At 44.4% G+C, this 105,706-nt stretch overlaps 17 protein-coding genes across 25 annotated transcripts; 11 read left to right on the plus strand and 6 right to left on the minus strand.

The window, feature by feature from the left end:
- The first annotated feature begins 10,034 nt into the window (after positions 1–10,034).
- On the plus strand, positions 10,035–10,986 carry LOC127760118 (RING-H2 finger protein ATL72-like). The gene has a single exon (XM_052284329.1). The coding sequence runs from the start codon at positions 10,118–10,120 to the stop codon at positions 10,700–10,702; it is 585 nt and encodes a 194-aa protein (XP_052140289.1). The 5' UTR covers positions 10,035–10,117; the 3' UTR covers positions 10,703–10,986.
- Positions 10,987–14,696: 3,710 nt separating this feature from the next.
- Positions 14,697–18,074, plus strand: LOC127765549 (actin-7). Its single transcript, XM_052290468.1, has 5 exons — positions 14,697–14,845; positions 15,730–15,799; positions 15,925–16,318; positions 16,433–17,046; positions 17,591–18,074. The coding sequence occupies exons 2-5, from the start codon at positions 15,743–15,745 to the stop codon at positions 17,654–17,656; spliced, it is 1,131 nt and encodes a 376-aa protein (XP_052146428.1). The 5' UTR covers positions 14,697–14,845; positions 15,730–15,742; the 3' UTR covers positions 17,657–18,074.
- A 557-nt stretch (positions 18,075–18,631) lies between these two features.
- On the plus strand, positions 18,632–19,351 carry LOC127774675 (histone H3.2). Its single transcript, XM_052300960.1, has one exon. The coding sequence runs from the start codon at positions 18,726–18,728 to the stop codon at positions 19,134–19,136; it is 411 nt and encodes a 136-aa protein (XP_052156920.1). The 5' UTR covers positions 18,632–18,725; the 3' UTR covers positions 19,137–19,351.
- Positions 19,352–19,601: 250 nt separating this feature from the next.
- On the plus strand, positions 19,602–23,368 carry LOC127774634 (VAMP-like protein YKT61). The gene is made up of 7 exons (XM_052300918.1): positions 19,602–19,991; positions 20,587–20,684; positions 21,362–21,475; positions 21,932–21,997; positions 22,230–22,316; positions 22,796–22,883; positions 23,012–23,368. The coding sequence occupies exons 1-6, from the start codon at positions 19,757–19,759 to the stop codon at positions 22,844–22,846; spliced, it is 651 nt and encodes a 216-aa protein (XP_052156878.1). The 5' UTR covers positions 19,602–19,756; the 3' UTR covers positions 22,847–22,883; positions 23,012–23,368.
- A 975-nt stretch (positions 23,369–24,343) lies between these two features.
- On the plus strand, positions 24,344–27,189 carry LOC127774625 (fructose-1,6-bisphosphatase, cytosolic). Its single transcript, XM_052300907.1, has 12 exons — positions 24,344–24,680; positions 24,785–24,836; positions 24,929–24,999; positions 25,088–25,149; positions 25,258–25,324; positions 25,729–25,842; positions 25,925–26,011; positions 26,140–26,210; positions 26,288–26,353; positions 26,511–26,597; positions 26,697–26,772; positions 26,891–27,189. The coding sequence occupies exons 1-12, from the start codon at positions 24,522–24,524 to the stop codon at positions 26,996–26,998; spliced, it is 1,020 nt and encodes a 339-aa protein (XP_052156867.1). The 5' UTR covers positions 24,344–24,521; the 3' UTR covers positions 26,999–27,189.
- Positions 27,173–30,633, minus strand: LOC127774645 (soluble inorganic pyrophosphatase-like). The gene is made up of 8 exons (XM_052300926.1): positions 28,657–30,633; positions 28,490–28,518; positions 28,325–28,390; positions 28,128–28,235; positions 27,977–28,042; positions 27,764–27,884; positions 27,596–27,677; positions 27,173–27,493 (listed from the first exon to the last, which is right to left on the minus strand). The coding sequence occupies exons 1-8, from the start codon at positions 28,781–28,783 to the stop codon at positions 27,454–27,456; spliced, it is 639 nt and encodes a 212-aa protein (XP_052156886.1). The 5' UTR covers positions 28,784–30,633; the 3' UTR covers positions 27,173–27,453.
- Positions 30,634–30,771: 138 nt separating this feature from the next.
- LOC127774664 (protein BOLA2) lies at positions 30,772–31,646 on the minus strand. Its single transcript, XM_052300949.1, has 3 exons — positions 31,406–31,646; positions 31,287–31,309; positions 30,772–31,154 (listed from the first exon to the last, which is right to left on the minus strand). Exons 1-3 carry the CDS (start codon positions 31,466–31,468, stop codon positions 30,956–30,958), a joined length of 285 nt encoding a protein of 94 aa, XP_052156909.1. The 5' UTR covers positions 31,469–31,646; the 3' UTR covers positions 30,772–30,955.
- A 565-nt stretch (positions 31,647–32,211) lies between these two features.
- On the minus strand, positions 32,212–33,969 carry LOC127774655 (sm-like protein LSM3A). Its single transcript, XM_052300937.1, has 3 exons — positions 33,714–33,969; positions 32,919–33,014; positions 32,212–32,516 (listed from the first exon to the last, which is right to left on the minus strand). The coding sequence occupies exons 1-3, from the start codon at positions 33,855–33,857 to the stop codon at positions 32,436–32,438; spliced, it is 321 nt and encodes a 106-aa protein (XP_052156897.1). The 5' UTR covers positions 33,858–33,969; the 3' UTR covers positions 32,212–32,435.
- Positions 33,970–40,778: 6,809 nt separating this feature from the next.
- On the plus strand, positions 40,779–44,100 carry LOC127774616 (tubby-like F-box protein 3). The gene is made up of 6 exons (XM_052300898.1): positions 40,779–41,032; positions 41,880–41,943; positions 42,026–42,444; positions 42,582–42,669; positions 42,922–43,054; positions 43,137–44,100. The coding sequence occupies exons 3-6, from the start codon at positions 42,079–42,081 to the stop codon at positions 43,894–43,896; spliced, it is 1,347 nt and encodes a 448-aa protein (XP_052156858.1). The 5' UTR covers positions 40,779–41,032; positions 41,880–41,943; positions 42,026–42,078; the 3' UTR covers positions 43,897–44,100.
- A 4,340-nt stretch (positions 44,101–48,440) lies between these two features.
- On the plus strand, positions 48,441–56,314 carry LOC127760681 (tyrosine--tRNA ligase 1, cytoplasmic-like). Of its 4 annotated transcripts, XM_052284976.1 has the most exons (11): positions 48,441–48,765; positions 48,943–49,047; positions 49,115–49,274; positions 50,895–51,178; positions 51,304–51,391; positions 51,917–52,022; positions 52,199–52,281; positions 52,909–53,054; positions 53,291–53,395; positions 54,266–54,325; positions 55,657–56,314. In XM_052284976.1, the coding sequence occupies exons 1-9, from the start codon at positions 48,596–48,598 to the stop codon at positions 53,379–53,381; spliced, it is 1,233 nt and encodes a 410-aa protein (XP_052140936.1). In that variant the 5' UTR covers positions 48,441–48,595; the 3' UTR covers positions 53,382–53,395; positions 54,266–54,325; positions 55,657–56,314. The 4 variants fall into 4 exon arrangements, with proteins under 4 accessions (XP_052140936.1, XP_052140937.1, XP_052140938.1 ...); XM_052284977.1 differs by lacking the exon at positions 51,304–51,391 and having other exon boundaries at positions 50,895–51,161; XM_052284978.1 differs by lacking the exons at positions 54,266–54,325; positions 55,657–56,314 and having other exon boundaries at positions 52,961–53,054.
- Positions 56,315–56,423: 109 nt separating this feature from the next.
- Positions 56,424–61,061, plus strand: LOC127760682 (uncharacterized). 2 transcript variants are annotated; one of them, XR_008015119.1, is made up of 15 exons: positions 56,424–56,530; positions 56,610–56,795; positions 56,893–56,958; positions 57,254–57,319; positions 57,405–57,480; positions 58,433–58,510; positions 58,627–58,724; positions 58,888–58,961; positions 59,288–59,378; positions 59,457–59,614; positions 59,802–59,844; positions 59,999–60,064; positions 60,315–60,376; positions 60,485–60,562; positions 60,733–60,797. XR_008015119.1 is itself a non-coding variant. In XM_052284980.1 (13 exons), exons 1-13 carry the CDS (start codon positions 56,697–56,699, stop codon positions 60,823–60,825), a joined length of 1,086 nt encoding a protein of 361 aa, XP_052140940.1. In that variant the 5' UTR covers positions 56,595–56,696; the 3' UTR covers positions 60,826–61,061. The 2 variants fall into 2 exon arrangements, 1 of the variants encoding a protein (XP_052140940.1); XM_052284980.1 differs by lacking the exons at positions 56,424–56,530; positions 60,315–60,376 and having other exon boundaries at positions 56,595–56,795; positions 60,733–61,061.
- Positions 61,062–61,314: 253 nt separating this feature from the next.
- LOC127760683 (bZIP transcription factor 12) lies at positions 61,315–64,677 on the minus strand. Its single transcript, XM_052284981.1, has 4 exons — positions 63,743–64,677; positions 63,576–63,647; positions 62,792–62,821; positions 61,315–61,882 (listed from the first exon to the last, which is right to left on the minus strand). The coding sequence occupies exons 1-4, from the start codon at positions 64,358–64,360 to the stop codon at positions 61,802–61,804; spliced, it is 801 nt and encodes a 266-aa protein (XP_052140941.1). The 5' UTR covers positions 64,361–64,677; the 3' UTR covers positions 61,315–61,801.
- A 9,669-nt stretch (positions 64,678–74,346) lies between these two features.
- Positions 74,347–84,288, plus strand: LOC127760329 (sterol 3-beta-glucosyltransferase UGT80B1). Its single transcript, XM_052284570.1, has 14 exons — positions 74,347–74,826; positions 75,628–75,761; positions 76,283–76,525; positions 78,039–78,150; positions 78,523–78,693; positions 79,651–79,714; positions 80,341–80,398; positions 80,541–80,715; positions 81,300–81,430; positions 81,880–81,982; positions 82,359–82,435; positions 82,850–82,897; positions 83,199–83,348; positions 83,847–84,288. The coding sequence occupies exons 1-14, from the start codon at positions 74,631–74,633 to the stop codon at positions 84,045–84,047; spliced, it is 1,863 nt and encodes a 620-aa protein (XP_052140530.1). The 5' UTR covers positions 74,347–74,630; the 3' UTR covers positions 84,048–84,288.
- A 953-nt stretch (positions 84,289–85,241) lies between these two features.
- LOC127761676 (protein YIP4b-like) lies at positions 85,242–87,624 on the plus strand. The gene is made up of 3 exons (XM_052286005.1): positions 85,242–85,854; positions 86,901–86,975; positions 87,089–87,624. Exons 1-3 carry the CDS (start codon positions 85,372–85,374, stop codon positions 87,347–87,349), a joined length of 819 nt encoding a protein of 272 aa, XP_052141965.1. The 5' UTR covers positions 85,242–85,371; the 3' UTR covers positions 87,350–87,624.
- Positions 87,625–88,846: 1,222 nt separating this feature from the next.
- Positions 88,847–93,055, plus strand: LOC127769627 (polypyrimidine tract-binding protein homolog 3-like). 5 transcript variants are annotated; one of them, XM_052295254.1, is made up of 15 exons: positions 88,861–89,054; positions 89,186–89,269; positions 89,366–89,437; positions 89,533–89,609; positions 89,993–90,074; positions 90,715–90,844; positions 91,101–91,165; positions 91,274–91,323; positions 91,409–91,450; positions 91,548–91,599; positions 91,730–91,778; positions 91,883–91,896; positions 91,975–92,148; positions 92,228–92,371; positions 92,492–93,055. In XM_052295254.1, exons 2-15 carry the CDS (start codon positions 89,213–89,215, stop codon positions 92,879–92,881), a joined length of 1,398 nt encoding a protein of 465 aa, XP_052151214.1. In that variant the 5' UTR covers positions 88,861–89,054; positions 89,186–89,212; the 3' UTR covers positions 92,882–93,055. The 5 variants fall into 5 exon arrangements, with proteins under 5 accessions (XP_052151199.1, XP_052151191.1, XP_052151206.1 ...); XM_052295260.1 differs by having other exon boundaries at positions 88,865–89,054; positions 92,041–92,148; XM_052295239.1 differs by having other exon boundaries at positions 88,847–89,100; positions 92,228–93,055.
- Positions 93,056–93,201: 146 nt separating this feature from the next.
- LOC127769667 (protein LIKE COV 2-like) lies at positions 93,202–96,452 on the minus strand. Its single transcript, XM_052295282.1, has 8 exons — positions 96,206–96,452; positions 95,147–95,199; positions 94,948–95,057; positions 94,449–94,616; positions 94,253–94,350; positions 93,969–94,095; positions 93,643–93,776; positions 93,202–93,562 (listed from the first exon to the last, which is right to left on the minus strand). Exons 1-7 carry the CDS (start codon positions 96,323–96,325, stop codon positions 93,673–93,675), a joined length of 780 nt encoding a protein of 259 aa, XP_052151242.1. The 5' UTR covers positions 96,326–96,452; the 3' UTR covers positions 93,202–93,562; positions 93,643–93,672.
- Positions 96,453–98,026: 1,574 nt separating this feature from the next.
- LOC127769657 (ethylene-responsive transcription factor ABR1-like) lies at positions 98,027–100,976 on the minus strand. The gene is made up of 2 exons (XM_052295270.1): positions 100,500–100,976; positions 98,027–99,150 (listed from the first exon to the last, which is right to left on the minus strand). Exons 1-2 carry the CDS (start codon positions 100,873–100,875, stop codon positions 98,369–98,371), a joined length of 1,158 nt encoding a protein of 385 aa, XP_052151230.1. The 5' UTR covers positions 100,876–100,976; the 3' UTR covers positions 98,027–98,368.
- Between the last annotated feature and the right edge of the window lie 4,730 nt (positions 100,977–105,706).

A 105,706-nucleotide genomic window follows, 5' to 3' on the forward strand; every position in this document is an offset into this window, starting at 1 on the left:
CTCTGGGTACCGTCGACGCCCGGGGCCCCCTGTGCTAGCCCTTCCGTAGCGGCTGGCTTTGGCCCCGCCGGCTGGCTACGGCGCCCAGCTTAGTTTGATCGCGGGTGAAGATTGCTGGCTATGGAAAGTTCAGCCCTCACACTCGCGAAAATAATCGTTTGAATAGATGAAGTAGAACATGAATAGAGGTTAACAAATGGCAGGGGCAAGCGAGGTACACGGCGTAAGTTCACGGGCCCGAGAGAATCTAACAACGTTTGCTGAATATATACAGAAAATAAGTTCACAGCCTAAGGTATGGGCTAGCGAGTCGCCCTCAGGCTGGGGCGAAAAAGGCGCATGGGTCCTAGTGCCAGCAAAGAAAGAATAAGAGATCGGGCCCACATATCATCAGACTAGGAAAGTGGCGTCAACCCTGACCACCTGGGGAAGGTTTTGGTCAGGGCTAACGCCGGGGGCTACTGTCGGTAATATGGGCCTAGGGGTATCAGGTTTAGAGGGAGGAGACTGCCCCCCGATGCCACGTGGCCCTCCCCCGAGGGGAGTCAGGCCTGAGGTGGGGTGGCTGCTACTCCTTCCCCAAAGACTAGTCGGAGGAGGCTTCCCCCCGATGCCACATGGCCCTCCCCCGAGGGGAGTCAGACCCGAGGTAGGACGGCGGCCACTCCTTCCCAGAGACTGGATGGAGGAGGCTGCCCTCCAATGCCACGTGGCCCTCCCCCGAGGGGGGTCGGGCCCGAGGTAGGGCGGCGGCCACTCCCTGGCCGAGACTAGAGGGAGAAGGCCGCCCCAGGCGCCACGTGGCTCCCTCCCCCCCCCCGATGGGGGATCGGGCCCGAGGTCGGGCGGCGACCGCCCCCCTCCCGTGACTAGGGGTCGGGCTCCCCCGACCCCCTCTCTAGGTCACCACGTACGATGGGTTAGGTGCCCACCTACCCGCATTTATGGCGTCCCGAGCAGTCGCGCCACGCCGCATTAAATGCGGCGTGCAGTGCACTCAACCGGTCTGTGACCGGTCGAATGACCGATGGGACTGGCTAGTGCGCCTGTGCGCTGCTTGTGTGTCAGGCGGCGTGCAACCTGACATGTCCCATCAAATAGTGATGGTGAGAGGTTCTCATCCTCTTATCCCAGCCGGAGTCGGTCCTCCCACTCTGGTCAAAGTAAGGCTCCCGTTTCCCGGTGTAATAGGAGCCCAGAAGTCTTCACCCATTAAATGGTGACTGACAGGGGCACCCCCCGTGTCAGGCGGCAAGATTTGACAGGCCCCATCATCAAGACGACGTGTGCTTGGCTTCCCAAGTCAAGAGACAAGACATGCATTTAATGCAAAGATTATAATACTTCTCCACCGGAGCTAGGTTAGGTTGTTGGGCCCATGTGGTAATCCCTTGAGGTATAAAAGGAGGTCCAGGCCTAGTGGTGGAGGGGGGACTTCCGAGCGAATTGGCGCTTGAGTCTCGCAACCCCAAGCACTTGTGTTCTACATTCAATCAATCATGCACAAGAGTAGGGTATTACGCTTCTCAGCGGCCCGAACCTGTATAAACCTCTTTTGTCTCATCGTCTTGGAGAGGCCTAACCCCCTCAAGATCACACAGCTCCGCTCACCAAGCCCTCGAATCTCACCCGCTGCCCCCAGCCGAACTCACAAAGGGGGCCTCACGGTTCCCTGGTGGAGGAGTTCATTCTCCGACAGCCTTAAAGGCAATTTTGGTTTTTTTTTTTAAAAAAAATATTCACCCCAACAGCATACTATTGAAGTAAAAAGACAAAGTCAATGACATATTTAAAAAAAAGAGAGACAAAGTCGATGGCAAATCGTTGAGTAAGAGTAAACTTTCCTCCAAAAATTATATTGGAGGTGTAGTTATTCGTGAGTTTTGGCTAATCATTGTGCTAAAGTGGATTGAGAACTTAAAATAAAATCATGCGAATGACAAATAGCCAAAAACAATAAAAGGAAAGCGTTAGTGTCCTGATTGGTCCGCGCGAAATTATCGGCTTTGTTTGTGTCAAAGAAAAAGATGAGGAATCGCAAATTCGCAATCCAAACAAACGTGCAAGGCCAAACGGCAAGTCTTGTGAGTGGCAGATCGCCAGATACATGCACTCGACTCATGCAGGTGCCAAGTCCTGAGTCCTGACAGCATTCTAAGTTCACTGCCTGATAACACGATATATACCCTTCTGTAATAAAGTGAAAACATTTTGAATTTGTCGCTAGATCACAACTCGCAGATGCTGTAACTGTGAGGTAATTAAGCACTGATAACAAGTCAACCATGGATCAGCAGATCAAACAGGAAGTGCTTGTACAGAGCAGGAAAAAAAAAGAGTAACTATAGAATGTTCTGTTCCGGGGAGAATCCACAAAGGACGAGATACTGCAGTATATACTGAACTGAATGCTTGCAGCGTGCCCCCACACTGTAAAAGTTAGAGCAATGTATCACGTTACTTCATTAATCGGCCAAAGAGTACACATGGAACTGACGCTGTTCGTCAGCGGCTGAATTGTCTTTGTGATATGCATACACATTGGGTCAGGTACTCAGGTGGTTTGTACTTTCAGACGATCTCATATTCAGCGATCGTTGATGTCTAGCTACTTCTATTCATGTAACGTTAATGCTGTACATATACAGTTTTACATGAGCTAACATGCATGTTCTTGTCTGAAAGTAACTTATATAGTACTAGTAAAACATAAAAGTTTAACGGCCGTCTTCATTTCATTGCCGCATAAATAACATTTTGTCTGTGAAGTATTCCTCCGTTTCACAATATAAGTCATTCTAGCATTTCATTAACATCAATAGGAATATGGGAAATACTAGAATAACTTATATTGTGAAACGGAGGGAGTACTATGTTTCTTAGGCAGCAACAGTTCAGATACCTATTAGATTAGGCTTTGGGGATTATTGATCCACTGCATTCTCTCTTTTTATTCCCCTGTTTTATGTGATTTTCTGAAGATGCTTTCACAAGAGTTACAGGCTGCAAATTTTACCTCAGAGGTGATCCAGCCCTCTGTGGGGATCACGGCAATGATTTAGCTGGGACAGACCCGCTACCTAGACTGTTAGAGTTGCTTAAGCCACACTCTTCCGTTTGAGCTACTAGTAAGCATCAGCCACACACGCAGAGGAGAGTAGTATCAGCAATCATAACATGGACTATTGCAATTAATTGCTCTGTGCAGGGGAGAAAATGAGCAGGCAATGCAGTAATGCATGCAGGCCAGGATCATGGCGATTGGCAAGGGCCAAGGGCTAGTAGACTTGAACAACCTTACATTGATAGGACAGTCGCTGTACAAGGATGGATGGATGGATTGGTTGGAACAAACAAACAAGGGCAATACGCTGGCATTCGTGCATGGACCAGGGCCTTGTCCAACAGACTGAGAATTAAGCGTTTGTACGTATTGGGAACAGTAGGCATGGAGGATGAGCTGCATGCACGCAGGTACAGGTGCAGTGCATGAGAAAGCAACCGTTAGCCTTGTGATGGAACGACAAAGTGGGATATGGAGGATGGACGAATATTACGTGCAATTCCGACAAACCAGTTCTATCCGATGCATCATATATAGGCTCTTCTCAGTTATTTTATTATTTATTGCCAAAAAAAAACTAAGGTTAGTGATGGCAGAATTAGGAATGAACCATGCTTGTGTCCAAACTCCAAAGTCGCCTCAGAAATAGTCACGGAAAATAACAAAACACTACCATGTTTCCTCAACCGTGTATTCAATATATCTGGCTGGGAGCAGAGGACTTGCTGGATGGTACCAAGACACCGTGATCAATATAATAGTATATGCTCTGCATATGTATGTACTTATTACCAAAAATTTATCACAATTTGAAAGGCGTAATATATTGAGCCTGGAGCACTGAAGTATACTTTGATCCCTGTTCAATATCCTACGCCGATAGTTACACTTTCGATCTGAATAATGGACTTACCAGCTGGTACAGATCGATTAATGAACGTGCTTACCCGTACGTGTTTGGACCAGTTAGTACTCATTACTACGTACTTATAAATCTACCGGACTACCGCGACAACAGCCAGCAAGCTTATATAGGCAATGGCTGATTAATCAAGGGTGAGAGATCTATGCAGTGTCCAAAGCCTAGGCATGACAAAGTAAGTAACAAACCATGCACATCCCCTCTTCGGAAAAGTTGAGAGGTGTAAACTTGTGATAGGTAGTACGTACAACGTACGAGCGTACTCCATCTCGGTGCAAACTGTACATGGTTTACCAGCCCGGCCGGCCGGCCGGCCCGGGGACCATGCGATGCATGATGCCAGCATGCAGCTGATGTGCACCTCACCTCATAATCCCTTCCTTGAAACCCAATCAACAGAGACAATACGCGAGCACGACAGGGCTCTCGCTCAGCTAGCGCAAGGGCGCGCGGCGCGTTGACAAAACCCCTCATGCACCGCGAGCCGATCGAGACCGAGACGCCCGCGCGCCCCGGCCGGCCGCGAACCAGCGATCGACGACTGAGCCCCGCGCGTACGGCGCCCGCGGGGGCCGCGCGGAAGGGTGGGGGGTTGCCGGCGGGTTGGTGTGGCCGGCTGGCCGCATGGGAGGAGCGCGTGGGACGTGCCGTACCGTGGGTGTTCTGCCGGGTGGTGAGGCCGCGGGCGCGCGACTGGCGCGAGTCCCCTATGATGCCTGGGCCTGTGGACCACGCGGCGGAGAGACTCGATCGCGGCAACTGCCGCGCCCGTCGCCCGATATGGTGTACGCGCGGGGGGGTCACATGGGTTTTGGATCCGTGCGCCTGCCTCCTTCAATGCGCGACGGCGACGTCGGCACGAACCGGAACTGGAGGGAAGTGGGGCGCGGTCTTGTTGGAGATGTCGACCGCAGCATTGTCGTAGACGACGGCGGCTGATCCAGATTCCGTCGAACGACTAGCGTGCAGGCGTGAATCTGCGCCATATGATCGATCGAGCGCCCAAGTTAACAAGCCTGGCAGTCGTGTCCGATGCAACAATCTAGCTAGGCCCAGACGCCGAGTGTTATACTGGTGACGGATTCGTGAACGAGGCGAGGTCAGGTGAGAAAATGACAGGTGTGTGTTTTGGCAAAGGGAGTGTACGTGTTCGGGCCTAGCCCAATCATTGATCCTGATTCCTGAATGAAAAAGGCCGAAAGGAGCTTTTCATAGTGCGGGCCTGCTCAGATCTCGTGATAAAGGCCCAGTTACGACAATACGATCACACCCCAGAAAACAACCAATTAACGAATTTGCTGTATATTTGTCGAAAAATTTTTCTCTAAAAATTTGTCAAATGTAATTACAGTACAATCGTAGTGTAATTACACTGTAACTATAATGTAACTTATATGTAACTTTCAAGAATTTCTCGGTAACATGTTATTTCAGTAAAATAGAGGTCGTGGGAACAAATCCTTTCACATATGTGTGTGCTGTGATTATTTTTCTTCCTCACCAGAACAAATCTTGTAATAGATCTAACGATCAAAATTACGTGAAACTTACATACAAGTTACACTGTAGTTACATGCAAGTTATAGTGTAATTACATACAAGTTATAGTGTAATTATACTACGATTATACTATAATTACGTCTGTCAAATTTTTAGTAGAAAATTTGTCGACAAATATATAGGTGGTCCCACCAATTAATGTTCTTTCTTCATCAGAAAATGTCATCTGGAATGCAAACGGAGGAAAAAAAAAAAAGCAACGCCAGTTCAACAACAATCTTGATACATTCTTCCAGAAAGAACCAACAAATTCGTTGTGTTCGCTCCGGGATATTGATAACTTAATAACTTTAGGCGTGCGCTTTTTGTTCTTGTCAATCTCATCCTCTTCGCTTTTTCTGTTGGGAAGAAACCTCTCCTTGCTCCTGCGTTACAAGTTGGACAGGGACCCATCAAGCTAATGAGCGATCAGACACGTACATACAGGACAGTGGATTCTGATCATCAAGATATGTGTGCTAGACTGCTAGTGTAGTGCAGTGGAGCCTTTCACTGTGCGTTTTTGCACACGTCGAGTACGTGTGCCTTCGCCCTTCGCCGATCGTTACGCGACAGCCGATCGATCACGCGTCCAAAGCCCGTCAATCGAGTGGGCATGCATGCATGCGCTCCATCTGGAAAGTTAATTTAAGCTATTTCTGAGAGTGAGATCTCATCAGATCAGATATATACTCCGTACTACATTCGTGCTAGTCTCCTAATCTAGAAGATTAGTAGCTACACGGTACTATATATCTGGCTCATTTTTCCTGTTCTAGCTTGTAACAAAAAATTCACTGCTATGATCTGAAACGTTGTACTCCATCAAAGTATCAAACGAATCCACTTGGAAATTTCGGACCGACCGGTTTTAGATTCCTGCCAACTGAGCCTGTGAAAATAGTAACCGATAAAAACGAAATGAAAATGGTAAAAGATATAGAAACATAAACATATTTCTCTTATACCGACTGTTTTCGTATTTTACCATATTCCACTTGGAAATTTCAGACCGACCGGTTTTAGATTCCTGCCAACTGAGCCTACTGAGCCTGTGAAAATAGTAACCGATAAAAACGAAATGAAAATGATAGAAACATAAACATATTTCTCTTATACCGACTGTTTTCGTATTTTACCATATTCCTATTGAAATTACCTTTTTATAATATTGATAATTACCATATTTTTAAATACCCTAATATGTGTGGTTTGATACATAGTTTAGAGGCTCGTTAATTCCTCAATCAAATCCTAAGTTGAGTGCATGGCATAAGAAGGGAGAAAGTTTATAATTTAAGCTAGTGTAAGCTTGAATTTGTTTTCGCATATTATATTATATAGTCATATTAAGTTAAATATATTATTTTTACAGCTTAATATTTCCAGAATTTATATCGGTTTCCGGGCGATAACTCTGTTTTTCCTCCGTATAGTGACATTTCTGATTTCCTGATATTTTTTACACCGCTTTCATTTTCGATTTGACCCTTTTTATCCTATTTTCTAGAATAATATGGTTAAAAAATGACTGAGCTGTTTTTCGACCATTTTCTTCCCTATGAGTGACCATGTGTGTAGAAGATTTATCCATTTTCTTTTTATTTTTTGCGTACTTTTCCCGTGGCTCATGCGGAACTGAAGGGCTGGAAGCCTGGAACATGCATATACAGTACTCTGTTGTAAATTTTACAGACGTCCATTAATTATTAGGGTAATTTGGAACCATGCCATTATAATTTTGTAAATTTTAAGATATGTCATCGGTATCTCAATGACATGTAGGTCCCATATGAGTCAGTAACATGTAAGTCAGGATGGTATATCTCAAATTTTGTAAAATTATAATGGTATAGTTATAATTTTTCCTTATTATTATGGCCACTTGCAGTAATGCTTGGATTATATTGCTCGTTGTGAACTCAGTGGATGGGATCAAATGACAGGGCTGCTGGTCACCCCCCGAATGCATCTGGCATTGGATGTTGGTGTTGGTCATGCATACAAGACGACATCAACTATTGTGCGTGGCTGATCTGTTTGGATAACCTAGCTTAACAGCAAGTAGCAACTGCCATAAAACAGTATATAAGCTCAAGTTGCCTTCTCACACATACTCTTACAGTCTCCTTAGGTCGAAATCTGAAGGAATTCAAGCAAACAACTATACGAAAATTAAACATAGTTAACTATAATTAAGCTGTGCTGCTTGCCTGCCACTAGTCTGCAGATCTCTTATATAACTATATATACTTCGCAATTCCCTTTTCTCGCTTTTTCTTATTTTAAACAGGCTTTAGTACTTCAATTCCTTTCCATTTTGAAAAAACAAGTACATAAAAGCGTAGGCATGGCAAGATAGAACACACAACACGACGAGGAGTGTATGAACATGTATGCTTGATTGATTGATCAGCTTAAATTGCTTTAATTTTGTGTCCTGAATATGTTTTTTTTAGAACTGTCCTGAATATGTAGAACTTCGGTGCGTCCCAAGCTGTGCCGCAACGATAAGGCCGACACGGCCGATGAGGCACGTCCGGGGATGCATTATTGTCTGGACAACATCAGGCGCTTGCTAATTGATCATTGACGGCTTCTTGATTAGAAATCACTCGCTATAAATGTTGGAGTACTTGACATACACCTCTTTGATAAGATGCCTTGAAAATACATATTTCAAATTAATTCGAGAATTATTCTTACATATTTCAAATTACTTCGAGAATTATTCTTCTATATGCTATAAAAACCTTAAAATATGAAATTATTACTTTGTGTATAATCTAGCACCGAAGGATCTTGAAATATTCCATAAAGAATCTTAAAATACGTTTTCCTTAGACGGTAGTATGATGGGCCGATATAAGCACGTTTTTTTAGCAGTCCGGCCCAGAAAGCCCAGGCAAACAAAAGAAAACGTACGCGCGCCAAAACGAAACCAGGATCCGACAGGAAGTTGACACGTCGGACGCCACCCTGTCCTACGTGGCCGGAACGGACCACCCGCGTATTGACAAGTCACCGCCGCGGTGGCGCCACGGGAGCCACGTGTCACGCGCCCATGAGCCGACCGGTCGCGCTCAACTAGTGGAGGCTCCGGCATGCAGGATTATGATTGCCATTTGTTTAATCCAGTCTCTAATGATGGATGGTTAGTGCGGTTTGGCGTTCGTTGCATTTGCGGGTTTCAGCGAGCTAGACGCCCTAGACCCTCTCCGGCTCGTAGAAAACTCGGTTTAAACACGCAACTCCGTGGGCTCGTTTCGAGTTTGTATTTTGTCTTTGTGTGCTTTTAGCTCGGTGCATGGAAGTTGCAAGCATCTTAAAGTGGAAAGTTTTGTGCTTGCCGGAAATCAAATGCTCAGTTGTTCTTTTCACTACTGTTATATCAATCGTGCAGGGACTCTCGAGAAAACATCCTTTTATTAGTTACATGCTATCGAAATAGTTATAAAAATTAAGTAAATAGATTAATATGTGGTAAAACACTTCACAAACATATAAGTTAAAATTCAATTTCTTCAAGTTGTAAAAAAAATTAAATTATAACTATTTAATGTATATTCATAGTTTTTTTCGTTTCTTGTACAGGTTAAATTTGATCTTGCATATTTGTAGACTGATTTATCACATATTAATCTATCCTATTGCTATTTTAAAATTTGTTCATAACTATTTAGATGATACACAAATAATAATAATGTTCGAGAGTTTAGAATAATTTCCTCAATCGTACTGCACTACTGATACATATATGTCCTGCCTCTCAAAACCATGGAAGATGCCGCTGTATTGTGTGTTCTTTTTGCTTAATTAAACTTACTCTTTCTGAAACATAATTTTAAGGACTACCGGAAAGATAAGGAGGTCGCATAGTGCTAAAGCTCGTAGGTTCAAATCTTCACCCCCGCCTTAATTCAAACATATAACCTCCGTTCTAAATTAAATCAATCTAAAATAGAATAAGACATTACCTAATACAACAAATTTGGTAAACAAACTCTTATTTAAATTTGTTTATGTAATATCATATTTTATTTTAGATTGATTTATTCTGGTACACAAAGAGTAGGTGATCTCTACCAAATTTTTTTTAGAGAATATGGGGAATTGGAAGTCTGAAACTGAACTACGTACTGAAGCACTTCCGTGTAATTCTGCATCTGGTCAAAAAGCCTGTCTGTCCTGTGTGTCTCCTCTGAATTTTGCCGGTAATCCGGCTCCCTTACGTACAATAGGTAGTGTGGTGCATCTTATCTCCACGACTCCCCTCCATTACTCGCACATGCCTCTGAATTGATCGACAAGTCCACAGGGTAAGTACTTCTGTTAAAGTCTTTCTTTTTTTTTCCCCCGCGGTGCCCACTAAGCAAAGAACAAAAATCACACAGACTGAAATGACGGCGACCCGAAATATCTTTACTATTAAAATTCCACTGCGCACTGTCACCTTCCTATATAAACGGCCACCCTCGCCGTGCGACGAGAGAACTCTTCTCCCACGAGACCAACGTTTTCTACTGTGCACGTGCGTACGTTGGTTTCCTCTTGGAGTTTTACACGAAGGAATTGAAGTGAGCTACCAAGACATGGACGTCGAACAGCTGCAGCAGCATGCCAGGAGGCTTCTGTCGAACGGCAGGGTGGTGTCGGCGGCGGCGGCGGCGCGTCGTCCGGCACCGTTCAGCTCGCTGGACGCGACGGTGATCACGGTCCTGTCCCTCCTCCTCTGCGTGCTCGTCGTCGGGCTCGTGCTCCACGCGATCGCCCGGTGCGCGTTCCGCGTCACGCGGCGCGTGTGCTACGGCCAGGAGCCGCCCGGGGATCACGGCGACGAGGCGGCGGCGGAGCGATGCGCCCGGGTAGCCAGGAAGAAGCCGGGACGCGCCATCGCGGAGAAGATCCCGGCGATCGTCTGCCCGGTCGGCGGGCTCGATCGGCTCGCCGGTTGCGGCTCGACGGAGTGCGCCATCTGCCTCGCCGAGTTCGCGCAGGGTCACCGCGTCCGCGTGCTGCCGCGCTGCGGCCACGGCTTCCACGCGCGGTGCATTGACCGATGGCTCGCCGCGAGGCAGACCTGCCCGACGTGCAGGCGGGAGCCGTTCGCGGCGGCCGCGGCCGTGCAGCTGCAGGTTTACCCTGACGCCGCCGGCGGCCAGCACGAGACGCCTTAGCACCAACGTGACTCAACTGTACAGTAGGCTATCAGTAGTTGGGAACACAGTGAACATTTTTTTGCTTTTCTTTTGTCATCCGAGATACTGTGGTCATTATCTCTGTTTTTTTTTTCTTTTCTGTTATGTTCATGTCGAAGTGACCCGGTTCCGATGAAATGAAGGTGAAAACCACCCGAGTAAACTTTACTGAAAACTGCAAAAATATGTACCATCAGGTTGTGATTTGGTTCAGGCTTGTAAACCCATTTGCAAATATTGCACGGAGAGTGCCAACTTTTGAATCGTCTGAATTGTTTCAGACACGATGGGAGCTGCATCTGGAGTGTTTTTTTTCTACTTTCGAGAGGTATAATACTCTACTAAAATATTATATATACAATAGAACTGAACAAAAACTCAACTCAGGAGTATAATATACATACTCTCTCTAGTCAAATTTATTTTATGTTGAGTTTAGTTCTCCCAACGTCAAATATTTTTACTAGATCAAGTATCTCTTAATATATTCTAAATACAAAACAAAAAAAAAATCCATGAAATTGACGATATATTGTGTGATCTGTTCCACAATGAAATGGGCAACAGGCCCATTGAGTAAATTCGGCCCACGGACGTACTCCAGGAGTGCCAGCCTGCTACAACACTAGTCTGACGTTGTTACTCTACATTGTACTGTACATACGAGTATTAGTATAGTAGTAGCAGAATTAGAAAAAGAGGAATCGGCCTACGGTGTATCTCGTACTATAAAAGATGGATGTTTGTGTTGTGGATTTGTGGTGGCGTGTATCTCCCTCGTAGTCTGAAAAAGTTAACTAAGAACGCATATTTGCTAACCACGGGTAATTCCAGATTCCCTTGCTACTGGTTAAGAATCGTTTTGACTTGTACGGGGTTGCTGAATTTTCTTTGCCGATGAGTTATAGATGATGACGGCCGACTGATGAATTGGTGACTTCCTGAAGTTCAAAGCAGGTACGCTGAATAATGCGATGCTTATCGCTGTTTCTGAAGACATCATTTTCCCCTCTGTCTCACTGCAAAGTGAATCACAATACCATGTGCCATATTCGATTGTTTGCTGCAAAATGAACCTTCCGGGGAGGAAATCTAGTCAATTTATGAATAGTTTAGCGCAATAATTAGCTGAAATGGGGAGGCATGAAGCACGCTTTTTGACTGCAAGTCGGTTACATCTTCATTCCGTCTTCCCCCCGGCCGTCCAGAGTGGGAGCTGCAGCTGCAGCTACCACTGCCACAAACCTTTCCGCCTCACTGAATTATTGGCTCACGTAATGGGTTCTCCTGAGGCCTTCCACTACTGGAAGCTGCAAAGCACTGTACTATAGCTAGCGTGTGCCTCGTTAATTATACTTTTCTGTTGCCAATAATGCAGCCACTATTGCCCAGAACAACTGACACTAATACGCGGGCAAAGTGATCAACTGAGCCGTAGTATTCGCGTATCAACTTATCATATCCCCCAGTGCTGAAAGCACCAACAGGATATCAACATATGCTGTTCTTCCGGCATCATAGGATGGAACTGCGTCAACTTTCTGAAAGAGGGTAATACAGTATGAATTATTGCTGCTTTGCGTGGCTGGAAAAGTCAATTATTGGGGGAGAGTTCGGTTCTCTGCCGGCTGCTTGCTCGACCGAATGATGCATTCTGCTGTAGCTAGTGATAGTGCTACGCATTAGTGTTTTGTACGGTCTTAATCAATTGTGGTCTGTAGAATTTGATGGAGCAAGCTCTTCGTGTTGCATCCTTGGTCCAATCTTGTGCTTGATATGTCCGAGTCACAACGCATGAAAGTTGTTTCGCGTAATTTGTGTCGTATATACTCCGTATCTCCTAGCAGAAGAAGATCACGATCATCCGACGAGGACTTGTGTTGAGGTGACAAAATGGTCCGCGTTTTATTCGTGTGACCCTGGTGTAAATCGGTTTAGCTCAGATCGCACCTCGGTAGAAAAGTGAACCCGTAAATGGTACGACAATTGGCGAGTTTTCTCCCCTTAACTTTGTCTTTTATTTTGCTTTTCTTTTATTTTTCTTTCTCTTTACTACTGTAGGCAGAAGCCAGAAAAGCTAAAGAGACGAATTTCCTCTCTTCTTTTTTTGAAGGAACTGAGCACGGTGATGCCACAGGAGCAAGTAAGCAAGAGTATTTACTCCCAGAAGCCCAATCCATTGATCTTCGTGAGACTTTCAGGAGAATCCAAGCCCAAATAGGTCTCAGGCGAACGGCGACCAGCTCAACAGGCCTATAATTGGCATCCAAACTAAGCCCAAATAGACAAAAGCCCCGCAGCTGGACACCTTGCTATTCATCCTGGACTTTCGCAACGGGAAACTCATGGGCCCTCAAGGTGATTGGCAGCGCAGGCCGCCTTCGCCGTGCTAGCAGGATTTTTTTTATTAGTTTAAATTTTTATTTACAAAAAAAATAAAAAATATTTTTTATTCAAACTTATATTCCATCCGTCCTATAAAAAACGAATCTAGTACCAGATGTGATATATTCTACTACGATGAATCTGGATAGATGTATGTCTAGATTCATACTACTAGGATGTGTTACATTCGGTATTAGTTTGGTTTTTTATGAAACGGAGGGAGTATGTATTTAGTAGTGCATCTCTACCCTCTCTTAAACGGTTTTTATGACATGACACACGACTGTGGATGCAAGTTAGCATCCACGCGGAGGGAGGTCAACCATTTTATAGGCAGCCCTCTTCCGCTCTCCTAAAGGACTACAAATGGTTGCTCGTAAAATCTTTGTGCGGCTATTAACATACACCAACGGACATGTCACATGTGCCACGTCATAAAAAAAAATCATCTTGGAGGAAAATAGGGTTGTAGATTTATAAAGAGTAAATTTAAAAAAATTAAAGATAAGTTGATCAAATTACAGTAAAACTACATATTTAAGATAATGTACCACAAAACTATATATTTAACATTAAATTTTTTCCAAAACTAGATATTCAAGGTGGAGTGCCGTAAAACTATAGATATAGAAAAATGTTATCACAAAATTACGGGTGTTTACAACTCAAACATAGAAGGATTTAAAACCTAATTTTTGTAATTTTGTAATTTTGTGATTTTTTACGATACTTGGTCACAAACCTAAAATTATGCGATAAACTTAGGCTGCGTTCAGGATAAGGGGTTGGGAACCCGAAGCACGCATTATTGCATAATTAATTAAATATTAACTTTTTTTAAAAAAAGGATTAATATGATTTTTTAAAACTACCTTTTTATAGAATTTTTTCTGCAAAAACCTCACGGTTTAGTAATTTGAAAAACGTGCAGGCGGAAAACGAGAGATATGAGTTGGGAAAAATTAGAGGAATAACACAACATTAGTGTCAAATATCTAGTTATAAATATATAGTTTTGCTATAATTTAGTTATAAAGCATATGCAGTTTTGTGAAATTTAATCATTTATAAAGCTTTGAAAAAATATTTTTGTTTAACATTTTATTAATAACTAAAATTAAAAATATTCTGCAAGCAACCGGATCGCTGTCAGCCTGTCACCGCCTCACCGGCGAAGGCTGACGGGGTCACGGGAGTAGGTTGCGCGGTCGGCTTCCACCGCACGCCAGCACGCCCCGTCCAAACCAGCCGGTGGCCCACCGGCCATTAAGAAACCGACTCCGACGTGGCCGTTCCGGTTTCGGCACCGAAAGTCCGTCCGTTTCCGTTGCCAACTTGCCAATACCCACCGACCCGGCACGCCAGTCCAGGTCAGGTCAGACACCTTCGGCTTGGCTGGCTCAGTGGTTTGCCCAGGTCGCCTGCCTCGTGCTCTGCCGTGCCGTGACGGTGCCATGTCACGTTCAAACGGCGAGGCAAAGGGGAGGAGGGTAGCTGAGCACACACGCGGTCCGTGCTTCTGCAGGCGAAGGTGACACCGCAGAAGACTGGTCCAACGGGGCGGCTTCCACGCATAAAACGGCTCCCCTTGCTGCGCTTTCCGTTTCGGCTCTCCCATTTGTCTCGCGCTCGCTGTCTCGCGTCAGCGGCGGAGCTCTCTAGAAGGAGCAGAGGAGTCCCCCCCAAGCGATCGATTCGATCCCCTCCGCCGCCGATCGCCTCGCCGAAGTCTCCGAGGTATAAGCCCGTTCGATCTCTCCCTCTCCTTCTCCATCCTTGTTTCGATCTGATCCGTGGAATCGCTTCGCTGGATCGCCGGTAGAGCTTCCCGTGCTTTGTTGTCCGGGTGATTTTTCCGGGGAATTTCGCGCTGTTTTCGTGGACTGTTTGTGTTGACCTCGGCGTTTGGACGTTTGCGGTTGATAGCTGTATCCTCTCATGACTAGCAAGGGAATTCATGGCGTTTGTGTACTGTATGTTGTATAGTCTGATCCTTGGTCGGGTTGTATGCTGCAGTTGCAGACAGCAGAGCAGTTCCAATATCACTTCTGGAGATGATCTCAAACTGCATAATACCTATTCTAATACTTTCTATTTCCTTTCTAACAATCCGCTGCGCAGCTAGTTGTATGTTACTTCAGTCGATACTTGCATCATGCATCCAAAATTCCAGACAAATAGTTGTATGTTACTTCATGTTGTGTTTTTTCCTTTGTTAACATGAAACCTCTGATGTGTCACATCGTGATTGTGTTTACCTTTATTGCGTAGTTTTTTTTTAAAAGATCCATACTGCCTTACTGAAATCAAAGCGAACTCAAATGAAAATTCTTTCTTATTTTGCATGATCATACATTCAGTCCCAGGTGCCACTTCTAATGGTTAGTCCCATGTTGTGTTTTTTCCTATACCTGATCAGTTCCCTAATGATATGATCTGTATTTTATTGGTTGTTCGTTGGCATGTTGTAAATGTTTAGTGATTGCTACTTCATTTTTTTTATCATGCACTTTATTTGGGCCCAGGAGTAAGCTCGGTGGCACTTAAGCAAAACAGTGCTTAAGTTAATATGCACAATAATTGATTTTTGAATGCATTCTGAATACTGATATTTGTTGCAGAAACACTTGAGGGATGGCTGAAGAGGATATCCAGCCTATTGTCTGTGACAATGGCACTGGAATGGTCAAGGTTAGTTAATTTTCCTGCCACGCTGTAAAACTGTTAGTTCGCACAATTGGGATGTTCAGATTCTCTTTTGCTTGCTAATACATTTGTAGCACCCAACGAATTGATCATTTCTTCATGTGGAATAGGCCGGTTTTGCTGGTGATGATGCACCCAGGGCTGTCTTTCCTAGCATTGTAGGCAGGCCACGCCACACTGGTGTCATGGTTGGTATGGGCCAGAAGGATGCCTATGTGGGTGATGAAGCTCAGTCGAAAAGAGGTATACTGACATTGAAATACCCAATCGAGCATGGTATTGTCAACAACTGGGATGACATGGAGAAGATATGGCACCACACCTTCTACAATGAGCTCCGTGTGGCTCCTGAAGAGCATCCTGTATTGCTGACCGAGGCTCCTATGAACCCCAAGGCAAACAGAGAGAAGATGACCCAGATCATGTTCGAGACCTTCAACTGCCCAGCGATGTACGTTGCCATCCAGGCTGTTCTTTCGTTGTACGCCAGTGGTCGAACAACTGGTATGATGATTGCTGTACAAAAAAACCATTTGATTTTAACATACTTATCTAAAAAAAAATTGATTTTAATATCCAATGAGTAGTCGAACTGCACTAACTAGTTTATAAATGCAGGTATTGTACTTGACTCTGGTGATGGTGTAAGTCACACTGTTCCAATATACGAAGGATTTACACTCCCGCATGCTATTCTTCGACTCGATCTTGCTGGGCGTGACCTTACCGACAACCTTATGAAGATTCTCACAGAGAGGGGTTACTCCTTCACCACAACTGCTGAGCGGGAAATTGTCAGAGACATAAAGGAGAAGCTCGCCTATGTTGCTCTTGATTATGAACAGGAGCTTGATACTGCCAGGAGTAGCTCCTCTATTGAGAAGAGCTATGAGCTGCCTGACGGCCAGGTCATCACCATCGGAGCAGAAAGGTTCAGGTGCCCGGAGGTGCTCTTCCAGCCATCTTTTATTGGTATGGAAGCTCCTGGCATCCATGAAGCCACATACAACTCCATCATGAAGTGCGATGTTGATATTAGAAAGGATTTGTACGGTAATGTGGTCCTTAGTGGGGGATCTACAATGTTCCCTGGTATTGGTGATCGTATGAGCAAGGAAATAACTGCACTTGCCCCTGGCAGTATGAAGATCAAGGTAGTTGCACCGCCAGAGAGGAAATACAGTGTCTGGATTGGTGGTTCCATCCTGGCTTCTCTCAGTACCTTTCAGCAGGTATCCATTGTCTCAATGCATATACTTTTGTTTCATCTGCTTAACGAGATTACCAAACTATGTGTCTTAATGCATTTTTAGTCCATTGTCTGCAAGACACTGCATCCTTGCAAACATTTAACAAACTTTTTGGTGTTGCTTTCTTTGACATGCTCCTTGGGCCATGTGCTGTGGACTGTGTCAAAGGGTGGAGATGTACTTGATCTTTCCATTATCTTAAAACACAAAGGCCAAGACAGGACTTTACTAGGAAGTTCAATATATACTTAGTTCATGGATTAGAAATAATGATTTTTAAAAGGAAATCTTAGCGTCAAACTGTTAAGTACCGACCATGTCAAAAAAAAAACTAGTGTAATTTTGTTGCATACTACATGATGTATAAGACATAACTCCTATTACATAAACCTGATTGTTTGTGAAGTTTTTAGACAGTTCTCTTTGTCTAGTAATATGCACTACTATTTCTTCTTTGAAATTGGTATTTCTATTGCTGATCATTTTGCTCTGCAAAACTAATGACATCCACTTAATTTTGTCACAGATGTGGATCTCCAAGGCCGAATACGATGAATCTGGTCCAGGCATCGTCCACATGAAGTGCTTCTAAGTTTGTGGGCAGATTTGTACCATTATCAGCTGATTGAGACGTGATCTGCAGATTGTTTGCATGCGTCCCATGGTTTCAGTAGCACCTGAGGGCTGTTGGCCATGGGGCAATGCGGTAGGTGAAGTCAATTGGTGTACTGGAAGAAATCTGTCCAGGTAGTGTGCAGTGTAGGTCGTCTGAGTCGGTCAGTTTTTTCAGACAATGGCATCGCATCAGGGCATTCCTAATGTATGCAATGGATTGTTGTGTTGGGTTTCACCGGGCAACAAGGATGTTTGCCCGTGCAGTTTGAAAGCTTTTTGTTTCGAATTTTCTACTAGCCGAATTGCGGGTCTTAATGATTGTACCTCTAGTTTTGTTTTCTCTCTTGAAGATAACTTATTTTTGTGTACGTAGTAAAGGTTTATTTGTATTTGAACGACTTGTAGTGTTTTGGATGTTATGCTTTCCCCCTTGGGACTGAGTAGCTTGTTTAAGCTCCCTGAGCGAAGGCACGTATGCGAGGATAGTATCACCTCGCTGTTTGGGGGTGAAAATGCACATTTTAACCTCTGGTAAACCAAAAATACCGTAAAAAATGATTTGTGTGCGCATTAACAACGCCGCCTAGGTACGGCCCAGTCCAGGCCAATTACGCTTTCGGGCCAAACATTTCGCTGAACGCAAGTGACAACTGCTGGGTCCCAGAATCCATGCACCGAACGAGCCAGCCAATCACAGCACAGGAAAACCGAACCACGATCCGCGTGACACCCCACTTCTCGCTCTCCCACTCCCAGCCAATCAGAATCCAGGAAACCCCTCCCCACGGATCGCGCCCCCACGATCCGCGTGCGCGAGGCCAAATCGCAATCCAAGCCGTCCACTCCCCTCCGATCCAACGGTCCAAACCCATCTTCCCTCGTGGAAACCGCGCCGCTCCGCCCAAAATTTCCCAAACTCCCGCCCTCCTCTCCCCTACTTAAACACCTCGCATCCTCTCGAATTCCCCATCTCATCCCAATCCCCCAAATCCACCCGAGCATTCGAAGCTTGTAGAAGAAGCCCTAGCCTCTCCTCCTCATCACCGATGGCCCGCACCAAGCAGACGGCGAGGAAGTCCACCGGCGGCAAGGCGCCGAGGAAGCAGCTGGCGACGAAGGCGGCGCGCAAGTCGGCCCCGGCCACCGGCGGCGTGAAGAAGCCCCACCGCTTCCGCCCCGGCACCGTCGCGCTCCGGGAGATCCGCAAGTACCAGAAGAGCACCGAGCTGCTGATCCGCAAGCTGCCGTTCCAGCGCCTGGTGCGGGAGATCGCGCAGGACTTCAAGACCGACCTCCGCTTCCAGAGCTCCGCCGTCGCCGCGCTGCAGGAGGCGGCCGAGGCCTACCTCGTCGGGCTCTTCGAGGACACCAACCTCTGCGCCATCCACGCCAAGCGCGTCACCATCATGCCCAAGGACATCCAGCTCGCCCGCCGCATCCGTGGCGAGAGGGCCTAGGCGTGATCTGCTCGAGAGGCTGTGATACCCTGGTAGTTCTAGTGGTGGTTCCTGTGTCTAGTCTGCACATGTAGAGATTTGATGGGGTTCCTTGGTTGGTGTTTGATCTCAGATCTGTCATGGCCTAGTTGGGGTGTTGCGTATGTAATTTATCTGTCTTACTCTTATGTGATCCCATGGTGTTGGAATGAAATGGAAGTGAAGAATTCTACTTATCACCAAATCCGAAAATTCTCCTGGAGTTTTTGCTTCTGGCATGGCTGATGATGTTCTTGTTACGTTTTTAGTTTTCCTTTTTATTAGGAAATTTCCTTCGAAATTCATTTGAATTGGCCGCTTTCCTTTTGTGCGTTTTGCTCCAAATGCAAAGGCGTCCGTGTGTCTGACAAGGCCGGGCCCACTGTCATTCACTCAGTCCTGGGAGTGTTGTTATTCTCGTGCGCGTTGTGGTTAGTGGGGGTGCGACCGAATCCCAGCATTAGAAGGGAAGGGAAGCTTCTTTTTCGTACCCTATTCTCTACGATCTCCGCCCCCCAAGCCAAATCCACGCATCGACGCGGCAGGAGCGGGCGGCTGCTGCGAGATCGGCGGCGCCGCAGATCTCGCGCCCACCAGCGGAGATGAAGATCACGGCGCTCCTCGTGCTGAAGCCGTCGTCCTCCGGCGGGGGAGCATCCTCGTCCGGCGGCGGCGGCGGGTCGGGCGGCCCCGAGGCGGTGGTGCTGGCGAACGCGACGGACGTGAGCCACTTCGGGTTCTTCCAGCGGGGCGCCGCGCGGGAGTTCATCGTCTTCGTCGCGCGCACCGTCGCCCAGCGCACCCAGCCAGGCCAGCGCCAGTCCGTCCAGCACGAAGGTAAACAACCCATCGTCCTCCTCAGATCTGCCTCCGCACTTAGGGTTTGCTTGCTTTCTGACCCGATGCTCAGATCCGGTCTTCACATGGACTTGGATTATGTGGGATATAGACTTTTACCGCTGATCCGATAGTAGTCCAACATAGTTGGAACATCGGCGGGCTGTGGAACTACAGTATTAGCTTGTTTGTGGATGGAGTAGGTAGCAGGAAGTTGCCTGTTAGTTCAATCTGATACGGTGTTGGGCTTCATGGGAACTATTTGCTTGTTTGTGGATAGGTAGTGTTGCCTGTTAGTTCACAATCTGATGCGCTGTTGGGTTTGTTTCAACATGGAACTCGTTTGTGGATAGGCAGTGTTGCCTGTTAGTTCAATCTGATGCGCTGTTGGATTTCGTTGAAAAGAGTGACCTTGTGTTCGTCGTAAGGATATCTGGTGAAAATATGGGACCTGATTCCAACGTTTATGACGAGTTATGATGCAATTGTTTGTGCAATCTGCAGTCGATGTTCATTTTCGGTCTAGTGATCAGGAGAATTCAGTTTGCTGTTGTTAATGAACGGTCATGTAAACAAGTTGTCCTGATATTTGCAGAATACAAGGTCCACTCACACAACAGGAATGGTCTTTGCGCAGTTGCATTTATGGATGATCACTATCCTGTACGAAGTGCATTTTCTCTTCTGAATAAGGTATGAGCCTTTGTTCTTGACATTCCTGTATTGCATATCCTTGTATTTGACCTAGGATCAGATTCACAAGCAATAAGGGATTGTCTCCTTGCTATTCTCAGTGGGATAAAACATTTGATCTTCTGAACAGGCACAAAAAATTATGTTGTGCATACAAGGGTGATGCTAAGCTGATGCATCTTATTTCACCCAACATTAGCAGTCCTTTTTCTTCACTTCTGTTCAATATGTTTCTGCAGTGGTTTGTTGAAAATTAATAGAAACAACCTATAATTTTCTATGGCCTGGTTCTATGTTCAACAGAACATACATCTTGTTGTGTTCGGATACTTTGAAGCTTACCCTTCTATCTAGGAACTCTTTTTCATTCACCTAGCTATATAATGGATCTTCGAGGCTGAAACCTGGCACACTATATCATTCCGAAACTCCTGAGTCCTGATAACAAGTATACACCTGAATCAATGTTTTAGTCAATGAGTAGTTCAGTTCTATTTATTTCATGCAACCACTCTACGTCATCTTTCATACATCTACATACATGTGAATACGTGATTAGATAATTTATTAATGATCCATGACCCTTTGATCTGCTAGAGTAAGTTTCATGATGCAACACATCAGTAGTTAAGAATTATCCTAATTATCCAGTTATTGATAGAATTCATTTTATGAAGGTACTTGACGAATACCAGAAGGCTTTCGGGGACTCTTGGAAAGCTGCTACAAAAGATGCAACAGATGCTGCCCAACAGTGGCCTTTCTTGACAGATGCTTTGACAAAGTTTCAGGTAAAGCTTTCCATGAACAAAAATACAATCTGTTTATGGTTTCATTGATCAGAGGTAATAGAAATGTTCTACAAATATTGTTACACACTATTGACCTGGGGTCAGGGGATATTTTACCATCTCCTTTATGGAGGACAACCGAACCTTACAATAAACAAAGAAAAGTGTAACTGAAGAAGTTCATTTGTTTTACAATGTATTCTTCCATCATCTCAATTGAAATATGCTATGCTTGTTCTTGGATGAAAAGAGAAATGTCCATTAGCCATATGATAAGTTATTTGCTGCTTTTGGTTGGTGTCTGAACATATTATATGCTTTCGACTTATTAAGACAACTGCTTTTGTTTGTGATTTTCTTCTTGTCCTTGTTGGTCCAAACTGCCAGTACTTAAACACGCACTGCATCCTGCATGAATGTTTTCTTATGAGATAACTTGATTTCATTATTTTGTAGGACCCTGCAGAGGCTGACAAGTTAATGAAAATCCAGAGGGACTTGGATGAAACAAAAATTATCCTAGTAAGTATTTCTTACCAGAAAAAAAATTTATAGAATAGCTCTGCCATTCATATTGGTAAATACCAACACTTCTTGTTCTAACAAACTCAATGACCCGATCTTGCGCTGGAGCTTACGATATTGACTTGAATTCATATTATCTACTGTTATGAATTGATATCTCATAACTTATTTTTCATATGGGTAAAACTGCTTGCTGATGTGCATTGTTTATGTTCTAATATTTGAACAGCATAAAACTATTGAGAGTGTGCTCCAAAGAGGGGAAAGATTGGATAGCTTGGTTGAGAAGAGTTCAGACCTGAGTGCTGCTTCACAGGTAATCATGTGTTTTCATGTTTGCTTTTTTACTTGATGAGTGCTTCTTACCTTTTGTTCTCACTGTGATTCCTCAAGTACATTTGTTTAGGACTACACATATTTTTCACGCGCATATGTCTGTTGAATTAGTGGGGTTTTCTTTTCTATTATGAAGAAATTGCCAACCATGGAAATATTGTATAAGCAAATCCTTGATTATGTAAATAGTAGTATATATGAATCTGTTGGTTATGGCACAGCTATACTTATGCCAGGTTTTTGGCTGTAGCCTATGATAATTCTAGTCTGTTTATTATGTGACGGGAGCAAAATATGATAGAACCTTAAGCCCCTGTTTGTCTAGGCTGTCATTCGTCTATTTCAGTTGTAGAATCGCTGGACCCTTTTTAACTTACATTTTTTGTTTGTTAAGTTTTATCTTGATTACCGTTTTTCTCCAGAATTTTGTTGAGGGATATTGTTTTTCTTTTCTTCCAGATGTTCTACAAGCAGGCAAAGAAAACAAACCAATGCTGTACTATACTCTGAAGTTTGGACTTTCCTGTCCTTAAGATGAAGACTCCAGGTTAATTTTGCTTATGGACATAAGAACCCACTTTTTCTGTATTTACTAGTTTCATTTAGGTCCGTTCCCGTAAAATAAATTTCACCATATGTATGATTTCTTACCACACTTTTTTGCCCCCTTTTCAGAAGCCGACCGATACTGTTTAGTTCTACAGTAAGATCAATTGCCGTGAAGTAAAACTGTCAAAACTATTATTCTTTGGTGATGAAGGAACCTTCCAGGGTTTATGTTCCAGAGCAACTAACACATTCATTGAACTGCATGTCCCGCCAGCAATCGCCAACATCTTGTTTCCACTGGATAGATTGTTGAATTCTCAAAGCATGTTGGAGTACACGCTCTGTTTGCTACTCGTAATTTATGTTATTGATATGATTGGTATTTGATGTCTCTACTATGACTACAGTATTTTAAAGGTACACTCGATTACATTGCCGGTAATAGGCATATAGTAGTTGCGTACCATGTCGAGTTGATCATGAGTTCATGACCAGTCCCGTGTGAAATCCTCGGTTCAAGTTCTTTCCGAGTTGCATATACCATCGCTTTACCTCAACGGACAATAAATGAGCAGGACTTTTTACTCGGATTATCCGTCGCATATGCTTGTCAAAAGTATGAATCTACTCACTGAACCACTAAATACGAAAGGCAGACGAATCCAGTAGGATAAGTCATATGGGGTGTGTTTTATTTCTGAAAAAAGTTGGAAGTTTGAAGAAAGTTGGGAGTTTGGAAAAAAAAAGTTAGAAGTTTATGTGTATAGTAAAGTTTTTGATGTATTATGATGTGATAGAAAGTCAAAAATAGGGGAAAACTAAACACGGCCATGGTAAAGCAGCTCTTCCCCGAGCTGACCGGAAGCTCGAGCAGCCTAGCGTGAAGGTAAAGCGTCCAGTCGCCTGCGAGTCCCCCTCCCGCCCTGTAGCTCTCACTCGAAGTCGAACCCGGTGCCATATTCCACGCGTAAATGCTAGGCCATTAAAGGCAAACAACTTCTACCTTGGAGAGTTGGAGGCTTGGAGCCCATTTGCGAGACCCCCTCTCCGGTTAACCGTTTCGCCGTCACATCGGGCGCACAGCTTAACACGACGTACTTGGTCATAATCTCGCACCATCCGCGTCGGCGTCGGCGTCGGCGCCTCTGCTCAACAACAACTACACCCCCGCTAGCTTGCTGCGTTGCCGTAGTACGTGGCGGTACAGGACAAAGCCGTGCTCGCCTCTAGTAGCTCGACTTAGCTCGGGCCTCGATCACCTGGAGGGCGAAACGCGACGACCACAAACGCACACGGCCACCGCGCTACCAGCCATCGCGGATAGAGGGGATAGGCCTCCGCGCCGATTCCGTTGGAGCTCCTCGCCCCTCGGCTCCCAGCCTCACTTTCTCCCCTCGCTACCTCCCAAAACCCCTAAAAAAAACGCCCAATACGTACACCGCGCCCGCGTCACGTCACCTCACCGGGTCAGTTCCCGCGCCGTGTGACCAATACTCAACACTTAAACCGCGCGCTTTTTAGCCGACCCGAGCAGCCGGAGAGTGAGGCGAGGCGAAGCGAAGGGAAGAGCGCGAGGCAGAGTAAGCAGACGAGAAGAACAGCGCGCGGCGCGGTAGCTGAGGAGAGTGGTGCGGAGATGGATCACGAGGCGGACGCGTACCGGACGGACCTGATGACGATCACGCGGTACGTGCTGAACGAGCAGAGCCGCAACCCGGAGGCACGCGGCGACCTCACCATCCTCCTCTCCCACATCGTGCTTGGCTGCAAGTTCGTCGCCTCCGCCGTCAACAAGGTCACACGAATCCTCCCGTTGTTTCATCGTTAGGCGTACGGATCTCTCGGTTCTCACTCTACTGATTGGTACGCTGAACAAAACTTCTCGGGTTGTGCATGCAGGCCGGGCTCGCCAAGCTCATCGGGCTGGCCGGCGAGACCAACGTTCAGGCAAGTGTACCTGGCAATACCTGTCATCTTTCTCAGTTTCTTGTCTCTGAGATTGAGATAGTGAGGACTGAGGACTTGCTTGGTGTGACCAGGGAGAGGAGCAGAAGAAGCTGGACGTGCTGTCCAACGAGGTGTTCGTCAAGGCTCTCGTCAGCAGCGGCCGCACCGTACGAACTCGCTCTCTTCTCCCCTTAAACCATTTCTTTGCTCAGAGTGTTCTCAATATTTATGGTTTTTCACTGCGATCGCGTGCAGTGCGTTCTTGTCTCCGAGGAGGACGAGGAAGCGACGTTCGTGGACCCTGCGCTGCGTGGGAAGTGCGTAGCTTCGGATCAGAAACGCGACCTCTCTGCTTCTTGATTCGAGCAATCTGTTGTTCTGTTTTTCCTGACAAAATACATGCATGGTGCCGGTTTTTTTTACAGGTATTGCGTGTGCTTTGATCCACTCGACGGCTCCTCCAACATCGACTGTGGCGTCTCCATCGGAACGGTGCGTACACATGAAACCACCAAACCGAAAAGATAACACTGACAACTCGGAAGAACGGCAAGTCGCTGTTCAATTTGCAGTTTTGGCATCCTTCTAGGATGGTGACGTGAAAAAGGGAGAACTTTTGGCCAAAGCAACATATGAAAAATACTATTCCTCCATCAGTTGTGAATTACTGCTAGCATGCTTTTCTGAGGACACGAGTACTGCTTTCAAAAACTGAAAATTTCAGCAGCAAGGTGTTGTGTGAGTGTGACAGTGAAAAGTTGATAGCAAGTCTTAACTTTTAACGGATTCTAGACTCTAGGGTCAACTTGAATTGTCTTCGAACAATACTCGATTCGATTCGTCAGAAGGACCTTTAATGGATTCCTGTACTACATGTTCTTTCTCTTGTTTTATAGATCTTTGGGATCTACATGATCAAAGATAAGGAGAATGTGACTCTTGAGGACGTGTTACAGCCTGGAAAAAACATGGTTGCTGCTGGATACTGCATGTACGGCAGTTCCTGCACGGTAATCGACCTCCTAATCCATCCTACTCTATAAATGTCATAATTCTCACCTGAATATAACCTGTGTAACTAATTTGATGCAGCTTGTTCTGAGTACTGGAAATGGTGTCAATGGCTTCACACTTGATCCATCTCTCGGGGAGTTCATATTAACTCATCCAGACATCAAGGTTTATAAGACAATTTTTTTTTGACTAACTGTTTATGAGACAATTAGTAGTGATACTTCCGTCTTTTAATGTACACTGATGAGCGGGCAAAATACTCATATGTGTGTTCTATGCTTCACTCTGTGCAGATACCAAAGAAAGGGAAGATTTATTCAGTGAATGAAGGGAATGCGAAAAATTGGGACGAGCCTACCGCAAAGTACGCGCTACTTATGTTTTCAGAATAGTGTACTTCCTGAAGAAACCTGAGCTAAAATCTACAACAATCATTTACAGGTTTGTGGAGAAGTGCAAGTTCCCTAAGGATGGTTCATCACCTAAATCCTTGAGATACATTGGAAGGTGATCATTTTTTTTGGGTGACAATGTATATAACCTAGCTGTAGTTATTAATAGGAGCTTTTTTGACCCTCTGTTGTGATTCATAAAAGTTTCTAATAGGATGTAATCACCACCAATTAACATTGTAGTGACAGTATTGCTTCCTGATGATTTGCAGTATGGTTGCTGATGTCCACCGTACGTTGCTATATGGAGGAGTATTTTTGTACCCTGCAGACAAGAAGAGCCCAAATGGAAAACTCCGGTACACATTAAGCCTACTCTCGGCATCTCACTTCGCTTATGGTACTTCCAATTTCATATTGATAAACAATTCTGAATTCACCAAATCTTGGAATTACAGTGTTCTGTATGAAGTTTTCCCCATGTCATTCCTGATGGAGCAGGCTGGAGGCCAGTCTTTCACAGGCAAAGAACGGGTACTTATTTCTTCATTCATTTCATCTTGATTAAAACAGCATGCATGTTTAGTATTAGCATCTTGAATTCTTGAATCCTGATACATTGTTCAAACTTGTTGCTACATTGGCAATGCAGGCTCTTGACCTCGTTCCTACCAAGATTCACGAGAGATCCCCAATATTTCTTGGAAGCTTCGAAGATGTGGAGGAGATCAAAGGGTTGTACGCTGCACAGGCGAAGTAAGCTCGGTTTGATCGATCTGGCACCATCAAGGCGTGCGAATGGACTCCCTGGCCTTACTGTAACATGCATGATTCGTCAGGCACTTCTTTTATTCGTCTTACTGTACGTTTGTAAAATTCAGTGTAATAGTGTTGAGGCCTGGAACAGCTTCATGAGCAACTAAGGCCTTTTCTACTATTATTTACAAAATACATACACCGTGCATCTCTAGCAGCTAAATCACTAATACAACAAGTCACTAAGGCAAACCTGTGCTTCCTGTCTTCCTGGCAAAATATTTTTTCAGTTTTGGGTACCCCTTTTGAGTAGATATTTTACGGTCCTTCAGAAAGTGTACCTGCGGTGCGGGTATCAAAATTTTACACTAAAATTTTAGTACCTCAAGGTAGTTTGGCACTTCTATTAAACACATGATCAATGGCGGTGAAGGATTGCTCCGGTGTTATACTACTGGTCTACTGCCCCAAGTGCTCAATGTACTGAGCATACAGATCCCTGCAAACTTGCAAAGATGTCATCTTGCTGTTACACGTGTAAACTGTAAACTACTCAATATATCGTTCTAAAATCTGAACTGATGGACAGTTCATCACTTACATGGAATACTGGATGGCATCCCGAGCAGCGGTCACAGGCAGTACCTCATTCACGGCGACCTCCTTGTTTTCATTCTTCTTGTCTGAATAAGTTCAGAAACTACAGAGTTAGCTGAAGAAGAATAAAACATTGGTCAGTGCAGCGATTTGAGAACTAGTAGGAACATACAGTCTTCAAAGAAACGCCGGATTTCCTGGACGCGATGAGGCGAAAGCTCACTGAGATCGTTGTAGTGGCGGTACTCAGGATCGTCCACGCAGACGGCTATGATCTTGTCGTCCTTCTCTCCCTGTCTCATTGAAGATTTATCTCCAATCGGTCAAGCTGGAGTCGCGGTTAACGATGAATTTGTATTGAAAATGGATGCGGGGTAGAACCGACCTGATCGATCATGGGCATGAGTCCGATGGCCCTAGCTCGGAGAAAGCAGCCGGGAATCACTGGCTCCTGCAATTAAACGTTTGGACATGTGTTGCAGTGATTATCGCACAATTTATAACAGCATCAGCATATACAGTTGAAGGATGATCACCTGCATGAGCACTAGAACATCCATTGGATCGTTGTCTTCACAGAGCGTTCGAGGGATGAAGCCGTAGTTGTGGGGGTAAACCACTGACGAGTACAAGACCCGATCAACCTGTACAACAAGAGCCCAAATGGTAAAAAAGTTCCACAGAGCATATGGTCCCTGACGTGAGTGTATAAATACAGTGTTTGATTACAGACCATGATGAACCCCGTTTTCTTGTCGAGCTCGTACTTCACCTTGCTTCCCTTGGAGATCTCCACAACCTATCCACGCAAAACCAAGAAGAAACGCATCGTTAGTCAAGTGAGTGTAAATCCAAGGGAAGAATCCCTTGTGGCGTGGCATGTGGCGAGGGCGCTTACAACGTTGAACACAGCCGGAGCGTCAGCGCCTGCAAATACAGAGAAAACCCCACGGTGTTAGCATCGGCAGATAGGCCGGCGGGCCATGATCTTCATCGGCGCGGGGGCGCATGTTTGTGAGAGAAGGAGAGAGAGAGAGAGAGAGAGCAAAAGCTCAGTGAGCTCACCGGTGTCGTGGTCGTGCCAGGGGTGCGCGGCGACGGACCTCCGCGACAGCGACGAGAGGATCCTCTCGTTCAGCCGCGGCGCCGGCCGCTTCGGCTTCGCCCCCTCGCCTCCGTCCGCCTCGCTCATTTCGCACGCGTGTTACGTGTGGGGGTGTACACGAACGTCCCGTACTCCCGTCTCCCGTGTCGCGGGCTCTCGGCGTCTGTTGTGTTTGCGCGCACGCACCGCATATATGCGGTCGCGGCGGGAGGCGGTACGTACCACGTAGCCCCGCCACGGCCCGCCGCTTCTCGCGAGTTCATGCGGACTTTTCCTCGGAGGCGACTGTTTTGCCTTTGCCGTTGCCGTTGCGCCTGATCGACAACTGGCGACGCGGGAGGCGGAACCCGGCCACACTTGAGATTGCTCGCTTCGTGGCCAAATTCTGGCTCTTTGCACGGTTAATATTGTGCCGGTCGGTGCGTTTTGGGAAGATGCTGCACGGGGTGGTCCATAACTTGGAGCACCGTCCGTGGACGGGGAAGTGACGCGAGCGGCTCTCGCTGCAACCGCTCACGCTCCTGTGCTGGCGTGGGATGTGGCGTGGGATTGGGATCCACGGTGAAGTTAGGAGGTGTACTGTATCTGTGACTTTGGGGTATTTTCAGGCGTCGGATTTGCAGCGAATGAACTAAGATAGATCGCTACAGTAGAGAACAAACAGTGTTGCCGTACAGTTCGGTTTACTGTTTGTATAGAGGCAGCCTCCATATGTGTCGCCAGAAGTAAGGGCCATTAAACATCTCTATAAAAATACAAATACTATGCATTATACTGTTCACTTGATCGGTGATCAGTGTTGTTCCCTCAAAAAAGAAAAAAAAGGACTTCTTTTATGGACACCATTCAGTAAATATGGTTCAGATGAACCCGTCTACGAAAAAAAAATGCTGTCCTAAGCACCAAGGATCGTACAAAGCTAACGAACAGAGCAGATTGACAGCCTCCATATGGAATTTTGCATCAAAGATACAGATAGCATATAATGCTCAAACAGAACAGGGGAAAATATAATTAATTTTAAGTCAGAATTACACTAGAAAAAGTTTTCAGTTTCGAATCATTTGAAACAACACATGTACAAGTAGGTGCCGTACATACACTCTACAAGTTGTTGCAAAGGATGAACATAAGTTCAGTTCCAAAAAAAAAAAAAGGAATGAACATAAGCTTCTGAATTCAGAAAACATAGAGACATGTGGACTCACATTAACCCAACTGACATTACCAGTTTCGCCTATTTGGATCTACCGTGTTGATTATTGCTTCAAGCTTTCAAACAATTGTGAAACCAATTCCAAAACTAAGAGAAGTATCTAACAGTTCAATGAGCATTCTGACAGAAACATCTCAGTGAAGAACATCTCTAGTATCAACACATCAACCTATAAAAATCATTTTTACAGGTCTTCTGATAGAATTCACTTTAAAGGAAGTCGAAACCAACACAGACCAAAGAAGCAAAGCAAATGCTGAAGGGAAGTGGTTCATTTTCTATCAGATGTCAGCATGCATGCAGATCTCCAAGAAATTAATAGTGCAAGCAGCAAATGCACTTACAACACAACGATATGATTTTAAACTAGTTACCACTTTATTGTCCCCAAACTAGCTGAGAACTACTTATCACATAAACTAAAAGCCATCATACACCTAGCACCAAACACAATTGTATGATCATATCCAGTTTTATTGGTCCAGCAAGCAGTGAGAATAGTTTATTCTTAATATTGTCGGCTTCACCAAAAATACAGAGACTAAATGCTCAAGTAAAACAATGTGGCATTATAGAACCCCTAAGTAGATACTAGCAACTATGTCAGGCTGTGAGCCAGTCAACTTATAGTAGCAGCAATAAACAATACTAGATCAATCATGAAGCAACTGCACTTTATCTCTACAATCAAACAACCTAGTTCGAGGGGAAAACAATCCAAGTCCTAGGACTAAATATTAACTAGATGACAATTTATCGGCAAAGTTGCGAAATAGGATCATTATCTAGACGGCAATTTATTGGCAAAATTGTGAAATAGGATCAACTGCCAAGCACATGACGCGGGAAGCACGCAAAGTTACTGAAATTTCTAAGCAGTCAAGCATAGTATCATTCCAATTCTGCCAATGTATGCACATTATTCAAGCAGAGAGAGCTGACGCACATCTCAAACACCCATGACAAACGCTACACCAAGTGCATCGGTTCACTCGTGGTGCATATGTGATCGAACAGTTTAGAGGTGTGAGTTCAAGAACTACTTAAGCCTGGGGCGCCTTATCGGCGGCCGGCTCCGGCTGGGGCTGCGCCTGAGCAGGGGTGAGCGCCTTCTTGATGGAGACGGCGTGGATCTCCGCCATGTGCGGCGCCAGCGCGGTGTTCACCATCCGGTGCCGCTCCAGCAGCCGCTTCCCCTCGAACTTCTCCGACACCACCTCAATCTCGTAGCTCGCGCCGCACCTTCACACCAATCGATCAACCAGTCACCAAACACAAGATCTCTTCTCTTTCGTTCGTAACAATGGAAGCAAGCAAATTAAATACTCCTATACAAAGGTGAAGAACAATTGGAGTTTGGGGGTGAGGAATTACCCGCCGGAAGTATCCGTCACCACCTGAAACCGTGGAACCAAAGCAGAAGCGGCAGTTAGGGTTTAGAACGGCAAAAGGATGATGGATAAGCGGCGAGGGTTTAGAGAAGAGAGACTCACGAGGTTGGAAGGGCTGAGGGAGGAGGTAATGGCGGCCTCGACATCCTCCTTGGTGACGCCCATGGCTCGCGCGTCTCTTCGCCGCCTCTGCCTCTTCGAATCTGTGTTCTTCTGCGGGTTGAGCGAAGGAGGAAGACGACTTGGGATGGCGCCGGCCGTTTCACCCTCTCCTTTATTTGACCTCTTTCAGTTACCAGAAATATTCCTACTTGATGTGGATTGGGAATCATGAAAAGGTTTTTTGTTCTTCCCAATCTCTCCGCTGGATTGGGAATCGAATCTTCGGTTTGATCCCGGGCATTCTCTTATCTATGGTGGTGAATTTTCGCTAAATTCATTCTTTTCTATGTGGTGAAATTTAGTTAAATCCATTCATGTTTCCCGAAGAAATTCGAATATTTTTGGCTAATACTTTGTGTCGTACTTTTTGTGTTGTTGGCTTGCTGTTTAGAACTTTAGATGGATACAATTTCATGACCGGGCGTGAGGATTTGGGGCGAATTCAAGCATGGCTGGAATGAAGATTGACTTTGCTGGTCAGTGAATAGTTTATAGATCTCTTTTTGTAGCTAATGAAATGATCATGTAAAATGTGTCTTTTCTGCAAGCCCTGGAGACACCGCTGCCGTGTGGCGAGTGATAAGTCTTGGGACGGTGATACGTTCCCTGTTTGGCTGGGTGTTGTGATGTGAATCATATACGCTGTAAAAATGTTACAACTTGCTGGCTCTTTTTTAATAGATGAGATTGGAACAGGGTGTTCTTGGCATGTGGATCTACAAAAATTATGCAAGACATCACCACAACAAATATTAGTGCTTCGGGATTGAGTTGATTAATCTGGTAACAAAAGATTGATTCAACATGACAGTAGAAACTAGCACCTCGATCAGAAATTGTTACACAATTGTATCATATGCTAAAACTAGAATCCATCAGAAATAGTAGCACTTCAGCACATAACACATGCCATTGATTAAAAAATACACATTACTCATGGTTGACAATCGGCAGGAGCTTCCTTCATACTTCATGCCGTTCGGAGGGGTGGAGAAACCAAAATGACACCATCACCTCGAACAAAAAGGAAGGGGATAGTGCGTTTTGTGGTCTGGAAAAAGACACGATTTAGCAATAGTTAGTACAGCATCAACATGTTCACCAGAAAATTCAGAATATAGCAGTAAGAAATATGTCCCAAAGCATCAGATTATTCCCAATAAAAAGTATGTAACCGCAATTATGTTACACTAAACCAGCAGTTAAGCACTATATGCCCAGCAGTCTAAGCACCATAGGTACTTTGAGAAAAAAATGTGCGCAACGATATAGATGTGTAGTGGCACGCACAAGGTGGCAGCCAAACAACTCATGTGCATGGGTTAAAGCAAACATATTATCCACATTGATATTCCATCATCAATCAATGGTCAGGGTTAACCAAAACAATTATAGCATGACTTTCAAAAGTACTGATATCACAAAATTTGCAACAAAAGGTCAAAACACTTACGCGCACAATTTCTTCATATGTCTCATCGTCAATCTCAACTGTTGTCACGATCTCCTCAACATCTCCAAGAATCATGTTTAAATGTTGATCGTATGCCTGGATAAAGAGGTACAAGAAAGACATCTCAGCAACAGCCATCCCAACTCCCAGCCATATTATGTTATAATATGGATCTCAGCTCTCAACAATGCAGAATAAATTGTACAGATGCACTAGAAAGGGTGAGAGTATCATGAACCAAAGACATTGCAAGGCAATGTACAATTGAAAATTTTATCAGCATACAGCATTGCTATTCACATCCAACATGAGAATCTAAACAAATTTGCACAACCTCACCATGATGCTAAGGGGTTATTAAAGTGAGAGTCACGTAAAGCCTGGAATCATCTCCTGCTCGACTGCTACCCCCACTATCCTGAATAGTTCACACACAATTTCGACAAATTCCCACACAATGTCAACTACGGGAGTGCTTATTATCCTTCCTCACAATTTTTTTTTTTACAGAGGCACTGTAATTTTGTTCCGCATGAATACATGGCTCATAGATTGCCACAACTAGTTAGGATTATCACCGTGGTATCAACCAGACAAACCAAAATCCCCATACAAAGCGAGTCGTCGCCTTACATCTGTAACTACAAGAGAGCAGGTCACACCAAGCCAGCAAAATCAGGTTCCCAACAGTAGAGTATTCCCCGTATTTCCCCTCCACAGAGAAGGGCCAACCACAAGCAAAGCACGAAATTCGAAGAACAAACAATAGGAGGAGAAGCAGGAGCGTTTACATACATGGAGCTTGCCGCGGAGCTCGCGGTCGGACCTGAGCTTGACGTAGATGCGCTCGTCGAGGCTGAGCCTGATCAGATCCAGCGGCTCCTTCACCGCGATCTCCTCCTCAGCCGCCGCTGCCGCCGCCGCCGCCGCCGCCGCCATCGCCTCCTCCTCCCCTCCGCCGCGCGCCGAGACCTAAACCCTAGCTTACCCAACGGAACTCGCCAAGCTGCGGGTAGGCTAACACCGCTGGTGTCGCTTCGGCTTCAGATGCGCTCGCGTTTTTTCCTGGTGGTGAGATGCGGCCTTAAGGCCTTTTGCTGTGTCTCGGTTGCGGCGCCCACGCGACAATCGCCTGGAAGCCCAATGGGCTTTATTAATAGGCCTAATTTGCACAAATTGAGACTTTCAGATCCCTACTTTCAGACTGGAATAAGTCCACTTTGACTCCCTTAAAAAGTAACCCGAATCTAATATGTGACCCTCAACCGCAAAACCGGATAGAACGACTCCCTAAACTATTGAAATCAGTGCAATTTGACTCCCTTGGTGGTTTTGGAGGGTGGTTTTGCTGATGTGGCGCTGACGTGGCGATGTTGACCTAGTTTTCGTCCCACGTGGCATTAGAATTAAAAAAAATCTATGGACCCACATGTGATTCACACATAAAAATATTGTGGGCCCCACTGACATGTGGGCCTACATGTCATTCACTCTCTCCTTCCCCCTCCCTCTCTCCACGTTCTCTCTTTATCTCCCCCATTTCTCTTCACCTTCTCTCTCGTAGCGTAATCTGCACGCAAGGGCGGCGACGGCAAGCGGGAGCCGGAGTGGCGGCGGCGGCGGCGGCGGTGATGGCTGACGCGGCAGCAGCGGGCGAGCGCCAACTTCCCCATCGCCATCGACCTCGACCTCGGCATATCCGCATGCGTGATGGCGGCGGTCTCCGAGGATGTAGTCCACGAACCCAGCCCGGCAATCCGGCCAACCCCCACAATGCTCCACGGGTCAGCCTCGGCAGAGTCGAGCAGCAGTACAACAAACACACCAATGTAGCAGCATAGGAGAAGGCGAGCAAGCAAGAGGATGTGTATAGCTATATAGCTCAATTACTTCCTGCTCATCAAAAATCATGTCGAGAAGGTGATGATATGCCTCGCCTTCGTCCCAAGGCAGGCATCGCTACATGCATACCATCATGGCCAAAGGCGAGGATGGAGCTCGGTCTCCTCCTGGCGCCTGGCCCAAGGGCTTCAACCTCTATGGCTGGGCGTACAGTGAGGGACTCCATCGGCACCACGGTGAGGATACTCTTTGGCGGGTGTGCTCGTTGGCGCCATCGCCGCCACTGCCGGCACTGAACGTGAGCAGGCAGATCACCGGGACGCTGACCGACTTGACGCTGCACGCCATCATGGGGGAGTGCGGCTTCCGGTGGCGTGGGAGTTCCTGGAGACGCTGGGCGAGGCGCAGAAGAAGGCGACTAGGTTCGGCGTCGCTGACCTGTTCCCGTCGTCGAGGCTCCTCCCCGCCGTCGAGAGCCGGAGTGGTGACAGCCGGCGGGAGCTGACACGGGAGCTAGCTGGAGCGGTGGCGGAAGTGGGCTGGAGCTGACGGAGGCTGGGAATAATCCAGCGCGCTAGTCAGAGGCAGCCGCAGCTGCCTCGTTGGAGGTCTGTGACGTGGGGCGGTTTCCACCGCCGCCGCACTCAAGCCCCTCTTGTCGCTGCCTCCTTCTCCTCCGCCACCACCCGCGTTAGCTCCTACCCGCCGCCGCTTCAGCTCCCGCCGGCCGCCCGCACTTCGGCCCCCACCCTGCCGCCGCTCCAGCCGTGTTCCCTGTGGACGGTGGAAGGGGAGAGAAAGAGAGAAGGGAGAAAGAGGGGGAGGAAGAAGAAAGAGAGAGGATGACATGTCAGTGGGCCCTACTTTTTTTTATGATAAATGGGTCCAACATATATGTTTTTAATTAAATGCCACCTAAGCGCCACATCAAGACCAGACTAGATCAACACCGCCACGTAAGCACCACGTCAGGGAAACCACCATCCAAAACCGTTAAGGAAGTCAAATTGCACCGGTTTCAATAGTTTGGGAAGTCGTTCTATCCGGTTTTGCGGTTGAGGGTCACGGATTAGATTCAAGTTACTTTTAAGGGAGTCAAAGTGGACTTATTCCTTTCAGACTTGTGTGGCCTAATTAGGTGGGCCAGGATAGCACGATTCAGCTTTCTGCTGATTGTAAATTTTAGATGTTTCGGCTGTTCTGTCCCATAAAAAAAATATCGGGACTACCTATACATTTGTCGACAAATTTTTCTCTAAAAATTTGACAGATGTAATTATAGTACAATCGTAGTGTAATTACACTGTAACTTATATGTAATTACACTGTAATTTGCATATAACTACAGTGTAACTTATATGTAAGTTTCACATAATTTTGAATCGTTAGATCTATTACAAGATTTGTTTTGGTGAGGAAGAAAACAAATTATAGCACACACATATGTGAAAGAATTTGTTCCCACAACCTCCATTTTACCGAAATAACATGTTACGGAGAGATTTTTGAAAGTTACATACAAGTTACACTATAGTTACAGTGTAATTACATACAAGTTACAGTGTAATTACACTACGATTGTACTGTAATTACATCTGTCAAATTTTTGGGGAAAAATTTGTCGACAAATATATAGCAAAATCGAAAAATATGGGGCATTTGCAAATTTATCACCGATTTTTTCAATATTGCAAGGATGCCACTTAAATGACAGTTCTAGTAGTATTTTTGTAATTTTTTAGTGGCAGTTTTGTAATAACGATTTAAAGTAGTTGTAAATATACAATTGCCCCAAAAAAAAATATAGGATGTAACATATCATACGTATTACTATATTCTTTTTAAATGGGATAGACAGAGTACCTGGTAACCGGGAAAAAGAACAAAACAACCCAAATTAATTTCTAGGTAAATTATTTATCTGTGATAGCTTTTAAAAGTTAAGACTTAAGACTGGAAAATAGATTACGATTAAATAAAAACCTAGAATCAACTCTAATATTAAGTTTTAATATTTAATTATGTTGTTGTGGCTTAAGCCAACAAGTAGAGAGAGGCTTAGCTCCTATGTAAATTCTATAAATCTACAATTAATTTTCTGAAAATTGCTCAGGCCTTGAAAATATTTTTTTCGTGAAATCTCCTATCTCGGTCAAAATTCCAAAAGCAACGCCTCATGAAGGGATCGTTTATTCGTTTGTATAAAACAGGACTAAGTATAACATCGCTGTATTATTAACTGATATGTCATTACGATTTCCAAGTTTGTTGGCACCCAAATAATCCTTTTCGTCTAAAAGCCAGGAGTTCGTATGACTAATGCCTTCCATTTCCGTTTACCTTCTTTGCTTCTTCCATTTTATAGGGTGACGTGACATGATTTATCCTTGATTTGCATGTCTGATAGTAATATTAGAATGATCTTTGTTTTTATGTGTGACGAAACGCCATCTTGCCGCCCTCCTCCGCCTTTTGTCCTCCTCTCAGTAACACGTACCCTTTTGTTGTCTTGTGTTCTGGACGCTGGCATGGATAGGAAGAAGTTCGAATCCAATTCGAACTACCGCTTTCGTCGACGTTAAAGTGGCAATTTCTTATGCACACGAAACGCTTTTGAGTATTCGAAAAACGCCATCTGATGATGATCTACGACGCTTATTACAACCACGCAGCTTTCACAAAAGCGAAAGGCAACTCAGTGACTCAATTGGGATGCAGTGCAGATGAAAAAAAAAGTAAGCTTTGGTCGGCACAGATGTCCTCAGCCTGAATAGGTGGTTGTACCTGACGAATATATGTATTGCCCCTCTTGGCATTTTCTTTCTCTGTGTTTTATATATTGCCTCGTTCTTCTTCTCCAAAAGTCTAACCTTTTATCGCCATCAGAAAAAGGGAGAAAAAGAGATGGTGAGCTCTACGTTCTTGTGGATGTGGTGCCTATGCTGCAAACGTTTATACTGCTGTGTAGAAGTAGTAGTAGTAGTGATGTTGCCTTGCTTTCACTGATCCTGCCGTTGAATAAAAAGAAGCATCGGTTGCATCAATCTGCCTTTCGCCTTCCTCTTTTCATCTTGACACAAACGTATCGGTTAAAAGCAGAAAAGTCGTATGCAAGGGTACAGAAGCATGAAACCAACGCATCTTTTAATCTGACAGCATATGCTACACAAGCTGCAAGATTTGACAATACGAGCAAAGGGTTTAGCTGCAGCAGTCCAGAACCAAATCATTTGTTTGTAAACAAGAAGTTTGACTAACTACATTCTCTACAAGAGAAGATAATGAAGAGAAATCGAGATGATAAACCAGCTGCTTGCGTTTATCTTTTCCTGTTTTAATTTCCATCAGGATTGCTAGCAATTGCGTACGGCCATCTTATCGTCTGCCCCGGCCTGATTCGTGCGACGACCTCGAAGGAGTTTTAGTTAGCGCAGACGCAAGCAGATGGAATTGTTTACATGGTGTAGTGGTTGAAATGACGAAGCCGATGATTTCATCCAACCATCTGATAATCTATCAGATCCTTTGGTCGCCAAATCCTTTTCTGTACGGCACGTCTCGCACAACGCCACTGTTTCTCGAAACCTGAAGTTCTGTTGTTTTTTTTTTCCTTTTCAGAAACACGGCGTATTAAGGCTTAAATAGGCCTGTCCTTGTTTATCATTATGCCATGATGTTCAGATCACTGACAGAAACGCGCCACCAAAACCTCGCCCCGGGCCGCGACATTAAAAACTGCCGTCTCATTTGATCCAAATCTAATCTGGCCCCTCACCTGAGTGAGTGACTGACATCTCCGGTCACTGAACGCAGCGCACGCGCGCGGCACGCCTGCTCGCCGGCCGGAAGCTTCCTGGCCGCGCGCGCCCGTGTGCTCTCCCGCTGAGCTAACGGCGATGGCGCCGCGCGCGCCGTGAGGGCGCCGTGTCGTGACGACTTGCCCCCTCGCTGTCTCCGGCTGAACTGAACTGAACAACCGACGTCGTACTTCTCCCGTCGAAAAAAATTCTATTAAAAATTGATTAAATAACCATACCATTTTAAATTTTAAGTTTAAAATAATAAGTATTTAAATAATCGTACCATAATTCACATGTTTTACTAGTAGTATTTTCTCCCATCCACCCCATTCAAACACTCCTCACACTACACTACCGAGTTCTTAAAAAAAAAAAAAACTACACTGCCGGAGTACTCACCCGCGCATCGACTGGCTGCAAAGGTTCAGAGGCAAGAATACCGGAACAGAGCGCGTGTCGCCTCGCCGGAGACTGAAAAAGTGGGAGGCTTTTTTACTTTTTACTGCTCCCAAAGCCAATTTTTCCTCAGCTATGCTAGTCCCAGTAATTTTTGTCGATCTCACCGTGTGTGTATTCTCTAGTCAAAACGTGTACCCGCATGTTACGGCCGTATAGTGAGCTAGGCCGGCTCGTTTTTTCTGCGCTCTTGAGTGCAGTGTTCAGAATTCAGACTTCAAGGGTCAGCAAAAAGAAAATATGCGCACATTGTACTGCTATCTCTTATAGACAAGTCACAAGCCATATGTACGAGTCGACTGTACAATGCTGTTTGGTGGATTCCCCTACGATCAGAAAAAAAAATGGATTTCTTTTTTTCGCATATGAAAAATGTTTGGTGGATGGAGTAGTGGCATAGTGGCGACGTATTGTGTGCTTCTCTTTGTCACAACTTTAAGCGTACGTTTAGATTCTGATTTCCAAGTCGCTGTAGGCACTTTTCTGGGGCCTGTGCGTATATAACTATAGTACTGGACATGCTATGCAGTGTTTTAGCTATACTTCTCTAGATATATACAATGCTGAAAGCAACTGCCACTCACTACTTTGCGCCCAAAGTGCCGTCGAGTGTCACACAGCGTGCCTACTGAAAATACTCAAAATAGGATCATGATGGAACAATCAATTGCACAAGGGATTGCCGTTTGATTAGGTGATCAGCTGATCTTCTACGCAGGCTAAAATGTAGAGACCGTTATATTAGGAGTATGCAACATGCCTTTACGATCAACACAATGAACTCAAGCAAAAACAGAATAAAGTGTACTTGGATGCTAACCACCAGCACCACTGTTGAAATACTCGAGCATACAATTAATTGACCCTCATGAAACGCAGTTAAAAGCGTCCTCAACGGTCGGCTAAAATTCATCACGGTCCTTTAGGGTTTTCAATGGTCGTGAATTTTCTAATAATTGGTTGTAACTCTTTAAATAAAGGTTGAAATGTTTTATTACATTAAAGAAAAGATTTTCTAATCACCTGATCATTTGCTATCGGATAATCTTCCTATTGAAGTGTCATACTCTGCTCATGACATCATACTGTTATCAAGTCCATCCAGCTGTTAAAAAGACATCGTCATTAACAACTGCAATCCAAGTACGTACTCCTAAGTTCTAAAAAAAAAGTACGTACTCCTACTACTATCGGTAGCAACAAGGTCAGACCTGAGTTTCATGGTTGTCCATACAAGTTCTACTACTACTTAGTCCTTAACTAAACCATTTTAAAATTCCAACTTGTTCTTATAGTTAAATCATTATATAAGTCCTCCTTGGTGTCCCCTAAAGAATTACTCGTACATGAAAGTTTCACTTAGTGTCTGTCCTGTTTTGAAGAGAAAAAACTTTTTTTTAAGAACAAAGAGAAAAAACTTTGCAAATTGCAATACTTCAACTCCCCTCCGGCGATGCGTTCCGGTGGCATCTGTTCAACGGTGCACGTTGCACGCACACATCCCCCCCACCCACCCATCCACCCCATCCATCCGTCCGTCCGTCGCACCAGGCCCACCGCTTTTGGTGGCGTGAGCGCCGGGGCAAGCCAAGCCAAGGCAGGGCCAAGTACGCGCTGCCACCTGACGTGTCGTGGAGTGACGGAACGCCGTTAGAGAGTCCCCCGACGGAACGGAAAAGGCGCGGTCAACTCGACCCACCCCCACCACCGCACCGCACCGCACCGCACCGCACCGCGGATAAACAAAAGCGGCCCGAGCCTGTAGCCTCCTCCCCCACACCCGCCTTCCCTTTCCTCTCTTCTCCTCTACTCCTCGCCTTCTTCTTCTTCTTCTTCCTCTTGCTGTTCTTCGCTCGCGCCCGCCCACCACTGCAACTCCTCGTCTCCCCCTCCGCCGCGTTGCCGGGTGGAGTTGCCTTGCCCGAGAGGAGCGGGCACTTCGGGTGTGTGAGAGTGAGAGCTCTGTGCAGCGGACAGGTTTGAGGCGGCGGCGGCGGGGCTCCCACTCGGCCGAATGTGAGTGCTCCTGTCTGGCTTACCTGATTTGGGCTTGGTTTGTTTGCGGTTCTGGGGCTTATGGTTGTTCGGTGAGTAGCTGCCTCGGTGGAGGAGGGCTGGGTTTTCGGGACCTTCTTGGCTGGCCGGATCGGTACATCGTAGGGGTGCGATTTGGTAGATATGGTGTTGTTCAGGAGAAATTTCGAGAGGAAATGTGAACTTGCGGGTTTTCTTTTTCTCCTTCCTTCACTGTCTCTGTCACAGTTCTTGTTTTTCTTTGCCGGTCGCATTGCAGTAGTTGACGAAGGGAAGCGTATTTAGTTAGGCCTGTATCTAAGCGTAGACCATATCAAATTTATCAACTTGTCTATAAAAAAATTGGAGATAAATAATGGATCTTTATTATATTCCTAGTCTAGGGTATGGGTTGTCATGTAAACCGCAAGATTTCCACCTCGAAATGCAACAGCAATCTACAGGCGATTTTAATATGTGTAATAATGTTCTGTTGCTCAGTCCTCTTCCATGGAAAGTTCTTTATTATAGTTGCAGAAGGATGTGTCATGTGGTTGGCAAACCGTGTTAATTTCAGTGGTGGGATAGCAATTTCCTCAATTTGAAAAGAATCATAGTTTTCTTGTGCCCAAAGTGATGCTTGGTGTGTATATACGTAGGAGGAAAGTATGTGCTGGTGATGGACTTGATTATTCCCCTTTAACTGCTGGCTAGGATAGGTGTACTTGGTTGTTGGTTGTTACAAGGTCTAGGTTGATTTAGCGGTATATCATTCTAAGCATGTGCCAGTCAAATTCATCTAGTACATACTTCACATGTTATCTAATCAAGAATCTTTTGTTTTTTGCAGGGACTGCTAGTAGCGGTTGCTTCTATGTGTACAGTATCTAACCTTCTAACCATTTTCAAAGGAGGTGTGGTAAACTCTTGCTCATTTTTCTACCAAAGTTTAGATAAATGTATTGTTAACCACTCTTTCCTATTTGCAATTGGCAGGTCATATTTTGTAGGGCATCGTATGCCTTATTATCTGGCATTGGCTGGTTTAGATGTCGTTTCGTAGCATAGTTCGTGATGTCCGGGATGGTTTTGGAAGCTTGTCAAGAAGGAGCTTTGAGGTGACCCTTGCAAGTCTTTATGGACTTACTGGGCATCACAAAGGGAAGACTCAGAGCTCATTGGATGAGCTCGATGACTCACCTGCTATAATCCCAGAGAGCCGCTGGGCAAGTCTTCCGCCCGAACTCCTCCGTGAGGTCATACGGAGACTGGAGGCTGATGAGAGTACATGGCCATCCCGAAGGAATGTCGTCTGCTTTGCAGCTGTTTGTAGGACATGGAGGGAAATGTGTAAAGAGATTGTGTTGAGCCCAGAGTTTTGTGGGAAACTTACCTTTCCGGTCTCTATAAAGCAGGTAAATAAGAAAGATTAGTTCTCACCCTTCAGTTTTATAAATTTTAAATCAAAGTTGTTGAGTGAGGTTCTAAGTATGAGCAGTGGCTATCTTTTTTCATGCTTGAGCTTGATAGATTATTGTTTGTGTTTTTTCAGCCTGGTCCTCGAGATGGTATGATTCAATGTTATATAAAGAGGAATAGATCAAAATCCACCTACCATCTCTATCTGTGCCTTAGCAACGGTATGTTACTCTCCCGCACTTTGCATCCCTTATTAGCTTTATCTTTCTTTCCTTTTGTGCATATGCCTAAGGACGGGAAAGTTGTTCATTCTTAAAGAACTTCCAATGTTTGAATGATTGAGTCATTGTTCCACATTTCCCGCAAAACAAAGGCCTTGCAACCATGAGATTTATTTTTCTTATGAAATGACCAAGTGCCCGCATTATCTGACTTCAGTTAATCAAATTTGCTGAATCATTCTCTTTGTGCAGTTGTTACTGCGGAAGGTGGGAAATTCGTCTTAGCCGCTAAAAGACACCGTAAAACAACTTGCACAGAGTACACTATTTCAATGGTTTCTGGCAACATCTCAAGATCGAGCAGAACTAATATTGGAAAATTGAGGTAATTATCATGTTCATTGAAGATGGTTATTTTCCATTTTGCTTGTTTCATAATATATAAACCCTAGCACTGTCATTTCCAGGTCAAATTTCCTTGGCACAAAATTTATAATTTATGACACACAGCCCCCTTACAATGGGGCTGTAGTCCCTCACGTCGGAAGGACCAGCAAGAGATTTAACTCAACGAAAGTTTCTCCGAAGGTTCCTTCTGTTACTTATAACATAGCTCAGGTGAGCTATGAACTAAATGTCCTTGGCACAAGAGGTCCTAGACGGATGCGTTGCATGATGCACTCCATACCTGCCTCCTCGGTGGAGCCTGGTGGCATAGTCCCTGGCCAGCCTGAGCAAATTGTACCTCGAGCTCTGGAGGACTCATTTCGCAGCACCACCTCCTTCTCTCAATCATTCCGGAGCACCACCTCCTTCTCTAAGTCCATCATGGACCCATCCATGGATTTCAGTAGTGCTCGCTTCTCTGACATCAATGGTTCTATAATGGGTGGTGATGACAATGGTGAAATCAAGGAGAGGCCCTTAGTGCTCCGTAACAAGCCCCCGAGATGGCATGAGCAGCTACAGTGCTGGTGCCTGAACTTCCGTGGCCGTGTCACCATTGCCTCAGTGAAGAATTTCCAGCTGGTTGCTGCACCAAGCCCTCCTCCTGCTGGTGCTCCAACTCCTTCGCAACCTGGTCCAGCCGACCCCGAAAAGGTTATTCTGCAGTTTGGAAAAGTTGCAAGGGATATGTTCACAATGGACTACCGCTATCCTCTCTCTGCCTTCCAGGCTTTCGCTATTTGTTTGAGCAGTTTCGACACGAAACTGGCATGTGAATAATTGTTGGAAGAAGGAAAAACTGAAGAAGGGCAAGAAAAGAGTTCAGATGTCTGGGGATAGGTTACTAGTTGATGTTTGCATTTTTTTTCTTGTTTTCTCGGTTGTAATTGTGCTTGTTGTAGCCTTGAACTAGACGTATATGCAGGAAAGCATGTTTTTATGTGCCCTCATGCATGATAGAGGTAAGGAGCCACATATCATCCACTGATCCATACTCCATACTGTGATGATGTATCTGCTGTGCCATTGCCAACACAACTGTGAAAGGTTCCCTCCATTCTTCTGTTATCCAGCATATATATTCCGTTGGCTACACTGTCCAGGCATTCTTGCTCGAGTCCTGTAAGTTTTGTCTCTATCAATCTCTCTCTCACCTCAAGATTCATCAAGATCACCAGTCCTTGTCTCATCTGGAGAATGTTTTTAGTGGCCACAGCGACGCCCATGATATACATACAAGTGTACACATAATCATTACCTGGTACTAGCACAAGTGGCGCCCAATATGCGCCCCTTCAATGGCGCATTAGATGTAGACAGACACACAGTAGTTGTGTGCACAGCGGGAGGAGCATCACCTCACATGTGGCTGTCCTGCCTTTTGATGAGTAAAAAAGCGTCGCCGTTAGGTTCGTGTTCTTTCGCCATGTCTTTGCAGCAGCAGTACACTACACTACACTACTACAGGCACAGCTAGTAGAGGAAAGAAAGTGGTAACAAAGGAAAGAACAAAGCGAAAGGTGGAGAGAGTGTACCTGGACCCACGCACGAGTGTGACCCGGGTGAGAAGAGAAGAATATGTATCACCTTGCCTCCGAGCTGGACTGCACCATGCGACCCACGAGAGAATATGACCGAATTTTTTGTTTTTGTGGCCGGCTAGCTAGGCTAGCTACGGTTTTGCCACCGCCCCGTCGTGGTGCTGTGATCCACGCGTGAGAGAGATCGCGAGACAGCGCCGTGGGCGTCGCACGCTTGGGATCATTCACCGATGGCGAGAGGAGGGGAAACGAAACATGGGCCCTGTTTAGTTCTAAAGATTTTTTTAAACTTTTAATTTTTTATCACATCAAATCTTTTATACACACAACTTTTCTATTACATCGTACTAGTTTCAACCAAACTTCTAAACTTCAGTGTAAATACAGTCATGGGTGATGGTCCAAGGAGAACGGGGTGCTTGGCTCCTGCACCTGCAAAGGCGACAGCGTGAGCGGGTGTCCCGCTCGTTTCGCATCATGGCTGGCTTGGGTGTGTGGTATTGGTGGGGCGAGTGGTCGCCAAGTTGGCGATGGGCGTCGTTCGTTTCCTCGCCATGACGACATCTCTCATCAGTCATCACAGCCGCCCGGGAGGATCGTTCCACTCGTTTGGTCGACCAGCGATCAGCGCATGCATGAATTGGGTCCGTGTAATAAACTTAACGGAAACCTTTGACTTGGGCACTAATCAGGCGTTAGTTCATTTATTTGCGTTGATCAGCATATGTGGCGGGGGAGTAAAAATTCCTGATTTCGCCGTCGCCGTCGTCGAGTGACGATTGAGGTGGACAGTGGAGTAGGATATGCCGTGTGGCTTCAGATAAGGATTGAGATCGATCGAGATCTTTCGATAGTGGTGGCCGGTGCTGGGTCTCAGATCGGAAAGGGCTATTTATTCAGCGTAGCATCCATTAAAAAAAATCTAAATCTAAGTCTAACTAGAAATCTAAATACATAATATGTGTCCAAATTTATAGCCAGAATTAGTTTTTTTTTAAGACGGGGTAGGAGTAGTATAGGAATGTAGCGCTTTTGATCGTCCTCTCTCTCCACTACAGGGACATGCACGGCTGTTGCGTTGCCTGTTGGGATCGGCTGGCGACTACTACTCCATCAAGAATAAGGAATCTAAACATATATTTTTTTAAAAAAAATAACTTGTTTATAATAGGCCCTCGATATCAATGACTTTGGCATCAAGGATATGTTTGTAACTTTTTTATTTTGTGTAGTTATCAAATTTGTAATTCTTCTATGTTGTGTAACAAGGCTACACAAAAAATTGTGATTTTCTCAAAAATCAATTGTCAATCTTGTATGCTTGTAAGGTTATTTTGGAAAAAAAATTAAAAAAAAAAAGACTTGACCCGATGACATATTGTATAAATATTGATAAATTCAATGGTATATATAATAAAAAGGGATAATGTCAATGAGATGGGCAAGTGCTGCTATACAGGGTAGCACGTAGTGTAGGAATGTAGCAATGCCCTGTTTCTGTCCACTATAGAGACACGCCAGTTGCGTTGCCCTGTTGGGATCGTCTGGCGACTCGTACAAACTACACGCAGAATGGCAAACGGATTGTCGTGCACCATACAGCCTCTACTGCTCTTTCAGCCAGGCTTCTGCCTTTGAGACGGTTCTGTGTTCATGTTTTTTTTTAGAACATCTGTGTTCATGCCTTAAGTTAATTGCACTTATACCACTACGTTTTCTATAAGGAAAAAAGCTACATGCACAAAAGGTTTGTTACTACTAATTGGTTTCATTCTTTCATGTCGCACACTTCTTCAGAATTTGCCATTATGCACAATCCTTCTTCACAAATACCAAATTGTAGTTTTTCAAAAATAAATAACAAATTGTCCATCCGTTTTCCCTACCCTATCTCACCCTCCACCATGGGTAAAGGTAACCACGATGTTTATTTATCAACTTAATAGTAAGATGAATCCCAGTATCAGCCAATAATAGTTAGAGAAAATTCCCTATCTAGCATCAAAAAAAAATTGCTCTTCCCTCTATAGCACCCAACTTTCAGAAGTTCCCTATCTATGCACCATCAAAATTTTTGTTCCCTATCTAACACTTCCGTTAATCCCGTTAGCCTCCACCATCAAAACAAGCATGGACCCACCCTCAGGAATTTTTTTCGTCGCTCTTTCTCTAGGACAGAGCGCGACCACGACCTGCTTTCCCCAACCCGCGCGCTCTTCTCAGCAAAACCCTACATCGCCGCCGCCCCCATGGATGGCGACCCCCCGGGCGGCGAGGATAGCCCACCGACGGCCAGCGCCGGCGGCACGGGAGGCCATCCCTAGGCCTGCTCGGCCAGCTAATCCCAGGATGTGAATTTGGATGCTCTCTAAAATTTATTTGGTTCATTATTGTGTTGCAAATATGCTGTTGTTGTAGACATGCTGTCAAATTTCTGTAAAAATTTTAGTTGTAGAAAGGGTAAAAAAACTGTGAACAAAATGAAAAAAAGATGTACAGACATCTGGACACTAAATGAAAAAAAATAAAGAACAAAAAAAACTGTGAACAGATAAAGGGAAAAAATGTATAAAATACAGAAGGGCAAAACCGTCTTTCCTCATGCTACTTAACACCGTCACCCTCAAAACTAACGGAAGTGTTAAATAGGGAACAATAGGGAACTTTTGAAGTTTGGGTGCTATAGAGGGAAGAGCAATTTTTTTTATGCTAGATAGAAAATTTTCTCTAATAGTTACTAGCAGACATCACAATATTTAAAACCTAAATTGGTAAGTAAAGCGGGGTTCACATTAAATGTTATCCGAGGAGATTGTTATACATACAAAAGCAAAAAAAAAAGTATTTTAATAACTTATTGCTAGTAGTAAGCATACTATCCGGCTGTAACAACTATCACACTGTATTTTACCAGGTAGTACTCCAGCAGTAAGAAGCTACTAGCATTGATGGTTTAGCTCCAAACTCTAAACTCCAACTCCAGTTAGAGCTGGCTCCTATAGGAGTTGAAGTGGAATAGAAAGTGTTTGCCTTGCTGGTTAGCTCCACTCCACCACGTCCCTTGTTGGTATTTTGTTAAACACCTGATAGGTGTCGCTGCTGCTGCTCAGCCCACGCACTGCCGATGCCGCCGCCCACCCCGCCGGCGCCGGTCTGTTCGTGAGCTGACCACCACCCGTGCGCTGCTCGTGGATCGTAGCCGCCGCTCCCGCTCAGCCCATGCGCCACCCGCCACCGCGGCTACCACCGCACGTGCGTCGACCCCGCGCCACTGCCACCCGTGCACCTACCCCCACCGTTGCTTGTGGCCCTCGCCGCCACGCCACCCGCCTGCCGCTACCGCCGCTGGTGTCTACCGAGGAAGACGTAGGAGGAGAGAGAACGGGAGGAGATGGGGTAGGAAGGGGTATTTGAGTGGCATTTTAGTGTAAATACACTAAAAAATTAAAGGGTAGTGGGTTTTTTGGGTGGAGTGAAGCTGTGGAGCAGCAAAAACTCAGCTCCACCCTCGTAATACAATTTTGTGGAGCAGCTCTACCAACTCCGCTCCCAAAATCAGAGGATCTAGACTATTTGACACAACTCCAGCTCCAGGTAAGTTGGAGCTAGATCTGTGACAAACGGGACCTTATTACCGACTTTTTCTCCATATCGTGCACGTGAGGAAAAAGCAGGTAATGGGCCAAGACGCGTTCGCCGGCTGAACGCACACCCTGGGCCGTACATGGGCCGCTTGTCAACTTCCGAGGCGAGCGTACGGCCGAGCAACAGAGACCACCCAAACGAGAGTTCGGCCCGCCCCCCGACCCAACGAAACCCCTAGGCGACGGCGGGAGTTCGACGGCGGCGGCGGCGTCGGCGGCGGCGGAGGAGGCTGCGACCGGATTAGCCGGTCGGTGACGCTCCATGATTTGGCGCTACCGTGTGGAGCGGAGACAATGATAGCGCGGGCGTTTGGCCTTGTGGGCAAAGCATGGAAGCGAACACCGGCCTCGACGCCGCCGCGCCGCCGCTCCGACTTACCGGCGCTGCTTCGTCGCCTCCACAGCAGGTCGGCACAACCGGAAATATTCCGCGAAGAACGGCCCCAGCTACAAAATAATAGCGGGTAAGATCTCCGTGCCTGTTTCATCTAGGAGTGGGATCGATTTTCGGTGTGGTTGGAGTAGATAAACTCACTCATGCTCGGAAAAGAATGTTAAATCTCATGAGTTGTTATGATGAAATTGGGGAAGGAAAAAAAATACATCTTTCTCACCGCAACCTGATTATTTTGCTACTACAGAGGAGCTCCGCCAAGGCTGGACTTAATCTCAGAACAAAACTGGAGCAAGCAGTGCTATAATGTCAACACTGTGACTTCAGCCGATTCTGCCGTCGACTCTATTAGGTAACCTTGCTCTTCTGAACTTCAATCTTGACCCAAGCTTTGTAATGTTACGATTGTTTACATCCAGGGATACTGTTGAGGGGAGTTTTGATCAGAGGTTCGCAACACTAAAGAGCATTGGGGAGGACCGTGTCAAAGACAGCGAGCTTGAGTTACTGCTAAAGAAGAAATCTGCCCCCGTTTGCTATGTTTGGTGTGATCCCACCCCCTTTATGCGCATATCCCAGGTATATGAACGAATATATTTTTCGTGGTAGCATTTTTAAATTCTGCATACTGAAACTGGTAATTTCTATGAATGAATTATCCACATCAACTGTATTGTAGTCCTCCTAAGGAAGAACGAGGATAGTCTGATGAAGATAATACACTTTTAGTCTGTAATGGATTTCAAAAAATTAAAATTTTGATGAATCATGAATGAATATGTTTTAGACTGGTTTTATCTTTCAGAGAGCAATCATCAATGCCTTACAACCCCTCACAACAGTAACGACTTGAAGTTTGGACTTTGGAGATGGAAAAAGAAAAACTAAATGTACAATCATTTGGGTTGCAATGCAATTTAAAAGAACTAAAGAACTTTGCTTTTTTACATCACTTGGATACAGGGAGTAAAGTTGAACTAGCATGTTTCATTGAAAAAATGTGATGGCTTAGGATTATCTGAACGATTCTAGAACATTCTTAAGTCTTCCTATATTAGTGAAATATTCGGAAAGATTATAGGGTGGAGTGGCCTGACAATACCGTAGGGTGAAGATGCTACATGCCTGTTATTAACGACGTTCTTGCATCTAGCACTCTACTTGATAGTCTTTTTCTAACGACATTCAGGCAGGGGCTCTTAAGAAGATGACTTGCTTCCACACCTTTGTTCGCAATCTCTAATTTCCTCCAACAGTATAAGCTCTTCCTCTTCTTTTTTTTGATTGGGGGTGGGGGGTGGGGTTGTTAATTTGGCACTTGTATAACTATGTAATGGTATTGGGTTAAGGATCCCTCTTGGTTTGGCTTCATGCAGTCATGCTACTCCACTGAATTGTATATCTTTTCTCGAACACTATTTGGAAAATTTGGACCTGTATGTACGATTTGATTTACCTAATAAATCCACTTTCTAGTGAAATCTTTCCTGCTCAGGGTGTCAATTTTTTTCTTAATGATTTCCCAAGCTCTTTTTGCCAATGCACTGCTGAAGCCATCAGCACTAGATTCTCTACTACTCACCCCGTCCCAAAATATAAGCATGTTTAGTATAGTGTCAAGTCAAACAATTTTAATTTTGACTATTAATAGTAAAAAATTTAAAAAGATCAATCATGTAAAATTGATGTTACTAGATTTATCATTAAGCAAACTATCATTTAAAACATCTTATTTTTATATAGATATTGTTGGTCAAAGTAGCATCTCGAAGACAAGTCCAAAAATGCTTATATTTTGGGAAGGAGGGAGTATCTTTTGGCATACACTGTTATATCATCAATCTCATGCAAACAAAAGGTGTTCAAATACAGCTAGGAGGGATTTCCCTGGACCATAAATATCGGTTGGATCGAAGTGTAATTTAGTGAACTGTGAATATACCGTTGTTTCCTTTATCCTGATGATAATAAGCTTTCAGGGTGGATGGTTCTTGTGCTGATGTTGTAGGTCAATGGGCTGTGGAAAATATTAACTTTTGTTTGAGTGGTACTCAGTCAATTCATTTGCTATTTTAAATTACCCATTTAACCATTTTTATTTTGAGATGATGCCATCATGCCAATTATACTGACAAATTGCTCAAGTTTGTAATGCGATGTTCACTCTGAGTTTTGCACTGATCTATTCTCATGCTGCAGGGGATCATAACGACTCTTTCTGTTAATAAGATGGTTAAATCTGGTTGCAAAGTTAAAATCCTAATGGCAGACTGGATTGCCCAGATGAACCGTAATATTGGTGGCAATCTAAGTGAAATGCGGACTATTGGCTTGTACAATATTGAGATGTGGAAAGCAGCTGGTATGGCCCTTGATAGGGTAGAGATAGTGTGGTTGTCAGATCAAATAAGTCGGCTTGCTGATGAATATTGGCCACTTGCCATAGATGTTGCAAGAAAAACCACTGTGAGTATAATAAAAAGGTATATTCTTTTTTGGATCATTTGTAAAAATGTGTACTGTTACTTGTCAACCTTTAAATTTGGTCGTCAAATCAAATGAAGGAACATTTGAATGTACAAGTCGTTTCATTTCTGTTTACCCACAGGTGTTGTGGGAGAGATCTAATTGAAGAATTCACTGCTGCTGATATATTTTACCTTTCTTTTCAGTGTGCTACCATATTATTTCAGAAGGTTATTTTTTTCCCTCTTTAGAAATATATCAACCTTATGCAATTTCAAAGTAACATGCCACAGATATGAGTTTATTTACTAGCAAAATCTTGATTTACCATGGTGCATGCATACCACCTTCATACAATGTAGCGTTGCCCCTGAACCTTAGGATGTTTGTTTGTCACCATCTCTGTTTGTCACCAAGTGTAGTTATATTGATATGGAGTCATAGACTAGTCCAACCTTGCTTGCTTCCCATTGATTTTGGACCTCATAGATTCTTGTGCGCGAGGCATATTTGATCTATATTTTCTATGGCATAGCATAGCTTTGTGTTGGTTCTTGTTTAGATGATGCACGTGTTCAGTTTCACTAAACTGTTACTGTGCAGGTCTGTATAATAAATTCTGCAACCACCATATCCAGTAAATTAGTAGTCTCAATATGCTTCTATATTTTTCCTGACACGTATAGTTTTTATATCGAACTTTTTAAAAGCATTATTCATGTACATCTATGAATTCATGTACATTTTGTATTCAGGTTGACATATGGCTCTTGGGCATGGATCAACATGAGGCCAATTTGTTAGCTAGAGAATACTGCAAGCGTGTAAAAAGGCGGAACAAGCCAGTTGCAGTGTCACACAGTATCTTTAGATGTTCTATCTAGTTGATATTCCAATCTGTTTTATTGTGGATGAGTGGTCTAATTTGGTATTTGGTCCTTATATAATGGTAATTTATGTCGAACACATACATGCTGACACACATGCACGGGTATACCAAAGCATACTCAGACACACATCCTTAACATAAAGTTCAGAAAAGCTTCCTAATTTATTACAATATCCTGAAGAAGAACATAGGAGGAACCCATTCCTAGCCATCTTCATGGATGATTCTACGGTTCGTATTGTGTTATTAGTATGTTCAGCTTTGTTAATATTCTATTGGTTGCATTGTTTTATAATTTTATTTCAAATATTTAATACAAGAGCTAGTGAAAGGTTCTTGCAACTCTTGCTCACTATTTATAGGCCAACATAACTATAGTGTAAGGTAGCCCATCTTGGTTCAGGAAGATGGGCAAAAATAGTTGACTTTCCATGCCTATGGGCTATGCAAGAGTAATGGTACAATTTGCATGGTTCAGTTAGATGCAAATATATATTGAATAGAATAGTAAAAAAAAAAGTGATTTTTTATTAATTCTATTATGGATACCTCATAATATCTATTCAGAAGAAGCAACTTCTCTTATGTATTTTAAAAAAGGAACTAGTGTCATTAACCAGTTTGATTTGGCCTTTTTGTTGTTGGAGCCTGTATGTGAGATTAATTATCTTGCCTGGTCAAAAAATATAATTATCTTGTATGTTGTTTAACATTTTGTCAACCAATTTAACCATAGAGGTACAGACATTAGCTGCTTTATATTGTTTACTGGCTGATGTTTGTCTCAGGGAATCATTGGTTTTTGTGATTGATAGTTTTACAAATGAGTCTGTTCAATATACGTTTAGTGTATTGCAGGTTGATATCAGTAGAAAAATAAAACATGCTTTCTGCCCTCCAAAATTAGCAGAAGGCAATCCATGTTTGGAGTACATAAAATATATCATCTTACCATGGTATGGAAAGTTTGAGGTGGTTCGGGAGAAAGAGGATGGTGGTAACAAGTAAGATTCTCTCCAAGTCACTTCTCCATGTTTCCTGACAAATGCTTATAATCATGTAATTGACCAGTAGAATGCATTCATCCAGTTCATGACAACTCGACAATTAGTCAGGCATTAAACAAGTCACAACTAAATGAATTCATTCACAAAAGATCCATGTGCTAGTACCAGTGTCAGGAGATGATACTATCATTGCATTTCATTGTGATGACTATATATTGACTATAAATATACAGGACGTTCCTGAGCATGGAGGAGCTTACTGCTGATTATGTAAGTGGGGTTCTGCATCCTGGTGACATGAAGCTGGCTTCGCAAATTCATTAATCAAAATATTGCAGGTAACCTTTTTCTCTCTTGCCTGGCAGTCATCTTTCTTTTGCCTGGGTGCTGCCATTTTGAGATTTCTCTGCATTTGCTATGATTGACAATTTTGAGATCAATAAATTGTCTCACCTGGAAGATGCCCAATACAGGGTTTATTACAAATTCTACTGCTAAGATCTATATGCTTCACATAGGAAGGCCTAAGATGAACAACTGGCTCCACATGCTGTTTTTTTATTTTTTCGAAAGAATTAACTCCAAAATCTAGGTTCAATTGTGGACTGAAATTCCGCTAGGAATTGCATATCGAAAGGAGCAAGAAGATGCATGCATTAGCAATGAAGCCCTCACCAAACAAAATAGAAAAAAGAAAATAGTACTATTTGTTTTCACTTCTCAAGAATGTGGCTCACTATTCCAACGGATCACCACATGCAGTAATTCTTTTCCTGACAGTAACCCCTGTTCTTGATAAGTTGCTCTAACATGAAAGAAATAATATATTATGAAACAGTGTACATATTTGCACAGCAGCATGCCCTGTTTCACAGTGTTGTCCTTTCTCTCATGAGGTGTCATTTTAATATATTTTTCTATTGAGTAAAGTAAGAGTGTAGTTATTACAATATTCCCAATGATGTATCCTACTTTGATGATGTAAAAGAATTTAAATAATTATAGCATGCATGCAGTCATACACGGGCATTTCTCATTAACTCTTTCTTAGACTTATTACTGGGATTTTGCACATGGCAGTTAAGGAGAAACAATATAAAACGGATGGAATAGTTTATTTGAGTGTGCTTGATTTCTTTCGGCCATTGTTCTTACTGAAAACAATATTTTATTCTGAAATGGTTTTACCTTATGTGTTTGGTTTGAAGCCGGTCTATGATCACTTCAAAAGCAATGCTGAAGCCAAAAAAGCACTGGAAGGCATTGAGGTATACTTTCTACCAGCTTTATTATTTTGCAATTCATAGAGAGTTGGAACGCTGTTTCATATAGTTATGTTGTTAAGAAACATCTCATTTGAACTCTTAGCCTACTGCCTACAGATTATTTTGTGGATGATTTAGGGGTTTATCTTGTGGATGATTATCTTCATCATTTGCATAATATGAGTTGGGCTGGGTTCTGTTACTGTAGGATATATAGGATTGTGATTGTTAGCAATGAAAATGTAGTGAAACACCCTGCACATTACTGGAAGATAGAAAGAGGAAACTCGATATTATGCCATGTATAACATTTTTATAAGTGAACCTATATTATATAGAGCTGACTGACATTTTGCTTTCTAGAACTGATTTGAAGAGAGTTGGTTCTAAAAAGATGCAATCCTTGGTAGGAAAGTAGAACAAATTATTACTTTAGATGCAAATGATGAAGCAAAAAAAAAAAGAGTAACATTAGCTTTCGACCTGTTTAGAATAGTGATGGTCTCTGGATATCGAGTGAAAACAGTAGTATAATAAATAAAAGGAGACAGAAAATTAACGGCACCGTGGACATAATATATGACAACTGATTTTGAAGCTAATTATTTGCCTCGAGTAATACTAACCTACTCTACATATTCAAGCACCTGCAATTTGGTCCTCCCAAATTGATCTGCAGGACGAAAGCTATCTATGATTATTATCACCATCAGACTTCTTAGGAAGAGTAAACACCAACAGATTACTACCCTTTATACAATCGTTGTCCCTCAATCTCTCTATAATTCTTAATTGCGTGAAGTTCATAGGAACAGCAAAATGATACCTTATCTGATGACCAACATAGATGCTACATTCCGTTAAGCTCACGAGTACTGTACATGACTGGTTGACATGTCTATACAATCTTTCAATTCTTTCCACCTTTACCATTCTTAATCAGATAAAAGGCAATGGAATAAATATGAAATTATATTGCGAGAGAAAAACTTTTCGTCCACGACTGATATGCAATAATCCTTCTATGTCCCATTCTGTAAATTTACCATTCTTTTTCCCCAACTGAAAATCTGCAAAGCAATAACAGGAGGTAGCACAGGAAAGGCATAGGTTTTATCTCTACTCTGCCTGAGCTATCTTCACAAAAGTCACTATTTTGCATGTGTTGTTGATCTAATGATCTGTTAGAAGTTCCCAGCAGTATTCTTTTCCCTGGTGTTTATATGAAAACAAACAGTCGTGTCTTTAAAGAAGTAAACGCTACGTAGTAGTATATTATAGTTGTATCAATCATGTAACCCTCCTGTCATTTCTTATTCATTTTCTTTGGGCAGAAATACTACAAGATCTAAGGATCTGATGATCAGATGCCCAGACTTGGATCGCGGAATTTTTTGGCAGGAATACAGAATACTACAGGGTGGTTTGATGATCAGATGTCCATATTTCGGTCGCAGAGAAATCCTAGACCTAAAGATCATTGGTCACCTTGAGCCATGTACTAACACTTCCAGAATCTCTCTTTTTTTAAAAGAAAAAATCTGGGGTGCCAGTTTGCAACATCTAATAATTTATAAGAGCTTCAAAACTAATGTCATTGTTCCAACGCTGTGCCATGTAATATTGCATTTGAATCAGAAAATTGTGTTCTTGCTGTCTTGCAAGTTCAAAGTTGCGGCAGCCGACAGGATGGTTTCGTGAAAGCATGTGCACTAGGGACATTCTGTTCGGCGAAAGTTTGGGACTACTGGAAAATCGGCCGTTTTACTTTACAAATGCGTAGCCGCAAGAAAGCGTACGAGTCATCGCCTTACATCTCTGGTCGCACCAAAACCCGGCAAACCAGAAAGGGGCAAGTGTGGTGTAACCCAACTTTGTTCCACACTAGATCAGCAACCGGCGCTCCAGGCTCTGGCTTCGATTCGTGAACAGCAACATATGAAAGAACGTGTTTCTTCCAAGCACTACAAAGCTTTCTGGTTTAAAGAACCTCCTGCAAAAATCGCATTGCAGATAACACATAAGCGAAGAAAGAACAAAAACAAACAAAATCCTTGGGAAACTGTTTGGCACATAAGCGAAGAAAGAACAAAAACAAACAAAATCCTTGGGAAACTGTGACCTATTTACTGTACCAGTATCCTTTTGCAAGATGGGCGCAGTTCGGGAGACGTTTCCAGCATCTTTATCATGAGATTACTATCTCCGGTTAGTGTTTTTGAATGGGGGGAGTTTAGTGTGGTTGTTTTTTTGTTTTTTTACAAGGAGTTAGTGTGATTTTGTGAAGTGGTGAAGCCGTGTCGGTTGGTGAGGCGGTCCCACCCAAGACGGAGGAGATAGCGGCGGCGGGAGAGAGCTGCGGCGGCCGGCGGCGATGCTGGCGCCGCGGAGCCTCCGGAAGGCGGCCGTGCCGCCGTCCCTGCTCTCCGACCCCTCGCCCGGCAGCCTCCAGCCCACCCGCCTCGCCGTCCACGTACGCGTCCTTCCTCTCTCTCGTTGGCGCCGCGCCTCCAAAACCCTAAACCCAGGGCTCTGAGGATTCGCGCTGTTCGGTTCCCCCCATCTCGCAGGTCAATGCCGCCGGCTCCTCCTGCTCCGCCTACCTCGCCTCCGGCTGCCGCGTCTACAAGATTGAGGTGAGGAGGTCACCCTCGTACTGGCTCCTCGTTCCTTTCTGTTCGTACAACTGTATCGCGGCAAGGGGTCACGATTTCACGAATGCTGTGGGATCAGGAATTGTCGTGCGGGCTGTCTAGTTCTTAGTCGCTCTTGCAGGTTGGCGCAGGATGGCGAGAGAATTTAAGGACATAGCTCTCCTGTTCGTTTTGGTTTTGCTGGTGGTGGTAGTTGGCGTGTAATTACATTTGGGAAGTAATTTGATGCGGTTCTCAAGTTTGATTCCCATTTCTCTTTCATCTTGGAGCTGAACAGATAGCCATGGAGGTTGAGATGTTGTCCAAGGGCAAGGAGAGCCTCTTGATTCCTATCAATGCAGAGGTACAAACTCTAGGCTTCCATAGGGACTTCCATTTTACGATTTTGGTCCTTGATTGCTCTCTTACATTCAGTTGCTAAATGAAAGGTCATAAGCTCGTCAGTTGTGGATCGCTGCCCACATCGTTCAGAGATCCAGAGTGTAGTTCTTGCAGAGGGTGAAGGTGCAATCTTCAGTATCTCACAACAATATAGAACCATCTCTTATTTCGCAGATTAAAATATTGTAGTTCAGTAGTTCTGCTGTTCACTTAACATAACATAGGCTGAAATAGCCATCAAAACCTGTTATGAATATGTTGATATATACTCTTCTGTTTGAGTTGGCATATTCCGCTTTGCCTGCTGAAACTATGGCTTACAAAGAGCATAAACAACGACCGTACATTATATTGTACTCCCTCCATTCTATAATATAAGACACAACTACTTTTTCTAGATGTTCCATAATATAAGGCATACATGCATGTAGGCAATTAACTATTACCCCTTCTCCATTAAATTATTACTTTTTTAAATCCTCCACTCTCATGTTCTCTAATTCTATTGGATGCATGCATTGTATTTATTAGGATGATCCAAACTACAAGATGATAATAATTATTTTCTTGGTCTTTGGGTTAGGGTGGTTATGCCTTATATTTTGGAATTGAGGGAGTATTTAATTATATTATATCTTGAGGAAATTTTATAGTAACTGCTCTTGCTTCAATATAATTGCTTGGCAACTAGTACTAATTTTCACCAAGCACTGTCTCATGCGCCTGTAACTTCCTAGCCATTTCAGTTTTAGTGATCTGTCATTTTAATTTTAGCTTGTTGGATTTGCTATACGAGTTGACTATTTGGTTGGTTCTAACTTAGGTTTGTAAATGCAATTGCCAGTCACAGGCACTAGGCAAAGTACTAGAACGATATATACAGTTATACACAAAGCAAGGTTGTTAAGCGCTGAGGATAAAATTATATGTTTATATTGTAATTTACCGAATAAATTTATTTATCAATTCCAATTCGGCTTTCAGTTTGTTCTTCTTTTAGTCTTGGTAAAATTAAAACGGCACATATTCCACAGTTTATTTCACACCCTTCTTTGTGGCATTACCACTTTACCAGGTGATGGCTGTTTGATTCTTGGAACAGTTGACTCTTATGGTCATCTTATTGTATCTCGGTTAGATACGGTGGCTGATGGTAACTTTCTGTCTTGTCTTCAACATGGCATGGATAATTGAAAACATGAAAGAAATCCCATATTTGCATCTTTCTCATTAGCGATGTATGAACATATCGCTACTAAACTTGCTCAGACATTGACAGGGCCTCCTATTCAGTACCACCTCGTGATTGTGGTGTCGGAGAAGGAAGTTGGGCTGGGTTATGTTTTAGTCCAATGCACCAATCCACGGTATTATTGCCTACAAACAAAATCCACATGTTATCTTTGTTAGCAAAAACTTTATACACAGGGACAGTGCATTTCCTATTGGCTTTTATACTTTTAGCATAAGCATCAATATGTAGAGCACTTGCATTACCACATAACCGGGTACAACTTATATTCTTTCCAGGTAGCTGTTGCTCGTGAATTGTGTAAGTGCATTGATATCTACGACCAGGACATTCATGTTCGCAGTTTACGTACGTAAGTTTCCTCTTACTAGGATATTGCCTTCATGACAGATTATTGTCTGACTGACTTTGTTGTTTTTGAAAGTTGCTAAAGCACAATGTATCGACCACTTGCGATTTTACATGAAACGAAAAATTAACATCCATATGGGTTATATCTGACCTTTGCCTTGCTATATTCAAAGTAAGCCTTGTGAATGAAACAGATAACCCCCATCTATCAGCATCCATATGACCATATTATAATTACTGTATAATATCTTCTAGTATATGCATGCTGAAATTTATTTGTAATGTCAAAATATTTCTGACTTAGCATGTAAAAAATTGAAACTGCAGGTTATGGTATCCATCTTCATTTAGCTTTGCCCAGTGCATGCCACAAGTGAATGAAAGTGGTTCAATGCTAGCAATCGCTGAAGGTTCTCAGGTTAGACTCAAAATCAATCCACCGTCCCTGTATAAACTTTCTTCTCTGTACTCTCTTCTTATGGCGGTTAGTTTGCAGCTGAGCATATGGGACTTGAGAACGAGCAATAATGGTGGATGCGTACACCGCATTTCTGGCCCTATTGGAGGCATCATATACTCTGTCTGTAGTTCTCCTTCTGGACCAATTGCTGTTGGTGGAACAGATCGTACTGTAACCATCTATGATCCTCGCAGGTTGGGTTGCTTGCTTCTTTTAGTTTGAAAGATCCGATGAATAGTTGCATGTCCTTGCTATCCTGGAGTAATTTGTATTTCTTTTAATTTTGTACTTCTGTATCTGGTACCAACAAGATACTCAGATTATAATAGAAGTTACCACCGTGGATCAATCTGGATTTAATTGAAGAGCTATTGTATGCAGGTGGTCAGCCTTGTCAAGATGGGTTGGGTGCTCCAAGTATGAGGTTCGATCTACTTTAGCCCGGATTGTGACATTGCTTTCTGTAGCTGATATAAAGAAGTTAAATTTCAACCACAGTTCTTCATAGAAGAATCATAATACCTGCATTGAGGGTGAAATGTTCCATGATGTGATAAAATATTTACCTTCCTACACAGATTACAGGCCTTTCATTTTCATCAGTTGATGAATCTTTCATTTATGTCCAAGGTGTTGATTATGAGGTATGTGGGATAAATTTTTTTTTTCAAGCTCGCTTAAAATTCTATGCATCTCGGAGTTATTAGCGACTAATTTCATTTGCATGGTGGCAACCTGTGTTTAGGTAGATAGAATGCTTAATTTTAAGAACATCAGCTATGCATTAGCTTATCATGTGCTCATTGCCAATTTCACACGTGAATTTCAGTAACATAGACAAAAACACTATAATTGTTTCTCTGGAAGCAGCTTTTGATATATGTTTTTTAATAGATTATATACGGCTGTTAACTCTTCTGCACAAGGCTGCAGTTCACGTTGGACTATTTAGTCTAGTGAGTAACTTAATTAGTTGTTGTTACACCATAGTTGATGAGCACATTATTTTGCTTGTGATTTGTGATGTAAACATTTATTCTTTGATACGTATAATTTCACTGCAGATTACATGTGGACTTTGGAAGGGAAACGAGCGAGCTTTCTCATTTCGAGGGGACTCCAATTGGTTGGGTTTTTCAAAGGTAATCCCTAGTCCTGTTATAAGTGGGAGCAAGCTAGCCTCTCGCATTAATAACTTATAGTATAATGTTTTTGTGTGCATCGGCAAAATCTTGCTGCGATATATATTCCCTGTAACCCTGTTAAGCTAGCCCCTATGAGAGCATTAACGACGTTGCTGGCGAACTTGCAGTGTGCGAATACAGATGTTGTGGCTGGATGGTGCGAATCTGGAAGTGTCTTCGTTGCTGATGTTAGGCAGGATTGTCTATCAGTAATCGGGTAATGTCTGACGGCTGGAAGCTAGCAAGAAGCCAATATTCGTTTTTAGAGGTGCTTTTAGCGTCTCCTGCCCAAACTGAATCAAGGATGGACAGTGATTACTTACCCTTTCATCTGCATTAGAATTTCTGTAGCTAATGTTTGGTGTGTTGATGCAACTGATCATGTTCTTTTCCGCCCCCATTTTTATATAAAAAAAAAGTCAGTAGGGGGCCTTTTGGAAGCACTTCACGAGAGGAACCATACTCTAATTTACTATATATGAACTGTAACATTTAGTTACCCTTAACGAATCATTTGAATTTTACGTCACAGATGATTGCCAATTAATCAGAATCATAATACTCCAAAATACGCTAAAGAGCTGCGCTGGCTTACGAAATTCGACCTGAAAGTACAGTCACATGTCACCGATTGTATCTTTCTGATTCTGCCTTTCGCTATAGTACTTCAGCCATCCCAAATTCTGTAAGAAATTCAGTCAAAAAAAATTCTGGAGGAAATACATCATGATTTCACTTGATAATGTGACTTTACATCCAACGTGTATGTACAGACAATTTGAGTCGTGGCACCAAACAGAGAATCAGAAGTAATGCCTAACTAGATATCATATCAGCATACCTAGAGTCTCCCTGTTTAGTACCACTCAGTACTCGTAATTCTTCCTCACTACACCTAATTGTTAAACTGAAAATGAAACAGACAACAAATGGGACAGAATACACTCCCGCGACAAATTGGAACATGGCTTTTATAGCTCATATGCACTCTCCCCTCCCTACACATATGATTGCTTTTGTAGCTCGTACGCACTCTCCCCTCCGTAGCATATGACTCCAGACATTTAAGCTTCGTGTCACCTAAATACTCATGTATTCACCGCAACTAGGCTACTGCCGATAAAACAGAAGAATTGACAAAACAGGAGCAAATGCTACATAAACTGTATGGGGATGGCAACTGAGCTTGGCTCACGTCTACCACTCCATCGAGTTTGTTCTTCTAAGATCTCGTGCTGACGTTTTCCTAATGATGACTGGAACAACCATTTCCTTGAGCTGCATAAAGTAAACAGATTTCTTCAGATAAGCATGATCGATGAACCTAATGAATGAGTTAATGAGCATATAGATTTGCAAAAGATTTTTTTTTTTTTGGATAATGGAATTCGGCCTCTGCACCAACGATGAGAGGCAGGTCATCAAGATATATATAAATCAATATATACAATCCAGGCAGGAAAGGCAAAATTAGAAGAAATCTGAAATCCTATGCTGGCTGAAAACTAAATGGAAGACAACTATAGTATGCAAAGCCAAATGGAGGCGAACTGTTCCTAAGCAAGATGTGGGCTCAACTGTGCCTACGATGCAACTTATACAACCAAATTGACAAAGCATCTCCCTCTCAACCCAACCTCCCTGATAGTGACAAAAGAAGACAATTTATAACTATATACTGCTTCAACCTGGCAAGCTGTGCCGTGGTGGAAAAGCACGGAACTGCAGGTTCAGGCCTTTTTAATCAGACATATATACATGCAATGCATCTATAATGAGTTGAACAGGCTCCCAAGAAAGAAATGGATGAGGTAGACAATCTCAAAACTCAACATGTGTTGTGCACTTGTGCTGATGCCATCGAAAGGTGTCAGCATCACCTATTGTTTGTTTGCCAAGCCACTTGGTGCAGGCTAGTGGGAAGGCTAAAAAGCATCTCCTGTTTGGAGTATCATATCCAACGAATACGGAATAATCCAGTGTATACTTACCCAGTATTGTGTTCTGTACTGTATGTTCCTATATGAAGGCTGATCCAGGATTGATTACAAGATTTTCACAAGACGATGTTCTTTTTTCCCCTCCAGGGCATGCGTTGTGGGTGAAGTTTTTTTTGGGATATGGCACTTAACACAAATGCTCTAAAGCACTAGATAATTAAAGGCAACACCATCTTACAAAGCTTACCTCTTTAAGTCGTTTCTGATGTTGCTCCTCCTGAAACACATGCGAGGGAGTTTATCGTAAGGAAATTGCTAGAAGACCAAGAAGAGTAACTTATGCCATCCTTGATTAGTTATAAGCAAGTCATGCACAATCCAGCCGTAACCGTGTAGGCACAGTATGAAATTCTAAATTAAAATGGACAGGGGAAATGGAGACAAGAACAAAAGGTGAGTATAGTGAATAACACTTCTTTCAGACAACTTCTGTACACACTACAAATTTTATAGGGAGACCTTTTCCAAGAAGGAAAAGCGAGAATACATCAAAGGCAGCGAATGAGATGAGTTTTAATATGCATATGCCGTGTTCGGCTGCTTGATGCAGCGCTGTGCGGCAGCAAGCTTAGTGCAGCGGCTGTGCTGCTTGGTGTAGCAATTGGCTGTAGCGTGGCCGCTGTACCGAACAGCCGAACAGCGTGTGCTGCTTGGTGCACTAGTATATGATTGTTGTATGCGAAGCATTTTCCTTTAAAAAATTTACCACGGCAAATGGCATCCTAAGCAGATGGCTAACAAAAACGAATACTACTTGCAATTCATTTTGGCTCCACAGCCCAACTCTGTTGCAGTTCTAACATGTTCATGGTCACATGCCTACTCACCTAGAGATTTAACAGAAACATTTCTGCAAGTTTAAGCTCAATAAACAATGGAGACACGGTTCAATTCTCAACACACGAATCCCCACATTCAAGTTTCCAACATCAAACAAGCACACGAGAAATGTCGGGGTCTCGGAGAAGTACCTGTTCTTTGAACATCTTGGCGTTCTCCTCCTCGAGTTGCGTGACCAGCGACTCGAGCTCAGCAATATAGGCCTTCACCAACAAAAAGAAGACGTCAGCCTTCTCAGTATAACTCAAATTCCTAGGGCGAACGAAAGCTTGTAAAAATGCACAGTTTCCACACCCACCTGTTTCCTCTCCCGTGACCTCGCCGCCGACTCGCGATTTTTGATCATTCGCTTCTGCCGCTGCATCGCGGCGCGGTCCATCGGATCCATCAGGTGCCTCTTCCTGCTCCTGCCGCCGGTGACGCCTCCGGTGACCTCTGCCCCGTTCAGGAACCCCATCACCACCTGCCCCTTGGCCGCCGAGGGATCGGTGACCACAGCCTCGTCTTCCTTCACCGCGCCCTCCCTCGCCAGAAAGTCCTCCAGCGTCATCTCCGCGCCGGTGCCAGCGCCAGCGCCAGCGACGACGGCCGGGGCAGCAGCAGCAGCAGCAGCAGGGGGCACCACGCCGCCGGCGGCGGCGGCGACGCCCGCACCAGTTATCTCCTTCCAGACTTCCTCCGCCGTCCGCGGCGCGGCGGCGACATCCGGCACCGGGAGCGGCGACATCGGCCTGTCACCGCCGACGAGGGGCAGCGCCGGCGTCGGCATGTCGGCGTAGATGCCGCGGAGGATCTCCTCCACGTTCATCGACCCCAGCCCCGCGCTCCCGCCCCCACCCCTCCCCGCCGCGAACAGCGCGAGATCCGATGCCGTGTGCGACGGCGACGACGACGCCATCACCCTCGACGCCATCATCCGCCTCACCCCCACCCCCCGCCTACGCCCTCCTCGCCACCATCCCTCCCCCTCGTTTCCGCCGCAAACCTTCCAGTTTCCACCAGTTTTTTTTTTTCACTTTTTTTTCTTCTTTTTTCTTCTGAGCTCTCGGAGGTTTCGGGAGACGGGAGAGAAGAAGCGGGTGGTTGGTTGGTCGAGGGCTCGAGGCCGCGAGACGAGACGAGAGCTCCAAACGTGGGAGGGAGGAGGAGGTTGGTGGTCTTATTACGGAGCCGCGCGTGACGTGACGTGACACAGGAGCGTTGAGAGCGTGATTAAGTGGATGGGGGTGATTATAAGTGAGTGATGAGACGACATGAGACGGGGGGGACTTTATGGTTTAGAGGTTAATGGTGGGGAGGTTTCGGAGACTGGTTTGGTTTTGATGGAATCCGCCGCGCCGCGCCGCGCCGGCAGGGGGAGGCAGGTCAGGGACGGGACGGACGGACGGCCCATTGGATTGTTAAGTTGGATAATGGGTGCCGTGCAGGGTAAACAGGAAGGAGATAAGATGGGATCAGGTGTGGGGGCTTTGTCTGCTGGATCGTACTGTGGCTTCTTGTATAAGGTACAGGTATCTGGAACAAGGACTCTAGAAGTAACTGCCTTATCCATTTGCAATTTTTGGTTGTGTTTAATTACCTTCAAACTTTCAATTTTTCCGTCATATCGAATATTTGGATACATACATAGCAGCATTAAATGTGAATGAAAAAACCAATTGCACAGTTTACATGTAAATTACGAGACGAATATTTGAGCCTAATTACGTCATGATTTGACAATGTGGTGCTACAGTAAACATTTGCTAATGATTGATTAATTAGGCTTAATATATTCGTCTCGATGTTTACAGGCAGAATTTATAATTTGTTTTGTTATTAGTCTACGTTTAATACTTCAAATGTGTGTCTGTATACATCAAAATTTTTTTGCCAAAACAAATAAACACAGCCTTTATCCATTACCCCCTGTCACGCCCCGAACTAGTCCCGAGCGGAACTAGCCCGTGACGCTCCAAATTAACCTGTTAATCGATACCAGTCCCAGGAAACAGTGCTGGTATCACAGGAAGACAGAATATCACAGCAACAGAGGTCTCTTTATTATAGAGTAGGAGTACAGTCATGTTGGGCTGCGGACAGATCCCGAACTCACAACTGCATTACAAAAGGGAAACGGAAGCCAAGACTGGGACCAAACATCACAGGCGCGACTTGGGAACTAGGCCGAAACCCTAAAACTCATCGTAGCCGGCTTGCTCCTGGAAGAACTCCTCGTCAATGGGATCCGCTTCATCTTCTTCAGCAACTGGGGGGGAATTATTTATATAGAGCAAGGGTGAGTACGGGAGTACTCAGCAAGCCATGGGAAATAAGTATTTAATGCAGGCTTCAAGGAAAGGCTGTTGTTTTTTCAATTGATTTTATTTGAACTCTTTTCTGAAACAACTAAGTGAGTGCTTCTCAAACGACACGGATGAGACAGTGCGTCTCGTCCGGTCGGAGTATGTGCAATGTATCAGTCTTTTGAATTGATCAAGATTGGCACCCGGCCAACAGCTTTCAAACGGCCACCCGGGCCTGGCTGATCCCATCAGCCGCAGATTTTCCAAACATCAAACCCATTCCACAACAGCAAATTTCACAAGGCAGTAGTCAAACAAAACTACGCTAGGAATCACCTCACATCCGCCCATGACCGTGGGCACGGCTGTTCGAACAGTTTAAAAACCTCTGCAGAGGGGGGTACACTTTACCCACACGACATTACTGACCCGGATCATCCAGCCCGTGCAGAACGGCCACGACTAGAGACCTTAAGGCTTTCATGACAAGGCATTTCGAAAGCCGACACAGGTTCACCATATGCCAACGAGAGGGGTCCCAGACCAACACCAGATTAGGTCCCAGACCATACTGTGCCAAGAAGCCTAGGGGTCCTCCCCGACACCACCCCGGCGAATCCACATGTCTCTTGGCATCAAGGCTCCCCTGATTAGCTAATTACTCAGCCAGGGGTGTCCCATTCCACCCATGTGGTCGTACTTGTCTTATGTTCGGATGAAATTCCAAGGAAACGGTCCTTAAGTGCAAGAGCGGGAAACCGTACACCCGGCACGTTCCCCGGTCCGCGATTTTGGAAATTCATTTAGGTTCGCAAGCACCGACCTAAGTGTCGGGTTTTCCAAGTCTTTTGTAAAACCCATGTTTTACCCAAGATGTTTCTCGGATTTTAAGTTTGAAGGCAACCGTCGTTACTTGTGCAGAGTGCACGATTACCGAGGCGCAACTAAGTGGTTACAAGGGAACATGGTATAACAATTAACAATGGAAGGATCAGATGCAATAAGTTGGGTAGGCACACCGGTCTGCCTTGCAGACGGTGTAAACAGATTAAGTGCAATCCTACCTATGCATAATATTTTTCAAGCAATATAATTAAGTTCAAATATAGGCTCAAAATGTTCAAGGGTGGCTTGCCTTGCTCGAGATCTTGAGCTTGATCCTCGAAATCCTCGCACTGCGGATCTTCGGGCTCCGAAACTACACGCGAAATGGGACAACTCAGCAAACGGCGAAAATAAAGCCCTATTATTGACCTCCAAGCGTGCCATTAGATAGATCTCGAGATTTGAGGAATTTTGGAAGTTGAACAGAGTCAAACGGACTTACGGTTGGGAAGATATTGAATTTCTAAGATTATTGGATTTTTGGTCTAAAGGAAAAGGATTTATTTAAATCCTTTTTGAAAAAGAAAAGAAAAGAAAAGAAAGAGGGAGGGAAATTAGACTTCCCTCGGGCGGCTAGGGCGCGGCCCGAGAGAAAGGGGCGGCTCGGCCGAGCTTAATGGGCCGGCCGGCCCAAGAAGGCGGCCCAAGGCGCGCGCGCGGGCGGGGAGGAGAGAGAGAGCCGGTGGGCCGGGTCTATCCCGCGTGGTCCCGGGTGGGACCCGCTTGTCAGCGACTCGGCTCACCGTGAGCGAGGTGCACGCGGGGCGTGCTAGGGTTTTGGGAGGGAGGCGCGGCGCATGCGCGCGGTTCGCGGAGGGCGCGGTGCGGCGGGCCCACGCGTAGCCTCACGGCTCGCGGTGGACCGCGCGCACGGGGAGGGAAACGGAGGGGCGGCTGGCCTGGTCGGTCGGTCCGGTCGCGGCCGAGGTGGCGCCGACGTGGCGCCTATGTGGCTGCCACGCGGACCAGCGGGAGGTAGACGACGATGGCGGCCGGAATGGACGGCGGACGGCGGTGGCGATCGGCGGAGCGAACCACGGCGATACAGGTGAAAGCAAGCACACCGGGAGGTTGCACGGGACGAGGGGAGACGAGCCAACGGCTCGGATTCGCTGGGGGATTCTCGACGGCGGCGGATTACGGCGGCGGCAACCGGCGGCGAGGGAAGGGGGAAACGGCGACGAGGTCACGAGGGGTCGATTCCCGGTGGTGAGAGCATCTACGCGGCTACGGGAATCCGTTGCTAGCGTCGGATTGGGCGGAGCTACGCCGAGCGAGGCCGGCGACGAGCGGGTGCTACGGAGCACGGGCGGCGACGGTGGCGAGCACACAGCGAGCGGCGGCAACGGTCGGGGCGGCGCCAGCTAGCTACGGGGAGGCTACTCATGCTACTACCCGAGTCTAAGGGGAGGAGATGGAATAAGAAGGGAGAACGGAGGGAGACACTACCGTGCGGGGAAGGGGCGCAGTGACGAGAACCGACGGCGCGGGAGCGATCTCTCCGGCCTCGGGCCGGGGAAGAGGAAGAAGACGAGCGCCCGGAGTCCCCTTCCGCGTCCTAGCGCGCACCGGCTCCTCCGGCACACGCGACGGCGGCGGTCGGTGAGAGAGATGGAGGGATGGCAATGGCGCGGGCGAAACCGGGGAAGATTTGGGAGGGGAAAAGGAAGGGAGGCGCTTGGGTTTATAGGACGGCGATGTCGGTTTGGAAACCGACCTTGGGCGGTCAAGGGAGATGAGGCGGGTGGCGCGAGCGGTCTAGTGGCGCAGAGGTGGGGGAAGGATGACGCCGGCGGGGAGAGAAAAGGGGAAAAGGAGGAGAGGAAAAGGGGGCTTGCCTCCTTGCCGTTTCGGGAAAAGGAGGAGGGAGAGAAGGCGACGCTGCAGAGGGAGCGGAGGGCTCTGCCTCCGTCCCTTGGGGGCATGCGCGGGGAGTGGCGGGGCCGAGTCGATGACGACGACGATGACGGCGGAGGCGGCTTGGAGCGGAGCGGCGACACGGGCGGCAGGCGCGGGCAGGCGCGGCAGAGGCTGACGACGGCGGCGACTGGCCGGTCGGCCACCACGGCGCGCACGCGCGGGAAGCAACGGCGCGCGGCGACGATTTGGCGGCGTCGGCGGGAACGGCAGCGGGATGTGGGAGGGAGGGCTCGGCTCGGCGCGGCTCGTGCGCACGCGCGTGCAGCGCTTGGGCAGAGCGGGGGAGAGGGAGAGAGAGAGAGAGAGAGAGAGCCGGGGAGGGAGGGGGAGATGGGCCGAGAGGGATTCGGCCCATCGAACCCTAGGGAGGCGAATTAGACTTTTGCGGAGGGATTTGATTTGGGGAAGGATTTGGATTCGGGATTGAACTCGACGATAGATCGGGGATTTAAGATCTGAGATGGCACGGACACTAGACAACAAGCAAAGAAATGGATTTCGCAATTAGGATTTTTAAGAGTTAGTTTTCCCGCTAGGCGCCACGACGGAACGGGCGCTACACCCCCGGAGTACATGGAACAGGAAAATGGAAGTATAAAAAAATGTTTTAAGAAACGAACTTACTTCCTCTAATCTTGATTCATAGTATTAAGTCTAATCCAATTTTAGATTGCTATATTTTAGAACGGTGGAGTAAGGCATAAATGCAATATTTTGTTGGTTTCGATACGGTTGATTAATGAAAAGGGAATAACAATTTTTTACAATAAAACCATGGTTTTGATCTTGGAAATGAAAATACATAGTATTTGAAACTGCTAAAAGGAATACCATTGTGAGAAGGAGGAAGAAATTGTCTTAATTGGTTTCACATATGCTTGATAGCTTGAATTAACCAAAGCTAAAGGTATATGCAGTAAACAGTAGTCAGTAGTGAATGTGAAACATAATTCTAGCATGTAGAAGCATCTTTCTTTTCATCAAAACCTATAGAGACACTAGTTGTATAAAGGCATGACCAATGAAAGTTCTTAGAAGTAGAATAAGACCACTCTAAAACCTTTTACTAGGTTTTATCTTTTGACTATTTATTTATTTATGTGTTATCTCTTGCGCTTCTCCATTAACCAGGGGCTTGATCTGGTGACGACGGCCATAACCTCAAACTCGAGCTTCTCGTCAACACGTTCCTAACATATGGCTTTAGCGCTTCGTCTATTACTCTCACCGTCGAGCTATGGCTTCTACAATATGCATATACTTGTAAGGAGCTGTTGCCCTCACCAAGCTGATTTCCGGTTCCGACTTCCTAGATGGCACCACTTGTTACGAACCCACCTTGAGTATGAGCATGTTCAGATTGATGACACTATCAACATACTATTTTTTTGTTAAAATTGATAATTAAGATTTTAGCAATATTATTAATTTACTAAAATTTTACCATTATCAAATTTTGATAAGATTTATATTAGCATACCTATGATTTTGCTGTGCCGGCAAATGCAGCTCGTTTCCCCAAAGAGGTGCTACGGAGCAGTACGTTGCAGGTTTGTACGGCTGTACCCGTAGCATTTGTTTTTTTTCCACTGGATGCCGTCGCTTGCCGGCGGGCACAACCGAACCTGCATCCTATCGGATGAACTTTTTTTTATACGGCGAGCTGCCCATCCTGAAGCCCACACCTGGACGGCAGCCTAGAAGCATCTCAAGTTCTCCACGCCACGCGGCGCGGACCGTTCCCATCGCCTGCAAAACGCGATGACTTGGCGCCGGACACCGGCTGCCTTTTCGTCGCCTCGTCCTGTAGCGGCGGCCAGTAGCTATCCCGGCCTGGAAAAAAGAAATGGCCAGTGAAAGCGAGCAGCTGTTGCGCTGTAAAGCCAAGTGGTGACGAGGCATCGGCGTTCGGCGCATTGCCCATCACATCTACCAGTCACCGGTTGTTTGTTTCCTCTCCGTTTCACTCGTACCAAAAGTAGCAGAAACAAGAGAGGCAAATAGAAGTAACAAGCTTTTCTCTCATGGGCCATTTCTCAAGCTGTATAGTAACAGCCCAGTTGACACGGAAGCCCATGGTGCAAATTTGTCCAAGAATGAGTCCACTTGACGTTCCTTTTGTCGAGTTTAAATGTATCCCTTAACCGCAATACCAAAATCTTGACCCCCGACTTACAAAACCAGATTAAATTATGTCCCGTGGTAGTATATATGGCTGATTTCACTGATGTAGTATCCGAATTAGCAAGAGAAAATAACTTGTGTGGCCCCCTATAAGTGGCCACACCACCTTCTTCCTCTATTTCCCTATCCTCCTTTCTCTTCCCCTTATCTCCTCCGTACCGATGAGCACCAGTGGTGAGCTCCAAGCACGGCGTAGTCGAGCTTGCCCTTGTTCTTATCGCCGTTGATAGTGTGCACTCGGTACGCTGGGTGGAGACGGCGTCAGCCTGAGTGGAAGACGAGCTAGAGGAAGCGTGGTCCTTGGCTCTGTAGAACGACAATGACGAGCGGTTGCCGATCAATCGAAAAAGAAGCCTGGGACGGCGACAACCTTAGATCCGTGAGGGGGCAGACTGGTGGAGAGGGTGTGGCAGGTCGTGGTTGGTGACGTGTCGAGGAGGGAGTTGGGCGGGGTCGACGGGCCAACCAATAGAGTTTTTTTTTTTTGACCGGGGGCCAACCGATAGAGTTGATGTCATTAGGGACGGGTAGGAGGATAGAGATGAGGCCATCCGTTGAGGCGCTGTCAGCCAGGGAGAAGCAATCATGGCATGGTCGACAAAGTGGTCGGGTCCTAGAGTTGGAGAAGGCAGATGCGGTGTTGGGGCTTGGCCGACCTGGAGTGGAGATGCGGAGTTGAGGCCGGTGGTGGAGGCCCGTTGTCGTGGAGTAGAGGATAGTCAGCGATGCTAGCATAACGGAGCTCGCTGCCGGAGGTGGAGTCGAGGATGACAGTGACAGGTCCTGGAGCGGCGGAGAAAACGTCAGCAACATCCGTCGTGCGTGTGACCGGGTATGTCATGGAGGACAGAAGTGACGACGGGAGGTGGATAATGCCATAGGGAAGAGCTCAACGAGGATGGGGGCCATGCTTCTGCTTCTCATCTCACCGACGAGGTTGAGAATGGAGTTGACCACGAGCTCAACGACGCGTAGGAGATAAGAGGAGCTGGGGAAGCGAAGTGAGGAGAGGGGAAGTAGAGCAAGGAGGTGAGGTGGCCACTAACACGTGGACCTCACAAGTTTTTTTGTATTTTTTTGGGAAATGCTATATACCGGTATACCATCGGGAAGGGTATCGACGGGATACCCTACGTCCACCTATCCCATCCAAATAGGAACGACGCTGACGCTGAGCGCCTAAGCTGTGAGGAGGAGGTGGCCGTCGGTGACTACGGCGCAGGGAAGAAGTCCCGCTCGGGGAGAGAAGGACGCGGCCGCCGGCGACGCGACCGCCGGCGACGTGGTCGCCGGATTTTCCGCCTGGTGCTCCATCCGCGTGGTCGGCCGGTGCGCCCTCCGCCGGCACCCCAACTCCGTCACCGGCGACGTGGCCATCGGCGACGTGGTCGCCGGATTGCCGCCGGGAGCTCCAGCACCGCCGCCTGCCATCCACGGCACCGCCGTTAACGCCCACCCTCGGCTCCATCTGCGTGGCCGGCCGGTGCGCCCTCCACTGACGCTCCAACTCCATCGCGGGCCCTCTCCGGTCGGCGCCTTCGTCGCCGGCCGTCGATCCCGCTGCGAGTCTGGGCCTTCATCCTATCCATCTGCTACTTTGGGGGAGCAAAGAGACAAGATGGTGTGCAAAGAACTTGTTAACTTGGTCATGGCTGGCAGTGGAGTGTGGTAGAATCATCTTCTACGTGGTAAGAGTCGTATGATACATGATAGGTATCATATTCTACGTGGTAAGAATCGCATGATACCTGATAGGTATCATTTTCTATGTTGTAAGAATCGCATGATACTTGATAGGTATCATCTGATACCTCTCAAGTATCACCTGATACTGGTTAGGTATCAGGACCTGATACATCGCAAGCATCACCCACCATGTGGTAAGAATCGCATGATACCTGATAGGTATCATTTGATACCTCGCAAGTATCATCTAATATGTGGTAGAAACGCAAGTATCACACGATCCTACTAAAGTATCATCTCTGAAACCCATAGGATCTTGTTACTAGACATGATACCTAAGTAGGGTCATGTGGTACTGCATAGGTATCACACATAATGATACTTTGAGGAGTATCATGTGATCCTTCTAGGATATCATTTGTGAAACCTGATGATACTAGACATGATACATATGAGGATCATGATACCTTCCAGGTATCACATAATCCTCCCAAAGTATCACCTATGAAACCTGGTGAAACCGGACATGATACTAAGGAGGATCATGATACCTCCCAGGTTTAACATGATCCTATTCGAGTATCATTTGATACCTCGCAACTACGCAACTATCATCTTCTACATAGTAAGAATCGTATGATACCTTACAGGTATCACCTGATAAGTAGCTGGTATCGGGTGATACCTATCAGGTATCATACGATTCTACCACGTATTAGGTATCAGACGATTCCTATCACGTATCAGGCGATACTCGTGAGGTATCATATGATACCTATCAGGTATCGTGCGATTTCTATGACGTATCAGGGTGATATTTGTGAGGTATCAATATGATACCTACTAGATACCAGGAGCTGGGCGTCGAGGTGTCGAGGCATTGTCGCCTGCGGCCGCGTCCTCCCCCGTCCACGCTCCACACTGAACCCGAACCTCGTCGCCGGCAGCCGCATCCTCCCCCGTCCACGGTCCACATCGGAGCTCGTCGCTAACGACCGCGTCCTCCGTCGGGAGCTCGTCACCGGCAGCCACGTCCGTCGTCCACGCCTCAGCCGGCGGCTACGTCCTCCACGCTGGAGCTCGTCGCCGGCGCCGCCGCCATCACCACGCAGGATCCTCCGCCGTCCACGCCCCACGCCTAAGCTCGTCGCCGGCGCCGTCTCTGTCACCACGCAGATCCTCCGCCGTCCATGCGACCATGCCCCACGCCGGAGCTCGCCTGCGGCCGCGTCCTCCATGCTGGAGTTCATCGCCGGCGGCCGCGTCCACGCCGCCGGCGTTAGCCGCATCTGTGCTGCTTCCACGGTGGCCTGCACTCTTGTGTCTAAGGGAGGTGGACAGGGAACGATATACTGGTATATAGCAGCCCCTTTTTTTGTTGATTAGGATGGCACATCAGAGAAAACAACCATCCATACTGTCATGAGACATAGTTTAACCCGGTTTTGTAAATTGGAAGGCAAATATTTCCGGTATTGCCATAATTAAACTTGACGGAAAGATGAGGGATGTCAAGTGGACTTATTACATTTGACCAATATCACCGAAGGCTTTGGGCCTCTTGGTCCAGTCAAAGGATAAACCCAGAAACGGTAGCCGATGTCACGTTTTCGTCGCCTTCTCGGGCTAATCATCATCATCAGTTCATCACCAGTCGTCGTCAGGGGCTCGGCTCAGGGACACCTGGGCTGCAGCTGGACCCCACAACCATCCTACATCAAGGAAACGTCTCGAGCCACCTCGCCGCGGAAAACCTCCGTACTCCGAGTCCCATACACCGATTCACCCCCAAAACCCCCCAATCCACCGTCGATCGACCAACGGACGGCCCAGATGACTCCATCCACGGTCCCCAGTCCCCAGGCGGGCGCCCTCACGTGGAACGCCGTTCTTCCCCCACGGCCTCTTCCTCCCTCCCGTCCGTTCCGTCGCCAACGCTTGACTAGCTGGTGGTTTGGTTGCATTGCGTTGCATCCCCCACGCGCACGCGGCCATCACCACGCCGCCTCCACGGCGGCAACGACAACGACAAGGCTTCCCTGCGAGCGCGAGCGCGAGCCAGCCATCTCGTACTGGCACCCACTCTCTCTCCCTGCCTCTCTGCCAATGGTGAGGCGAGGCCGGGGAGGGCGGTAGCAGCAGCAGCAGCAGCAGCAACTTCTCGTCGAGTGGCGGCGGCGGCGGAGGCTCGTGGGGGCGGGTGGCGGCGTGCGCGAGGGGCTGGGGATGGGGAGTAGCGGGGAGGCGGTGGCGGAGTGGGGGAAGGAGGGAGAGGGAGGCCTCCGGCATCGGTGGCGGGCGGAGGCGGTGGGGGCCTCGTCGTCGTTCGCGGAGGGGATGGGGGAGTTCGTGCTGAGGTCCATGGACGCCAGGTTCTCCGGATCGGCCGACGCTGATGGGTTCCCTTCCTCTCGGCACCCAGGTTCGTTTTTGGTATTGCTCGATTTTTTTTTCCAGTGCAGTGGGCGCACAAATTTGCACGGGTTTTAGCCGTAAGTATGCTTAAGTGCGTGATCGGAGATATATAGTGCTAAATTTTCGGGAAGGGGGAACTTTCAGGTCGCACAAATTTTCACCAGTTTAAGTATTTTGCCACTTCCAAAGCAAATGTATGATGATATTTGTGATATATATAGCCATTTTAGATGGTTTAAGCTTTATGCATGTTTGAATTCTGAATGCCGATGGGGTGTTCAGGGCAAGTTGGTAGTGTTTAGTTGTTTACTATACTTTAGTGTTGGTGTAAGGATGTTAGGATGAGATATAGCTAACTTACTGATTTACAAGGTTGTTGCTCCATTTCAATTTTGTTCTTACTATAACATGGAGTTTTGGTCTGAGTATTCGTTTCATCACATTACTAAGATTTTGATTTTACAGCTCACGCTAGTCATGTTCTCACTTTCTTACAACACTGGCTAGTCATGTTCTCACTTTATTACAAGACTGGAAGGCTGAATAATTTAATATTATGTGCCTCAGAGTTTATCTTGGCATCTTGCAATCTAATGTTCTCAATTGCATTAGCTCGGAGAATTGTATAAGATATACTCACTATTATTGTTTACCTAAAAAAATAATAATTATTGTTGTAAAACATCTGGGACCTGCAGGTGTTTCACTGAGAAATATTCATACAGTAGATATATACTACTGCATTATATACGCCTATTTTTTGCTAAAAATATAATTGTTGCCAACATTGCAATCTGTTCTGCCACAGGATTTGGACATAGTAAATCCACAACTGCCACTTCGGATTGTTCTAAAGGGCAAGAGCATGTTTTTGTAAGATCATACTCTGATAGGTTGCTCAAGTGTGACCTCACGTTGGATATGCTATCGGAAAATGAGAAGGTTGTTCATATTATGTTATACTATTACACGTTTGGAATTTTTTGCATTCAATATACGATGCAGTATTTTCACGCATGCCAGAAACTTCATGTGACACTGTTCCGTTGTTTGTATTATTGCCAATGTAACAATGGATACTAGTTTCTGCCTGCAGCCTGATATCTAGATGCAATTACCATTCTATATAGTCATCTATCCACAATGAGCTAGTTACAATGGGGCTAGAAATGAACTGACGTTTGATATGCTGTTTAGTGTTTACTACAGTCATGGTGAGACTAGAGCTTGACTTTAGTTGAAATTTGTGAACAGCCAGGAAGCAACACTTGTATCTTCATAGAATGATTCTTGCAAGTTCCAAAAGAACTGATGTTTCTACTTTGTGTTTTACCTATTCATAATTAGGGTCTCATGTGATATTTTACCTACAAAAATGGAAGTTATATGTCAATATGGCATTGAATTCAGCTTGTTTTGTTGGTACCATGTATTTAGCTATTCATTATTATTTTGGATTTCAGATAAAGATAATTGAGAATCTGGTAAAGATCCAGAATGATGGTACACTGGAGGTAGATGTGAGACGTAGTGCTCTTATTGCATCCGAACTTTCAGAGATTGATGCATTCGGTTCTCTGTCTCGTGATATTGTGGAAGCTGCACCTGGATTGAGCAAGTCAGTCCCAAAGTTGAAGATTGTTATTCTTGTAGTTGGAACACGAGGGGATGTCCAGCCATTTATAGCCGTAGCTAAACGACTTCAGGCAAGTGAATTTGCAAACTCCCACTAGAGATCCATTCAAGAGTTCTTGTGGACAATTGATATGCTAGGTCTATTTTGTTAAGTGTGTGCTCAAGATTATTATTCTGATAACTTTAGATGATGTGAACATAACGGCCTGCCTGGCAGTGGTGGTCGAGATTATGAGCAAGACTACACATAACTGAACCATGGCTACAAGTTTATGCTGTCTACCAGCCTTTGAAATGTTTTAGAGGGACAGAGCTACACTACTCTTTACTTATCTACCTTGATATATCTGACTTGGATTGCACTATTTTTACACCCGTAGTATGTTTTTGTGTATTTATTTTTTAAGTGTATATACTCATGATATCTTATGGAATCCTCTTAATTAATAGCAATCATCAAATAACATACTGGATTTACAATATATTTGCAAGCTTGTATTTGCTTCCCCCTTAATAGAAAGGGAAGATTGGTTTTAAAAATATACCACTCAGAGTTATTGGTTCACTTTAATACCATTCGAAGTTACAAACATTTAGTTCTCTACCATTTCCATCAAGTGATGGGCTTCAGATAACTCTTGTACCGAAATACCCTCTGTGTGGATGACAAACTGCTCGTTCGCTGGCAAACTCCACAGAGCCTGCACTTGGAGCGAACTCTAGGTACTGCCAGCCTGCCGCTGCAGTTGATCCCCTGCCGTCGCCACCGTAGTCGACTTCCCTGCCCCATACTTTCTTTCCATCTGCTGCAGTTGACTCCACCATCCCCGCATACAATTCCATGCTGCTGCGGTAGTCCCTGATCGCCACTCGTCGGTGGCGGTGCAATTGATTCCTCACAACTGGTGCAGTTCTAGTTCACCATCCATTGGCGCTGCCACAGTCCCTGACCACCACTCACCGGTGGCATTATTGTCAAATCCATGCCAGCCATGGTCTTGGACCATCAGCCGGCTCCGCTAGTCCCTCATCACCGAGAATGGCTGCTAGCTCGGCTGGCAGGGAGCTGCCAGGAGCAGTGCATCGGCCTGAGTTCAAATCCTTTCAAACGCAGGTTGTCTCACCATTTTCTTGTCAATCAATAATGGATGATGAGTTAATCCTTACTCCTCATTACTCCAACAAGTCCCTCATCACTATCCGCTGCCGCAGTCGATTTACCTGCTCATGCAACCAGTTCCATGCTGATAGCACAGTCCCTGAGCAGATGGCGGTTATGGGAGCCGTTAGCAAGGCTAGAGATGGCAAGATTGGATCAATCCAGGATGATGTAGAGTAGACCGAGTGCTTAATGATTCAAGGGCAGTTTTGTCTTTTCCCATCTGTTGTTCAGTCCAAAAAATATGAAAAATGGGTAAAAGTAACGGAAGGGCGACAAAATGCTAGATATCTAAATAGTGCAAAAATTGGATGTTATTAAGTGTACCTGTCACATGTGACTTTGGACTGTATATTTCTAAAGTTGGTATCTTTCAGTTTCACCAAACCAATTTTCCCTAATAGAAATTTTGGCATTTCCTGCAGGAGTTTGGTCACTATGTTAGATTGGCAACTCACGCCAATTTCCGTACCTTTGTGAAGTCAGCTGGTATTGATTTTTACCCGTTGGGTGGTGATCCTCGCATATTGGCTCAGTGTATGATTTGCTGTCTCCTGCTTTTATAAATTGTATAAATACTGCTATGCCTCCAGGAATGGAAAATTTTATACACCATATGTTTTTCTTTTCTTATTCTGAATTAATCTTGTCACCTGCCTTGCTCAAAATATATGACTGTTTACTCATAAGGCTGCATTTGCTTATTTTGGTAGACTTGATTGTCCACAAAAATGAATTTGTTAAAATAACATTGCCCGTCATAATCCTGTTATGCCATTTTGCTAATGATGAAGCATAATGGTTTTCACAAGTTATATAACAGTGCTTATGAGTTATTTATTGAACGGAGTTTTTATAAATTTGTTTGTACTATACTTTTGATTTGACAAAGGGCATTTTCAACTGCAGATATGACAAAAAACAAAGGATTTTGCCTGGCTGGACCCACAGAAATTTCTGTTCAAAGAAAGCAGCTTAAGGAAATAATTTTCTCTGTTCTACCTGCATGCACAGAACCTGATTTGGACACTGGATTACCTTTTAGAGCTCAGGCAATAATTGCAAATCCTCCTGCTTTAGGTGGGTTTTGCTGTTATGACACCACTCTATTCTCTTTACCAAAGGTTAATTATAAGTTTTTTTTATAATATTTGTTGATTTAGCATGTTCTTTTAGTAAATCTTATTGAGTTGTGCATGCCACAATATGCACTTTGTAAGAAAGATAGAGTTGTATTTAGTGATACTTTTAGCTGTTGGATGCTTTCTTCCTATAAATGTGGAAATTTATAATCTCTCAAGAAAATCCATTATCGCGCCTGCATTAATTATGTACTTCCTCCGTTCCACATTATAAGGCATTTTGGCCTCTCCATCGTTCATCTAGATTCACTAAAATCCATATGAATTTGGACACATATATGAAGCACATACTTGAATCTAATTTGGACACATATATGAAGCACATACTTGAATCCACGCATGAACCTATGCAAAACCCAAAACGTCTTAATGTGAAACAGAAGAAGTACTAGATAGATAGGACTATTTTGCACATCAAATTCTGTTAGCTTCTGACTTCATATTTTTGTTTTCTGAGTCATTAAAACTACTTAGTATTTGGCATTCAATTGAGGCGATGGATCTACTGCCGAGGTTTTGACTTGTTGAAAGCCTTATCTCTCCCATTTCATCAAGTATGCTTGCCTTTACCCTGAGGCCTTCAACATTTGCTATGAATGCAACAGTTAAAGAGTACCACCATGTAAACTTTCTTAAACCGCTGTCAATACGGTAAAATGAACACGCGCTACTTGCTCACATACTAAAGTTTTGGCCAGCTTTTATCCCTTTAAAAAATTAACAAAGCATCAACTTGACTGGTCAATGGTCATGCATCCATTAACTTTGAAAGGCAAAGCAATTGCTTGGTCTTATGCCAAAATACTGTAATCATAGGACTTGTAAATATTACGATACTAATATTGATATACCAGTGTACTGTGTTATATTCGTCTAACAAATTATATCACTTCAGGACATCTACATATTGCAGAGGCACTTGGGGTACCCCTGCACATCTTCTTCACTTTTCCATGGACGTAAGTCTGTACTATCTCCTTGCCAGCATAAAAACATTTTATAATTTTCCTATCATCATGGCTATCCCTGTTAAGATTTTTGTGTCGTTCCTTTTCATGTCCCACTTGCTATTGATTGTGCTAGAAACTTTTACTAAGAACACCTTTGACACTGCTCGATAAATTTCTTTAGTGATGCTAGACTAATATCCTGAATATAGTATGAAACAAAGGAAACAGTACTCAAGTAATTCTAACGGAAACTCTACCAAATAGTTATAGTACAAAAACAACAGAACTAATACTCGAAATTCTAATGTAAACTCTACCAAATAGTGAGCTGCGAGGACTCTTCATTTGGGTTATGAAAAGTGCAAAGTAAAAATTGTCTTCATAAAACATTGGATGTATAACAGTATAATTCACATTAGATGAACTGCTCACATGCATAAACACGTGGGCAGAGGATGCACTCCTACATATCCATGTAGGTTATCCTCAATCTTTTGAAGTGAGGATAGGAGCTGGATGGCAGGACCTACGATCACTATGACTGATTCTTTTTTTATTTGAGAAGATTTATGGTGTACTCTTTGTGTAAGGTTGATATATATCCTTTTTTTCTAACTCCCAATATTTGTAGGCAGGCCAACTAATGAGTTCCCTCATCCATTGGCACGAATGCCTCAGAGTGCAACTTACAGGGTACAACCTCTACCTTTTTCACAGTTGTGCAGCCACAATTTAGATATGTTATTTTCCATTATATGTATATAACAGTCGAATTGATCTGTCTTGATTTTTTAAAAATGAATCAGATTCTGACATGCTTACCTCTCACATTCAGCTATCCTATCTGATTTTGGATTTAGTAATTTGGTGGGGCACCAGGGGATTCATAAATGAGTTCAGGAAGAAGTTAAAATTGGCCCCTATTGCCTATTTCAGCACATATCATGGATCTATATCACACTTACCTACTGGATACATGTGGAGCCCTCATCTAATGCCGAAGCCAAATGGTATCCTTATATAAACTTTTTTCTAAAATTTCATGATACAACTTATCTGTTAGTGCATAATTGAGCTTCAACATGAAATGCACATCATTTTTTTTGTCTCATGTATATGGTAGATATATTTTCTTCCTTATGGTGTAAACATAAATCCAAGTAATTAGGTATCCTAGCCCATTACAATAAAGTGATAGGACCCTCTTGACAGGGTCCATTTTTTGTGCATGTGAGGGTAGCTGACCATATATATAGATATGGATGGCAGCATGGTTAGAAACACTAATATATGCCCCCCCTCCCCCCCCCCCCCCCCCCCACACACAAAAAGAAATACTAGCGTATGTATTTTTTTTTTTGTTTCGCAAATATCATGATAACATTTATCCCCATTGACCTATGTGCGCTTTGGACCCCTACAACATATTTTCTGCATCAAGCAACTCAGTCTGCAGATGTAAAACTTACTTAGCTTTTACAAAATGAATCATCATCATGCTCGTTTATAATTATACCACCATGACCTGTTTGTTGATTTTCATGCCTTACAAATATCTTAGGATCTTATTGTGTGCATGTTTTTTCATCTACAGATTGGGGTCCTCTCGTGGATGTTGTGGGATATTGCTTCTTAAATCTTGGAACAAAGTATCAACCACCGCAAGAGCTTTCTCAGTGGCTTCAACAGGGGCCAAAACCAATATATATTGGTTTTGGTAGCATGGTATGATCCCTATGTGAAAAATGAGTAGAAGACAGTTCAATAACCTAGTGTTTTGAATACTATAATTTCAATAAGTATGACAACAATATTTTCATATAAAAACTAACCATAAGAATACCTTTTGTATTCTCATTCCACCATGCAAGTTGCATCCCCCTTGTTTGTTTTTCTGAACGGCAATTTTTTTTCATCCATCTAATCCTTTGATAACTTGCAATATGCCAATGGAAGTTTTCCTAATACATCTGAACTGAATCATGTTATTTTGGCTACATAAATAATAGATAGATCTTCTTAGATTGTGAAAATTAGATACTCAGAAGTTTTCAGCCTTAAACTCACAGCCCTTTGAGACATCTATGATGGGATTGATATGAGAATTATTTCCTCTTATGTTCCGTTACGAGAACTGTATAGTTCTGCTAATGTGGTTTTTGTTGTGTTTGAAGCCTCTTGGTGATGAAAAAAAAGTCACTTCTGTCATTCTGGACGCACTAAGAGAAACAGGACAAAGAGGAATCATTAGTCGGGGTTGGGGAGATCTTGGAAGTTGTAAGTTGTTTCTGAATTCTAATTGTGCTTCTTTTCAATCTTTACAATGTGCGTACTATCTCTTGATGTAGTTATTCTGGAGCATGTGTGTACTAGGTAGTAGATTTCAAACATGCGGGCATTGTTCTGTAGCAACCTATTTTAAATCTGGTAGACTGTCATTTCTTGTAGCTCTTGACTAAATATGGTTGTTCTGTAGCAACCTATTTTAAATCTGGTAGACTGTCATTTCTTGTAGCTCTTGACTAAATATGGTTAGAGAAGATTAAATTTGGTCTGACTTTTGTTCTGTTTAATGTTGGGATTGACATCTGATGGACACAGAATAACGAACTAACCTACCTTGTACATTTATGAATGCAACCTGCAATTGCAGTTTCAGAAGTTCCAGTTGATGTCTTCATTTTGGAGGATTGCCCTCACGACTGGCTGTTTCCTCGCTGTGCTGCAGTGGTTAGTTTTATATTGCAACACCACCATTTAGAAGACTGCCTTTCCTCTCTTTTTTTCTTCTTTCTAACCATGATTTTTTCACCGAGTTGTATACACCATTATAGAATTATTTAATCTTTATTTTAAAATAAAACAATTAAATGCTACCTCCAATATGCAGTGATATATTGTGTGGTATCACAGAATACGCTGGTACGAGCATACAATGTGGTAGCTGTATTTATAATATGGTCGAAAGCGTCACAATGTGTAATTTTTTAAACGAATGTTACCATATGGTATCAAGCATCAATAGAATGAAAACTTTTGCTCAGAGTAACTATAAATTTCGTTAACGTGAATCTTGTGATGTTCAATAGTAGTGCATTATGTTCCCGAATATGTTACTTATCAGGTTATATGTTTGTTTATTAGGTACATCATGGTGGGGCTGGTACCACAGCCGCGGGGCTTGTAGCTGGGGTAAGCAACTAATCTCTTTACAAACTGAAATGATATTTCAATACCGATGGAGGTTGGATTAATATAGGAGCCTTCGAATGTGATATTTTCATGTTTTTAGCAGAAAACATGTCACTTGATTACAAAACAAAACCAGGGCCTTTTCAGCCCTCCATCCATATGAAAAATGTTATCCTTGTATTCATAGTTTCCTCAATATACAAGATCTTATTAAATATGCATAAAATGTCATATATTTTCCTTCACAATAACTATCGTCAGTATTTCTCCATGTCGTTTCTTATTTCTTTACTCTTAACAGTGCCCAACTACCATAGTGCCATTTTTTGGAGATCAATTCTTCTGGGGTGAGAGAATTCATGCACAAGGTGTTGGCCCTGCACCTATTCCTATAGCAGAACTTACTGTCGAGGCACTTTCAAATGCTATAAGATTCATGCTTGATCCTGAGGTAGTACTGTTTCTATGCTTCCATTTTATTTTATGTTTATAATCTTTTGTGTTTATTTCCTCAAGAGCTTGGAGCGGACTTCCCTCCAAACTGACACTCCCTCCATTCTCTTTTATTTGACGTTGGTTAGTTCAATTTTGAACTATCCAACGTAAAAAAAAAAAGAGAAACAAACAGAGGGAGTAAAAGAGTACATTAGGAGTCCAAACAATTGCTAAACTTCACGTTCACTACAAAATTGTGGCATAACTTTTGAGATACTAGGAGATAGTATTGACAAAGGCACCCCTGAAAACACTCGGGGCATGCTTTGCCAGGTTGACATGAAAAGAAATAAACGATTTATTACCTCTGCATTCAAGTAGGTGTATGCTCATTTGTCATGTAGGACAGTAAAAGTATGCTGTTATCTCGTGAAGTCGCTGCATAAATGAATGGTAGTGAGCAAATGCATGTCTGTGTTTGTTAGTTAACCCTTTTCTTGGCTTCTTGCTGAAGGTAAAATCACGAACAATGGAACTGGCAATAGCAATTGGGAATGAAGATGGCGTGGCAGCCGCAGTAGACTCATTTCATCGACATCTCCCTGCCGAACTTCCGCTTGCCCCACCACCCACAGATGTAAAGGAAGAACAGCTAGACTTTTTTCAATGGTTTTCACAAGCCCTTGAGAAGTGTTGCTTCCCATTCAATCCTTAGCTGTCCATAGGTTAGATAGAGGTTCAATTTATTTATTGCTTATTTATTTGTGTGGTTACAAGTCAAAAATAATGTCTTGTAAAAGACTGCCGTAGACTGTAGTGAAATAAATATTCGGTCAATGTATATTGCATTGATCAGTAACTTATTTTCACTTTTACATTGTGAATATCTAAAAAAAAAGGATCCGATGTTTTGGTTTTGCTGTACCAAACTTCAATTGAATCCCCATTACATTGCAGGATACGTTTTAGACAATGGAAAAATTTGGGACATACTGAAAAACTTTGTTTTGTTTCATTTAAAATTAAAATGTTACTCCCACCGTCCCACAATATAAGGGATTTTGAGTTTTTGATTGCAACATTTGATCACTCGTCTTATTCAAATTTTTTATTCAAATATAAAAAACGAAAAGTTGTGCTTAAAGTACTGTAGATAATAAAGTAAGTCACAAATAAAATAAATAATAATTTCAAAATTTGTTGAATAAGACAAGTGGTCAAACATTATAAGCAAAAACTTAAAATCTCTTATATCATGGGATGGAGGGAGTATTCATTTGAAAAGGTAAAAAGAAGAACATAGCAACTGAGGCAGTGAGGCTCAGGTGAAAGTCCTTTTCACTAATCCCTCTCAAGCTCGGGACGGGAGATCTCCATTGTCTCCAATGCGTAGGCCACACCATCGCTTCGGAGCGTGGCAAAGGGTGCTACAGTTCTCCTAGAACCTCCACGGGTTAAATACAGTGATCAGGATCCTCTGCAATCGACTACGGAGAAACTTTCACAAATAGTCAGATTTTAAGAATTTATAGTTGTAGGCCGAGTTTAGTTCTAAATTTTTTCTTTAAACTTCCAACTTTTCTATCACATCAGAACTTTCCTACACACACAAACTTTCAACTTTTCTGTCACATCATTTCAATTTCAACCAAACTTTTAATTTTAGCATGAACTAAACACACCCGTAGTATCAAAGTCAGAAACTCGAAAAACTAGCTTTTAGATTATTTCTTATCAACCGCTTCTCCCAATTTTAAGCTTCTCCAGACTTTGGGCGCTCTCTCAACGCTGCGGATAAATCTGGGCCGTCGATCGTCAAATCGACGACGCTCACGTCGTATCACGTGCCATCCCGCGTCTCCCTCCTCCCAAGCAAAGCCCCCCGGTGGAGTCCACAGTCGCAGGCCGGCAGGCAGGTACGCACCCACCCGCAAATCCGCACCTCCCCACCCCAACTCTCCTCCCAAACCCAGCACACACTCCCGCGAGATCTCTCTCCGCCGCGCCACCGACGCGCCAGATCCACCACCGCCACCGCCATGTCGCACAACCACGGCGACACGATCCCGCTCCACCCGTCGTCGGCGCAGTCCGACATGGACGAGATCGAGAGCCTCATCTACGCGGCGCCCTCCGCCACCGTCCTCCCGGCGCGGCCGCCGTCCCCGCCGCGCGCCTCCATCCCGGTCTCCACCTCCCCGGCCCCGCTCCCGGCCCCCGCCAAGCCCTCCCTCCCCGGCGCGTCCGTCCCCATCATCGTGCCCCAGGCGCCGCCCGCTTCCGTCTCCGTCCCCATCGCCTCCGACGGCTTCGGCCCCCCGCCCAACACGCTCACCGAGCCCGTGTGGGACACCGTCAAGCGCGACCTCGCCCGCATCGTCAGCAACCTCAAGCTCGTCGTCTTCCCCAACCCCTACCGCGAGGACCCCGGCAAGGCGCTCAGGGATTGGGATCTCTGGGGGCCCTTCTTCTTCATCGTTTTCCTCGGCCTCACACTCTCCTGGTCCGCCTCCGTCAAGAAGGTACCTACTCTCCTTCGACAACCAGATCCGCTGGCTGGTTGACTTTGTATGGATCTGGAAATGCTGGTGTTGCCTGCGAAGTATTCGATCTCTTAGGTTTCATGATGCTACGCGTATTATAATGTAGATTGGACTATACATTATTGAACCAGATGATACATTCGATGTTCAAGGCAAATATATGTTCTAACCATTCATATGGAAGCTCTGCTTTAATATTTACAATAGTTGAATAGGTACTGGGTTCATGGTGATAGTAGAGCAATCACTTGCAAGTCACAGTGCTGTGTCCGATTAATTGTATCGTTTTGTCTGCTCAGCTAAGGTTAAATGCTAGGCATGGCTTAAATGGTGTGATTGCTTAAGTGTGGCTACTTAGTTCTACCTCCGATAGTCATTTCTAAGGCAAGAATATCGTTAAATGAACTGATTGTATACTGGTTATGCATAACTTTGACAATTTGGGATTTTGGGTACAATTTATATTTTCTATTCCGCAATATGGTAGCATACTGGATCGTTACCTAACATCTATGTTGTCTTTCAACATACTAGGTCGTTGTCAATATCCAAATGTCTAACTTGATATGAATAGGAAAAGTGTCATAGCAAGTAAACTAATGTAGGTGCGGAGATATGATCGTTGTTGATTAGAGTCTGGTAACCTGCATTAATTATTTTGGTAATTACTGATAGTGGGTGGGCATCTAGAAGAAACCAAAATGCAACACTTCTCATTCAGAGAATTCAAGAACTGATGATGCATTGGTGGGGAGCTGTCTAGATGTTTGATTCGCCATATGGAAGAAATCATAATGGTTTAATGATCTCCTCGTGTATTTGTTTGCCCCATTCAATCACCACAGTTTGAAACTGACCAAATTATTTTGTTTTGGGGGTTTCAGTTATTTTAATCTCTCTGTTGACATAGCATTATGCAGTTTTCTTCTCGACAACACACCCTATGTCCTGATAGTTGTCCATTTGTGGATTATTCCATAGCTTTAATTCTGTTATGCTGATTTCTGTGCTGTTTGTCTTTGTAGTCTGAAGTATTTGCTGTTGCATTCGCTGTCCTAGCAGCTGGGGCTATAATTCTTACGCTAAATGTCTTGCTTCTGGTAAGATCTCTCCCCCTCAGTGAATGCCTGCCTTCAATTTGCAACTCTGCAGAAATAGTCATGTGATAATGTTGTAGTGTCTTGTAATGATTTTCATCAATGTTTCCCTACAGGGTGGGCACATTATCTTCTTCCAGAGCCTCAGTCTTCTTGGCTACTGTCTGTTTCCTCTGGATGTTGGAGCTCTAGTTTGCATGCTGAAGGACAATGTCATACTAAAGATCATCGTAGTGACCGTCACATTGGCATGGAGTTCCTGGGCTGCATATCCATTCATGAGTGCTGCAGTTAACCCAAGGAGAAAGGCTCTGGCCCTGTATCCCGTCTTCCTCATGTATATTTCAGTTGGTTTCCTCATAATTGCCATAGACTAATGGTGGGCTGAACTTGTAGTCAATACCTAAACCGCTGAGATTTTCCTCATTGAACCACCAGAATACATACAGGTTTGGGCAGAGAATGCGCCCCCTTAAGAATTCTTATCTGATTGCATTGTCGATTTTGTTTTTTAAAGGAGGCGTGCATAAGGCTGTAAGATTAGTGGAAATCTATGTGTTGTAAAGGGCTTCTCGTACTTTGGACCACTCAATTGACTGTCATTTTTCCCTCTACTATACGATGTTCAAAGTCTATTGAAGCTAGATAATAACTCCTGCAGTAGTATTTCTATTGTGGTCTGTGGAACCGAAACGCAGAGGATACAGCTCCTCTGTTTCTGCATGTTTTTCTTTTTGGAGATGTGCCATTATGGTTTCATTTTAGGTTGTCATATCTGATCTTAATTTTTGTGAGGCAAACTTTAAAAAAACAGATTTTGTGATTCTGCCTGATACATCATTTGATTTATTTGAGTATATGTTACATGATGATTGTGCCATCAAATTTATATTCCAGACTGCGAAAGGGCTTGTAGCCTAGTGGTTACAAAGAGCCTCAGTAACACTGGCTCTGTGCTTTTAGTGGTAGGCGACATACCCAGGGAGGCGCATGTGATGACTTTGTTAATCTTGTCGGCCCAGTCTTTGAAGATGCTTATAGGGGTAGGGTTTGCGTGCGTGCGTTTATAGGGGTGAGTGTGTGTGGGTTGTGAGTGTATGCGTTGTACTGTATAATTATATTCCAGACTGAAATAAAATTTGTAACTGACAGCCGGTTTGTCGAATTATTTAAGGCTCGTCGCGGCGTGAAGCCGATGGCTCGATCAATACAGGCTTTACTGTAGAAGAACGCCAGGATATCATTAGCAGCAGCAAATCAGCAGAAGCACTGCTGATCTTCTAGCACGAAATCAATTATTAACTGTGTTCCTTCCCTTCTTGGAACTCACCTATCTTCTTTTTTCACACGCACGCTTTTCAAACTGTTAAACAGTATATTTGTTTTAAAGTTTTCTTAAAAAAAAGTTACTTTAAAAGTTATATTAATCAATATTTAATTAATCTCGCTCTAATCGCTTGCTTTGTTTTCAATGTTAGGGAATCTGGCCTCCCGCAGCCGATTAAGTTTATTGTGGTAAAACTAGCCCACCCAAATTTAAATTATAGACTTCACATAAATACTCGTATTTATGGTTAATTTTTTAGTGGCAGATGATGTATTCATCGATAAACGAGATGTTCGTAGTGATTTCGTAAATCTTAAAATATATCTGTCCGGTTTTCTAGAGATATTTTTATAGGATAGAATGTGCTCTATATTCATAGATCTTAGTGTACGTACGCGATGAGCGCATACGTTTATACGTTTTATTTTTTTTTAAAAAAATCATCGACTTTCCGAGGAGATCCATCTACTTACGTCAATTTTAGCAAATGTTCCTGCTCCGTGATTTGGCGGCATTGGCTGCCGGTGTCGCGGTCTCCCGAGTTAATCCAAGCGGGTGCTATGCTGTCTCCTCCTCTTCCGTGCGTATTGCGGACTCCCCAAATCTGACCCACCCTGCCACTGCATCCACCCCTCCACTTCTCCTTCTCCTGCGCCGCCTCATCTTATCTCGCCAATCCCCCTTCGTCGCGCGCGCAAGGCTAAACCCTAGCTCCTCCGCGGCTCCGCCCCCACCGCCTAAACCCTAGTTCGGAGGTAGCCTTCGCGGTCCTCCTCTCCTGTTTGGCTCATCGATTCTACGGTTCGATTGGTTCGGTGGATCGATTAATTCGTTCGTTTGCTTTGCGTGGGTGGGTTTTTGATTGGGTGTGTGTGCGTGTGGTCAGAGTTGCGTGCGGGCGTGGTGCGGGAGGATGGCCGAGCCCTCCAAGGTGATCCACATCCGGAACGTCGGGCATGAGATCTCCGAGGTGAAGAGATGCTGGCGCTTTTGCAGTTCATGAGCTGCTTGTCGGAGTACGATTTTTTTTTTTTGATATTTTCTGTGGTCTTTCTGTTGCATACAGAGCGAACTGCTCCAGGTGGTGCAGCCGTTCGGCACTGTCGCCAAGCTCGTCATGCTGCGTGCTAAGAACCAGGTTTGATCTCGGCTTCTACTTTTTTCTTTTTTTTTTCTGTTGAGTTGTTATAAGTGGACATGCGTGGTTGTAATGTGGTTGTGCTGCTGTTAAAGGCTCTCGTCCAGATGGAGGATTTAGCTTCTGCTGTGAATGTGATCCAATACTACAATACAATTCAACCCAGTGTAAGGTAAGCTTGTTCTTAGACCAGGTGTTGTTGCATCCCAAGGGCATCTCTTCTGGTATAATAGTATTATTTTGACTTTTTGTTAGAATAATTGTTCGGACAAGCTATGTTTGTTGGGGGAAAAACAGCCATTTCTTAAGACTGCTTATAGATCAGCTTCACTGAATATAGGTGCTAATGACTTCTGTTTATATATTTTCTTTTGAAGCTGTTGCACTTATCTGCTATAGGAAAGAGTTGTGCCATTTGTATGTTGCATATGATAATATGATGGTGAAGTTTCATTGTTTCCCATAATTTTGTTATGTTTTCTTTGATAATATAGATACAGATATGATACTCATATTATTATGTAATTTTAAATGTGCTTTTATGCCATATATTAGGGGAAGAAATGTTTACTTGCAATATTCATCCCACCAAGAATTGACTACTGATCAGAGCTCTCATGGACGAAATCCTGATCAGGTATGCTTTCATGATTGTGGACTTTGAGTTTTCCCTCTATTCTAGAGTTTAGTTTTGTTTGGAGTGATGGTTTGCTCTTCTATGATATACGATATTGTAATAATAAGTTTTATTATACCAACCTAACAGAGAATGAGTTTCTGTTACAAGAAAAATACATGGAGAACTTTATCAGTTATTACTGGTGCAAGAAAAATGTGCCTTCTCATAACAGTAATCAATCCTTAGCATGCTCCAAGGTTTTTGGCTATAAGCTGGAAGACTAAGTTCTCATAACTGTATGATTGTCAGTTTTTGTTAGCAAGGTGTATATTTCAGGCATTGACACATGGGATGCAGGATAAGGCTTTTATTTAGTGTAGCTGCTAGATACAGTTTTCTCTTGTTTTACCACCTAGCATGTGATAGTCTTCACATATTACAAAAAGAAAAAAAACATTTTTGTCAAAACATCTTGATTTCAATAGCATTATTATTTTCCATGTACCTATTCATTTGTCCCCACTGATTGATTAGTTTACATTCCTTCTATCTCTCTGCTTTCTCTTCTGTTCCAACTAGATGTGCCTATTCTTCTTTATTCATTCTTCTATCTCTCTCCTCTTTTCTTTCTCGGTACTCGTCTGCTGCTGGGCCTCAGGAAGAACCTAACCGAATTCTGTTAGTAACCATTCATCATATGCTTTACCCTATAACCATTGAAGTGCTCCATCAAGTGTTTTCTCCCTATGGATTTGTGGAGAAGATAGTCACATTTCAAAAGTCAGCCGGTCAGATTCTTTCTACCTCTCATTCTCACTCTATTCTTGCATTTAATGCAGTGTTTTCCTTGCCAGATAGCATGCAGATTATGAGGCGTATTTCATAGTTCCCTCAACTGCATAGTCGTTCAAAAAAAATTAAATTATTTATAATATTCACAGCCATGTTTTTAGTGCATTTTTTTTTTTGCTGGAATGACGATATGTTTACTACATGCTGAATTAAAAGACTTGTTTGCTATGGTGATCTTTTTTGGTGGTGCAGGCTTTCAAACCCTCATACAATATCAGTCACGTCAAAGTGCAATACAAGCTTATGGTGCTTTACATGTAGGTTTCCTGTTCAATATACAGCTTATGGTGCTTTACATGTAGGTTTCCTGTTCATTTCTTATGCTGCTTTTAAACTCACTCTTTTGGAAAATAACATAATCTCAGGGACGGAACATATATGATGGTTGCTGCCAGCTAGACATTCAATATTCTAAGTAAGGCCTGTAGCAATTGCTACACCATATACTTAGTTTTCACACTTAGCTCTCCTGAATCTAACTTGTTCTGTTGAATCTGCAGTCTCAGCGAATTGCAAGTTCACTACAACAACGATAGATCTAGGTATCAGATACCTAATTTATAACTGCAATATTGTTTTGTTCATTGTCAATTTTCTATGGAGCTTGAAAATTCAACTCATTTTGTTTTCCTTGTTCAGAGATTTCACAAATCCATCTTTGCCTACAGAACAACGCTCAAGATCATCTCAGGTATGTCCTCAACTCATTTTGTTCTATTGTTATTTTATATTATCTGTTTACTTTCAATTATTGTTATGTGGACAATTCGATCTGCTATGCTGAAGTATCTCACCTCCATTGTTTCTGTTGTTTGGAACAGCCTAGTTATAATGATCCAAGCAGTTTGTTTGGTTTCCAGCAACCTGGAGGTAAGACATTCCACTGTTCCTTGATTTGTTTGTTATCCATTTTTTCTATATTTGATAAAACATGTTTAACTTATTTCTTTTGATCGTCTCTCTGCTGTACACAGATCCGTATGCACAGGTATGTATTATGAATCCTTAAACCCTGCAGATAATAGCCGCGTTTAGTTTTTACTGCTTCTATCTATGCTTGTCTTAGGTTAGCATGGACATCTCATACAAAGCGTCTGCTGCACTTTGTTATTTTAATATTTCTCCATACCAGATGAGTAAGGCAGCAATGATCGCTGCTGCTTTTGGTGGAACATTGCCTCCTGGAGTGTCTGGCATCAATGACCGTTGCACACTTCTAGTTAGCAATCTGAACACTGATGTAAGATTTCACTAGCTATAAACTCCCCCAAATTCACTTTACCAATATCTTAGTTTTATGGGTTAATCCTTCCATGCAGAAAATTGATGAGGATAAGCTCTTCAACCTTTTCTCAATGTATGGGAATATCGTGCGTATCAAGATACTCAAAAATAAACCAGATCATGCCCTCATCCAGATGGCTGACGGGCTTCAGGCTGAGCTTGCTGTACTGTATTTAAAGGTGCTTCTTGGTCACACATTCTTTTATTCTGGACACTGTCTCTTGTGTGTGTGTGTGTGTGTGTGTGTGTGTGGATGTTGCTGCGTATCACGCTCTGTTCTAATGGCATTTCCTATCCAGGGAGCAATGCTATTCGGAAAGAAGCTTGAAGTGAACTACTCCAAGTACCCAACCGTTACTGCTGATCCAGATGCGCGTGACTACTCAACTTCTCACCTCAACAGATTTAACAGCAATGTGGTGAAGAACTACCGCCACTGTTGCGCCCCAACCAAGATGATCCACATCTCAGCGCTTCCACAGGACATAACTGAAGATACCATCCATTCCCTTGTTGGTGAGCATGGGACTATCGCCAACTCAAGACTGTTCGAGACGAACGGCAAAACGCAGGCCCTTGTGCTGTTTGAAAGCGTGGAAGAGGCAACAGAGGCGCTCGTGGAGAAGCACGCAAGCAAGCTGGACCGAACCAACATCAGGATTTCCTTCTCACAGATGCAGAATATATAGTTCTTTCCTGGGAATTGTGAGGAGCCAAAGCTATAAGCTTACCTTAACTTTTGGATTTCGTGCACTTAGCTTGCATGAACCGATATATGTTTCACCTTTGCCCAAAAAGTGGTGTGAACTGTCTTTCATGTATGGATGGATGGATCAGTTAAACCTTCTCTGTCTTCTCTGTTATGTGATGCCCCCTCTTATGCAATTCAGCATGGATATGTTAAACCTGTGCTCATATGCCCTAAAAATGGTGTACACTATCTTAATGAATATATATCACTGCTGTGGTTTGACGATCGAAAGGATTGGATGCAAGCGCCCTCCATTGATAAAACAAAGAAATGCTCTCACATGGTATAATCAACTCTACGTAATACGAGGTCGACATGATGTTATACATGATATTGTTACAAATGAATTTAATCAGTTGCACTTGCACTAGGGACGTTAACATCTCAGACCAGTCAGCAACCAAAGAGTAGCGCGGCATGTGACACACAACCAATACTATTCCTGAGCATCGATATGGTGCTTCCGCCACCTTCTGTAATGCCACGAGCCTAAGATGGCTCGATCAATCTCACGCCGTGTTCTCCTCTCCAGCCTCCACATTTTGACACAACAGAAACGAAGATGAACAGAGCAATGGTCAGAGCACCAGAGTCACACCGATTCCACACATAACACGATCTGCTTGAGGAGCATGTGCATATTAGTAAACATGAAAACAAGAATTGCTGGGGCTAATTGCTGAGAGATTAATAACCCACCGTGTTGAGCACTTGAGCTCTCGTATGACATTATGTCATTATTCTATTTAGACGGATATTCTGGCTCTTCCTTGGGGTGGGTTCAAGGGACGCGATCACCTGTGGCATAGTCATTCCTCCAGAAACAATTATTTCTGAATGATGCAGAAAGAAAAGAAAAACACTGTATTAGAAATTTAGAATTACATAGGTCAATTGACTTCAGGAAGGTTTTATCATCCACTCTATGCAGAGAGAAATTAAGCACAGGAGAAACCAGTAAAATAGCACATGATCATGCAATATTGCAGTAGGAGATAGTACATAAGCAAGATAGGAGAACCAACCGATTCCTTCTCGAATGGATAAATTTGGTCTTATTATCTCCTCAGAGTTCACCAGAAATATGTCACCAATGTAAAGATGATTTGTTGGCACATAAACGCTGCACAGTTCTTCGTCGCCTTTGTCAGTCTGCCATAGAACACAAACAAGACTAACATAAGAACAAGCACAGTTGCACCTATTACGGATCATACATGGCATGGCATGTCTATGACGAAGCACCTCAATAACAGATTTTTGTTAATCTAACTCATATTTATTCCATATAGAACCCTACATGAATTACCTGAAGAACAACAGTTGATGTTATAAATCCAAATGCATATTCACCAATACGTGGATGCCGAATTATCGCAACTTCTTTAAAAGCTGTTGTGTTTTGATCTGCCAAACAAGATGATTTTATGAGGTAAGTTCATTTGTCCAATGTGGCTGATGATAGTGTCAATGTGTCATGAATATATTTGTGTATGGAAGTATACCTGGTGAAATGGCAGTGCTGACTTGCTTTGATGCAGAGTATATGTGCCGAACAAATGGCATTTTCTTTATAAACCATTCTCCAACCCAAAAGATGGTTGAACCCACCCATGAGGAAACAAATATTCCAACCAGAAAAATGAATACCAGAGAAGTCAGAAAACCAAGACCTGCAGTGTGCCAACAATAATAAGCACTTGCCACAAACATAAAATGGATTTGGTGGTAAAGAGAAATAATATCAGACATACGATTCAGCTTTAGCAAACTATCACTGCAGTAGAGGATCTTAAATCAAGAATAATTTTCACAAATTAATGATAAAACAAAAAGAAAATAGTTGCTAATACCACCAATATTAGTCTCACTCTCTCATCAGTTTAATTTGCACACAGAGCTTGAATTTCAAAGTGTCAGTACATGTTTTCACACATGTGTGCAAGAAGAAAATTAGGAAGTTCAAAGTAGAAAATGTGAGGCTAAATTGAAAACCACAATTACCAAATATGTCGATCCCAAGTTTTGCATATAGTGGGCTGAAAAAGCCATCAACAAATTGAATAAACCACCATGTGATGAAGAACGTGACAGCAACAGGAAACAGAACGACGCTGCAAAAAAAAAAGGGAAGAAGAACAATGCATGATTTTTTACTTTTTTTTTGGTAACATGCTTAACTTGGTTCCTGTCAAAGATGTACCATCCAGTCATAAATTTTCTTGACACCCAACTTTGAAGAACAGCGCAGCATGCCTGCACAAAACACACCAAACTAAGAATGAAATAAATACATGAAATTTTAAGAAGTGCATAAAACTCATTCCTATTGAACACAACTGTTTTTGCAAATTTATGACAAAAATGCAAACAACACTAAGAGATTAGACCAAGGTTCATCTGATTATGATATGTCCATAAATTTATGAACAAAGTAGTGCATTGCATTACTACTCCAAGTAAGGGCATAGATGAAATTTCTTGGAGGCATGGAAACACACTAAGCACAAAAATGTTCAGCCTGCAGAATTAATGAACTGGAAATTTATTCAGTCCTAATTTCTTTCAAAGAAGAACTGTCTACTTGTAGAAGTCTAAATTGCAAGCAGAAAAGCATTGAAAAAACATTGTGTTTCATATTAGGTCCAAATTTATCTATAAACGGCTATTCTAGCACCACTAGTTTGGAATTAGACCATGTTTAGCATAGGACATAAACTGAATGTGGAAACCAAAAGCCCCAGACTCCAAATTTAGCATAGGGACATGCCAAAAAATCTGGTACCAAATCCAGTCACGCTTGAGTATTTAAACATGTTTTTTTTGCAACCACACGATGGCAAATATTCACAAGCTTTCGCATAGCCTAAAATCTCAACAAATCCAACCAGCTAATATGGTGTAAATATCACGCTGCGGCCTTCCTACTCTAGTAGCCCAACCACCAACTACATTGCAGACAAGGGACTAATATGAACTTAGCTAAAAGTTCCTGAATCTAAACCCAGCGAAAGCTAAACCGATCAACCCTTCGGAACAACCCATCGATCTCGGAATCCACGCCCAAAGCTCACGGGAAAAACACGAGACCAAATCCGCACAGATCCAACCACGGGGAAGCAGGAATCCACGCGGCCGACGGGAACGGCGGGGGCCCCCTAACAGGAGCAGCACGGGCGCGCGATTAGCCCCCCAATGCAGCCGCCCCTCGCCGCGAGGCGCAGCACGACGAGCGCGTGGGTTGGGGGGGTTAGATCCAGACCTTGCGGGTGGAGGTGGTGGGCGAGCTGGGCCGCGGCGGCGACTTGGCCGGGTCCTCCGGGTCAACCGCCTCCGCCGCCTGGCTGAGCGGGATCGACGTCGACTCCTCCTTCTCCGCCATGGCTCGCGCCCCTCCTCCTCCTCCTCCTCCAAAGCTAGCTCCCAGCAAGCGGCGCGGCCGGAGACGAGGGCGAGGCGAGGTGAGGCGTCGCTGCCGCTGCTTTTGGCTGGCGGCTAGTAGCAGCAAGCGGTTGATGCTTGGGGTGGGTTGGGTTGCCGAGAGGGAGACGTCAGACGTGGCGTGCTGGCCCCACCTGTCAGTACCGCTTTCCGACGCCGTGAAACCGCCGTCCGCCACGTGGCTTTTCTCGACTTGCTGGCAGGTGGGACCCACCTGCGACGCGGGTACACGTGTCGGCGCGGCCGTGGCTGGCGCGGTTAAGGAGACGGGAGGTGACGGCGTCAACGGGGAAGCGCGTCGGCTGCGGGGTTTGGGCTGGCGGTGAGCTGGCCCGGGTGGAACGGAACGGACGTCGGGTGGGCCGGACGGAAGCGGGGGTTGGAAGGGTAGGACGGTTCGGAATGTGGGGCCCAGTCCACGTCAGTTCAACGGCCGTTGTCCATGCACCCGACGGCGGCTTCGGGAACGGAAGAGAGTTCGTCTGGGCCCACCTATTCGGCGTTTACTTATTGGTCCCACATGTCAGAGGACGGAGTACGTTCCGGACTACCACTTGGAGACGCTAATGGGCCATTTTAGTTTCACAGACTCAACGTGTCCACGTAATAAGAACATGGGCCTGTATGCGGAGTTGGATCTTTGTTCTCAACTTTGCTGGTGCCTAATTTGAAGCCGATAATTAATTCCTATGTCGCTCTTCCATAATCTTGGGCAAAATCATTTCCAATCGGAATAATTAGGTCGACGGCGATCGATGTTGACATGGTGATGTTGGCCAATCTACTACTAATATCCAAGGCGATATCGTTGTTAGAATATCTATCATCCAAGGTCTTGCAAGACATCCACTCATTCTCTAGTATTCTATACTTCTACCATTTAACTATTTCAGATCTTACATACACGCAGGTCTTTTATAGTAAGAATTTATGCTAGTAAATTTGGAGATGCATGCAGTGGTAAGGGGTGTGTGGTTTTAACCCCGAAGTCTCATGTTCAATCCCTAACACGCTCACGATCTATTCTTAAAAAAATATTTGGAGGGTCATCTCTCCCTCAAAATCTCATTTCTTTTATAATAAATTTGTCCTATCTTCTCTTTCTTATAAGCACATATAAAGACATTCCTATTATGTGTTTCTACTTGTCTTCTGTCCGAGTAACTGTTTTTACGCAGAGATAGATTTTAAAAACAATTTTTTTCTAGAAACACGTAATAGAGGGACTCAAAACATGTGTGCACTCGTCCTTACGTACATGCGCGCACATCCTATTTCGATGAACATATCTAAAGACCGGACGGATATATATTGATGTTGGAGATTCCATATGTAACTGTTGATTTGGTTTCTATATATATGATTCGTTTTTTGCACATAAATATATCGATAGTCCCTGCCGTTTTAACGTGAAACCATCGCATTCAAATCACGCATCTGTTTTTTATTTTTCTCGATCAACATAATAATTAGGAGAATACATCTTCAAAACGAGCGTGGTGTCTTGTTTTCATCCAGTAGTTGGTGTAAACGTCCTTAGCGCCAATGTCGTGGTATAAGGTAGGCAAGCATCTAACACTTGTGCAATCCAACTGTCTCACATGTCTACCCAATTCTATAAAACCATAACCAGAGACAAAGATTTTGTGCCTTGTTACCAACCATTACTCTCTCATAAAGAACTCGGAGAATGCATGCTTTTACATCCATCTAACAAATCTAGTCCTCTCATCGTTCTTCCTCTTCTAATTTGCACCCAAAACATGATCAAAGAAAAAGAAAAAGAAAAAAAAAGAGAAAACAATGGAGATGCATCCCATATTCCCACACCACCAAATCTAATCAACGAACAAAAGAAAAAAGATCAGAGCAGAACGCGATCAGACAATCTGCGACGTCCATCTCCGTCTCTCCGTCTCATCCCAGCCGTCCGTGCTTACCTTATTCTTCCAGAAGCGAAAGAGAGCAGGACAGAATCCGGCAGCTACTGCGTGTGCGGCGGCGGCGGGTGGTGGTGATAGCTCGACTCCGACCATGACGCCGCCGTCGCCGGGTAGACCAGGGCGTTCTCCCAGTTCCACTCCTCCGCCGCCGACATGCTCTGGTGCGAGCCGCCGTGGGACGAGTAGTAGTTGCCCGGCGCGGAGGAGGTGGAGGAGGGGACGGTGGCCACGGAAACAGAGGGGGTAGGGAAAGAGTAGTAGGAGCCGAGGAAGCCGCTCATGGCGCCGCCGCCACCGCCTCCGTAGGGATTGGTCATGGAGCCACCGCCGCCGCCGCCGCCGTAGAACGGAAGAAGGGTGCCTTGGTTGGGGGTGGCGGTGGTAAGCCTCCCCTGCAGAAGCATCTGGTAGCGCAGGTACTCGGCGCTCTGGGAGGCGCCGGGGTAGATGGCCGCGGAAGGCGATGCCGCCGCGACCGGCGCCGGGGGCGGCGCCGCGGTGGTGGTGGTGGCGGCGGCCGGGTAGAGGCGCGCGTCCTCGGGGAAGTTGAGCTTGGCGCGGCTGCCGCGGAACCGGAGCGCGGCCTCGTCGTAGGCCCGCGCCGCGGCCTCCGCCGTCTCGAACGTGCCGAGCCACACCCGCGCCGCCTTGTGCGGGTCCCGGATCTCCGCCGCCCACTTCCCCCACGGCCGCTGCCGCACCCCGCGGTACCGCCGCCGCGGCGTGTCGGGCCCCTCCGCGTTCCCGCCGCCGCCCACAGGCGAGTGGTGCTCGTCCATGGTCGCCGCGCTCGCGCTCTGGGTGTCCGAGCTCTGCTCCGATCCTGCACACGCAACCACATATTTATACACGCGACCGCACGAGGCGTGAGCAAACGACACAGAGAAAGAAAGAAAAGAGCAAATGCGAATTCAAAACCTGCTCGCTTTACCACTACTAACTACTATACACACACATGTAGTATATGAAATATGAATGCGATGTGGCGCAATATAAATTATAAAATGAGAAGTGGACGATCTCTATCACAAAACGAGTGTAATTATTTTTGGAATGAACTATACAAATGCAAGTGATGACATGACACCAGCTTATAATTTTATTCAGACAGCTTTTTTTTTTGCCCATGTACTTTTAATAACATTTTTTCCTCATTTATACTTTCCAGTAGTATCTTTTGTGAAGTGTATATATCCTGTGTGTTACGCAAGCACATCGAGAGAGAGAGAGAGAGCAAATGCAGTGCACGCATGCAGCAGCGCTGCCCAACGGATTCACATGGGGAATGGCTTAGCTGTATCTTTGTTGTGTTGCGGAGGTGCAGTGGATTCGAAGACTTTTTTTGTGCTGTGCCGGTGAATGGCGTACAACTGTGTCGTGCAGATATGGTTTGTTTTGAACCCCTGATGTCAGCTGTAACATGCAGATATGGCGACCACCCTGCCGCTCCCGTCAAATACTTTGATATTAAGCTTCGGGTCACGCATGCGTGTGACTTATCGTTACGCTCGCAACTGCATGGGTATGCATACTGTCTCCCATTTGTTTCGTAGTGAAGTGGTATTGCTATTTAAGCTTAATAAAGAAAATTGTTGGTTTTGGGCGAAAAGAAAAGGAAAATAATGTTTTTTATGTTTGAATGGAACTCCGCTGTAAAGCTTTAAACTATATAGAGGTGCAATTGGTTTGTCATTTTCCGTTCGCTTAACTAAGGGTATAACACCGGAAAAGACTATACATACTATATTTTTCTTACTAAAACCGATGTGTCATGCTATGAGTATATCTAGATTTTTTATAACATTTATCTATCTAAATCAAACGGTTGAGATTATTATTGTTAGTATAAATTTTAGTACATGTAGCAGTGCTCGGGTACATGCATGCTCTGGAAATTTTTTTTAAAGAAGGTCACCACATGTGTATATTGCACCGTACAAATTCCAAATGGAGAATTTTTTTTTAGATACTTTGAACAGAGGATATGATATGAAACCGAAGTTAAAATATACGCAAAAGCGCTTATATTTGGTGAATTTTTGGGGGGCATGCCTAAAAAGTTGCAACTGGTTTGTCCATTGACCATGCTTGCCACGTTTCGTGAAAAAAAAGTGGCAAAGCAAAGAGCAGAAGTAGGTAAGCAAAGCGTACGCGTGTTCGCTGTTCCATTACCTGCGAACTCCGGCGATGGCGCGCCCCCGCAGGCGTATCCCGCCAGCTCGTGCATTGCCTGCTCCTCCCGCCTCCTCTCCTGCACGCCACGCGCCGCCGCCGCCGCCGCTGACGACGACGGCGACGGCGACGGCGACGACCACGCCCACTTGTCGCCGTCGCCGTCGCCGCCGCCGCCGCCCGCCACGACGCGCGCCAGCGCCGACACCATCGTCGACATCTCCTGCGCCTGGTAATACCCCGACATGAGCTCCGACGCCCCCGCCACCGTCATTGCCGTCGCCGCCGCCGCCGCCGCCGCACGCCCGTCGCCGCCGCCCTTCACCGGCCTGCCGCCGCCGCGTGGTCCACGTTGGTCTGCCAGGTCGAAGCACATCAACGTCTCATATGCACCGGAGTCTCTCTACTACAGAGTCGCTTCGATGCAAGAGAGAGGGATCAGAATTCAGAGGAAAGGTTTATCTCGTTAATTCTCGTTTCAACCCTTCCGAAAGTTTTCAGCGGACGACTCGCGCATTTATAGGGCTAGTTTGTGGCGTGCGTATTCTAGTAATCGGCACGAAGAGAGAGAGAGAAAAAAAAGAAGAAATTAAAGGAGATTAAGCAACGTGACAGAATAGCCGTCTTCTAAAGCTGGTTTCAAACCTGCATATCTCATCCCTTTGCAGCAACGCTTCCCTTGGTTTTGTTTATTCTGTTTTTGTGAATTTATTTATCTATATCCCGGTATGAACAAGCGTAGTAAATCTTTGATCGGTTTACGGTTTACGGTTGGAAATTATCATCGGTAATTCTTCTTTTTTTCTAAGGATTAGCGTGGGCAAATTAATTACCAGGTCGGCAGTAGGATCAAGTGATTAGTACGAGACTACGAGTGATTAAGCTTGTGCCGACATGGCGCACGTCGTCGTGGCGAGCGCAGCGCCGGCACCCGAAGCTTTGACGCGGTCAGCGTCTCGTATCCGACATAAATTCGTTGGGTAGCCCTGACCCAATTCCGTTTCTTCCATTCATTTTCTTTCTTTTTTCCGTTGCTGGTTTGATCTTTTCGTTCTAAGAATGAAAAAATATATATATCCAAAATTTCCTCCAGCTCGCGTAATTGCCAAGTGTGTGACAGTAATATCCCACTAGGGTAACGGGATGTAGATGTACCGATCTACAATCGTAGACGGTCAAAGGTTAGGGGATCATGTTGTTCGCGCGCAATTTGACCATTTCTTCGATGTTAGGCATATTGGATCGAACATTCTCCTTTTGTTGTTTTCATAGGACCTCTGTTTTCATCTTCCAGAGGGAAAGGGAAATGGATATGATTATGATCTGGACTACTATACAAGAATGGTATGGATAAAGCCCGATTGAAAATAAAAATATGAGAGCATCAAAGTATCTCGTTTTCTTAAAAGGGAATAAAAAGGGGGGCCATAATATAACAGAGGTATCAACTCTAATTTGGGTGGATGAACTCCAAATTTGATTCATCCCCTCCTGTTGGAATCTAATTTATAATGTATGCCTTAAATAATAAAAATATACAATTGTTGTACTACATAAATAACATTGGTGAGTATAGTCTCTATCTCCTTTCGGTATCGCCGTGTTTATTCTTATACGATGGGTTCATGAAGTAGAGTTTGGAGGGGAGGAAGAAAAATAGAGCAAGAGTAAGAAAAGAAAACGGTGCGAATAAAGACATTGTCAGTTTGTTACCAAAGGTAAGAGAAAATCTATGATATGATAATTTTATATGATCAAAGGAGAAACCGTCTAAAATATTTTAGATACATGATGGATGCAGTTGGCATGGACGGCATTCTTGGAGTCTTCTCCTATGACTATCTCCCATCATGTGGTTTCTAGGCTCTCCATCAACACCTGTAGTTGATAGTGTGGCGGGTTTACTTGCGATGCAAAGTTTGCCCTATGTCCCGACCAAAAGGAGGTTGCGCTACCTGATACGTTCTTCTCTGGTGAGCTACTCACAATTGCAATGGTCTTCTTACTTATTTTTGGCGGTGGTTTTTCATGGTGTGGCTGAATTTCTCTCTCATCATCAAGGTTGCCTCAACCTCTAACTTTTGGACGTTCTATCTAAGTTTGTGTCTTGGTGTCTTCTTCTATAGCTCGTAATGGTTTTACTATCCTAGCCCATGTTAATCCAACCACTATTGTTGTGGCCAAAGTGAAGCCAAGTAGTTAGTTGCTTTTATTTTTCTTTCATTTTTTAAGTATTTATTTGATTGTTTTCATGATCAAACTGTAATTTATCTATCTTCAAAGGGCTTCTTTGATTATCTTGTTGTACAATCATATCCAAATATCCACTTATAGGGCCTAATTCAAAGGTGATACACGCCTGGCACACAAAACGAGTAACACTATTAATGCTGTATTAACTTAGTACTAACTATTATAATTTTAATGATAGGGTTTATTTGAATTTTTAAAGAAACGTTTATATACAATTTTTTTAAAAAATAAAACACATCGTTTAATAATACATGGAGTAGTAAACGAGTAGCTAGCCCAATAAATCCAAATGAGAAAGTAGGTGTGTCTGAGAGTAGGAAAAAGGAAGATTGAGAAATATGCAAAAGCAACGTAAGTTATTAGTGTATGACAATTTACGTATTAATTATTTCAATATTGTAAATAAATTCATATACACTACTACAATAGGGATTTTTCCGTGCGGATGAAATCAATTTTCGCGTGCGAAGGATTCGACCGTCTGGAAGGAATCGTCTGCGAAAATGCGCGATTTTTTCGTGCGGGCGACGCACTCGCACGCGAAAATGCGGGTGCTTAAGTCGAAACCAAAATAAAAGGAAAAACAAACCCTAACCCTAATCTAGCCGCCGCCACCGCCGGTGGCACCGCCACCCTAGCCGAGGCCCGCTGCCGTCATCCCCGCAGTCGCCGGCGATGGATCCATCGTCCCGCGGTCACCGGCGACAGATCTGCCGCCCCCTACCGTCGTTGACGCCAGACCCGCTGCCCGCGTGCTCCCGTCGCCGCCGGGGAGAGGAGGGGAGGGGAGGAGCCGCGGGCCCCGTCGTCGCCGCCGCCCCCATGCCTCCCCTCCGCCGGCGCCGGATGCAAGGGGAGGGAGGGAGGGGAGCCGAGGGGAGGGGAGAGGCCGCGAGCCGCGCCATCTGTCGCCGCCGCCTGCGCTCGCGCCGCTCGTGCTGCCGCCTGCACCGCCCGCCCCCTGCGCCTGTGAGAGAGAGATCGAGAGAGAGGGCTGAGAGACCGATAGAGAGGAGTGAGACAGAGAGGTCCGTTCCCGAAGACCCAGACTAAGGTGCGCGCGGATGGGAAAAAAACGAAAATTTCAAAGTGGGTAGGAGGGAAACTATTTTTCCGTGCGGTTATCTCAATAAATCCGCACGGGAAAATCGGTCCATTTTCGCGTGCGGTCCTAATTACCGCCTGCATGCAATCTAAATGGATTTTTGTCTAGGAAAATCACTTGTGTAGTGTGATATTTACATAGCAACTTTTTTCTATAGAAAACTTTTGCAAATCATATTGTTTAGCAGGTCGGAAAGCGTACGAGTGAAAAACGAAAGATTTTTTTCTCCCTCTGTTCTCCACTTCTCCTAAGGCAGTTTATGCATAAAAAAGAGTTTATCAAATGGCACCCTCCAAATCCACCTTTTGGTTCGAAGGCGTCCATGAATCACCTAAGTGTTGTATGAAGAAATTAGCTCAGCAAATCGGAACTTCACATGAAATGGATGATCTTGCTTTTTTGTCACGAAGATTTTCTACTGGCACAGTGGCACTTCAACCTGTGTGGGTCAAACTGTTAACCAAAACGAAAAGATGAGTTAAAAAAAAACGAAACGAGAAGATGTACTACTACCCAAGTTTATCTCGGACGAAACTTTGCTGTCAAATGTCACATCGTTAAGACAAATATCAAGACGTGAATTTTGGAACCACGTTAAGCTGACACGACAAACACGGAGCATGTTGGTTGATACTCCAGTACAGTAATATAGTACTTTAAACACGAATTTTCGTTTTTTATATTTGTACAATTTATTTTAATAAGACGAGTGGTTAAAATAGTATAAACAACAACTTAAGATCTCTTATATTATAGGACAGATAGAGTAGTAGTAGTAAGATTCTACCATGCGGGGACCACGTGCGACTCATGGGACATGCCATTTTCCGAACATGTACGGCACCGATGTCGTATCCAGATAACGTATAAGGGGCAAGGAGGAGAAATCAACGGCTGGATCGCGACGATTCAGCGTGCGGCGATCCGAGTGCCAGCGACGCCGCTGTCATCGTTTTCCCTCCCTCGCGTAGCCTCACTGAACCTGAGCCGTTGGTTGGGAGGCGACGACGTGGTGCGCTCGTAGCCGTCAACAGGCTCGGTCCGAGCCTTGCATACAGCTAAATATACGGTGGAAAACTCCGGCTAATCTAAAAAATCACGTAAATCCCGATTAAGAAGTCCTGTTAATTCACAGAAAGTCTTACATACAGTTAATATGATGAGTCCAGTTCAAACTCGACTAAGTTTATTGAGATATACTCTAAAAATTAACAAGCTTTAAGAATGAAATTGAGCCGACTTTTTACACAGCTATGTATCTTGTTGGATACCAGCTAAACATCCGTGTTTTGCTATAGATACAAGAAAAAATATCATAATATTTTCTAAAATAAATTAAAATGTATTTTTTATGAAATATGTTACCAACATTTTTCTATAGGACAAAGTGTCTATCCACATTAATTTTATACTCCATCTGTTCTAAAATAAGCGTAGTTTTACACCGTTTATGTCCAACGTTTGACCGTTCGTCTTATTTAAAAAAAATTTATGATTAATATTTTTGTTGTTATTAGATGATAAAATATAAATAGTACTTTATGTCTGAATAATTGTTTTTTTTTAAAAAATCATAATTCTTTTAAATAAGACGAACGTCAAACGTTGGACACGGATATCCATAGCTGAGCTTATTTTAGGACGGAGTTAGTATGTGACTATCCATTTATATTTAGTTGTTATGTAATATTAAGAAATTTAAGGGTTAGTATGTAAAAATTGCAATGATAGTGGATGATGTATCATCACTATCACTATCGTTGGAGTCTTTTAAAAGAGTATAGAAATGATTCTCATCTGAATTTTCCATTGAATAGGAATGAGGGTATCGTCACCCTATCTACCTGTT

Source organism: Oryza glaberrima, chromosome 1 (assembly GCF_000147395.1).
Source record: "Oryza glaberrima chromosome 1, OglaRS2, whole genome shotgun sequence".
Taxonomy (NCBI): domain Eukaryota; kingdom Viridiplantae; phylum Streptophyta; class Magnoliopsida; order Poales; family Poaceae; genus Oryza; species Oryza glaberrima.

Excerpts from the sequence above, each read along its gene's own strand:
- LOC127769627 (XM_052295239.1), top strand. The coding sequence starts at position 89,213 with ATGGCCGAGCCCTCCAAGGTGATCCACATCCGGAACGTCGGGCATGAG. Across the intron at positions 89,610-89,992 it reads ACAATTCAACCCAGTGTAAG|GGGAAGAAATGTTTACTTGC; the intron begins GTAAGCTTGTTC and ends GCCATATATTAG. Across the intron at positions 91,600-91,729 it reads AACGCTCAAGATCATCTCAG|CCTAGTTATAATGATCCAAG; the intron begins GTATGTCCTCAA and ends TGTTTGGAACAG.
- LOC127774625 (XM_052300907.1), top strand. The coding sequence starts at position 24,522 with ATGGATCACGAGGCGGACGCGTACCGGACGGACCTGATGACGATCACG. Across the intron at positions 25,150-25,257 it reads GACCCTGCGCTGCGTGGGAA|GTATTGCGTGTGCTTTGATC; the intron begins GTGCGTAGCTTC and ends TTTTTTTTACAG. Across the intron at positions 26,773-26,890 it reads CTTTCACAGGCAAAGAACGG|GCTCTTGACCTCGTTCCTAC; the intron begins GTACTTATTTCT and ends TTGGCAATGCAG.
- LOC127765549 (XM_052290468.1), top strand. The coding sequence starts at position 15,743 with ATGGCTGAAGAGGATATCCAGCCTATTGTCTGTGACAATGGCACTGGA. Across the intron at positions 15,800-15,924 it reads ATGGCACTGGAATGGTCAAG|GCCGGTTTTGCTGGTGATGA; the intron begins GTTAGTTAATTT and ends CATGTGGAATAG. Across the intron at positions 17,047-17,590 it reads CTCTCAGTACCTTTCAGCAG|ATGTGGATCTCCAAGGCCGA; the intron begins GTATCCATTGTC and ends ATTTTGTCACAG.
- LOC127761676 (XM_052286005.1), top strand. The coding sequence starts at position 85,372 with ATGTCGCACAACCACGGCGACACGATCCCGCTCCACCCGTCGTCGGCG. Across the intron at positions 85,855-86,900 it reads GGTCCGCCTCCGTCAAGAAG|TCTGAAGTATTTGCTGTTGC; the intron begins GTACCTACTCTC and ends TTGTCTTTGTAG. Across the intron at positions 86,976-87,088 it reads CGCTAAATGTCTTGCTTCTG|GGTGGGCACATTATCTTCTT; the intron begins GTAAGATCTCTC and ends GTTTCCCTACAG.
- LOC127774645 (XM_052300926.1), bottom strand. The coding sequence starts at position 28,783 with ATGAGCGAGGCGGACGGAGGCGAGGGGGCGAAGCCGAAGCGGCCGGCG. Across the intron at positions 28,519-28,656 it reads CTGGCACGACCACGACACCG|GCGCTGACGCTCCGGCTGTG; the intron begins GTGAGCTCACTG and ends CTGTATTTGCAG. Across the intron at positions 28,391-28,489 it reads CTCCGGCTGTGTTCAACGTT|GTTGTGGAGATCTCCAAGGG; the intron begins GTAAGCGCCCTC and ends TTGCGTGGATAG.
- LOC127774675 (XM_052300960.1), top strand. The coding sequence starts at position 18,726 with ATGGCCCGCACCAAGCAGACGGCGAGGAAGTCCACCGGCGGCAAGGCG.
- LOC127769657 (XM_052295270.1), bottom strand. The coding sequence starts at position 100,875 with ATGTGCTTCGACCTGGCAGACCAACGTGGACCACGCGGCGGCGGCAGG. Across the intron at positions 99,151-100,499 it reads GCCATCGCCGGAGTTCGCAG|GATCGGAGCAGAGCTCGGAC; the intron begins GTAATGGAACAG and ends TTGCGTGTGCAG.
- LOC127774655 (XM_052300937.1), bottom strand. The coding sequence starts at position 33,857 with ATGGCGGCGGCGGCGGCGGCGGCGGCAGCGGCGGCTGAGGAGGAGATC. Across the intron at positions 33,015-33,713 it reads AGCTCCGCGGCAAGCTCCAT|GCATACGATCAACATTTAAA; the intron begins GTATGTAAACGC and ends CTCTTTATCCAG. Across the intron at positions 32,517-32,918 it reads CATATGAAGAAATTGTGCGC|ACCACAAAACGCACTATCCC; the intron begins GTAAGTGTTTTG and ends GTCTTTTTCCAG.
- LOC127760683 (XM_052284981.1), bottom strand. The coding sequence starts at position 64,360 with ATGATGGCGTCGAGGGTGATGGCGTCGTCGTCGCCGTCGCACACGGCA. Across the intron at positions 63,648-63,742 it reads GGTCACGGGAGAGGAAACAG|GCCTATATTGCTGAGCTCGA; the intron begins GTGGGTGTGGAA and ends TTGTTGGTGAAG. Across the intron at positions 62,822-63,575 it reads CCAAGATGTTCAAAGAACAG|GAGGAGCAACATCAGAAACG; the intron begins GTACTTCTCCGA and ends CATGTGTTTCAG.
- LOC127760682 (XM_052284980.1), top strand. The coding sequence starts at position 56,697 with ATGCTGGCGCCGCGGAGCCTCCGGAAGGCGGCCGTGCCGCCGTCCCTG. Across the intron at positions 56,959-57,253 it reads GCCGCGTCTACAAGATTGAG|ATAGCCATGGAGGTTGAGAT; the intron begins GTGAGGAGGTCA and ends GGAGCTGAACAG. Across the intron at positions 59,379-59,456 it reads CAATCGCTGAAGGTTCTCAG|CTGAGCATATGGGACTTGAG; the intron begins GTTAGACTCAAA and ends GTTAGTTTGCAG.
- LOC127774616 (XM_052300898.1), top strand. The coding sequence starts at position 42,079 with ATGTCGTTTCGTAGCATAGTTCGTGATGTCCGGGATGGTTTTGGAAGC. Across the intron at positions 42,445-42,581 it reads TTCCGGTCTCTATAAAGCAG|CCTGGTCCTCGAGATGGTAT; the intron begins GTAAATAAGAAA and ends GTGTTTTTTCAG. Across the intron at positions 42,670-42,921 it reads CTATCTGTGCCTTAGCAACG|TTGTTACTGCGGAAGGTGGG; the intron begins GTATGTTACTCT and ends CTCTTTGTGCAG.
- LOC127760681 (XM_052284976.1), top strand. The coding sequence starts at position 48,596 with ATGATAGCGCGGGCGTTTGGCCTTGTGGGCAAAGCATGGAAGCGAACA. Across the intron at positions 49,048-49,114 it reads TCTGCCGTCGACTCTATTAG|GGATACTGTTGAGGGGAGTT; the intron begins GTAACCTTGCTC and ends GTTTACATCCAG. Across the intron at positions 49,275-50,894 it reads CCTTTATGCGCATATCCCAG|GGGATCATAACGACTCTTTC; the intron begins GTATATGAACGA and ends CTCATGCTGCAG.
- LOC127774634 (XM_052300918.1), top strand. The coding sequence starts at position 19,757 with ATGAAGATCACGGCGCTCCTCGTGCTGAAGCCGTCGTCCTCCGGCGGG. Across the intron at positions 20,685-21,361 it reads CATTTTCTCTTCTGAATAAG|GTACTTGACGAATACCAGAA; the intron begins GTATGAGCCTTT and ends CATTTTATGAAG. Across the intron at positions 21,476-21,931 it reads ATGCTTTGACAAAGTTTCAG|GACCCTGCAGAGGCTGACAA; the intron begins GTAAAGCTTTCC and ends ATTATTTTGTAG.
- LOC127760118 (XM_052284329.1), top strand. The coding sequence starts at position 10,118 with ATGGACGTCGAACAGCTGCAGCAGCATGCCAGGAGGCTTCTGTCGAAC.
- LOC127769667 (XM_052295282.1), bottom strand. The coding sequence starts at position 96,325 with ATGGCGGAGAAGGAGGAGTCGACGTCGATCCCGCTCAGCCAGGCGGCG. Across the intron at positions 94,096-94,252 it reads CATCAACTGTTGTTCTTCAG|ACTGACAAAGGCGACGAAGA; the intron begins GTAATTCATGTA and ends GTTCTATGGCAG. Across the intron at positions 93,777-93,968 it reads ATCCATTCGAGAAGGAATCG|AAATAATTGTTTCTGGAGGA; the intron begins GTTGGTTCTCCT and ends TGCATCATTCAG.
- LOC127774664 (XM_052300949.1), bottom strand. The coding sequence starts at position 31,468 with ATGGGCGTCACCAAGGAGGATGTCGAGGCCGCCATTACCTCCTCCCTC. Across the intron at positions 31,310-31,405 it reads CCCTCAGCCCTTCCAACCTC|GTGGTGACGGATACTTCCGG; the intron begins GTGAGTCTCTCT and ends CCACGGTTTCAG. Across the intron at positions 31,155-31,286 it reads GTGACGGATACTTCCGGCGG|GTGCGGCGCGAGCTACGAGA; the intron begins GTAATTCCTCAC and ends ATTGGTGTGAAG.
- LOC127760329 (XM_052284570.1), top strand. The coding sequence starts at position 74,631 with ATGGGGAGTAGCGGGGAGGCGGTGGCGGAGTGGGGGAAGGAGGGAGAG. Across the intron at positions 78,694-79,650 it reads TGCAAATCCTCCTGCTTTAG|GACATCTACATATTGCAGAG; the intron begins GTGGGTTTTGCT and ends ATATCACTTCAG. Across the intron at positions 79,715-80,340 it reads TTCTTCACTTTTCCATGGAC|GCCAACTAATGAGTTCCCTC; the intron begins GTAAGTCTGTAC and ends ATTTGTAGGCAG.